At 55.4% G+C, this 138601-nt stretch overlaps 7 protein-coding genes across 7 annotated transcripts; 4 read left to right on the top strand and 3 right to left on the bottom strand.

Moving 5' to 3' along the window:
* Positions 1–52920: 52920 nt before the first annotated feature.
* METTL27 (methyltransferase like 27) lies at positions 52921–55798 on the top strand. Its single transcript, XM_059829386.1, has 5 exons — positions 52921–53028; positions 53109–53237; positions 53315–53450; positions 53533–53625; positions 54392–55798. Exons 1-5 carry the CDS (start codon positions 52921–52923, stop codon positions 54628–54630), a joined length of 705 nt encoding a protein of 234 aa, XP_059685369.1. The 3' UTR covers positions 54631–55798.
* A 753-nt stretch (positions 55799–56551) lies between these two features.
* LOC132319161 (claudin-4-like) lies at positions 56552–57196 on the bottom strand. Its single transcript, XM_059829314.1, has one exon. The coding sequence runs from the start codon at positions 57194–57196 to the stop codon at positions 56552–56554; it is 645 nt and encodes a 214-aa protein (XP_059685297.1).
* A 3062-nt stretch (positions 57197–60258) lies between these two features.
* Positions 60259–60888, bottom strand: LOC132319159 (claudin-4-like). The gene has a single exon (XM_059829304.1). It carries the CDS (start codon positions 60886–60888, stop codon positions 60259–60261), a length of 630 nt encoding a protein of 209 aa, XP_059685287.1.
* A 7534-nt stretch (positions 60889–68422) lies between these two features.
* Positions 68423–69067, top strand: CLDN3 (claudin 3). The gene has a single exon (XM_059829306.1). The coding sequence runs from the start codon at positions 68423–68425 to the stop codon at positions 69065–69067; it is 645 nt and encodes a 214-aa protein (XP_059685289.1).
* A 1981-nt stretch (positions 69068–71048) lies between these two features.
* On the top strand, positions 71049–73145 carry ABHD11 (abhydrolase domain containing 11). Its single transcript, XM_059829392.1, has 4 exons — positions 71049–71226; positions 71677–71847; positions 72130–72311; positions 72614–73145. The coding sequence occupies exons 1-4, from the start codon at positions 71104–71106 to the stop codon at positions 72750–72752; spliced, it is 615 nt and encodes a 204-aa protein (XP_059685375.1). The 5' UTR covers positions 71049–71103; the 3' UTR covers positions 72753–73145.
* Positions 73146–74375: 1230 nt separating this feature from the next.
* LOC104264268 (caspase-1-like) lies at positions 74376–82778 on the bottom strand. The gene is given in 10 exon segments (XM_059829491.1): positions 74376–74474; positions 74826–74935; positions 75583–75735; positions 75865–75967; positions 75969–76100; positions 76302–76478; positions 76731–76867; positions 77194–77311; positions 77313–77470; positions 82685–82778. Coding segments are annotated over 10 exon segments (1275 nt in total). The 3' UTR covers positions 74376–74381.
* Positions 82779–109336: 26558 nt separating this feature from the next.
* MTMR4 (myotubularin related protein 4) lies at positions 109337–138229 on the top strand. The gene is made up of 18 exons (XM_059829070.1): positions 109337–109396; positions 111802–111891; positions 114356–114472; positions 115149–115231; positions 115452–115618; positions 117019–117115; positions 123615–123728; positions 129565–129761; positions 130024–130152; positions 130449–130560; positions 130973–131168; positions 131657–131842; positions 132630–132800; positions 132923–133077; positions 133442–134687; positions 135062–135172; positions 135459–135547; positions 135960–138229. Exons 1-18 carry the CDS (start codon positions 109346–109348, stop codon positions 136135–136137), a joined length of 3489 nt encoding a protein of 1162 aa, XP_059685053.1. The 5' UTR covers positions 109337–109345; the 3' UTR covers positions 136138–138229.
* Positions 138230–138601: the final 372 nt, after the last annotated feature.

Below are 138601 nucleotides of genomic sequence, written 5' to 3'. Positions count from 1 at the left end.
TCCTTGCTTGCAACTTCTGCTTTTTGCCCATTTTCCCCTTATTGATGACCTCTGAGAAGAGTCTGGCTCTGTCTTTTCTACAGCTCCCCTTTAGGCAGAGGAAGTTGCCATCAGATACCCCTTTGAACCTCTCTTCTCCAGGCTGAACGACCCCAGCTCCCTCAGCCTCTTCTCATACATCTTCCCTTCAGATGTTGGCTATGCACTTGCTAACACAGCACACCAGTTGGCTTTCATCGCTAGAAAAGCACACTGCTGATTCATGGTCAACTTGTTCACCCAGTCCCCATGTCCTTTGCTGCAGAGCTAATGCACCCAAGCTGGTTGGTCCTCAGCCTGTCCTGACACATGGGGTTGCTCCATCCCAGACGCAAGACACGGTATTTGTCTCTGTTGAAGTTCACAAGGTTCCTATTGTCCCATCCATACAGCTTGTCCACAGGACGGAGGGACCTCAAGGTCCCTCTGATTGGCTTTATCAGAACCTCAATGATTGCTTCCTTCCAGCACGTTTTCCTGAACAAAGAGCTGCTGGACTATTCCCAAGATCATTGCTGCTGCCGTTTTTGCAGACCAGTACAACATTTGCTTCACTCCAGACTTCTGGAAAGCAGTAGCCTTAATGTTAAATTGCCTGCTTCAGTTGACAGAGCAGCTGCTACATTCTTCGTCTCCCTGAGCACTCTCAGCTCTACCATGTGGATCTGGCGTTTTCTTTTTTAACGTATCATTTTGTTCCAGCACTTTTTCTTCTGCTAGCTCAGGACTAAGATATACGTCTGCTGTGCAAACATCTGGGATGGGTTAAGAACCTATTTCTCCCTGCTCACAGGATGGATCATGGAAGAACTCTTTATCTACTTCGGTGCAAAGTCACCCAAGTTAAGATGAACTGTCAAAAGGAAACAGTTGGGTTTCCAGATGCCTCTGCTGCCCTAAAGCAAATCTGGGGTTGTTCACATGTCCTTTTCTACTGCTGAAGCCATTGAAAGGACCCTGCAGTGGAACGAGAAAGGAGGCAGAGGCAGATTTCACCTAGCTCTGGTTATGATTTCATTTCAGTCCTGGCAAGTGTTCAACACTCCCTCTCGAGTTAAATCATTCCTCCTGCCCCAGGACCCTGGAGATGCTCTTTTCTCACCAGTGTAGCCTGCCTAGAGGTGCTGGGAGTTTTCAGAGGGGATCAGACCCTCCTGTGGGTCCAAGTGATGCCTCTGCTCCAAGGAGGCATCTTGGGCTCACACTCGCTCTAGGAGGCTTGTGGTCTCCCCTTGGAGGCACTGAAGTCTCCCCTTGACTACTGGTGCCTTTCCCTGCTCCTCTAGTCCCTGGGTTGGGGACTTCAGTCAAAGCCAAGATGTTTCTGGATTGCCACCGATATCTTCTTTTCTCTTTGCCTGCTTATGATTTCACAGCCTTTTCCCTCCTGACAGACTTAAAGTGAGTCTTGTTCCTGCCTTCTTTCTTCACTCAAATTTTGTGAGCCCTTAGTGGCTTGTACAGATGCTGAAGCAGCCCCTACATTCAGCTGAAGGACTTTAATTTAATTCCTTTTGTGCTTAGGGCATTTTTATCAGCTTCCTGATTCTCTTGGAAATTCCCTGTCTCCGGCTCAGAATGATCCTTCTCATTTTCCCATGGTTTCTCCACAAAACATTGACACTGTGTTGGAGTCTCTTACTGGCAGCTCAGTTTTCATCACTATAGCATTTTGTCTGTAGTTGCTTGAATGTCATTCCTTGAACAAATGCCCCGTAGTTAAGAATCAGCACTTGGGTGGACTTCCCTTGTTTTCTGTGGGTGCTGGATCAGGAATGACGTCCCAGCCACTGCCAGGCATTCAGGTATTTAACTCCTCTTCAAACCAGGAACAGGAGACCACCCAAGTATCTTGGAGACCCTCACTCCTGTGGAGCACACCATGGGGGTGAATGTTGCCTCTTCATCCCTTCATCCAAGAGTAAGTCCCACGATCCATGTGGGATCTGCTGGGTCAAGGCATCACCTCTACACTGGCTTGGTGTCAACTCCTAAAACTTGGACGACAGTCTTCTCCAGTCTTGGATTTCAAGGATATTTCTGTATTCACCTCCAACAGCTCTGTCCTACCCCAAAAATGGTGGCACAAAGCCTTCCCAACATCTGCCTTATCTATTTCACCAAGGACTGGGCTTCCTTCTGCAATGCCCATCACCAATCACCTCTCTGCACCTGGGCACGATCCTGGGATGAAAGAGTCTCTCCAAGTTTGTGAGCTCTTCTCTCTCACTTCTCCTCTCCTGAAAACACAATCTACCAACCAACGAGCATGGGCACAGCACAAAAAAAGCAGGGAGCAGCTGTGGAGCAACCTGTGAACTCTCATGGAGCTGGTAGGTAGGCAGTGAGACACACGCAGCCCGTGTTAGACCACCTGCCCAAGAGCCCTCCTCTTACTGCATGGTCTCTGCAACAGCACAGTGCTTTACCTTCCCTTTGCACAAATGCTTATGGCTCTTTTCCACATCCTTGTTCAGTATCTATCTATTTAATCCTCAGCTGGCACTGGCCAACACCTTCTTGCTGAACACTCTCAGAAGGTGCCTGGCTGTGCTCCCCTGCCCCTGGAGACCACCTTTAAGGACGTTGAGCACCACACATAAGAGCTGTAGTCCTTTCTGGTTTCCTCACTCCCTGAGGAGGTCTTGTCCAGCTGATGAACGGGTTGGTCCCTCACTGAGAACCGGGCATGGACTAAGTACAACAATTCTAAATCATGAAGCTGATTTTGAGCTATCTGACAGCTAGCGAGGATGAGAAAAATGTTTGAAAAGAGGAAAACATATTTATTCTGATGCTTACATAACACAGAAACAGCTGAACGGATTTTGTTCAAACCATCCCCAAATAATTCTTCGTTTTTTTGGGCTGAGATCAAGCATGAACAAATTCAATCCAAAAGGATATTTTTTAGCAATGTATAAACAACTGAAAATAGGGGTTTCGGCTGGAATGTGTGTCTCAGCCGTAACTCGAGTGTTGCAAGAGCGGTTCATGTGTGCTTCTCCGGGGAGTGTGGTTTGGCGGCAACGTGCGGGATTTAGCTCTCCAGTCTCGCATCCTCCCCTATTGGAGAGGGCTCCTTTACTCTAAACTTAGAAGTATCTTATGGGATCTGTTCCACTCGTGATGGGGCCTCACTGGCAAGCAGCTCCAGTGTGTAATTGTCCCGTCTGGTAGAAATGTTCCCTATGTTTGACTTCAGACTGGCCCCTGCTCCATGCCAACACGTTGCTGCGATACTGTCTGCAGCCACCCCCGTCATCAGCGCCCGGCTGCATCCTCGCTGTTCTCCTTTTTCGCACGCTGACTTCAGATCTCCCTTCATCCTCTCCCCTTGTCGGATGTTATCCAGGTCCTGGCTCATCCCGCTCCCAGAGTCTCTGCTCCTCTGCGGTGATGCTGAAGTGGGTGGACGGGCCACATTAGAGGGGCAGGAGTCTCCCAGAGGCATGGGCTGCCTGGTTCCTCTCAGCCAGCCTGCTGCCCTCCTGCCCCCCACACCGGTGCGGGGAGAGGCTGTTGATATCATGGACAGGGCTGATGTGGGATGGAGGAGGTCCCAAGCTGTGGTCCCCTCCAAAATGTCCACCAGCTCATGGTTGGCCATGAGCTAGCCCAGAGAGCCTCTGACAGCCAGGAGGTGACAGCATTGCCTCCCCAAGTCCTTCTTCATCTCACTGCACTCCCGGGAGCCCCTCTGCCAGGTTGATCCATCTCTGCAGTCCCATGTAGGTCCTGGGCAGGGCCAGCTCTGGAGGTCACCAGTGCCCCACACAGCTGGCCAGGTGTTGGGGCGATGTACCACAAGCCCTGCCCTCTGCTCCAGCCAAGCAGGTTCCTCTGCCCCTTCCCCAGAACAAGCACAGAACGGTCCCGGCCACAATATTTTGCCTGGCATGGATGTGCTCTAGACGAACGTGCTTGTTGTTTCTGTCTGCTCATCCTGACTTTGTAACGGTGACTAATGCTTTTTCTGGCTGGGAGAAGGTTTAGGGGCATGTTAACAAAGTGACTGCAAGGAAACAGGCAGCTCCTCTGATCCCCCATCACTGGCAACACAACTTGTCCCGTTTATCCAGGCAGGAGTGGTCCAGTCGTTGGTCTCATTGCCGGGTCCTACAGAAACCATGCCTGGGGGCCAGCCAGGGACATGGCACCCCCCAAGCTGGCAGCCGGTCCGGTGTGGGGCAGCCTGCCCTCAGCAGCATGTCTGGGCAAACACTTTATTCCTGCGTCTGGAATCTTTCCGATGCATCCAAAGAGACCGAGCATGGTCTCAGTCCAATGCTGAGACCGTGCTGGAGCCCACGGGCTGAACACAAGGCACGTACAAGCAATGTTTCCAAGGAGAAACTTGAGGTACAGCGCTGGAAGCCTGCAAAGCTCTCGGAGCCGCCTCCAAGCCCCATGGAGGCAGCAAATCCTGGCGCAAGGTGGGAAGGTGGGGAGGGCAGGGAGCCAAGAGGCAGCACGACCAAGCGACCCCACGCCATGTTCTCCTCCTGTGTTCCTGCCCTGAGCCATGCTCTCTCGGCTGAGCTCGCGTTGGAAATGAGCGGTGCATCTGGGGCAAGGAGAAAAGGCTGATCCCAGCAGAGAGGGTCTGGCGGAGGGGATGTCCAGCTGTCAGTAGGTGTCCTGTCACAAGCAGGCATCCCATCACGGTGGAGAGATCAGATTTTATTTCCTGTTTCTTTCTGCGAGCAACATTTTTTGCTTCCAAACCTTGTACCCATTCCCATTCAGAACTTGGCGTGAAACAGTGACAAATAAACATGACTTTTTTCACTCAGAAGACTGTCCAGCACCACAGGACAAGGTGAATTCAGCTGAAATCTGGGAACTGGGGTTCATTGCCCCCTTGGACAGCGGGGTGTCCTCTGCTCTGAGGTGATGTGGAGGAGGTGGAGTGCTGGGGTACCTTGGTGGGGTCGGGGACTGCCCACTTTCGAACCAAAGAACTTCTCCAGAGAGCAGAGAGACATGGTCTTCCCACGTGGAGGGCAAGCCAGATTTGTCCCATGACTGCAAGGGTACTTCTGCAGGCAAATGCCACAGTACAAGTGGTTTTGGACCCCTCATCCACAGCACGACGCTTTCCCCAGCCCTTGCTTGCTGGAGGACCCTCAACCGCTGCTGCAAGAGCTGGATCGGGAAGAGCCAGCAAGAGCAGATGTTTCTGTATCATCTGCCAGGATCTAAAGTCTGGCCAGGGGTCTGAGAGTGAGAGTGACAGAGGCACAGTTGTCCTCGGGCTGTAATCAGTCAGAAAGCGATGCTGCCAGCCACAGCTGTCCAGGTGCTGTCAGCAAAATCACCTCTCCGCTGGCCATCCTAGCGCACCGGTGGCGAGCTCACAGCCTGGTTTGTCCGGTTTCTGCCTCCAACGCGTCTGAGGTTGCTCTGCTGTCGGTGTGGCCTCCACTGGCTCTGGACCACTGCTTCCATTCCCAGCTCCTTCTCTGCAGAGACCCGTGCTGAACAAAGCCCTTGGCTCAGCAGCCGCTTCGGGCTGTCAAGAGGTGTGCTCCAGGACGTAAGGACGTGGAGGTCAGGATCTGTGCTGCTGCCTGATTTCCAGGGTTTTTGTCCAGGAAAGAAGCAGCCCTGTGCATGTCACCATCCAGGACAAGCTGGGAGTCCCGCAGCACCCCCATCCAGCCCAACTCGTGCTGGCTTGTGCACCTCTGACCCAAAACCTGTGGGTGCGAGGTCCACCCCTGCTGCTGGAGACAACCCCGCGCCTGTCCCTGCCATCTTCTCCTCCTGAGAACTCTCCTCTCCAGTTCCCCTCCATCGTGGCACGTCACCTTGGAGCCAAAACCCAGCCAGACTGTTAGCACCTCTCTCCTCCCTGCAAAAACAGGCTTGTGCCTGGCTAGCTTCTCCTCTTCTTATCTGCAGCATCCCTCGCCTCCCGCCCCTCCCAGGGTCCCCCGCCGTGAGGACCTCAGAGGCAGCTGCAACCAGAACGAGCACATCCCTCCTGGTACGCTCTCAAACAAGCACCGCAGTGCTCACAGCCGTCATGCAAGGCCTTCACACCCACAAAAACTGGTTTGAGTTATTCCCCACTCTCTCCCTCAGTTCCCTTTTGGCACCTCCAAATCTATTCCTCCCATTGCAGAAGTGCTTGGGATTCCTCTTATCTCTGAACACGGACTGCATTCGTATGCAGGGGATGTCATTTGATTACATCCGACCCAAACTTTAATCCCTCTGTATAAAGTCTCTGTTGTGCTCAGTCTGTACTGTTTGCCTATGTTAGGATCTTTTCTGAATTTCATTAGAGGAAAGACTTGCTTAAATAATTTGGGAAACAATTTGGAAATACTTTTACTTATAAAAGCAGTGAGTTCAGTGCGCTGTCAGTTGTGGATTTATATCGTCTTTGTTTGTGAACATCCAGATGGTATTCTCTGACTATTAAAATGCTTTTCATGATGTTCACAATGATTATTCACTTAGAAATTCCCACAGGAAGCTGACAACCCACAATTTGTCAGTCTCCTGCTTGAAAAGCCTCAGCCAGTCCGACGAGGGGCTGAAACCATCCCAGCCCATCAGGTGACACGACTCCTCTTGCCCGGTGGGGACACCTCACAGGGTCGGTGCTGGGGAGCATCCCGTCGGCACCAGGCACCGGTCAGTCATTTTGGAGAAGAGCCGAGCAGTTCAGGCACTCGGCTGCCCGATGAGTCCATCCAGACACGTCCCCCGGGAGCCCCAGCCAGCCCCGTTGCAAGCCTGGCCGCTGTGGCGGCTCTGAATGGGAGCTGGCTTTTCAGAAAGCCTGGCCCCGGCTGTGGTGCTGAGCGCTGGGAAACCTGGCACTGAGCACCTCTGAAATCTGGCTCTTGACACTTAATGACTTTTTCTCAAACGATGTGCTCTGTTATTTAACTAGGAATAAAAGTCGGATGTTGATTGCCAGACTCTCTCTCCATCCTTCACTGTTTCTAAAGCTGCTCTGCATCAGCATCCCTCCCACGTTCTGCTGCTTTCGCCATTGTTCATGATTTTACACAAGTGCAGCGATCAGCTCCTCGGGCAGTTTCTGTTCTCCTCTGACGCCTGTCCCTGGCCTTGCTGAGCTGCACGGGGATGGATCGTCCACCATCTGCCACGTTTGCTCTCTGGCAGCCTGCCCGCCGTCCGAGCCAGGAGGAGGACAGCTTAATGCCACCTGGATCGCATTGGGAAGCACAGAAAATGCCACATCGTGCAACAGCCCTGTTCCCCAACCTGAGCCAGGCACGAGGAGCTGGTGGGTCCCCTGGTTGCTCCTGCCAGAGCAGGGTTTGCTCCTGCTGACGAGTCACACCATGTGCCAAGCCCCTGCTGTGTCCCCGCGCTGCCAACCTGCCCGGCCCCGGAGAAGTTGGTGGTCCTCGTGCCGCACCATTGATGCTGATAGCCTGGGACTTGATTACCATGTCCCAAACCCGGGGAGCGGGGAGGCTTTGTCCTCACTGCCTCTCTGCAGCACGCAGGAGAGGTGGGAGGCTTTCGCCAGGGTTATTCAGGTGCATCTCTGCCTCCTCTCCCACCCTCTCCCTTTGCCTTCCCTCAGCCTCTCTCCCCGCCTGCGCTCGGATGGCTGAACTTTCGCCAACGCTGGAAAGCGGCTTCACTGCCACGGCGACGATGTTTCCTCCTCTCCAAAGCACTATAAAGCCGGCTGCGAGTCGGCCGCTCGATTCCCAGACTGGCTGTTTCTGTCCAAGACCCATGCATCCCCAGGCGCGGCGCAGAGATGCCCTGTGTGTCGCCTCGCAGCCCTTCATCTCGCTCCAAGCATCCCTGGACCGTCCAGCCAGCCCACCAGACCGCCCTTCCTTCCTTCTCAGGGGGAAAGCAAATGGCCCAGCAACCGCGCATTTACGAAGCGAGGCCTCGGACGCCTCGTTTTTCTGCTGGCTTGACGGGGCTGGGAATTGGCTCCAGGTGTTTTCGCTCGGATCTCGCGTGCAGAAAGGGTGCTACAGAGGGAGAGGCTGTCTGCTGGGCTCAGCCGGGGCCACCAGCCCGCAAAACATCGCACTTCATCAGCTCCCCGGGGAGCACGGTGCGGTGGGGGGTGGTGGGGGAGCGCCTCCCCCCTTCACACATACCGGTCGGGGTCAGCTCGACAGAGGGAGGTGGCAGGGACCGCCATCCTAGGAATGGCAGCCACATGGGGAAAATGGTTTTCAGCCCCAAATGCATCTCTGAAATGAGAACGGGTCCCGTGGCGGGCTGGCCACGCAGCAGGCGCGCTTTGCCACGCCAAGGCGTGCACACGGGCGGGCGGTGCGCACGTGCACAAGCATCCCCGCGTTGCTAAACACATGCCCCATTATACAAACAGTACATGGCCGGCCAGGGAACGCTGCACCACTGGCCACAGCGTGCCAGAATGAACACACACATCGCTGAGTGCACCTCATTTACAAAACACCACCAGACACACACTCTAAACACAAACCACATGTTGGCCGGCGCGCACGCCCTCCCCGTGCAGACCAGCACAACAACGCCCGCCGCCAGAGACGCGCTTCGACCCATGTGCATGCACACCCCGCCAGGCACATGCTGCCCAACGCGCTCCCCACAAGCACACATTGTGTCCCTGCACACCTCACCTCCCCTGGATGCATGTGTACGTCCAGCCAGCCCCATGGGTGGAGACAACGTCTCATCCAGTCCTGTCCAGCTCCCCCTTGATGGCAGTGCCAAAGGCCGGGGCTGGGAGGTGCCTTTGGAGAGTCCTGGGAGATCTCCTGCTCCCTGGTGTAGTTGGTGTGGCAGGGATCACCTGTCCTTGGGGTGAGGGACACCTTTCCAACAGCCTCCAGGCATTAGGGCACCCTGCCCTGCTCTGCTGCCCATGCCAGGAGTGACAACAGGGGTGAGGGACATCTCTGAAGAGGCAGCAGGAGCTTGAGAACCATTAGAAGCTCTCAGTAGAGGAGGAAACCCCAGGTCCCTCTGATGTGGATGCAGAGGAGCTGACCCTGCAGTGGAAGCTTGGGAGCACGTCTACACCCTCCACCAGAGAAGACCCCGGCACAGACAGCTGGTGTTTGTCTTGCTGCGGACAGGACATCTTGTCCTCCACATGTCCAACACACCTCAAGGTTGGGCCTCATCTGCTGCTGGGCATCACCTCAGCTCTCTTGTGTCATATGCACACCCACACTGAGCCCAACCTCAGGGCTCCTCAGGCTTTGGTCCATGCAGCCCTCCACTGCAAGAAGGGCTCCTTGACCCATGAGGCACACATGCCATGCTCCTCTTGTGTCCATTTAAGGCTCCTCGGGCAGCCTAGCACTGGTGGGATTCTCCTGAGGCTCATCAGACCCCAAGTGGAGGATCTGGACCTGGGCTGAGACAGCCCAGTCACACCTACAGCATCCCTAGCTAGGGCTGTGTGTTTGAAGAGTTTTTTCTTCAGAAACACAGCCAGGAGGAAAAGTGAGAAAGCCGCCGCACGAGAGTTGGTCAGAAACATTTAGACAAGACATTTCTCCATTGGAATGTGCTGGCTCATCATGATGTTTTGTGGAGACGGGTTGATTGCAGTCGAACTCTGCCAAGAAACTGCCAGACCTGCTGCCTGGCAATCCTCCGCCTCCCCCTGCTCCTGAGCAGCTGCCTGGGGCATGGGCAGCAACCCAAGAGCCCAGAGAGCCTGCAAGCCCCAGGTCTCTAATCACCACTCCATGAGAAGCTCAGCTCCCATGGCTGGCCTGGGCTTTGGCTGGAGGACAGAGCAGAAAGAGGAGTAGCGTGAAGTCAGCGTTCCCAGGAATTCCCTGGGCCTGGGCGTCAGGGCAGCCAGCTTCGGATCCAAGCCCCCCGCCCCCGAAAAAAAATCTGTTGACTGGAGAAGCTCTGTGTCTTGGGTTCATTCTACATCCAAACAAACCCAAATCTCCAAATGTCAGGGGTTTTTGGGAAACCAGGCTTGCTGCTCTCCCCGGACCCGGCAGCCATAAGTGCTGTGTTGGTACCAGGCTCCAGCAGCTCCAGGAGCTTGGAGCAGCGGTGAGGGGCTCAGTCCCTGGGGAGAAGTGTAGGGACCTGATAGGAGAAAGCTGCTCCCCATGTCTGTCTGCTGAAGGAATGACAGTCCTTCCCAGGTGGGTTCAGAGACAAACTTTGGGTAAAAGGTGGGTAAAAGCTGTGTTAAGTGTCAGTTATGTGCATAAATCCTTCTGACGTGAAGTCATGAAGTATATGTGTTTTTGTGGCAATGAAACAGGGACTGGATCCGCGACCAACAGTGCTTCGCAGCACAGGAGAAAGCTTTCTCTGCTCTTAGTAGAAAAGCAGAGACCATGCATTTTGTGCCCAAGATTTGCAATATCGACTCTTGGGAATGATCCCAGTGTGGGGACAAGCAAAAGAGGTGGGGGAACTCCATCCTTGGAGGCTTTCAAGCCTCAGGTAGACAAAGCCACATCCACCCTGACCTCATGTTGGGGATGGTCCTGCTGTGAGTCAGAGACTGGATTTGATGCCTCCAGAGCCCCACCTCCCACCAAACCTTGGGGGTTTCTGGGAGAACCACCCCAAGAGGATGTTTTCAAAGGCTAGACCTTTCCTGCCAGGAGATCCAGGTGCTCTACAGGCAGGCTGAGGACCATGTTTCATACGGCTGTTTCTCCACAGTCACACTCCTGCCAGCCTGACTCCAGCCACAGGCAGCCACAGACCAGGCAAACAGACCGTGTTTCGTGAAACATGCGTGGATGGCTGACAGCCCAGCAGCCGCTGTGCAATTACAGGTGAGGGATTGCCTCCAGCAAACACGAGGGCTCTGCGATGTAATTCTACGAGGCGGTAGTTGTGTCAACGCAGTGCGCTGCTGTGGGACAGGTAATTCAATCCGGCCCCAGATTTTGGTTAGAGACTAAACATTATAAAAGCCACATGGCATATGTGAAATGTAATTGAACGCTGGCTGGCTGTCAGCTCTCAGAAGCAGCTGAGATGAGGCCCATCACTTGTGAGTGAGTTCCTGCAGTTCCAGTCCTCCGCTATTTAACATGAAGACAACAGGATTAATGTTATAAGTGATTAATGGATGAAGAACAAGATTAATATTGTCTGCAGATGGCACAGGCTGCGGTGGGAGGGAGCGACCACTATGCCCTGTGAGAAGCACTGTGTTTCTAGCCGCATGTGGAGCCACTCTGGCAGGAGCAGAGCATGGACCGTGGGCTCTGGCCCCATATCTGCAGACCGAGGGTCCCGACCCGCATTCCCACAGGTGGGGAGCTCCCTCCCAGGAGGCAGCTTGGGGGTCTGGCAGGTAATTTGTGATCCCACTCCCTAAAGCAGTGACACGGGGAACTGGAGCAGACGTGGGAAGGCTGCGAGTGTCCTGGCGTGCCCCCACTGGGGGCTGTGCTCAGCTGACACCCATCACAGGGGAGGCTGGCTGGATGAAAGGTCAGCAAAGAGTCACAAAAGTGGTTATAGAGAAGAAAGCAGATGGCATCAGAAGCCGCTGAGCTACAGGGGACACTTCATGATGTCCACAAAGACGTTGTGATAGGCAGTATTTGGGGGCTCAGTGTCTTTATTCACAGAGTCGTGTTTGCAATCCTTTAAGAGACTGATTGCATTAAGCAGCCCCTCTTGAAGAAGAGGACAAAACTATGTCCCCGGGGAGTGACAAGGAGGGAAGGTCCCAGGTACAGCAGGGTGGGCGGGAGCTGGTGTCCCAGCGGGGAGCCGGGAAGGGACAGCTCATCATGGTCAGCTGTCGGTGCTGAAACCCTCACGAGGTAAAGGGGACAGAGATCACAGAAAACCGCGTGTCTTTGGAAGGACAAGGCTTCAGCGAGCAATGACTGTTGTGCGAAATGCAACAGTTCTTCACCCAACGGTGCTGCAAGGGCTGGAAACAGGCAGCCCCTCTTGGGAGCACTGGGTAGGTCCCAGTGCCCTGCGAGTGGTCCCAGCAAGGGAACTGGCCCGGCGCTGAGCTCCGGGGAGGACCCCACAGCTCTCCTTGGAGCAGAGAGCCCTGTGGAGCAGTGGCCACATGCCATGGGGCAGGGGGGCACCGAACAGTCGTGCTTTGCTCCCCCAGAAGCGAATGGGACAATCTCAGGTCCACCCGACTCCAGCAGTGACCGTTCCCCCGGGAGGTGGCCGGGGGATTAGTGGCGCATACCAGCCGTGAGCGACCTCCAGGTCAGCGTGGCATGGATCAGCGGGGCTTTACCGGCTGCCCCTTGGGGATTGTCATGACTCAGTGTCACTCTTTAATAAATAAGTATTTTTCCCCACAGAAATGGTGAGCGCGGCCAAGCCATGCCACAGGGAAGGTTGGCGGGGGGATGCCCCGGGGGGGATGCGCGGCTGCCTGGAGGTGGACGGCTCCCCCTCCCCGGGTGCTGCCGGGACCTGCAGGAAGCGATCGTGGCACTGGTCCCCGAGGCCCCGCGGCTCCCAGGGGACAGCCAGGCTGCCGGCAGCCAGGGGAAGCAGACGTGCGTGTGCGGGGAGGAATGTTTGCTCCGAGCAGGTCCAACCCCGTGCTATTTCTGATCCCAAGAGGCCCCAAGAGAGGGCTGTTTATCAGGGATAGACTGTACCAGATTGACTTGGCATCTTTAAAAAAAAAAAAGCTCATTTTTGGGTTTGGGTTTTTTTTTTTAGACAAGAGGTAATTACGAGGAAGGCTGGAGGAGAAGGAGGGTGACACAGGATCGTTTGGGCTATAAGGGAGAGGATGGGGTGTGCTGGAGGGCCAGGCACAGCAGCTAGCAGAGCTCCTTACAATGCATTTTCAGGGCCAGGTCAGCAGCATCCCTGAAGAACAAGAGGCACAGCAAGGAATACGGTGAGTCAGGAGGCTTCAGGAGAGCAACGAATAGGTGACTTGAGATGAATTGAGAACTGGAGTAAGAGGAAATGGGCATGGTGTGATGCCGCAAGAAGGTTTTGTGCTTAGAGCCGTCCATGGGAGCTGTGCCGTAGAGGTTACTTTGTCTGGTGGAAGCCCCTGAGGCAAATCCAGGCTGCAGATGTCAACCCTAAGCCAGCAATGTGAGGTAGCTGTGTCCAGAAGATCAAAGGGTCAAAAGGATCCTGGGGTCACTGAGGCTGGGGTCCTGGGATCAAGGAGATGGGATTCCAGGGGATGGGATCTGCCATCTCTGTGCTGCTGCTTGTCCACCATGTGCCCTTGTCATCTCCCCTTCCTGGGAAGCACAGACTCACGGTGGAGCTGTGTACCGGCCTCCACGCAGTTCCCCGAGGTCCTGGAGGCTGCCCACTGCCTCATGACTATCTCCTGTCCTGCCATGCGCTGGACTGCTTGCTGATGCTGGTGGGGAGGGATCTGGACCACTCAGAGGAGGGGACAGAAGTACTGCATGGCCTCGGCTCACTGGAGGGACCTGATGGTTGGGGATTCATCACAGCTTCCAAGGAAAGAAGACCTTGGCCACTGTCAAGGGGTGTCGCAGGTGGGGAATAGACACCTTTCAAGTGTCCATGTGGGACTGGAGGTGTCTCTGGCCCATGGGATGGGCTCCTGGAGGATACACTCTGGGCATCCCAAGCATGTGGAGGGGCCAAGACAAGCTGGACTGCTCCCAAGTCATGGGGAGACTAAAACAGCAGACACCTACGTTTATCCCACTCAGAAGGAAGGTTGTGAGGACCCACCTTGCTGCTGGGAGCACAAGAGGGCGCAGAGCATGAGAAGGAGCTACAGGACTACAAGCTAAGGGGCATTATCAGCCGCAGGACGTCCTGGCTGGCAGGTACCCGAGCCTGTGCCTGGGACGGTCTCCCAGCCAGGGAAAGGGGCCAGCAGAGGCACGAGGCTGGGGACGGGGACGGCGATGACGGCGGTTCTTGGCCACACGTCTGCCAGGGCAAAGCCTGGGCACAAGGTCAGTTTCCTTTGGGAGGCGAGCTTGTGGCAGAGATCGTGGCACTGGCTGTGCACACACCCCTTGCCCATGGGACCAAGCCAGGGGCATGTGAGGAAAGCAGCCGTCCTCGCCGGGGCAGCCCATGGTGGGGCAAGATCTGGCACGGGGTGACTCCTTTCAGGAAGGCTCACCCATGCAGCTCTCCAGGACTTGCTCTCTGGCACGGGGACCCAACTTCCAGGAACTCCTGGCTGCCTGGGAAAGCCTCGGCCGCCTGCACGTCTCCAGCCTTTTAAGGAGCTTGTCCTCCAGAGCTGAACTCCCCCTGCCTTCTCTGAGCATCCCGGACGGCACGGCGCAGGCATGGCCAGCTGCACTCCAGCACGCTGTGCACCACCAAGCAGGCAGCCCCCACCATGGGGACTGGCTGCCTGCACCGCCAGGCACAGGCAGGATGAGCCAGGGACCCTGCAGCACCTCGGCTTCAGAGGCAGCGGAGGGGACTGCTGGGTGGGAAAGAGCCTGGGCAGGGATTTGAGAGCTCTCCGGACCTGAGCACTGGCAGAAGGTGTTGAGGTGCATCACCATGACACTTCCACTGAGCACCACAGTGTGCGTAGGTAGAGCACACGGCCGCTGGGTTGGGGCTGCGTGTCTACGCAGGGGCAAACGCATTGGGTGGCACAGCAGGAGGGCATCCGTGGCTGGCTGTAAGCACACACGTGCACACATGCATGCACTGCTGCACCTCCTGCTCTGCACACATGTGTGTGGGTGGACATGGTCCCGTTGGTGCATGTTTGCCTGGGTGCTCCCACACACAGCTCCGGTTTGTGTCTGCGTCCTGGCGTCATCCCCTGCCAGCTCTCCCGGCAGTTGTCACTTCCAGAAGAAATCTCAGGGTTTGCCGAGGGATACGGCTTCCTCCAATTGTCCCCCGAGCAGCGGTGCTGGGCTGGGCATGGGGCTGTGATTAGCCCATGGCCTTGGCACCAGGGACACCGGAGCCAGCACCGTGCTAGGTGGGGCAGAGAGATAAGGGGCCCAGACACAAATAACAGCAAAGCCAAAGCTGCCAAGGCACTGGGACGGGAGATTTCAAGGCATGCAGCTTCCGGAGGGACACCTTGTCCTCAACAGGGAAGTCATGGCCAGGGGAGATCCGCCCCCCCCAAGCCCTGGTGCTGTTGGAGACACAGGAGCACCTTGCTGCAGTGTCCCCTGTGTCCTGCTGGTGCTGTGGGCTGCAAAGCAGGGTTAGTGGGTGGCAGAGGGCGGTGGAGCTGAGAAGCAAGGACAGGCCATTGCTGCTGGCCTCTGCCTCCCAGCTTGTGGCACACAGACCGCAGGGCTTGGGCACCTCTTGCAGCTCCTTGCAGCAAGAGACCTGGAGTAACCTGAGGTTTGAGCAAGCGCTTTGTGGCCAGACGGGAGCCTCCTGTGCTGATGGAGCTGCCTGGGGCTTGCAACAGGCACTGTGCCTGGGTGAGAGGCTCAGCCCCCAGCAAGCAGCACGGGACCCCTCTGAGCACAGCACGGGCTGGGTGGCTCTGCACTGTCCCAGCAGAGCAAGGACCCTGGGTGCAAGGCTGCGGGGCAGCCCCCAGCACCAAGGGAGGTTTGGAGGAGGGAGAAAGCACTGGGTGGGCTGAGTCCTCTCCAGCCACGGGAGCACTGGAGCCATGAGGAAAACCCAGGATAGGGCCAAGTGCAGGGAACCCAGCCAGCACAGACCACATCTTCCCCAGGGCCGTGCCTGTTTAGAGGCACATCTCATGGAAAAAGTGACCTGTGAGGCTCCAGGTTTATAGTTTGTCACCACACATCTTTGCATTTTTCGAGGCTACTTTGGTTTTTGATCAGCGGTTGGGAAAAAAGTTACTGAAAACTGTTTCATTGAAAACTGTTTATTTTTCATGACTCGTTATAACTGAGCATCTGGGTCCTCAGCCTTACTCATGACTCTCTCCATCTGACAACAGTTTGGTGGAAGTCGCTGTGAGGTCTCTCTCCAGTTCTCCTGCTGGAATTTTCCGTGGCCCTGAGCAGAAGCCCAAGAGCAGCAGCAGCTCTCTGGGTACTGCTTTGCCACACCAATTTGGCAGCGGCTGGGGATCCAAACTCTGCTGCCCCATCCCCGGGCAGCTGGGTCCAGACACATCCCGCAGTGCATCGACACAGTATTTTCCAGCCTTGCAGCTACTCATTCCCCACATCCCTCTTCAGCATCAGGAACATGTCCTTTAGCACCAGCTCCTGCCTCAGCCCAACCTCTGCTTGCTGCCAGGGGCATCTTACGGGGCTGGAGGTGGCCTGACAGTGCTTGGTCCTTCTGGCACACTTTGGGCATCCCATCCCACCCCATCCCATCTCAGCTCTGCTTCCTCTGAAGACTGCCCATCCCATCCTGCCTGGCAGCCACTGCTGGACAATTTCTCATCCAGAAACAACTCCTGATAGTCGGGGTGACTCCTGGGCAGGGAAAGCTTCCTGCACAGCCCTCGATAAGCGTTTCAGCCAGCCAAGGGGCCGTGGGAAGGCAGAAAGCCTGGAAAGACCCATCCTCTTCCAATCATGTCTCCAAGGCAGCTATCCCCCAAGGTCTCCTCATGCAGATAATAGCCTCTTCATCCTGTTGCCCAGCCCTGTTGCCCCAAAACCACCCAAAAAGTTTGTTGAGAGGGTCAAGGTCATGGTTCTGCCTGTCATGTGTCTGCAGGGTGGATGAACAGCCCCAGTGCAAACGAAAGGGCTGGAGCAGGGCGGGGAGGGTTTGGATACAGGCTGCAAGGCCACGTGGGGAAGGAGAAGAGCCTCAGGAAGAAGGAGGAAAGGCCAAGAGGTCCCCAGTGGGGGCATGGGACTGTTTGGCCTCCAGGACATTGCACATGCCTGTCCTGGCACTGCTCATTGGGGCTCAGAGTGTGCCAAGCCCCTCAATGCCGTTTGGAGGTGCCCGTGGCGCACAAGCAAGGAGGAGAGAGGCTGGATCTGTGCGAGGTGTCCCCTGCCACCAGGAAAGCCCATGCCAGGCTGACTTTGTCCCCCCATGCATCTGCGAGGGGAAGCAGGCACTGGCAGTGCTGGCTGGACCCCTCTGCTGAAAGCAACCCCGGGCAGCACTGCCACAGCGTTGCAGCAAGCACAGGGATTGCGCTGGCACTTTATCATGCGTCTGGGAGCAGATGTTTGGAGGCATTTCGCATGTTGCCTAAGCATGGCTGTGCATTGCCCAGATGCCTGGACCCCTTCGTGCCCCGGGGCATCCATCCCCGTGGGCTTGCACGCTGCTGAAGAAGCCGGGGTGGACAGCAGGTTGCATGCTGAAATGGTGAGGAGCCAGAAGCCGGCGGAGCCTGGGCAGAGCAGGCAGGTGGGCTGCGGGCAGCCTGCCACATTCTCTGTCCCAGTCCGACCTGGCGGAGGGCCCAGGCGGGCAAGGGGGGAAGGCTGCAGGAACTTGATAAAGGGTATGGAGGGTGGGGATGCGGGGGTGGCTCCGGGCTGCCCAAGGAGAGCCAGGGTCGCAGCCGGGATCCCAGGGTCAGCAGCAGCTGAGGGATGCTGAGGGGCGTGAGGAGTCTGGGCTGGGTGGGTCGAAGCACCACGGGGTGAAGGACGGGAATAGGCACAAGCCTGCCTGGCCCTGGCGGGGAGGGACCGTGGTGTCCTCACCAAGCAGGGAAGGGGTCCCTGCAGCCTGGGCTGGCTCAGCTACACCTGCCTTGCTCGGGGAGCGAGGGCAGCACCAGCACTGGTGTCCCCTGAGCAGCCTGTGCATGAGAGACATGAAGACAGCAGAGCAGAGCAGTCATGTTCTGCTTGGGCACCACCTGCACATTTGTTCTGTCCTCCCTCCCTGCTCACAGGACCCCTGTGTTTTGGAGCTTCAAGGGGCTTTGGCTGGAGCTCAGTGGTTCCTGGGCTGTCTTGTCCAGAGCCAGAGTCCGAGGCTTCCTCATGGGCTCCTCTGAACATGCCCCCAAGGTCATCCCCCACCCCGGCGCCATGCTGTCCATGGCCAAATAGTTCACCAATAGTTGGGTGTGCTCAGCCCTTCATTCTGCAGGCAAAGGGATGGTCTGGCACTATCAGGACAAGAGGAAATGGCCTCAAGTTGCGCCAGGGGAGGTTCAGGCTGGATATTAGGAAAAATGTCTTTCCTGAGAGAGTGGTGAAGCACTGGAAGAGGCTGCCCAGGGAGGTGGTGGAGTCATCATCCCTGGAGGGGTTCATGGAATGTGTGGACGTGGCACTGCGGGACATGGTTTAGTGGGCATGGTGGGTTTGGTTGATGGTCAGGTCTTTTCCAACCGTAGTGATTCTGTGTGATTCCGTGATTCTGTGATATCAGGGTGGTGCTGTGTGCCTCAGTTTCCCCCGCCATCCTAGACATGGGCAGATGGGACACCAGCTTGAATATGGCTTGTGTGACCCAAGCAGAGTATGGCTGGGGAGGGGATGGTGGTCTCAGACCCACAGGGCACCACAGTGAGACCACAGCCAAGGTGGGAACCTGCTGGCACTTGCCCCAGGGGCTTCCCAGCATGATGACATGGGCCAGCGCAGAAGCCATGGGTCAGAGAGCCAGGGGCCAGTGCAGAGGACAGCCCCATGCTGCTGCCGTGCCCTGTCTGGCCCCAGCAGCTGGGCTCCTGCCCCTCTGCTCTCCATGCTCGCACCCACTGGTTGGAGCAGGGGCTGGTTTGCTTCTCCTGCCATGTCCTTGGCACATGTCCTTGCGTTTCCCTATAGCACATCTGGGAGGGAAGCCCTCCCCATGGCACCCGGGGGGTCCAGCTCCCCGCTGCCAGACGCTGCTCGGGCCGCTGCTGCTTGCCGGGACGTGCCTGCTGCTGCGCTGCATCACCTCTCATCTCTGCTCCGGCAACCAAAACAGCCGGCGCTCTCGGAGCCTGCCCAGCCCCAGCCCCTTGTGTGACCCAGACAGGCCCTGCTGTGAGGGAACAGGGGGTCAAGGGCCACACAAACATCTGGAGGGAGGCGCAGTCCATCCCGCATCTGTGCAGAGGGGCTCCCCGTGGACAGGCAGCGCTTGGGGGTCAGGGGGGTCCCCAGGGGCTGTGCCCCCAGCCCCCTGGCGTGTCGGGGGCGGGAAGGGCACACTGCTTCCCTCAGACACAGCCAGTCTGAGGACTCCCCGCAGCAGTGCACAGCTGGCTCGCTGACCGCCGGCACATCTGGAGCCACTCAAGGCAGGTCCAGGCAGCTGCCCATGGAGTGCACGGCAGCAAGGGCAGGCTGTGTGTTGCCGCTCTGCCAGGAGGCAGGCCAGGCTTGGGGCAATGGGGGTGCCACTGCACCCCACTAGAGCCACACCAGGGCATGCTGCTGTCCCCACTCACTCCCCTACCCGGAGGATCTCATCCCTTGTCCCCAGCACTGGGACAGCACACCAGGGCTGGGCTGCAGAGCTGGGGCAAGGTGCCATACAGCTGCCGTGCCAGCCACCCCATCCAGGATGGACAGGCTGCTCTGCCAGCACCCCCTCGCTGCCCCCAGGTGTCTCCTGGAGGGACAGACGGGATGGATGGACAGAAATAAAGGACACGAGCAGACTGCAGAGGGAGGATGGCAGCAAGGCATGGGCACAGCTGGTTGGGAAGGGTGAGCCAGAGCAGCCCAGCTGCCCCTTGTCTTGTTGGACCTCGGCATTAGTATCAGCCATCCCTATGGACCTTGGAGTCCTCCTCACATGCAGCCTGTGTCCTTTGCCTGGGATTCCTGCATGCTGCCAAGCGACGAGCCAGGAATATCTCAGGCAGGCTTTGGAGCATCTCCTGGAGATGATCACCCCCATGATGGGGGGGCATGTAGGTGAGTGGGGCCACCAGCACAAGGAAAACATGTCCCAGAACAACTCCTGCCTAAAAACTCCACTAGAAACCCAGCGGAGAGCCCCAGCACAGCCCTCCTACCCCACCATCCCTCTTTAGGCAACCTGCCTCTCCCTCTGGCCAAGACCCCTGGCCAGTCAGGGTCCTCCCATACCAGCTTCCACCATGGGATGATGCAGATCCCCAGAGCAGATGATACCTGGGTGCCCTCCTGGGGGGCTGGGGGCTGCATCTATCAGCTCTTGTTGTCGGTGCCACAAGCATTGCTTCTGCGTAAAACAGGCAAAAGCACCAGTTACATTGAAATGGGGCACAAATCCAGAGGTGAAATCCATCCCCTCTCCTGGCCTTGCTGCCGAGCAAGCCCAGATCCCCCAAGCGCTGGCCCAGAGGACAGCTCGGCACAGCCAGTCCACCAGCACCCTGCTCCCCACCACCAGCGCTCAGCCCTGGTGAACACAGCAGTGCAGAGCATGGCCACCTGAAAAAGACGTGTCCCCCCCCACCCTCTCCAAGGCATGGCTGTGTGCTTTAGAGCAAAGGCGCTCGATCCGTGTGATTTCTCCACGCCAGTTTGGCCAATTTCTACCAACCTACCAGCCCAGGGAGGCTCTTGCCTGTGCACATGGTGGAGTCTGTGCTGCCTGCTGCGGCAGCTGGACCACCTCCAGAGCATCTGCTGAGCACCAGCCCTTCTCCAGCCAGGGAGGACCCACTGCTGCCCACCAACAAGCTGGCAAGGGAAGGGGAGAGAGGGCGTGGTGTCCCAGTGCCGGAGTAGAAAACATCATTAACGAAACATCAGTAGCTCATCAGGGGAAAGCAAGGCTATTCTCAACTAGTTCAGATCTAGATTAGGCAAGAGAGGTGAGTAACAGCGTGGGCTGGACCCATGTAAAGTTATTGGCTCAAATAGACTAAAAAATAAACTAAAAAAAAAAGGAAAAAGAAGAAATACCATATTCAGGTCTGGTTTGTTTATTCAGAAATAGAGAAAATTAAAACATAAGTACTAGGACAAAATATGCCAGCTCTAAATTCTGCCTGAGATGATGATTTTATTAGCAAAGAATCTGGATCTCAAGTTATGTCTCAAAACAACACAAAACCAGATGCAGAGGTCAGTACTCTCATGCCTAATAACAATGCTTTCAGTGACATCCTTAAGGAAGAGATGGACTCATCGGTATTGCAAGAAACTTTTCAAACAAACTTGGACAGCAAAGAAGATTTCGCTATTAGAATCTGCAATTTAAGTTGAGACAGAGCATAATGAAAGCTCTGTTCCAAATGCAATCCCATGACATCACTAAGACTCAAGAATTAACATCAGCTGCTTCCCAAGTAGTTTGAAAAATGGAGATAAAGTCGTAACTCATCAGCTAAAGTCATCCCATAAGAAAAATCAGCGGTATCCTGAAAAAAAGGGGGGCTTGAAGTCTCAACCTAAAACCGTTTCCAAAGGGAATAACAGCAAAACCAGTAGGAAATAAAAAGTATGTGAAAGTCATACAACTTGAAATGTTCACGATAGAACTAAGACAAATGTCAAAAAAATAAATTTCTTGCAGCAGAATCCAGTCCTGTGGACAAAACCCTCTCCACTACCAACCAAAGAAAAGACATCTTGAAGGTCAGCAGGAGCAGATCCCAACTTTCCAGGTTTGGAAGAGACTACCCAGTTCCAGAGAACAATTCAGGAATGACAACAGAGTTGTCCACATTACAAATGCTCACGAAGATATTCAAAAAACAAAACCTAAAGATTGTCACAGCAATGGTTAAGAGACCCTGCAATGAAAACAAGTATTGGGGGCACTGAGGCCAGATGGCATCTGTTATTTGTCTTGAAAACTTTTCTTCATTGCACTCAAGACAAGCAAAACTTCCCAAGCAGTCCTATAAGGGGAGGCTGCAAAGTGACACAGGGGAGGTGAGAGCTAACGATGAAGGATGAAGGTTTGGACAGCAAAGCGTCTGGCTAACTAGATGTCTCCCAACTATTTGAAAAGTTAGGATTGATCGGATGAGAGCTATGACCACTTTGGCAGACACAGGTATCTCCCATGGGAACAAAAATGGAGACAGATGAATAAGACAATCTGCAGATCGACTTCTGGTTACCCATCAAGTGTAATGGCTCAGCATGGATATGACATGAGTATCTTCTCCAGCTCCACTCCTATGGATGTGAGCAGCACTGCATGTGCTGTCAGTGGTATCATAGCTTGCTTTCAGCAAGCCAGATCTCTAATCCAAAGCTGCAATCTAGACATGGCTCATGCGTGGCAGAGAGTCTCCCAAGAGGACTTCTTGGCTTTGCTTGCTGCTATTTGTCCTGGAGGAAAAGTTGATGAGGCTCCACCACAAAAAATGCCACTATCAGTCCCTGCTCATTACTGGCATTTAAGATCCCATAGCAATATGCCAGCATTGGAGAACATATTAAGACCTTTTGTGGTTTGGAATAGACAAATATGGTACCGCAACCATTATAAAGGCACCCAGTGGGGGTGGGAACAGAGTGTCCAATACTATGGGGACCCTTCTCTTATCTTTAAAGAAAGCTACAAGTACGTGGCATTTGGCATTTTAAAGCATGTTTATCAGCAACACTGGTGGTGAAAAGAAGCTGCTTTAACTCTTGAAAGACAAACAGTGAAAAAAAACCTGTTTCAGACACTGTACTTACAGTCATGTCTTATGGTCTCAGTGTGGGAAGATGAATGGCTGAGGTGGTTGCATGGGATGATGACAAAATAAGCCATCATGACCTGAGGGCAGGTGCTTGCAGCCCATTTGCACCTAAGCAGAAGGCAAAGCACAGAAGATCGCTAAAGTCTTTGCATTTAGGGACTCTCAGAGAAGGTACAAGGCTGATCTCAGATGAGTGGAGAGCAGAAAAGTAAAAGAAGAGGAAACTGAAGGGTGCGGAGGTGAAGGCTGCCCATCTGCACTCATTCAGCTCCTGGGAGCAAAGAACCGCTCACACCCTGCACAGTCCCCTCCGTGGGTTGCTGCAGATGCTGCTTGAGCCCACTGGTCCCCCAAAAGCTGCTGCTCTGGCAGCACGTGCTCTCCTGGCTCGTGCTCACCATCGTTTCAAGGTGGCCAGAGGAAAGCACGTGTGGTGCAACCACGGGGCAGGCTCCTTTCCCTGCTGAGTCACACTCCCAGTTGTGGGTTTGGTCTGTGGTTTCGGTTTCCTCTCTTCTCCTGGGCCCTCGCATCTGTAGACAGGAGCTTCCAGCAGCCCTGCGCAGTGAGGAGGGTCCAGCCCCCATGAGACCCTGACCCGGCTCTTGCTGCCCACGGATTCCCGGAGGAGTGACTGCACGTTCCTAGAGAAAACCAAATCACGATGGAGGTTTGGTCCCTGTCTGGTGGCCTGGCCTGAGCGACTCGAGCACAGAGGTGAAGACTGCGGTTAGCAAATACTGTGGCTTCTCCTGTGGTGCCTGCAGCTTGGCAATAAGGGAAGAGCTTGTCCAGCTGGGGACATGGTCTCTCAGCACTAGGTCCAGGTCTATGGATTCACAGCTCTCCTACTTCCAGCCCGCATGCTGGGGGCTTGGCTCTGACCGTGCCCTCTCCAACAGGAATATAAAGCCCATAGGAAACTTTTCCCACCTTTAGCATGGGGAAGGAAAGAAAGCACAGAAGACGTGAGATGGCCACATATGACTTGAACATCAGAGGACAACGTTGCTCTGTGACCATCAAGATCAGGAGCTATCTTTTGGCTTAAGATCCTCTGCCGGAAAGGCAGCCAGTTTGCATGTGAAAATACTGAGGAGAATTCAACCTCTGCCCTCTGAAATCAATTCCAGCCATGGTCAGTGTTGAAATATGTGCTATTCCACATTTGAGCAGGTCTAGCTTTAACTTCCAGCCGTTGGGTCTCATTATAAATTTCTCTGCTAAATAAAAGAGCTCCCGAGTACTTACTTCGTGTTTTGATTTTGCAGGGCAGCAAGCCTTATGCAGTTGTGTCTATTCCTCATGCCTTCCTAATGTGTGAAGCAAATTCAGGAAGATTTGACAGACGGCTAGTGGCCTTAGGAGGTACCTATTAAGGATTTTTTAAAATCAGGCAATGTCTGAGAGAAGACAAGCTCTGCTGGTTTCTCTCCCTCGCCATAAAATTCCTCCAGGGAAGAATGTGGAAAAAGCTTTCGCTGGTGTCCACATCTTTGTAGAGTTGATAATCTGGGAGGGCATCCGTTACTCAGACCTCTGTTATATTGACCCACCAGGAGACATCCCCTTGGAAACCTGGTGCATGGAACAGGACATCTACCGCACAAGCTTCCTATCACTACTAACGAACCATCCTTCTCCCATCCAGCCCAGCAGCCCAAGCTCCGGCTGCTGGCTCTCCTGCTCCTCCGGGTATCGTCCCCTGAGCTTTGCCATCACGGGAGGCACTCACACCCCGGGGATGAGCGGAGACCTCGGAGACGGGTTCTCTGCCTGCACAGCGCTTGGATGCTCCCCCCTCCCTTCAGGTCTGCACATGCATCACCAGTCTTGCAAAGGGGATTTTCCAGGATAAACAGCTGAGATGAACTCATGGAAATCTGTGGCTTGTTAACCCTTGTTAACAACAACTGGCAGGAGCCCGGGGACTTGGAGTCCCCGCGGCAGGCAGCCTGGGTCAGGTTTTTAGGGAGAGCTGCTGGGCACGAGGGGCTGCGCAGGTGACCGTGGCGGTGGGGCTGGACGTCCTGTTCTCCAGCCTCTCAGCCCAATTAACATCACCTCAGAGAATGAGGTCATTGCAGCGGCCAGACAGTCTGGGAAAACACTTTCACAGCTCCAGGAGGATTTCCTTTTTCCTCTTTTCAATTGTTCCTCTGTGCTGCTCCCTCCGCTCCCCCCTCCCCATCCATGTCCTCAGGCCTCCTTTGCACTTGGGCAGAGGCAGGCTCCTGGATGTGTGCTCACATTATTCCTTCAGGGAGGCAGGAGAGGCAGCCGCAGGCTGCAGAAGGGCCGCATGGGTGCTGAGGGAGACCCCGGTTGCTGCAGTGGATTCTACTCTGGCTGTGCTGTCGCGTGGCCATGGGAAGGAGGTGGCTGCAGAGCTGCTCCTGACTGCCTCTGGTCAGCCCCAACAAGCACGTCCCATCCCTGGGAGTGATGGGGAGTGGTAGGGCCAGTAGCTCTGTCCTTACCCTCCTCTTGGTCACCTGTTTAGGACAGTGATGTCAGCTCAGCATGACGGCAAGAGGACCTCCGTATTTTCTCTCCAAGAATATGGAAGACCCCAAAGATGGAAGAATTCAGAGCAAATATTTATCCAAAAACACGTCTTGCACCAGCATTTGCCAGGATTGCAGTGAGGCTCCCTTTGCTTCCTCACTGCAGCTCTCAGATCTAGATGGACATGTCTCTCAAGGTCCATCCTTGGGTCCCTCTGAAGTCATTCCTGCGGGGCCCCTCCAGAAATCCTGTGACGGCAGCAGCCGTTGCCCTCCAGGACCATGCTCAGCCACCTGGTTCTCTGCACTTGGTGATGCTCCCACTCCTCTGACATCCCTCCCAGCCCCGGCACACAGCTGCACAGTCTCCAGTCCTCCCTGGTTCACCAGAGCCTCCTTGGCAGGACCTAAGAGTTACTCTCATGTTTAACAGTCACCACCACATCCTTCATCCACATGGTGCTGGGTGTGCATGTGCAGGATGGGTCCCTGCCCTGTGCAGGTGATGGGTGATGCAGGACCAACCTGCAAGGGAAGTCCTTTTTGGGTTGGGAGCTAAACTGGGGCGTGGGAAGGAGGGAGGGAGGGATGGGGTGTGAGAGAAGGACTGGGTTGCACTGGCCAAGCTCTTGTGCAATGCAGCAAGGCTGCCCTGGGGGTCCCATGGAAGACTCCCTCTGCCTCAGTAGACCTGGATTGGGCACTTGAAAAGGATCTGCCTGGCCCCTGACCCCTGTAATGCCATTACCATAAAGATACAGGGATCTGCGTTGTCCGTCCAGATGTCAGGTCCTGCCTGTGAAGCACTCAAGGCTGCTGCAAGGGAGGTAACCCCAACCCTGGAGGGTCCTGTGAGGCAGCTCCCAGGCAGGCAGGTCTGGCAGCACCTGCACAGGGATCCCTGCCTGTGCTGAGACGGACCCTGTTCCCCTCCCCAAACCCCACTGGTGAGCTCAGTCAGTGCCCTCAGGAGCACCCGCAGCTGACCTCGGTGGTTTGAACCCATCCGTGCCTGGGGGTGCACAGCTCAGGGACTGCGCTGGGTGCTGGGTGCTGGGTTTGGCTATGTCACCCACAGTTTTCCTAAAATGTTCATGCACATCACTGTCTCACCCCTTTTATCACAACCCAGCAGGACATGAGGATTTAGCAGCTGTCTCCACATCAGTTTGCTCCCAATTTCCTTGCCTCCAAATTCATCCAGCATGTACAGCCTTAAGGTTTCTTGGGAAGCAGACAGCATTTTGGCGGCACTAACAGCAATTTGGCAAGGGACTAGCTCAGATACAGCAAGGTTTAAGCATGTCAGAGTAGGGATCACTGGTTCATTGTCCACAGCAACATCCTCCAAGTGCTCCCCAGTATCCCCATCACCCCTGCCAGCTGCCCAGCTCATCATGCTGCCGACCTACATCCACTCCACTGCTCGTGGACATCTTAAGACCTCGCACTGAAGGGTACTAGGAGCGTGCAGGCAGCAGCTACCGCTGAATCACATGGCATTCATTCAGCGGCATCGCTCTCCCAACTGCTGATGGTTTGTCTTGTGCATCTTGTTCTGAACTCAGCTTCACATCCCCGGGGACCCTTGTCCCTGAGCTGCTCAGGTGCTGCATGGTCACCACGGTACTTGAGGACCCAAGCAAATGAAGAAGTGGGGCATGACACAGGACCCACACCACATGGAGCAGCTGGTTTGGGGCACATGAAGGACAGTGTTTAGAGAGCTCATGTGCCCGTGGCTTTCCAAGGGATCAGACTCTTGCTGTGGGGCACCTCTTTGTTCAGACGTTGAAGGGGAACATCCTCAGGACTTGGTGTCCTGGCACTCACCCAAGGGCAGAGAAGGTCCTGAAACTCTTGGGCCAGCCTGGCCTCGGAGAGATGTGTCTGCAGAAGAGACCGCATCCCACAGTCACCATCTGATGCTCCACAAAACATCCAGGGAAAGGAGATCTGCAAATTCACTTTTCCAAAGGAGATACCAGGCTTGTCCATGGCTCCACCATGGCCCCAGGCTTTGCACTCACGAGCCACTGCTGCCTTATCTTTTCTGCACTGCAATGTTTATTCCCATCAGCGCTCACCATCTCTCCTCACCTCCGAAAGTGCTGCCATATGCAGCATCACTCTCCCCTCAAACTCGGCGCCTGCCCTCTGCTCAGAGCAAGCATTCCAGCGAGAGTTTGCCAGGCTGCTGTTAGACATGACCTCAGGCCAGTGTGCAACATGCTCCAGAGGTGCCTGTTTTCTTCTGGGGGGAATCCACAGAACAGCTCAGATACAGGGATACACAAACCCGTCTGATATGTTCAAAGAATTACTGAGCATCTGCAAAGAGAAGGAAAGAAAAACAAACATGCGGATGAAAGGATTCCTGGAACATGACAAAAAGGAAAGAAAAGGAGACAGGGATGAATAAGGCCACCCAGACAGGTCCCAGGCTTTTCTGGAAGCCCACCATGCCCTTGAGGAGAGGTACCTCAGCACCTGCTCAGTGGCCAGACTGTCACAGCCTGCCTGTCCCCTCTGTTCCTCCTCTCTGAAACGTGCAGTTGGACAAGCCATTTGGTGCAACTTCATCAGTGAAGAGCTCCTTTCTGCAAAGTAGGAACGTTGCTCCCTAAGTCCCTGACCCCTGCCCTGACCACTTGGAGCAGCTAATGGTTCTGAAACTATAAAATGAGCCTCATATCTCATCCTGTCCCTCCTGCATCCTCCCCGGGGAACTCTTCTTGCTTTCTTTGCATGAAACATGCAGCCCAGGGCAGACATTTCTTACTGTCCTTGGCACCAGTCGCATCAGACACATCCATCCATCTTCCAGTCTTCCAGGGCTCGCTCCATTGACATTCGGAAGTCTCCCAGATATTGTTCCACAGCTCCTTTTTCCCGACGCAATATCAAGCACATAGTTTCATCCATCCAAAAAAAAAATGAGGGCAATCTGTGGTCTTCAAGAATAACCAGAAGAGCCACAGATCTAGCTGTACCCAAGAAGACCATTGAAGGAGGATGCTGAGAGTAGTTCACATCCCTCAGGAGATGCTCAAGACTGGTCTACAAACTCCATGCTGCAGTGCTGAGTTCCGAGGCAGGGGTGATCTTCCAGTTCCTGTACTGTGGAAACCCCCATGGTGCCCAGCAAGAAGCAGGGATGGGGCTGCAGATCTCTAGGAGAGCCACCTTTGGCAGCCTGAAGTCCTGCCTGCCCTGATGGACCTCCCATCTGCAGCTCTGCCTTTCCCCGCAGAGCCCAAACGCTGCTGAGGCAGGGACGGGTCTACCTGGTGTCACCTACTCTCCGACATCCTTAGCCCTGGGATTTGAAGTCACTGCACTGCTTTGAAGCTCAGAACTGCTGTTCATTGCTGTGAGCATCAGGCTCAGAGCGAGAGATGTCTGGCTCACAAAAAAGAGGGATGAGGGAGCGTTACCCCCGTGGTGCCCATGTGCAGGCAGCAGCACTGCAGCCCGGCACTGACCACGGGGACAGAAACAGGTCCGCAGTGCCCACAGCCGATGCTGCCTCCGCGGAGAGAAGCGATGCGTGGGCACAGCTCGCTCACCTGCAATACACAGACCTCTGCTGCGTTAAGGACGCTATTTTAAAGCACTGTCAGCATCTTAATGACTAGCTGCTGCTGCATGGGACAGTCCGGCTCCTGCCGTGCTGAGCTGAATCGTGGAGCTGAACCAGCAGGAAGCTATTTGCTATCAGGACTGGTTTTCACCCTGCACTGCCTCCGTGTGTGGTCGGACAAGGAGGTGCAGGTAAATGGGAAGCAGCAGGGAAAACGTTCTCCAGCAAGGGAGGGAAACAGACCCTTTTAGTGGCTTTAGCCTTTGGACAGACTTTGCTGGCTCATAAAACAAATCAGGATGGGCTTAAGAGAGACTGTCAGTCTGGGACCAGTGCTACCTGAGAGATCCCATGGGAGACTGGCTCACAGGACCACAGCATCAGCACGGTGGGGGAAGAGAGCCGGGAAGGGACCAGCACCAGTGGGACATCGCCTGGTCCCGAGGAGCCGGAGGCTCTGGGGCACGTGGAGAGCTCAGAGGCACATGGGCAGTTCTCCACTGCCCTGTGTGCAACCCCAGGGCTAACACCAGGCCCAGGCCCAGGTCCAGGTCCAGCTACTGCTCAATGCACAGCTGGACAGCAGGTGCCACTCGAAAAGGGGCACTGGGCAGAGCATGCCCTCAGGGGCTGGATAACATGGGGACAGGAGGAGGATCCTGACAGGGAACCTTTCCCTGCTACCTGTTGCCATGTGTCCTCTCTGCAGGGGCGTCCCAGGTGCTCCTGTCCTTATCTGCTCCCTCCCCACAGGACCCAGCCCCTGCCCCTTGTCTTTCTCCCACCATGACCGTCTCCCCTGATGCATCAGTCCAGCAACGAGCTGGTCTCCAAGGGATGCTGTGTGGCTGCAAAGCCTTTTGCAGCTGTTTTGGTGCGTACTGTTTGATCCCATAAAGGTGAGACCTTCTGGGGTCCTACCCCTGCAAGGATGGGGAGGAACCATGGCTTGATGAGATGTGCAATGGGAGTGTCAGCCGGTGCCAGCACAAGGCACCCTGAGCACACCAGCTGATAGGGACAGCACTGGGAAAAAGCAGGGCACAGCTGGCACAAGACATGGACTAAAGCTCAGTGGCTCTTTCTGGGCTGCACAAACATTAGTGCTCCTAGGTCCCAGGCTTAGCTGTCGAGTCATCGAGCGCCAGAACCATTAATAGTGCGGTGACAGTGTTTAAATTGGAGCTGCCACCGCTGCAGACTCAATAACTCCTCGTGCCCAAGTAACTGATTAGCAATGGCCCCGTGCTGCATTTTCCATCACGTTCTGCGGAAAGAGTGAGGGATGTGGCTGGAGGGGAAAGGGTGCAAAGCAGACCTCTGGGGCTATGGCCCACCCTGCCATTGCCAGGTCCTTCCCTGTAGCTGTGCCCTGTACGCTCTCCCTCACGTCCGGCCACTGGAGCCCCTTCTGCAGAGCTTCAGGGCTGCGCTGCGACTTATTGTCGAGTGTTTACTGTCATTGCCGGGGAGACATTAGTTCAGATTATGTCAAAACAAAGTTATTCCAAGCTCAATCCTAGAGAAAAATATTATTGTAAGCAGTGATTGGCGAGGGGCAGTGTGTCCACCGCCAGCAATCCCAAAGCCCAGGGGGTGGGGGGGAGATAGGATCTTTGTTTTCAAGCCAGGCTCCCAGCCAAGAGCAGCCAAAGCTGAGGTAGAAGGAAGATTTTGTGAGGCAGCCAGCAATTCAGGTCAAAGCTTCATTTTCTCCAGAAAAAAAAAAAAAAGTCCTTTAAACTGTAAAGAGAAAGTCCCGTTCCAGCCCCAGCCTTGGCCAGAGAGCGTATGTGCCATATTGTCCAGGAATTGAATGTAAGGAATCCAGATATGCCATGTTATCCAAGAATCACATGTAGGAAATCCAGGAGTGACTTGTTATCTAGGAATCACATGCTGGGAAGCCAGACACAGCCTGTTAGACAGAGATTGTATGCAAGGAATCCAGATGTGGCACATCAGATGCAAGGGATCCAGATGTGCTGCATTACCCAGGAGCTGCAGGGAGGGATGAGAAAGAGGCAAACACGTGCAGGCTGCACCTAGCCTGAGAGTGCAGGTACCCAGCTGGCTCCAGCCTTCGCTCAGAAACAGATGAAAAGCAAAAAGCAACCTCAAAACCAGGGGCTGCGAGCAGGGCCAGGCCAGGCGCGGGCGAGTAGGGTGGGGTGCCCAGCAGCCAGCTTGCAGCAGGGCAGGGAGGAACTGGCCGGGGGTGGAGGCAGCTCTGTGGGTTCGGAGACCAGCCCTGGAGATGGGGGTCAGCAGGAAGAGGTGATGGTCCCTCTCACCGGTGCTGGACAGTGGCCCCAGGGCCACCAAAAGAGGTCCAGGAGCAAGAGGGGCCTCGAGGGCAGCTGGCAGAGGGAAGATGAACCAAGGAGGAGAGGAGACAATGCAAGGGTATAAATGAGCCTGAAGAGGGGCAAATAAGGACAGCAAAATGCAGGCAAAGTCTCAGGAGAAATTCCCAGACAATGAGATAGAGCAGGCAATGGACACCTCTCCCTGGGCTGGAAGGGGATGGATGGGAGCTGTGGAGCTGGCTCCCTGGGGAGGACAAGGGCACGGAGCTGAGAGCAGCCCGGCTGGGCAGGGCGCCCGGCCATGGGAGCCACCTGGCCCGAGCCCTGGGGAGCAGTGTGGGGATGTCTCAGTGGGGTGGTCACCGAGACCACCCCAGGTCTCATCCCAGGCCAAGAGGCAGGTTGGGGGTGGCACAGCCTGGGGACATGGGCATGGTGGGAGGCTGTGTCCTCACAGGCAAGCTGGCACAGATGCTACCAGCACCCCAGCACCCCGAGAGCCATTTCACGACCCTGGGGAGCACTAGGGGAAAGGAGACCTTCCCCAACTCACGTCCCCTGGGACCACCACCTAGTTTGGCTGGAGGGAGACACCTCTGCAGAGTCACAGTCCCACTCCCAGCCCTTCCCGTGCTGCCAGGACATCTTCCCAGGAGCTGGGCAGAGCTTCAAAGCAGCTGGTACCACCCCCTGGCAGTCGAGGCTCGTCTGGTCCCATCCCTAAGGGAGATGGGGAATGGGTCCCATCGCCCCACTGCTGGGGTGATTCGGTGCCAGTCAGCAATCCGGTGCTGTGAGCTTCCCATAGCAGTGCCCTCCAGGGCTCAGGTGCGCAGCTCTGACCACATCCCCTCCCCTTCAGGATGTGGTTTCTCATCTGCTTCTTCTCTCAGCATCTATTTTCATCGCTCCCTCCCGCCCGTTGAACGAGTGCCACAGAAATAAAGCACTGGGCGGCTCTGGGGACTGGCCAAAGCACGAGCTGTGCAAATGGCACCAGGCAAAATGCCCGGTATTATTCTGGCACTGGAACAGGCTCTTTAGAGAGCGGCCAGAGCCCTCCCCTTCCCCAGAGCTCCTGGAGGAAGGGGCACCTGCAGGGTGGAGGTGAATTGTGCCCCAGCCACAACGATGCACAGAACCAGCAAATCCTCCCTTGCTTTTTAAGGTTGGGCTGTAGGATGGGGCAGAGGAGGGAGCAGGTAGGGATGGGACAGGATGGATGCCCCCAGGCATATGGGCATCATGGCAGCAAGCATCTGAGCCTCTCAGTGGATGCTCTGGAAGAAGAGCTGCACCTAGTACCTGATCCTGCCCGTGCCATCTTCCTGGCATCTCTGCTGGGTGATGGCAGGCAGACAGGAGGCTGTTTCTCAGACTAAGCAAGATCCTTTTGCAGACATGCAGGCGGGTGTCAGCATCACCAGCATCCCACAAGCACTGACCAGCTCACTGCTGCACACCTCATCCACGCCCAGCACGGCTCCTGCTTTTGGCTAAGCTGGTTTAGAAGGCAGGAGAGAGGGAAAAGCCCATTTTCTCCAGTAGCCAGGTGGCTGCACACTGGTAGCCTGAAGGCTCTGTCCTCCTAGCCATGGGGCAGGGGCATGAGGGGCCTGTTTCCCACATTAAATCTCACGTACCCTTCTCCTCTCTTCTTCTCTGCTGCTTGTGTGCATTATGATGTTTGGTGGCTTATATATCTCTATCCCATAGCATCCTCTGTCATGTCCATCTCCTATATCATTTCCAGTGTCCACCACCATCCTGGTCTCACGGTCCTCTGTGGGTGGCCTGTGGCCCAAGCAGCTCTTTGCTGCTGGACCTGGACCTGGACCCACTCTCCTGCGAGCACTCTGACCCTCTGCTTAGCTCAATACCCCCTGCCAAAGGGTAAAGCCCTTTTCCCCTTCATTAAAACTGCTCTCTCCCCTCTTGGCAGCCTGTCCTTACAGGGGGGGAAGGGGACGCAAGCAGGCACTTGCTCTTGCTCTGGGAATCGCCTCCATGCATGGTCTTGCTGGTCCTGTTGGGCAGCCTGGAGTGGCTCTCAGCGATGTGACAGTGCTGTGGCTTGTGAGCAGACACCATGCCTCCCTCTCCTCTGCAGCTTGTGGCCTTGCACTACCCGGCCAAGACGCTCCTGTCCTTTTCCAGCTGCCAACTCAGGTACCAGACATGGCACCATTTAGCTCATGCGCCTGCACTGCCTTGCATGTCAACCACGACAGCGGAGAGGTGACAACCTGTGTCCCACCCTCTCATGGACCTGCGTCACAGTTGGTGTCCTCCCAGCCCCGGGAGCTGCAACATGGTCCCAGATCCTCCAGTTCAACCACAACACTGTCTCCACGTCTTCCACCCTGATGCTGCCTGGAGCCCTGAGGTTGATCAGAAACCTTCCTTTAACAAGAAGCTGTGCACACCGTGAGCACACCAGCAGGTTCCCCACAAAGGCTGTGAAGGAATAGGATGAACACAATGATTTGATCCTCATCAGCAACGGTTACCTGGAGAATTTCTCCTACAAGCTGGCCCAAAGTCTGGCTTGCAGGAAGACATTATGCTGCAGCACCAAAGCTCCAGGCAACGGTGAATCCTGCCAGCATGTAAAAATCTCCAGTGCCCAATGACCCTCGAGAAGTGGGAAGCTGCAGCTTGTTTCAAGGCTGAATTTGTCTAAATTAGGTTTCCAGCCAGTGGACCGTAGCGTGCATTTGTCAACGCTCCTGAAAGCCTTCCCCACTGGGAAACGTCTTTATGTGCAAGTACCTATAAAAATGATCACGTCACCTCCCAGGCTTCTCTGAGTGAGTGGGATAAACTGAGCCTCACATCCTGCAGTTCATTTCCCAGCCCGTGGGACCATGGGTCCGTGATGAGTGGACACCACGTCTGGCTGCATGTCCCCCTCCCTGATCCATCAAGCCCTGGCTCCTGGCAGGTCTCCAAGCCCTCGGTATTGTCCTGTCTTTCCAAGGCTTGTTCAACGTCAGTGTCAGCGTTTCAGGGACTCTTCCAGCAGCTCATTCCCAGCTCGAGGGTGTAAGTTAACCGGGTCTGTTGGTCTGTGGTTGCACAGCTTCCTCCATTACAGATGTTAATTTCTTAACCCCCCCAGGATTGAACGTGTCTCTATGCTTTGACCCAAGCACAGGCTGGAATCGTCTATTGAATACTTACAGTTTTGCATGTCACAATTTGAATCCATTTGTTTTGCGCAGGGCTGGGATAGGAGGTTGGCTTGATTTGGTCATCCTAAATGTATATTTTCAAAGACTTCTCACTGCCATTAGCCAGCGACAGCTCGTTGATTTCTTTGTCTTCCCCTTCTACCACCTGCACACTTTAACCAGCAGTTCTTTACGTCGCTGCAGCCCTCCCTTTTCCCCATCCTCCCAACTTCTGTAGCCCATGGGTCGGAGCTTGGTTTTTGACACATCCCAGGCTCTCGGCAGGAAGCCTTCTCCATGCAGAAGGAGATGTCTCCTGCCTGCTCTGCACAAGAGGTGGCAGGACAGATGGGAGCATCCCATGGACCGGATGGAATCTGCTTGAAATGCTAACCCTGGGTATTTCATCACCTTCTCCTGCATCTATCCACAGCCAACCTGCCAGAGCCCTTCCCAAGGTGGACAAGAGCTTGAGCCACAGCTCTCCTCATCTGATCACACCTCTCTGGTGGGATGGAGCAGCCCAGCCAGGAGGCTGGTTGCTCTGCTGGGTCTAAGAGCAGAGCCTTTCCGAGGTCTTCACCAGCTGCCATCATCCTGCGGTACCAGGAGAGGCCACCAAGGTCTCTTTTCTCATCCAGTAGCCACTCTGCTCCACACCACCAGCCTTCCCATCATCTGACTCCGCCTGCTCAGCATGAGTCACCCCTCCAAAATGCGTGGTCGAAGCAGAAGAAAGAGGATGAGGAAGAGGGGAAGGCATGCTGCCCTCTCCAAGGCAGCGAAAGAGAGTAAACACTTCAGCCTTTGTCCAGCCTTCTTCCCTCCACTCCAGACGCCGGCCAGGCTCCTGCCTGGTTCCCACCTGCTGCATCACTCAGGGCAGAGTGGTCCTCCCCCTCCAGCTGTGTACCACCATGCTTACACGTCCAAACCGCCTCTGACAGCTTCTTCCCTGGAAGAATTATTTTGGTCTATGAAATCACAGCTTTTGGGACACTGTTGGGATGTCCTTGAATGAGTCCCAGTTTTTGCTAACACCTCCCACTCTAAATCGACAGTCCCAGCCGGTCACGCCAGCGATTGTTTCGCATTTTAGCAAATTGACCTTTCAGATGTCCAAATAAACACTCTGTTCATTGATGTCCAAGGCGAGTGCAGCCACGCTGCTCTCCAGTGCCTACAGATTCCCCGCGCCCAAGCCCAGCAATTAGCCTGTCGTTAGCAGAGCAGAGCCTGCTCACTCGTTACCCTGACAGTGTCCAGAGCTTTCCGTAATGACGGTCTCTTATCTGTGATTTTTAGAAACTCTCGAGAAGTTACGTTGCTGGCTGCACAAGACATCCGTTAAGCCTCTACCAGGCATCTCCAGGGAAAGAGCTCTTTCCCTCCGCAAGTCTTTCCTGTAAGCTGCAATCACATTTCCCCTAAACGACCCTGTCTCTAATTAAAGAAGCTCGGCTGTCTGCAGGGCTGCATGCGGATGCCAGAGCTGTCAGCGACGGTGTCTGTTCCTCTCCTTCCCCTGGGTTGAGTCAGTGCATCTCCCCGCAGCGCTGCGTGCCCGGGGTCACGGTGCTCATCAAGCCTTTTTATCAGCTGTTCCAGTGCTTGAACAACCCCTCCTGGCAACAGCGCTTCATTCATTCCTCATCCCATTTTTCCCTCCCTGTGAGGCAGTAAAATACTCTACCTTTGGGGTTTTTTTTTTCATTATTCACCACAGACAGCTCTGCAAACACCCTGAGCTTGGACTTGTCCTTTGCCACGTTTTTGGCAGCCCCGGGGACCGAGTCCCTCCCAGCCGCCCTCGTTCCTAAGAGCCGGTTTGTTTGCCGTGACTCGCACTATTTCTGGCGATAGTTTCACTAGACTGACTGCTGCCACTATATTTGTATCGTGTGTTGGGCAATAGCATGAGGAGACTTCATGTTTCTAAAACCGGCTATTTTTGGGATACGTGTGTAGCGATGCTGCAGCTGAGGTCAGCCGTCCACCACGTGCACACGCCAGCCTTCTGGAGACTCCTCTATCCCGTCCCACCTCGTGGGACATGCTCCGACACCCAGGTCCCCCAAACCTGTGCCAAAGGGCTCAGTTCATCAGCGCAGGTCACTCACAGTGAGGACCATCCAGCAGCAGCCGAACGGGGCTCCTGTGCCCAGCAGGCTCCCCTCACTCACACCAAGATCCCACACGGTCCACACCAAGCTCCCAGGGCCTCCTTGACCTCCCAGGTGGTGAGACCACTTGCAGAAGGAAAGTTGGCAAGGTTTGGATGCCAAGTTTATGAGGTCTCCACATGTGGTTGAGTACTGGGCACACTTTGCTAGGCATTGGAGATGATGTGGGTAGTGCTGCGTGCTGTCTCCCACCCTCATGTTACCCAACAGCACATGTGACGGGTCCATCAGCAGCAGTGTGAACCTGGCTCCAAGCACGTTGCATGGACCATCCCCTCTCAACGCACCTCCTGCGGCATCCGGATGCCTCAGTGGGGATCAGCCAGGGCAGGGGCATGGTCACCTCCTCCCCCACGGAGCCACATCTCCAGCATGAAGGTCTGTATCAGGCCAAGCTTTCTGCACCGTGTGGGAGAGGGCCAGATCCCACCACACCAAAATGGTCGCTGCTGACAGATGTTCCCACAGGTGGAAGGACAGAGGCCATAGCATCCCTTGGATCTCCTTCCCACACAGGCAGAGGGGATGGGAAAGGCTGTTGGCTCCAGCACAATGCTGGTCTCCTCCAGGAGAGCCCTTGTCCCATGGGACAGACCCTTCACCTTGAAGATCTGCTGCGTGTCGTGCCGTCAGACCCTGGAAGGAAGACCCAGGTCCAGAGGACAAGGTGGCAAGGGCTGTCCAGGTTGCTGCTGGTAACTGACAGAGATGTCCAGGGGGGCTCATTAATCCCGATGGATGCCAGTGCCCACCTGAGCTCCCCAAGGGCATGGAGCAGCTCTGCTCCGGGTGTTCATGGCACATCCGACACGGAGAAGCCCCTGGGCCACCGCGCGGGGTTTCGGAGGCGCCGTCAGAGGCAGCGCAGGCGTCGGTGACTCATGGAGTGAGAACAGGCAGTTCTGCGGGACCGGGGAGCCCGGGGAGACAACAACAGTCTGAGATTTATTCCACAAAGCAGCCTGAAAACAAACCCGAGGAATGTTTATTATTTTTCCTATGTGGCAGGGAAATAAAGCACGATTGTCTCTCGCCTGGAAATGCTGGCATCCCCACACACGGCTCCTCCACTGAGATAGCGTCCGCAGCTGGACACTCCCAGCCTTGAGTCAGGGCTGCCTCTCCATGGTCTGCACCGCAAAGGAAGGGAGATTTATGGAGTGACTGAATCCCTGGGATGGAGCCCACTGGGAAAGGTCATCCTGAGCCGCAGAAGCACCTGCCACGGACGCAGCCATTTGGGTTTTCTTTCCCTCCGACACAGCCCCCAGGCTGGGGGTGATGGATATGGATCAACGAGGGATACCATCACCCCTTCCCCCAGAGCTGTCTCCCCCTGACCGGTGGAAAGTATTGGTGGCATGAGAGAGCTGGGACCTGCTGTGGGGCTGCTGTGTTGGGATGCTCGTGTCAAGTCCACACCTTGCACGCTGGCTTGCACCCTCCCTCAGCATCCTCCCAGCCCACAGCCCCACTCCCTCCCCTCCCCAGCCCCCCACACCCCTCCTGGCTCCAGGAAAGGCCAAGCAAGGCAACACTTGGGACATCATTGGTCAAACACCACCCACCCCAGCCCAGATCCTCTACAACGAGCAGCCAGCAGTGCTGGAGTCACTGGGTAAGACGTTAGAGACTATGCAGACTGGGGCTTATCCAGCGCTAGTGCCCTGGCAACCCACAGAGAGCACAGATTCACCCCAAAACCCAGGTGGTCTCACTCTACAGCACATCCCATCCAGATGCTCTCTTTTGCTCTGCTAAGACACTGCTTCCAAGAGATGCAAGCCTTTGCGCCCCTTCCTGGGGTGCCATTCCCCAAAGCCGCATCCTCTCTTAAAAAGGGTCAGGAATGGCAGTGCTGAGACTGGTACAAACAGGGTGTGAGGGGGGATGGTCTGCAAACGCCGCTGGGAGAAGGGCCCTGGGAAGGGAAGGTGTTGGCAGCACTCGGATTAGCAGCTCATTGAGATGCTAACACATCTTAGTGCAGCCTCACGGGGCACCCAGGCTGGAAAAACAAAGGACGGGCAGCCCCAAAGGGTGGATTGAAGGCACTAAAAGTTGATGTCAGGAAGGTGAGGAACAGAGCGGAGTCATAAAACTCCCAGGTGAGGAGACAAAGGACCATCCGCCCATCAGCAGCGCCGCCGCCTTATGATTTCCAGCGGTGGGAGAGGATGGAGAGAGGAAAGACAGTGGGCACCGCCAGCCCATGGACACCGCCTGCAGCTGCCCCCAGCCCGTGTTGTCCACACGCTGCCATCCCCGCGACAAGCCAGCCTGTGAGCCAGGCTCCGGCTGGCCGGGAGCCTTCTCTGCGATCCGGTCTTGCAAGTTTTTCCAGCTTTGACCTCAGTCCTGCTGCAGTACACGCAGCCTCGGCAGGCTTGGGAGGGCTGGAGCCGGTCCCGCTCCCTGCCCTGTCTCGCAGGGCCCAGCCCTTTACAAATCAAGAATGTTTATTTAAAATAATTTAAAAAAAAAAAACCCAACCCTCACGTAGAGCTAGGGAAGCCCTGAGACAACAAACGAACATGAGTGTGATACTAAGCTTCAAAAGGGCAGGCAGGACCAGTCTGTGCCTCATAAAATAATGAGCGAGTATTAGGAAAAGATCCTTAAATACCACAGATAAAAAAAGCAAAAGCATCTGGCACAGACCGTTTGCAAAGAACATCTCTTGCCTGAGAAACTTAATTGTTTTGTCAGGAAGAATTACTGGATGAGGCCAATTAGAGCTGAATTTTGGTTCAGTGCCTGGTCTGATGGCCCCAAAGATTAGCACCCACACGCATCTCAGTGTCCCAAGCAGTGTCACACCGGCTCTGGCCCAGCGTGTGGAGCAAGGTCTGGGAACTACTGGGGGGCACAGAGACGTGTCCTGGTTTAAGTGGTCACCAGCTGCCCTAGGAGGGGGTGCAGGGTCCGTTCCTGAGCCCCGGGGACACCGGGACCTGGACTGCTGTTGCACAGAGACAGCGAAGCAAAGCCCTTGAACCCCGGTATCCCACAGCTGGTCCATGGGGGACATCCTCTTAAAGGTCTGGGGAACTGAACAGTGGAGAGTGGCCCTGAGAGCTGGAGAGGACAGTGAGGAAAGATGATTTTGCACCGTAATGGGGCAGTGGGACTGTCCCCAGGGTGCCGGCTGGTGCTCAGAGGCACCTTGTCTGGGATCCACCCATCACGACCGGCTCTGGTACCTGGGAGAGGACATGCGGCTCCATCAACACAGCCAGGCTGGCAGGTCAGGACCATCCTGGCATCGGGTTGGGTGCTGGAGGCAGGAGGAGAGTCGCATCCCAGACAAATATGCTGGAAAATCAGCTTTAACCAGAGGCTGCAACAAGCAACCCAGGGCTCAGTAATGAGGTCAGGGTCCCAGGACACACTTGGGGAGCAGGCCCCATCCTGCATCTTCTCTACTCCTTTTCTGCACACCTCCTTTGTGGTTTGCCCCTTCTCCGATAGCCCCCGGTGGTGCCGTCGCTCGGTGCCTTCAGCCCATCAGGAATGACTGTCACCTCGCTGGGGAAGTGTCCCTGTCTGCTATCAGAAAATAAATGAGTAACTGAGGTTGGAAGGGTCCTGTGGAGGCATCCAGTCCGGCCCCACTCCCCCCAGCACAGCAGGTCCAACATGATGATGTTGGCTGGGGCTGTGTCCAGCCAAGTTCTGAACATCTCCAAGAGTGGATGTCCCACCACCTCTCTGGGACTTTCTCCTCATGTTTGACCACCCTCACGGTGGAAAAATATTTCCATCAGGAAAAATTCTAATGACGATTCCCCATATTGCAACTGGTACCCGTCACATCTGGTTCTCCTGCTGTACCTCAGCAAGCCGAGGGTCCCAGACCATGCGGGGCAGGGAATGGTGCAGCCCCCAGTGCCCCTTCCCTGCTGCTCCCCTCATCTTCCTCACCCCCATGGTCCTGCTACATCGCCCCGGCCAGTCCTCCGGCCAAAACGGACCCGTGCCCTGCTGAGGGGACGCGTGGCTGGTGAGAGCACTCGCCCTCGTGGTGGGTCCAGGTTTTCAGATGCCGTGTCCCGGGAGCCTTTGCCCTGCCCGCGCTGCAACGGCTTCAGGCTCAGGGCCGAGGGGAGCGTGGAGGTCTGCGAGGGCAGTGCGGGAAGCCGAAAAGGGCAGAGACAGGGAAAGCTTTGGAACAGCCCTTACTAATGGAGATATCCATTCACGGCAGACAGCGACCCAAAGCATGAGTGAAACCAGACCCTGGCGGAGAGATAACAGAATAATTACAGTGAAACTGGAATTCAAACCATGGCTTGCTTGCCCTCAGCCGGGAAAAGAGCAGACAAAATAACAAAAGACCTACCACACACACGGCCCCAGGCACCGGCCACTGCCTGCCGGGCACTGCCCCAGAGAGCTCACCCTCAGCAGGAGCCAGGGCAGAGGGTCGTGCCCACAGTCGGATGGGGCTGGTGGCACCCAGGGATGCTTTTCTGGGGCTCCTTATGGTATCCAACCTCTGCGGAGCACTGCAAGCCTCAAGGCCAGGTGAGCATCCCACCCCACCCTGGGGGCTATGCCCACTGGCCCCCACAGGGTGGGAAAAAGGAGTCTGAGATGCCATAGGGCCAGCACCGGTCCTAATCCCCCGCCATGCCTTGGAGGCACAGAGCCGGTGATGGGCAGCCAGGGCAGAGCTGGGCAGGGTGCCTGCAGGAACCCCAGGGAGGAATATTTTCCCAGTATTGCCCGTCACGGCAGGGCTGCAAATAGTGCCCAGGACCTCGCTTATTTAATTAACAGTTGGGATAGTTTCGCAAAACCGTCTGCGCGCGGTCATGGGGTCTGAGCCCTGGCAAAACACATCCCTGGAGCTTCACAGCTCTGGCCATGGCGGGTGACCCAAGGCAATTCCCTCTTCCAGGTTGCACCCTGTGACTAAAAATCACTGCTCCTCCTGCACAAGCGGGAGGCTGAGGACCAAGCAGGGGAGAGCCAGGGTGCTGAGCCCCCCTGTCAGCAAGGAGCGAGCAGAACCAACGGGGCGAGGTGTTGGGGGCTGGTGGGGTGGGAGCTGGAGACAGAGAGAGGAGAGACCCTATCCTCCACCCTGACCTCAGCCTCAAAGCACCCAGGGATGCAGCCCTGAGCTCGAGCCTGTCTTGGCCTCCCTGTTGCCTCAAGCTGGGATGGATGTCTGTCAGGGCCATGGGGAAACAGGCTGCTCCCACCCACAGCCCCATCAGAGAGCTCAAAATACCAGCAACCCCAGTAGCCATCAGGTCTCCAGGTCTCGCTCTCCACCAGTCCCGCTGCTGTGTCCCATCACTAACCCATTCCCTCACCAAGACCCGTCACCCTGGCAGAGGGCAATCAGGGACAAGCCCAGGGACAGAAAATCCACTCACTGACTTTGCTCCAAGAGGAGCAGAGCATCTGCTGGGGATGCATCGCCGTGAGCTGCACGTCGCTTACGACACTGTTCAGCTCCGTGCATCCGTGACCACCAGACCCACGCCCCAGCACAGCACCCACGTAGCAAAGGTCCTGGAGCAATGTGCACCCTCGCACAGCCTGTCACCCCCATCCTGGCAGTGAGGGACCCCCACAGAGAGCTGCACTTTGGTGGTGGGTTTCCGTGCCTGGGCAGGTTTCTGGGCTGGGAAGCACCCATCACACCAGCCTGGGAACAGGGCAGCAAGGGGGCTGAAAATTTGGGATTATGGGGTGTAATCCTGGGACATCGGACTCCTGGCACTCTCATCATGGCACAGAAAACATAAACTAGTCCCTGGGAAAACACATTGCAGGGGGGTGTCTCATCACCACTGACCCCCGAGGCTCCCAGGATTGGTAGGAGGATGCTCCTCTCTGCCTATGAGCCCCTGCAAGGGGATGGGGCAGCTCCATGGGGCACCGTCAGCCCCAGACTGCCACAAGCTCCCCTCTCTCCGCTCAGTGCAGAAGCACACCATCCCAGGATGTGCTTGTCAGGAGGAGGAAAGCAGACCATAAATCACTCCAGCTGTGATGGGAGCTGGGTCCTGGCCATGACCGTGGCAGCCCCTTCTGCTCCCCTTGCCAAAAGGAACAAGCAGGGCACGGGGGTGCTGGCTGTGCTGCCGCGAGACGCAATCCGTCTGCAATGCTGCTTGTCCAGCCAGGGGGCTGGGCAGCTGCAGTGTGTATTTATATCAAACAGGGGGAAGGGTTGTATTATTTAATTTTTTGATTTTTTTTGCAGTACAGCAGGAAATAGCTGGGATAGTTACATACCTGGCGAGATGGCCGAGGAACCAGGGGCCAAGAAACATAGAAGATCTGGCATCACCCGGAGCATCTGTGCTGCACACAGCTTGCAAGCATCCGGGGCTGTGTGTGTATCTGCATGCTTGACAGGGGAGCGGTGGGTCACAGTGAGGACCCCCATGTATGGCCAACGCTTTGGGAACTGGTGGTGAGCAGTCAGCATGCGCAGGGTGTCCTGAGGTGAAGCACTGAGCTCCATCCACCCGGCGGTGAAGCACGGCTCTCCAGAGAGCTGCAAGCAAGCACAGAGCCCAGCCACTTTCCCACCTTGGGGCAGGTCCAGAGACCCCCTCACATCCCCAACACCTGGTTTATCTGCTGACCCACAGCCGAAGGAAGGGACCAGACTCCTCCACAGCCCACAGGGACCATAGGAGAGAGGTCCAAAGCAGGAGCTGCAGAGCCCTTGTGCTTCCTCCCGTCCCAGCCAGGAGCCGGGACACCGCCGCAGAGCAGGTCACTGCTCCTGCGTTGTGGGGGTGCTGCCCACAGCCCAGCGAGCCCCAGCACGGGACCTGGCATTGGGCTGGTCTCTGGCGTTGGCAGTAGTAGAGGTTGGACTAGCGACCTCCTGAGGTCTCTGCCACCCAGCTCTGCCGTTGTTTCTGTCCCAGAGCCAATGCATATCGAGCTCTGCTGTCCATCCCGGACACGCTGTGGTGAACCCCAGACCAGACATCCTCCTCCAAGGCTTGCCATGCCAGCCAGAGACTCACTGCTTGCCGACCAGACCTGGTGAAGGTCACCTGGTTGTGGCACCAAGGCATGACCTCCCTGCCTCAGCATCATGGCAGGGCAGCTCCAGCGGAGAGCAGACATGAGTACGGCTCAGTCTGGAAGAGGAAGGCTGTCTCTGGCTTGGCCAAGCATGTGATGTCAAGTGGGCTGCAAGAGTCCAACCCTCAAAAGCAGGAATAGGATAAACCTGGAGAGACTCTCCTAGGGCTTTGGGCACACAAGTCTCCTCCGACACCAGTACTTCACTGCTGCCATCTCGACCCCCAAATCCTAGTCCTACCAGCAGAGCATGCATGGTCTTCATTCAAGGGCACTGAGGATTGCTCTTTGGGAACCACATCTGCACACAGATTATACTAGTCCCAGGTGATTCCTGCTCCCTGCTGACCAGTGAAACAGCATCAAACACCTTCCTGCAGTCAAGGATCAGACGTGTGCCTTTTCCACCTGCCTTTTCACTCGCTGCAGAAGGAGGTTCGCTGCCTTCCCCCTGCGCTGAAAGGTGGGTGCCGTGCCCCAAGGCACTGTGCATCCCTGTACATGGCCCCCAGCAGAGGTGAACAATGGAAACACAGGACCCACACAGGGTGACACATCCTCAAATACTTTCCCAGCTTATAGCAGTTTGCAGTTCATGGACCTCCTGAGCCAGAGCTGAGCCTTTTTATGTGATAATCCCTGGTGGATTTTTCTTCCATGAACTTGAGCTGAACCCACCCTTTGAACCCACGTGAGCTCCTAGTTTACTTGTTCTCAAAGATAATCCACAGACGAGGTTTCTTCAGCCAGTGTTCGAAGTGCCATAAGACAAAAGCCCATCATCAGACTTTTGAAAATACGGGGTTTATCCAAACACCCTTTACCCAGACCTCCAGCCCACCCTCGGCTGAGCTCTCAGCCCTGCCGGGAGGACATCGGCAGCACTCCCCACCCAACGCCAAAGCAGAAGAGGAAAGTAACCAACCAGCCACCCCAGAGCCAGCCGTGGTCACACCTCCCCAGGACCACTGGGACCACCAGGGACCACCTTCACCTTCCCTGTAGACCCTTGGAAATATATCAGCCATCTCCAGCAGGTCGTGCTGCATCTGCCCATGCAGTCATGTTACCCTGTCTCTAATGATTTAATGTTGTTTCCGCTGTCTGGGCCCGTCCTCCTTGTTCTTGAGATAATTGCAGAGATTTCAATTTTGCCAGATTCCTAGCCTCTCTCTGAACTTACTCCCTTAAAGCTGTTTCTGAAGGACCAGGCAGCTGCCCTGCGGTATCCTCCCTCGCACGTGCTTCCCGGGAGTTATTACGTAGCAGTTCTCAGTCTGTAGTCTTCGTTTTGCTGCTCTCCCTCCTTCCTTTTCCAAGACACTAATTGCACATCCTCTTCCAGCTGCAACTGTGAGTGAGGATAGACCCACCACTAGACTGCCTAACCAGGTCATTTGGATCAACATGGGTTGGAGAGCATTCAGACAAGCAGCTCAAGCCAGGAAATCCAAAGATGCAATCCTCCGGCAAAATCCTCCAAAGCTGAAATCCTCCGGCAAAGGGAGGGCAAGACTCAACAGCCAGGAGTGCTTGGTCGACATTGTTTCAACCACAGGAGAACATGTCATCGAGCTCTAGGACCGATGAACTCGCAGCCCATGCTCACCATCACCCAAACCCATGTCACCTTCCCAGGCCATCTCTGCTGGTCAACCCAGACTGAAAGCCACTTTTTTCTCTATCTTCTGTGCATGCTTTCACAGAATGTGTTACACGGTCCATGTCTGGTGATTTGGTTCCAGTTGGAATTGGCAAAGCTCAGCTCAGGTTCAGCTCAATTCAAGAAAAAAATAGTGGTTTGACCTATTTGGCTCCACTCCCCAAGGGAACCCCAACATCCTCATTTGGGCGGGGAGTGAAGCAACCGAGGGATCCTCCGTCCCTCCTACCAAAGGTGAGCTTCTGGGCTCACAGCAGAGCTGGGATTCACAGATGCCCCTGTGAAAGGAAGGCTTGGGCTCCAGGAGATAATGCAAGAGCCTGAGGATAAAATAGATAGGGGCAATTGGGTGCACCAGCCCATCCTCCTTCCCAAGTATCTGTAGAGTTGGGTGCTGGTGGAGGGAATTACAAATTGCTTTTTAAGATTCAGATACCCAAATGCCACCTATGTCCCAGTGTAGACAGAGTTGAGATGGCTTGACCTCACCAAATGTCCAGAAGTGGTTTAGGATCGTCAGGATGGACCTCAACAGATAAGGTCCAGACTACCCAGGGCTCACCATGCTGTCTGCTTGGGCTACACCCAAACCTCACCAAAAGCACTGTCTCATCTCCCACAAGTCACAAGAAATCCATTGTTTATTTATGGCCACTAATCCACTCATTAATTCCTGCTCCAGTGAAAGTTTGCACCTTGAGCTGAACTTTACTAGCTCCAGCTTCCACCCCCTGGATCTCATCCAGCCTGTCCCTGATGCTTCCCAGGAGGTGGCAGTCACTTCCCAGGACACACAGGCAAACCGGAGGGGATTTGACCTGGGGAGTCACGGGGATGAGATCTTGGAGTTGGGCTGAGTCTCACGGGTGCAATCTGGGCAGTCAGGCTGGTGGCAGGGGAGGTGGTCGGGGGGGATTTGCACCCAGCCATGGGGATGTGGTCTGCAGCCTTACCTGGACTCCCAGGGACGTGCTCCGGGATTTACACAGGGACATGATCAATGAGTCACGCTGCATCTTGGGGCAGGAACGGGGAGCTCCTGGGGTGTGCCTGGGGAGGGACGCCGAGTCACGAGGGTGCTGTCCCACGAGGGACGCTGAGTCACGGGGCTGAGGTCTGCCGAGGTGTTCACAATACGATGGCACTGCCTGCGGGCGTGGGAGCAGGGGGACATGGCAGTGTGGGGTGCCTGGCTGAGGGAAGGGCTGCAAGGGAGCAGAAATGGGTATGGGATGTGATGTGGTGTGACAGAGCAGGCAGGGGTTGTATGGGTGTGGGTGGGAGCTGAGCTGAGGAAGCAGGCTCTCGAGGTGTGTTGGACGTGGCCAGGGTGGGAAGTGGAAGTCCTTGGTCAGGGGAAGAGAGCAGATGGCAATTGGGAACAAGGGGGAAGGGGGAAAGTGTAGTTGGGGCAGGCATAGGGGTGAGGTCCGTGGTCTGGGGGTGTGGACATGGTCTGTGTGGGGCTGCTCAGTGGGGAAGAGGAGGCTGAGCCAGGCAGCGGGTGCTCAGGCGACAGCTGCAGAAGGGGGATGCATGTTGTGAGCAGAGCTGCTGGCGTTTGGAATGGGGACGGTGAGAAATGGGAATGTCACCAGTCTGGGAACGCTGTGCCCCCATGATGTACCGAGGTGGGACTGCTGTGCCCTGGGGATGCAGGAGGGACGGGAGCACCATGCACTGGGGATGCAGGAGGGATGGGAGCACCATGCACTGGGGATGCAGGAGGGATGGGAGCACTGCACACTGGGGGTGCAGAAGGGGTGGGATCACCAGTTCTTGTGGGTGCAGGTAGGATGGGGTGCAGGTGACACGTGTACAGGGGCTGGGGCTGATGTGGGAGCGCCACGGCCTGGGGACGTGCTCAGCATGGCAGGGAAGCCCTGCTGCGAGCAGGCCCAGGGGAGCAGCCGTGGTCAGAGCCCTGCAGGGTGGCAGGCCACAGCCAGGGACCGTATCAGGGGGCTGCATGGGCAGTGTGGCTCGCTGGCAGGAGGACAAACCCTCCAGCCATGTGAGCAGTCATGAATCAGCTATGTGAGCTGCTCCCCCAGTCTGCCTGCCTGCACCGCCGGTCTGATCTCCGGCCAGCTCTGCGCCATGCCACGCTGATTTATATCTCAGCCTCTTCTTGGTACCTGGTCGTGAGCCATGCGAGCGTTAGGGGCCGGTGCAGACGGTTTAGTGACAGCAGCCTGGGCTGACATCAATCACAGCAACGCTTGGGTTTACGAACTGAGAAGTCGGGCAGGAGCCCAGCAAGCCGGGGGGGCTCGTGACGCTGAGTGGTGTGTGTTGGGGGGCAAAATCCACTTGTCCCAGGACACCAGAGTGCTGGTTTTTAGGGAAGGACAGGACCGTTCAGGGGCTGATGGACTCCAACCACATTTGGATGGTGGGAAAGGAAAACGCTGCGTCCTCCAAGCGTGCAAGCACAGAGGTGTCCCAGCCTGTGGCAGCGCTGATGTGTGACACCCCACCAGCCGCCCTGTCCGTCCTGCTGTCTGCCGCCTCCTCGGCCACGGGGAGATGCACCCTCCTGCTTCTGCCTCCCCACAGGGGCTCTCCAGGTCCCACCTGGCTGGCACCCCACGGGGTTTTCCTGCCCTGCCCTGTTCACGTCCCAACTCTGCACCCTGGAGAGCACCCCACTTCAGCAGGGCAAGTCCTGGACCGTGTGGGGCTCGAGTGCCCCACAGGATGCTGTCCTTGCTCCCCAAGGCTCAGGATATGCAGCAGAGAGGACCATGAGGAGGCCCTTCCCAGAGCTGTGCCTGCCTTGGGGTACCCTGAGGACATTCCCTGGAACTGGCGTCCTCCCTGCACCACCAAGGTGGGGCTGGAGAAGATAAAGGGGTACAGAGAGGCAGCCCATGACCCTGACACCCTTCAGTGACAGTCACCATGACCGTGATGAGCTGGACCCATCGAGCATCTCTCCCCTTGCCCGACCCCAGGGAACACATCCACCCCACGGCTGGACCTAGGGGCTGGAAAACACCCAAGTACCAGGCCTAAGCAATCAGGAGCACGAATATTTGGGACCAGAGATGCATATGCAAACCCCCGTGCAGTACCGTGCTGCTCTGTGGGCGTCTTTTGGCCATCATGGTATCCTGGACATGTAGGGCCCTTGTTCCACGGGGCTGTGTGGGGCAGAGCACCTCCGGGGCAGGGCGATGCCCAAGGCTGTGATGTTGGGGTGGGGGAAGCAGAGGGGAGGCACCTGGGAGGGCTGAAGGGGTTTGATTGCTCCATAAACTGGAGATGGATGCGGGTGCCAAGGCAGGGGAGTGGCTGGGCTCAGGCTGGCGTGCCTGCAGCTCCTGTGAGCTCCCAGCAGCCAACGCCAGCAGGAGCCGCTCGGAGCAGGAGCCGGACACGCACGGGGCACTAACAGGGATGCTCACTGCAGCCTCCAGCCTGTGTTCCATCCCTCAGCCTCCAAGCGCAGCCACGGCGGCTGCTGACACACAGTTTGTTGCTGCAGCGGTCCTTTGCCATCCTGGGGCCCAAACCACCACGTGGGTCCCACCAGCCTCAAGCTCTCAGCTGACGCTGATGGATATCATCGCAAACCACCTGGACCTGTCCGGATGCCCACAAAAGCACAAGCCGCATGCACGTGCCTTCCTCTGTGCTCTTGCTGGGGACCATCCGTCCATCACTAATTGATGCCACTGGGCTCAGGCATGGCCACGTGGGCGACCCAGCAAGCCTCTGGGGTATGCGCAGCCGTGGCACTGAGCATCCCACAGCTCCACCCTGATGGAGAGGCTTAGGGACTTCCCTCCAGCGTCGGTTTGTCCAGGGAACAGGGCTAGTCCCATGCCAGGGGCCAAGGCCATGCCAGGGATGCCCTGCCCAAGCTCTGGGAAATGCAAGCCCACCTGCCCGGTGCACCAGCTTCCACCACAAACATTACCCAGGGGTGCGGGACCGGCTCAGATGTGGGACCTGCAGGCAGGTTAGGAGCAGATGACATTGCTAGAGCTGGCAGAGCCCAACCTGGAGATGCCTGGCCCCACAGAGGATCCAAACCCAGCTCAGACCTTGTCTTTGCTGTTACCTGTCCTAGCTCAGTGGCAGGTTCGAGGGTGAGGGACCCACCTAAGCTGCCCTTCCACCCCTGCAGCACCTTCTCGGTGAGGGAGGACAAGCGAGGTCATGCCAGAGGTCGGTGGGCTCAGGGTGGCCAGCCAAGCCCCTGCCTCGGGGACACGCATCCCCCCAGCCTCCCCGTTGAGGGGTGATGGGGACAGCCCACCGCAGCGGTTGCATTGAGCTGGCCCAGCCCCAGCTCCACGGTCCCAGCAGGACGGGGTGATGCACCCCATGCAGCCGGCACAGCCAGGGCACAGCCAGATCCCCTGTCCCCAGACAGGGGACAAGGACAGCACCCCAAGGAACTGCACCGCAGCAGCAGGACAGCACGTGCTCGAGTGGGCGCCCTGCAGCACCAGGCCACGTGCCAGGACAAAGTCCAGCCTCAGCACCGGCACCGGCCGTGGGGAAGCTCCAACCTGCCACAACCTGCTGCCACCCCGCAGGGGTCCTCACTGTCCCACCGCCCCGCTCTTGGGGGACAGCCCAGGTCCTCCAACGTTGGCATGGGGTCTGGTCCAAAACCCAGCTGGCCGGCACTGGGTCCAAGCCAGCCCAAAACCACCGTGGCGCAGAGCGGAGCTGTTTGCACAGCTGTGCGCGGCACAGTGGAGCGAGCCAGCCCTGGGAAGGCGATGTTTGGAAAAGCACGGGCTACATTGGGATTGGATCCGTGAGCGTCGAGGCTCGGGGAAGGTGTGACCCAGCTGCGGCCCGGAGGGCAGCAGAGCCGGGGCGGGGGGCTGCTGGCGGCGTACCCTGCCTCCGGTTTAGCTTGTAAATGAAGGTCCGGCTTCAATGAGTGGTGGAAACCATGTTGGGAGTGCGAAAGCCGCTGTGAGAGGCCCGGCCACGAGGCCGGTGGGTCCGGTGGGCACCGCAGTGCCGGGGAAGGAGGTGCAGAGCTCGGGGGGGGCAGGATCGGACCCGTGCCGGTGGCTGCAGAGGGGACAAAGTGCCCGTGTGCGGTGGCAGGAGCTGTCGCAGGGCTGCAGCCCCCCGTGGACCCCGTCCGGGAGCCGTCCGTGTCCCTGGCGCGGGTGGGCATGATCCCTCCTCCCGTGGGTCCGACCCCTCGCCGCCCACCCCAGCCCCACGCATCCCCTCTGCCACCCCCCCCCCCCACCCCCCCGGGGGGTGCTCCGAGGATGTCACCGGGGGTGACACCGGGCCGCTGCTCACCGGCAGCCAGCGCGGCGGCCGGGGCTGAGCCCGCCGGGGGTGCGGGGGTCCCGGGGCTGAGCCCGCCGGGGGTGCGGGGGTCCCGGGGCTGAGCCCGCCGGGGGTGCGGGGGTCCCGGGGCAGTGCCCCGCCGGCGGGGGCCGAGCGCGGGCGGAGGGCTCCCTCTCGAGGCCCCCGGCCAGCACTGCCCGGCCGAGGGGCAGAGCCACCCCCCACGTGTGACCGTGGCTGGGTCCCCACGGGGCTCCCGCACCTGGAGACGCGGGATGGAGGCGAAGCAGCCACCGCCGGAGTGGTGGCCAGGAGGAGGAGGGGACAACAAGAGGAACATCGTCGAGCTGCCCGAGCTGCCAAGCGGGAGGTGACGAGAGCCACTGGTGCGGCTTTGGGACAGCCACCGGCTCCTTCAGGGCACCCTCATTTTCTTTCCGTCGTTAATTAGCAGCTGGATTTGTCTGGTTTGCTCCTGGAAAAAGCCAGAAGCCAAGTGATGGGTCACAACAGTTGAGGGTGGTCCCACAAGCCAGAGCTCGTCCCATGTCCTCCACTATGAAGAAGGACATTGAGGTGCTGGAGCGTGTCCAGAGAAGGGCGACGGAGCTGGTGAGGGGTCTGGAGCACAAGTCTGATGAGGAGCGGCTGAGGGAGCTGGGGGTGTTCAGTCTGGAGAAGAGGAGGCTGAGGGGAGACCTCATCGCTCTCTACAACCACCTGAAAGGGGGTTGTGGGGAGGTGGGTGTTGGTCTCTTCTCCCAAGTGACAAGTGATAGGATAAGAGGAAATGGCCTCAGGTTGCGCCAGGGGAGGTTCAGGCTGGATATTAGGAAAAATGTCTTTCCTGAGAGAGTGGTGAAGCACTGGAAGAGGCTGCCCAGGGAGGTGGTGGAGTCACCATCACTGGAGGGGTTCAAGGAATGTGTGGACGTGGCACTGCAGGACGTGGTTTAGTGGGCGTGGTGGTGTTGGGTTGGTGGTTGGACTTGATGACCTTACAGGTCTTTTCCAACCTTAGTGATTCTGTGATCAAAGGTTGGTTTAGCAGAAGACAAGAGTCACTCCCAATGAAGTGGAGACTCACCAAGCACGTGTGACCTCCCGTGGAGAGCACCTCCAGTTGGGGTCCTATCTACCCAAGAGCTAACGAACGTCTCTTGTTAATCAGCTGGATAGGGTACATTACAAATGCTGGGCACCTGGATGAAGGGAGAAGGCATCTTACCACCTCCTTGTGCATCGTCTTAGCCCTCAGTGATGTTTCTCGTCCTGCATCAAGTGAGCAAAACCCAAACTTGATATCGCCAAGATGTTCTTCCTCCTTCATAGCCACGCTCCTGTCCTCTGTCCCCAAGCTCTGCCTGCTGCTACACACCTCGTCCATGGGCAAGGGGCAGCGCAGAGTGACCACCCCATGGGATCGGTTGGGCAGCTGGAGATGGGCGGACACGTCAGGACGTGCAGGGCCTGCCCCAGTGGTGGGTGCCCTCTTCCCCGGGGCCTGGGAGTGCTGCTCAGCGTTGCGATGTCAGCTTTAGAGGTGGTGGGAGAGGATGGGTTCAGGTGGCGGCAGAGGAGCACGGTCACCACTCGCTCACCACCGGGCAATGGGTGCGAGCGGCAGAAGAAGCTGCGGATGCGGGCACGGAGGTGGCAGGGCAGCAGCGGGGCCGTGTGGGGCTGGGCCGAGGGGCCGGGCAGGAGGGGACCTGCCCAGGGAGCAGCCACCATGCCTGGGACATCGCTGACGCGAGGGAGGACTGAGCCCCACAAGTGACAGAGCAGCAGATCAGCAGCAGCAGTGGGGCGGGACGGGATGGGAGACACCGTGGGGAGAGAGCGGTGGTCTTGGGGCACCTGGTGTCACCCCCCAGGACCCCTGGTCACCCTCCGGGGGGGCACCTGCTGTCACCCCCCAGGACCCCCCGGTCACCCTCCGGGGGGGCACCTGCTGTCACCCCCCAGGACCCCCGGTCACCCTCCGGACACACCTGGTGTCACCCCCCCCCCCCCCAGGACCCCCGGTCACCCTCCGGACACACCTGCTGTCACCCCCCAGGACCCCCGGTCACCCTCCGGACACACCTGGTGTCACCCCCCAGGACCCCCGGTCACCCTCCGGACACACCTGGTGTCACCCCCCCCCCCCCCCAGGACCCCCGGTCACCCTCCGGACACACCTGCTGTCACCCCCCAGGACCCCCGGTCACCCTCCGGACACACCTGCTGTCACTCCCCAGGACCCCCGGTCACCCTCCGGGGGCGCACCTGGTGTCACCCCCTCGGGACACTTTGTGGCCCCTTAGGGCACTTGGTCGCCCCCCCCCGGGGCACTTGGTCACACCCGGCCCAGGTGGTTCTTCCCCCCCGCCCCGGCGCATTTGGTCGCGCCCGGCTCGCTGTTCCGCCTAACGGAGCGGGACGGAGGCGGTGGCCGCGCAGGTCCGGCGGCCAATGGGGCGCTGGGGGGCGTATCTGGGGAGGGTGCACAGAGCCAATAGAGCGCAGGGGGGGGCGTATCCGGGGAGGGTGCACCGAGCCAATAGAGCGCGGGGGGTGTATCCGGGGCGGGGGCGCGGAGCCAATGGGGCGCTGGGGGGCGTATCCGGGGCGGGTGCACGGAGCCAATAGAGCGCGGGGGGGCGTATCCGGGGCGGGGGCGCGGAGCCGGCGCGGGATGCGGCTGCCGGCGGAGGTGCGGGAGCGGGTGGCGGCGGTGCATGGCGGCGCGGCGCTGCCCGAGCGCCTGCGGCTGTACGACGGCTGGGCCGCCCGCTACGAGCAGGTACCGGGACCGGGGGAGCCGGGGGGGCCGGGGCCGTTCCGCTCCGCTCCCCGACGCCGGTGACAGCCGTGTCCCCGCAGGATGTGGCGGCGTTGGAGTACCGGGCACCGCACCTGGCCGCCGCGTCGCTCGCCTTCGCCTTCCCCGCGCCGCCCGCCGGGGCGCGGTTGCTCGACGTGGCCTGTGGCACCGGGCTCGTAGCGCGGGAGGTACCGGGCGGGGCGGGGCGGGACGGGACGGGCGGGGGGACGGGGCGGGGCGCTAACGGTGCCGTCTGTCCCCGCAGCTCCACCGCCGCGGCTTCCGCTGCCTGCACGGCGTGGACGGCAGCGCGGGGATGCTGGAGCGGGCGCGGAGCACCGGTCTCTACCGGCAGCTGCGGCGGTGCGTCCTGGGCCGGGAGCCGCTGCCCGCGCCCGCAGGTAACGGGGCCGGCCCCGGGGCGGGGGGGGGGGGGCTGGCCCGGAGGGTCCCCCCCCGGTGATGCCACGCGTGTCCCCGCAGAGCACTACGACGCCGTGACGGTGGTGGGGGCCCTGGGCGAGGGGCAGGTGCCGAGCGCGGCCGTCCCGGAGCTGCTGCGTGTCACCAAGCCCGGTGAGGGGCGTCCCCCGCTGCCCCCTCCCCGCCGGGACCCCCGGGGTGGCAGGACCGGGACACCGGCACCGGCGGACGCGGGTCCCCCGCTGGGCGCTGGCCCTCGTGCCTGCTGCCGGGTACAGGCAGGGACGTGCAGCTGGCCCCGGCCCTGCCAGGGGACGTGGCAGGAGGTGGCGGTGGCACTCCTGATGTGTGACAGTGTGTGCTTAGGTGTGATGGCCTGCCCATCCCCTGCCTGTCCCCTGCCTATGGGCCTCCTGGCCTGCCTGTCCCCTGCCCGTCCCCTGCCCGTCCCCTGCCCACGGGCCTCCTGGCCTGCCCGTCCCCTGCCCGTCCCCTGCCCATCCCCTGCCCGTCCCCTGCCTGTCCCCTGCCCGCCTGCCTGCCTGTCCCCTGCCTATTGGCCTCCTGGCCTGCCCGTCCCCTGCCCGCTGGCCTGCCCGTCCCCTGCCCATCCCCTGCCCGTCCCCTGCCCACGGGCCTCCTGGCCTGCCTGTCCCCTGCCTGTCCCCTGCCTGTCCCCTGCCTGTCCCCTGCCTGTCCCCTGCCCACGGGCCTCCTGGCCTGCCCGTCCCCTGCCCGTCCCCTGCCTGTCCCCTGCCCATGCACCTCCTGGTCTGCCCATCCCCTGCCCGCTGGCCTGCCAGATGATGCCCAGCAGGGTCTCACTGCCTCCCCTTGCCCCCCCCGCCCCTTTCCAAGGGGATGCCATCCCCAGCGAGGGACCCCCAGCGTCGGCATCACCCATCCCCTCTCCCAACAGGAGGATTCCTCTGCCTGACGACGAGGAGCAACCCCTCCAACCTGCAGTACAAGGCGGAGCTGGAGGCAGCGCTGGAGAGGCTGGAGAAGCAGGGAGCCTGGCAGAAGGTGCTGGCCCAGGAGGTAGAGCGCTGGGAGAGGGCCACCTCCGAGGAGGAGAGCACCCAGGGCACCGACTACATCTCCGGGGTGATCTACGTCTATCGGAAATGCCCTGTCCCCCCCATCGAGGAGGGCTGAGAGCCGACGCAGCTCTGGGGAGGGCGGGGTGAGCACTTGGCCCCTTGTAAAACCCAGCCCAGTGACCCCCTCCTGGAGCAGAGCGGCTGCTGGGGGGTGACGAGGTTTTTGGGGAGCATTGAGAGCCAAAACATCCCCGTTCCCTTCTCCGGCTCCTTCCCTCTGAGGGCCGGGCCCTGGGGGACGTTGTCCGCTCCTCAGCGTGGGGAGGGTCTCCCGGTTTCACCAGGGTCTCCCGGGCACCAGCGTTAGCTGTGACATTCTGGTACCGTCCATGACACCTCGGTCCTCACCAAGACAGACCCACCTGGCTCTTTACAGCCATCTCCTGTCTGGGATGTCTTCTCCCCACCATGCTCACCTCTCAGCCCTCAGTCAAAATCTGGATCGTTCTTCCTCTTTCCCACCCCGTGATCTTTACCTGGGCACCGTTGGAGGTGGATCCCCATTGCTATGTCCTGTGGTCCCCCTCCTCATCCTTCCCAGGAGCACTCCCACATGGCAATGGTCAAAATCTAGATCCATCTTCATCTTCCCTACCCCAGACCCTCATGGTCTTTACCTGGGGACCATTGGAGGTGGGTCCCCATCACCATGTCCTGCAGTCTCACATCCTCGTCCTTCCCAGGAGCTAACCCAGTGCACCCTGAGGCGCAGGAGACATCTGCGTCCCAACCGGGAGCAGTTGTGCCAAGGTGACAGCCAGACGGAGAAGCTTTCCAAGCACTACATCAGCTTTCATCCCGCAACAGCTGCTTAAGTCTCTCATTTTCCTACAGCTTTGTAGTTAATGGTCTGGGTGGGAAATGAGACTGGAAGGGACTTCAGGAGCTGGTGGCCGCTCCCTACCCAGGAGCCGCCCGGCATCGCCTGCCCAGCCTGTTCCCCAAGCCCCTTTGCCATTCTGCCTCCACGCCTCTTCCTCCACTGCTCCCTTGGGAAGTTTTTTACCCAAATCTCTTGCTGGGATATTTCTTTTTTTTCCTTTTCTCCTCCCCTAGACCTGTTCCTGCTCATCCCATTCCCATGGCCCTGGGGAGCGGATTACTTCCTTCCCCTCAGGAGCTCTTCCCTGGTGGGAAGCGGTGGCTGTGTCTGTCCCTGTCCCCCACCCAGGACGTCCCGCATCTCCCACACTCGCCCTCCCTGTGGCTCTTGTCACCCCTCTGCACTGCCCCCCCCCACCCCACCCAGGTCTTGGGGTCCCTGCACCCATCGTGAGCAACTGCCCTGCTCCCCTCTCCCCCCTTTGTCCCCAGCATTGTCCCCTGGGCAGTTGGGTGTCATGGCTGTCCCCATCCCACACTTGGCTGTCAAATAAACTCCCTGCCTCCGCTGCCTGCCGTGCGTTGTTGCCACAGCAGTGGGGCTGCGGACCCTCTGGGGTGGGCAGGAGAGGGCGGCCAGGAGCTGGGGAGGGGGGATTTGGCTTTTCTCTGGGGTCCCCTCCCAGCCCCTGGGGCCTCAAAGGACCGAACTCTGGGAGCCTGGTGTCCCCCTATGCCCCTCTTGGCTCTCAGCACCCTCTCCCTGCCTCAGTTTCCCCACTGGGGGATGTGCAGGGAGTGCCTTGGCCAGCTACTGCCACATCCTCATGGGGACACGCTGGGTGCTGGGGCAGCAGCCCCTGAGCTGGCAGCATCTTGGCAGGGCGCAACATGGATAGGACATGTCACCATCCTTCCCGCCGCACCACTTCGAAATGAGCCCAGGCAGCCTTGGTGGCACCAAGATGTTTATAGTCCATCGCGAGCGCAGCCCCAGCGCGCCGGGGAAGGGCACAGGCGGAAGGACCGTGCTGGGGGTGCAGCCGGTGCGGGGACGGGCAGGAGGAGGCAGCCCATGGGCTGGGGGGATGGCGTGTGGAGGCAGGACGGGGACAGTGGTGCTCCACCTTGGGCTGGCACCCAGGCACGGTGGCTCACACATAGTCTTTCATGGGGTAGCCCATCGGGCTGCAGGTTTTCACCGCTCTGTACTTCTTGGGGTAGGGGTCCTGCTGGGACGGGGGTCCCGAGCAGCACAGGATGCCCCCACCAAAAAGCTGGAGGGCACTGGAGGCCCAGCCGATGTAGAGGGCAGCCCCCAGCTCTCTCTTGAGGGCCTCGGGCACCATGGGGTTGTAGAAGTTGCTGACGATGCTGTTAGCAGACCAGGAGACAGGGATGAGCAGCATGATGCTGGCCAGGACAAAGATGGCACCTGCCACGATGGAGATCCTGGTCTTGGTGCTCTTGTCATCCACGCAGCGGGTGCAGTCCGCACCCGAGATGGCGGTGAGGAAGGCGAAGAAGGCCACGAAGATGGAGGTGACCACCAAGGCGCGAGCTGCTTGTAGGTCGGAGGTGAGCTCCAGCAGGGAGTCGTAGACCTTGCACTGCATCTGCCCCGTGCTTTCGTACACGCAATTCATCCACAGCCCTTCCCAGAAGACCTGGGCCACCACGATGTTGGAGCCGATGAAGGCCGTCACCTTCCACATGGGCAGCGCACAGGTGAGGATGGAGCCCAGCCAGCCCAGCACAGCCAGCATCAGCCCACCCAGCTGCATCGTCATCGTCGCCATCAACAGCACCTGCAGGGACAGGGCACAGCCATCACAGACATGGCCCCGAGCCAGGGGGCTTTCTGAAGAGCATGGACTTCGTGCTGGGTGTGTCCCGTTCCCCATCTGCGAACGGCTGCAGACCAGCACGGGGACACGTGTGGCACGGGGCATTGCTGCAGGTCCACGTGGGGATACATGTGGCATGGGGCACCCAGGTCCCAAGGAGGCGAAGGCGCAGGAGCCCCCATATGTCTTGTTAGCCCCTGCAATCTCCCCACGGCATAGGGCGGTCCTCTGCCACCACCCCATCCCAGCTGGGCCATGCGCAGGGCAAGTGTTAGGGAGGGGGACGGCTTTTGGGGAGCAGGATGAGGGGCTCACTGTGCCCATCCCGGCATGCTCCACAGCGCAGACTCCCCCCCCACTCCACGCTCACCCCACGTCCTGCCGTGGCAGCCACCCCACAGCACCCACCCCATGCCTTGCCCCATTGCTGGTGCTTCAGCCACCCTGCCCTCCCCGGCCATGAGCATCACGCTGGGGGGCACGGGCAGGCAAGGCAGCCCCCTGCCCTCACCGCAGCACCGGCTGCTCCCCGTTCAAGGGCATATTTTGCTTTGCCGTCGGCAGCCGTGCCGCAGCGCCCTTTGGACCCGGGATTTCCTCTCTGGGGCGCTGGAAGTGGGTCAGAGCTCAGGTCTGTCTCCGATACGGCTGTGGTGCTCAGCGCTTTCGGTGATACCCGCTCTTCTTTCACACCAGGAGCAGCATCGAGAGGGCAAACCCCCAGCAAGGGGCTACGAAGCCTGGGGTCACCACAGGCGTCACCCCTGTAACCCCCGTATAAGAGGGGTGGCCAGTACAGGGGGACACGCCAGACCCGCCGACGGCTCCACCACGGTCACACGTAGCCCCTGTGGTCCCTGGCTCAGCCCAAATCGCTGCTCAGCTCCACACGGAGCAGAGCCCCAGTACCACCATGGGGCAGAATGCACCCATGGGTGCTTGCACCCGCGCTTGGCGGCTGGGACCAGCTGAGTTTTTATGAGCCCTGAGCAGCAGTGTGGTATCGGCTGTGCCCGGCACACCCTGCAGCACTTGCAGGAGGTTTCGCCGTGGTTTCTCTGGTCCTGGTTTCAATTTCTCCAGCCTCTCCTCCCCCATGGCATCCCCACTCCTTCCCTAGCAGCCTTCATCCCTTGACATCCCGAGGGACACCCAGCACTGGGACTTTGCCTCCCCTGGTCCATGAAAGTCCCTTTGGGCCAAAAATAAAGTCCCTCTCTCCCAGAGAAATGGAAACCAGCCTCCCAGGAGGTCAGGGTGCCAGGACGATGGGAAGCCATCCTGGGCACCCTTCCTGGCCAACAGGACCTGGACCACAAGAGACACCCAAAACGGGGCGCACGACCGCCCACAGCAGGGATGAGCGGTTGCCCATGGATCCTGGCAGGGATGCTCGCTGGAGCATCACGCTCACATTTTCACCTGGCCACCGGCACCACGGGGCCGCCGGAGCATTTTCCACCATTTTTCACTCCCAGCAAAGGGACGGTGGAGCTGGGAGCCCTCAAGCCCCCAGACCCAGGTGAGACACCCACAGCCTCGCACTCGCCGGGCAGCCGGCGTTACCTGTCATCCCTGCACAACCCGAGGTGTGAGGGAAGGACATTCCCAAGCTGGTATAGCTCTGGCTGTGCCCCAGCGCAGCTTGTCATGCCGGAAGCAAGACAGGCAAAACACTTGGCGTTGCCCACACCAGCCCCGGGGTGCTCCCAGCCGGGGCTGTCGGGTGGCCCCAGGGCCAGCGCGCCCCGACCTGCCCTCGCCGGCGCCCGCCACCTTCTTCCTGCTCAGGAGGAAAGATCGTGCCGGGGCAGGCGTGGGGCAGCCCTGACGGCGCATCCGGCGCCGCCAAGGCATCGTGCCGTGGAGGCACCCATTGCCAGCCCCCTGGGGAGCGGACGCCCGGGGTGGCCCAGGGAGGAGAGTGATGGGTGATGCTGGAGCAGGGGTCAGGCGGCGGCTGGGATCGCAGAGGCTCCAGAGAGCAGATTTGGGGTATCTCAGGCAGACAAGGGTCTACGGCACAGAAGCACCGCACTGTCCCACCACAGAGCCGGGTGTTGGAGAGGGTAAAGAAAACGAAGCACAGCGGGGTCTGAGCAGCTGCCGTTTAATGTGGGAAGGCTGCGACGCGGGGACGGATGGCGGCACAGCCGGGGTGGGAGCACCGCGGGCCACCCCCTCCTGCTCCCAGCCCAGGCACCCCACTCAGGGGATGCCGAGGGGGCCCATGGAGCTGGGCACATCCCCATGGGACAGGGTCGGGTCCTGGGAGTCGCCCCCCTCCATGCGGGTGCACAGCCCCGCTCGCTCTCGCCTCCCCGACCGGTTCTCCCAGCCCAGCCGCTGCCTTCCCACTCCCAGGATAATGATGCCCCTGCCCCGGGGAGCTGCCTCAAGAAATCGCACATCTGTACAGCAGCTCCGAGCCCCGAAAGTAGGTCAAAGTCAAAATTTAGGGTACAGGCAGGTGAGAGCCCCCCGCCGCCCCTCGAGATCCTGCTGGGGTTTGCAGAGCCACCACATCCCCATGACTGCATGGGACAGGTTTGGCGTCCCCACCAGCACCACCACCCGCCCCGAGGGACGCGTCCTCGGGGGTTTTACCGGGCAAGAGCCCTGTGCCACCCGCGGGACGGGAGCTGCGTCACCGTGCGGCACACCCCGATACCGGGAGCCAGGAGATGCTCGAGGTGGGGATCGGGTGGTGTCTCAGAGAAGATGCCACGGCTGAGTGCTCCGGGGGGAGCTGGACCCCCCACTGGGGGGGGCAGGCAGGACAGAATCTCCCTGTTCCCCATCTCAACCAAGATTAAAGAACCAGCTTCAATCTCCCGGTGAACAAAGGCAGCTCTGTCTGCCCTCCCTCACACCACCCCGGTGCCCGGCGCTCCCTGCTCTGGCTCCCGGCCAGCCCCCCAGCCCGGCCAGGGGGGGTCTGTGCCCCAGGGGCACGCCGGGAGGTCCCGGCTCCCCGGAGCGGCTCGGGGGGGTCCGGGCAGGCACAGCAGCTCCTAGACGTAGTTGCTGGCTGGCAGCGAGCGAGCAGCCGTGAACTTGGCGGAGTAGGGCTTCTCGCCCCGGGGGGGGCAGGTGCAGCAGAGGATCCCCCCCCCCAGCAGCAGGAGCGCGGAGGCCGCCCAACCCACGTAGAGGGACGACCCCAGGTCCCGCTTCTGCGAGTCGGTGACCAGCGGGTTGTAGAAGTCCCGGATGATGGTGTTAGCTGACCAAGAGACAGGGATGAGGACAAGGACGCCGGCGACGATGAAGATGACGCCAGAGAGGATCATGACCTTGGCTTTGGCGGTCTCGTCCTCCACGCAGTTGGTGCACTTGCCACCGGCGACGGCAAGCAGGGTGCCCAGGACGGCCAAGACGATGGCCACCACCAGGAGGGCGCGGGCGGCTTGCAGGTCCTGCGGCAGGGCCAGCATGGAGTCGTAGACCTTGCACTGTATCTGCCCCGTGCTCTGCACCACGCAGTTCATCCACAGCCCTTCCCAGATGATCTGGGCCACCACGATGTTGTTGCCGACGAAGGCCGTCTCCCGCCACATGGGCAACGCGCAGCAGAGGATGGAGGCCAACCAGCCGATGACAGAGAGGGCAATGCCCAGCACCTGCATCCCCATGGAGGCCATCGCTCGCTGCCGGCACCCCTGCCCGCCTCCCGCAGCACAGTGCTGGCTGCCGGGACCATGGCAGGCGTTATATGCCTTCGCCGAGGGAGGAGCACCGCCACAGCCGCCGTCCTGCCGCCGGCACCGGACGGAGGGGTAAAACCAGTTTCCCAGGATTCCTCCGCTTGCATTTCTCCCCGCAGCAATGACACTTAATATCCCGGCTGCTCTCACGGAAGAGGACGCAGGGGACCAGGATCAGGCCACCCAGGCGCGGGAGTGCGTCCCACCGCTGCCCGTGGGCAGGTTGGAGATGCCAAGAGCAGCTGTCGGGGCTCAGCCTGAAATGCTGAAGGGGAAGAGACGGTGTCCGGGCATCGGGATGTCTCTGCCGTCGCTGCCAGCACCTCCTGCTCCATCACCAAACGGGGTCCCTCCATGCTTTCATGCCTCAGTTTCCCCCCAGCTCCTGGGGCGGCTGCTCCAGCAGCAGTCCAGTCTCCGGCCCCCCGCAGCCCCGTGCTGGGGGAGCAGCACGCCGTCCCTGCCCCGCTGCTGGGCTCCGTGCCCGGCAGGACACAAGCGGCTGTTGTTTGTTCCTTGGCATCTGTACCAGCGCTTCCCAGCCCTTCATCAGGCCTCGGGCGGGAGGTGTTGCCGCCCAGACCCACAAACCGGTTGGAGCGGCTGCCGGCTCCCCACGGAGGAGAGATGGTGCTGCCTGGGGCGAGAGGGGGGGCAGACCCCAAAACCCACCCCACCTTGCGCTCCACTGCCGAGCCGGCGTTCACACGGCAGCCCTCGGTCCCAGGCCTGCTGGCGTCCCGCTGCCTGTGCTGCCTGTGCCGCCTGCGCCGCCAGCCAGGTTTGGTGGGTCGGGGCTGCGGGGGGCAGAGGTGGCTTCAAGGTGTCCCAGTGCTGCCGCTGCCCCAGTGGGGACCGGGGCGCCAGGCGCAGGCAGGGCAGCGGGGCCGGCAGGGCCACGTGTTGCTGGCAGCATTTTGGCACAACCGGCCGTACCCGCTGGCCAGGCTGTGCCGATACCAATGCCGATGCCAATACCGGTGCGATGCTTTGGGCGCTGCCCAACCTCTCCTCCTTTAATCCACGAGCGCCCCACACACATCCCCTCCCTGCTCCCTCCAAAGTCCTTCCAGCATCCACACAGGCACAGCACAAGGTCAGACAGACTGCAAGGACGGACAGATGGACATTGCACCGTTCCCCCACCCCGGCTTAATCCCGGGCCTCTGGAAAAGATAACAGGGCCTGAGATAATCTTAGTTTTTCCAAGCACTGGGGTTACTGATACGATCCAATCACTTGTGCTAATTGTTTGGTGTGATGGGCTCTAGAGCTGTCACAGCCCACGCTGGCATCGCGCCCTAATGCGGTGGGGATGAGCCGGGTGGTCCATGCACCGCGATGCCATGAGGATGCCAACAGCACCTGGGCTGGGGATGCCAGTGCCTGGCACGGCAGGAGTGGGCAGAGCAGAGCCCAGGCACTCAGGGATGCTTGCGTCTTGCTGCAGACCCTGACCCACGGGGACGAGCCAGGGTCCCGCCTGCCCGACCCGTGCCGGAGGAGCCGCCCAGGTGCCCGGCCACGCTGGGATGCTCCGTCCATCCCTCCGTCCCACTGGAGCACCCACATTGCTCACATACCAGTGTGCCCATCCCGGGGCCGGAGCCTCATGGTCAAGGGCTCCCTTTAATCTGCAGGGCTCCGGAGAATCCCCGCTGGGGCAGGACTCTGCCTGGGGCTGAGCGTGGCTTTCACCTCCCAGCTGGCTGCTGTAACCACCAAATTATTTGGGGTTGGAGACAGGCACGCGCCCACATGTGTGTGCACCTCGCATGGGCTGTGTCCCCGCAGGCGCGTGGGGACATGCCTCTGGGCTGGGGACAAATGGCAAGGTGGGGAACGGGGACTTCTCCGCGCACGGAGCATCAAACGCCTGAGCTGCTCACGTTCCCCCTCGGAGCCAAAGCAGGCGCCAGCACGGCCCTCCGACAGCCAATTACTGTAATTAAAGCCGGAACGTGACATATATTCAAACTGGCGGCTGCCACCCAGAAAGAGCCCCCGTGCCCTTCCCCATGTCCCCCAGCAGCACACTGCCGGCCAGCACAGCCAGCCCCATGTCCCCAGCACTGCTGGCCAGCAGGACAGACGGACACGGGCTCGGCAGGGAGCGGAGAAGCAACCGCTGACCCTCGGGGCAGCACCTGTCCCCATCGGGCGCTGAGCCAGAGGATGCTGGTGCAGCACAGGTGGGACCGCGGCACCGCCGAGCGCTTCGGCACACGCCGTTTGGGGCCATCGCCGCATGGACACCAGCCCCACAGCCCCGTCCCAGCTGCCCTCGCCCGGATGCATCCCGCAGGACCTCAGCCCCAGCTTTGTCTGGTGCCACCTGCAAGGGGACATGGCACTGGGATATGCTGTGACGGGACCACAGCCCACCCGCTCAGCAGGGAGCTCCTCCACCCCAAAATGGAGTGCTCACCCCATCCCGAGCTGTCACCACCTGACGCCTGCCCCAGCACCCAGCCAGGTGTGGGAGCCCTGCCCCAAATCCAGCCGGATTTGCAGGACAGGGGGACCCATCTCATCCCTGCTCCACTGCACGCTAACAGGGTCGGCGAGGGCAAAGCTCTCATCCCAGCACATCGGCCACCGGCCTTTCATGGCTTGGGAATCGCCCTCCACGGATCGTCCCTGCTTTATCGGGATGGGGACATGCCGCAGCCCCACGGCTGGGCAGAGAGGCCATCCCCGGGCAGGGAAGCAGCATTAAACCCGGTGTCACCATGATGCCGGGCACCACTGGGTACACGGAGGACGCTGCGCTGCCCTGACCTTGCACCGGGTAGAGGACACCCCATGGGGAGTGGGCTCAGGGCATGAAACCTCCGCCAAAGAGCTCGGGGACATCCCCACCTGGGACACGGGTGACATTGCCACCTCACGTACACACCCAGCACCGGCTCAGCCCCGCACCGCTGAGCTGAGAGCCCGTCGTCCCCCAGCACCCGCGCACGAACTCGCCGCCCCGGCTACCTCAAGGTCCCGAAAAGGCGGGCAAGACTTGCTGGCAAGCGGTGATCTACCGGGACCACCGGCTTCACATCCGCTGAGCGAGGCACGGCCACCCGCCCTCCTGCTCAGCCGGCACGGACCTGGGCAGCCTCTCCCTGCCGGCGGCTAGAGATTAGTTACCGGCAGCCCAGAGACTGAATGTTCCCAAAAAAAGTCCTTGCCCAACATAAAACCCCCCCGACCGGCTCAAATATGCAGAGTCAGGTTGTTTCCCGCTATGGGAAAGCATAGTCTTATCGGCGGGGCCGGAGAGGAGCTGTGTGCCGGGGGCTGCAGGGTCCCCGGGGGGACGCAGCCACCAGACAGCAAGTGCTACTGCGAGAAACGGGACCTTCGGCCTGAAGTTGCTCCAAAAACAAAAGCCCTGCCCAATTTGCTGAACAAAAAGTGGCTCTGAATGGGGAAAATACTCCCAAGTGCTGCCGAGGTGGTTGTCAAAGGAATGGGGGAGACGACGGCCACGGCTCAGGAAGGGGGATGCGAGCGGTGCAATGGGGGTCCCCCCGGGGGCGATGCTCGGAGGAAGCGGGAAGCTGTGGCAAAGCCCTGGGGAGGCTGATCGGAAGCCGTCGGGGTGGGGATGCCCTGGGCATGCTGAGATTTCGGGCGTCCCGGCATCCCCCGGGCGAGCTGCCAGCCCCATGCCTGGTCCCGCTGGACCATGCCCCCCACCGCCCCCCAGCTCCCCGTGTGCCGGCCGGGCGCCGCTGCTGCCGGCAGCTCCATCCCCGCCCCACCAGCAGACAGAGCTACCATTGATGTTCGGAGCTGCCTTACCTGCTCTCCGCCGCCGCCGAAGGGGCTTCAACAATGGGCTGCCTGTGTGCCCTGGCCGGGGCAGAGCCAGCAGCCCCGCGCCTGAAATATAAGCAGTCGAGGCAGTATTTACCGCCCCGGCCCAGCTCCCCCGGGGGGCGAAACGCGCCGTCACTCCCGAGACCTCAGGGGAGGGGGAACACCCCAAACCCTGCGCCGGCTGCCAGGCACACGTGAGCGGGACGCGGCCCCGCGGCACCCCGGGGCGGTTTCTGCTGTCACCTCCCGCTCACCCCTGGGGTGCTGGGTGCAGGGGACATGGTGGGGACAGGGGGATGCCCGCGGTGGGTGTCCCCCCCCGCCAGTGCAGGTGTCCGTTCCGCGGCGTGGGCCACCAAACTGGCGATGCTCCTGTGACCTTTGGGTCTGACCTTCGTCGGAGGTCACCACATCACGGTGGGACAAACCTGTCCCCATGTCACCGGTGGCTCCATGCAGCCACCCCACCTTGTCCCTATCCCGGGGGACCTGCTGCGGGTGATATTCCCCATCCCTTCCCAGCTGCAGGGGGAGAGCAGAGGGGCTTCACCAGGATGGGGGACGCAGCAGCAGGAGGGATGGGGATGCTCCCAGGACCCTCACAGGGATGCTGGCCCCGCTCAGCTGTTTTCGGTAAACACCGGCAAGCCAGTTTGCTCGCCACAAGAATGCATCCCGAAGCGCACGGCGGCGGCCGGCACCCCGAAACCCCGGTGATTTGCCCCTTCCTCTGTCGTGAGTCAGGCGGTGATGGCTGCCCCGGGCCGGCGCGGCACCGTGCACAGCCTGTACTTTGGGCAATTTGGGATGACAAAGTGGGGACGTGGCATGTGGGGCTCTGATTGCAGGGTCAGGGGCTGTGGGGCTTCACCTGCCCCATCTCACCACATCTCTGCCCCAGTAGCCCCTACCCCAGGGGTATCCCCACTGCCCCATACACCTGCCTGGGGTATACCCCTCTTCCCCTGCCCTCTATCCCTACCTGGGGGCACCCCCTCGCCGCCCCACACCCCTACCTGGGGTATCCCCATTGCCCCACACCCCTGCCTGGGGTATCCCCATTGCCCCACAGCCCTACCTGGTGTGTCCCTATTACCTTACACCCCTGCCTGGCGAGTCCCCCTTCCCTAGACCCCTGCATGAGGTACCCCCCCTGCCCCACATCCCTACCCAGTGGTATCTCCCCTACCCACAGCCCTACCTGGTGTGTCCCTATTGCCCCACACCCCTGCATGGGATATCCCCCTCGCCCCATACCCCTACCTGGGGTATCCCCCCTGCCCCATGCCGCTGCATGGAGTATCCCCATTGCCCCACACTCCTGCCTGTGGTATAACTCTGCCCCTACCCCTGCCCCACAGCCCTGCCTGGGGTACCCCCCTGCCCCACAGCCCCTGCAGCCGTCTGTGTCTCTGCAGCTGTGGGTGCACACGTTGGCGTATCTGCAGCCATGGGTGCGCCGTGGGGTGCGCGTGTGTGCACCCATACCGCTGTCATGTGCCTGTTTGCCTCTGTCTGTCCGTCTGTCTGCGGTGCAGCTGTGTGTCCGGGTGTCCCTGCCGGCAGAGGGGGGTGTGAGGTTGTGTGTGTGTGTGTGTGTGCGCGCGCACGTCTATGCGCACCCGCACCCCAGGGCCATTGGCACAGCCCTGCCTGCGGTGTGCGCTGCCAGCACCCCTGTCTGCGGACCTGGGGGGCCCTCGGCCAGCCCGGACCCCACTCTGTTTGGGGGTGGCGGTATAGCGCCAGTGGCACCCCGGCAGGCCTGGCCCTGTACCCACCATCACCTGCCGGCAGCACTGGCATCATGGCACCTCAAGGTGCCCCCGAGGGCCGGGACCCCCAGCACCCCCCAGCAACAAGGGCACAAGGCCCTGGGGTGCTGCTTGCATGGGCTCCCCCTCAGCAGCACATGCGGGGTCACCCCTGTGTACCCCCACAGCCACCAACCCTGGCTGGGGGGGGGCTTGGGGTGCTCTTTGGGGGAGGTGATCAGGGTACGATGGGGTGGTAAAGCCCACCTGGCCGGATACGGGGTGTATCGGGGTGCCATGGGGTAACAGAAGCCCACCTGGCCGGATACGGGGTGTATTGGGGTGCCATGGGGTAACAGAAGCCCACCTGGCCAGATACAGGGTGTATCGGGGTGCCATGGGGTAACAGAAGCCCACCTGGCCGGATACGGGGTGTACCGGGGTGCCATGGGGTAACAGAAGCCCACCTGGCCGGATACGGGGTGTACCGGGGTGCCATGGGGTAACAGAAGCCCACCTGGCTGGATACGGGGTATTTTTGGGATGCTGTGGGTTGGCAGAGGCTAACCTGGCTGGATACGGGTATCAGGGTGTCACAGGGTGGTGGACGTCAGATACAGGGTGCTGCAGGGGGCTGGAGGCCAACTCAGATGGATACGGGGTGCTGGGTTGACAACAGCTGACCCAGCCAGATATGGGGTGTCGGGGAGCTGTGGGGTGGCAGAGGCTGACCCCACTGGCTATGGGGGTTGAGGGTGCTGCAGGGCAGCAGAAGCTGACCCAGCCAGATACGGGGTTTTGGGGCGCTGTGGGGCATCCGAAGCCAAACCCCCTGGCTATGGGGTGTCAGGGTGCCGTGGGGTACAGGCAGATAGACGCAGGGCCCCCCCCATCGCAGACCTCGGGTGCCCGAGCAGGGAGGGCTCCCTCCGTGGCGCCAGCTGCCAGCATCCTGCCGCGCTCTTGAGTAGTTAATAAGTTGTAGGGGAGATTTCGGCGCAGGCAGGGAACAGGCAGGAGCAAGCCCGAGTCCGGCGGGGGCCAGCGACCACATTCCTGGGGGCGGGGGGGCTGGAAATGCCAGCACCGCCACTGGCGTGCAAGTTTGGGGACGGTTGATGGCGGGGGACACACGCACCCCACAGCCATGGGTCTACTGCTGCCAGGTGCGTGACTGCAGGCAGCCTGCCTGCACCTGCCTTGTTATTTTTCCCCTTCGCTGGCTGCCCGCTCCGGTTGACGGGGTGACGCTGCCGGGGCGGTTACGTGCGTTATCTGCTTCCTTCAAGGCCAAAATATTTAAGCACCCATAGGTCCCCTGGGACAGCGGTGCCAGAGCAACAAGCATCACGGCACGGCGAAGGGGTTGCACTTTGCACGGCGATGCGAAAGTGCCCGGCGCTTGCCGAACCCCGGTTAAACGTGAGCACTGATAAGATGTGCCAGAAATAAACCAAACCCTGACCCGTGGCACCTGCGCCTGCGGGGGGGGAATGGCAAAGCCGAAGGATTTCCAAGTCCCCAAGGGGGTTCGGTGGGTCCGAATGAGCATGGTAGCCATGCTTCCCGGTACCCGTCGCCCCGAAACCAAGGGGATGGCCGTGGCAGGTGGTGTCTCTCCCCCTCCCGCCCTTCTCCTGTAACCCGGCGCCATCTCTGCAAACAAAGGGGAGGGTGTGGGACGCGAGTGACGGTGACGGAGGAGCAGAGAGGAGCGTCCAGCAGCGAAACCCCACCCCGGGCGGGCGCTTGAGCTGGCCCCGCCAGCCCTTATAAGCGCAGGTGCACCCAGGTGTAAGCCGATACCCCAAGGGCTGCAAGCGGTGACGGGTGACGGCGACGGTTTCGGTCCGTGGGTTCTTCTCCGCCATCACCCGGAGTGCGGCAGCGAACCGGCCACCATGTCGATGGGATTGGAGATTGGCGGGGTGGCCTTGTCGGTGCTGGGTTGGTTGTGCAGCATCATCTGTTGCGCGTTGCCCATGTGGAGAGTGACGGCCTTCATCGGCAACAACATCGTGACGGCCCAGATCATCTGGGAAGGGCTGTGGATGAACTGCGTGGTGCAGAGCACGGGGCAGATGCAGTGCAAGGTCTACGACTCCATGCTGGCCCTGCCGCAGGACCTGCAAGCCGCCCGCGCCCTCCTGGTGGTGGCCATCGTCTTGGCCGTCCTGGGTTTACTGGTGGCCATTGTGGGCGCCCAGTGCACCCGCTGCGTGGAGGACGAGAGCACCAAAGCCAAGATCACCATCGTCTCCGGTGTCATCTTCCTGCTCTCCGGCGTCATGACCCTCATCCCCGTCTCCTGGTCGGCCAACACCATCATCCGGGATTTCTACAACCCGCTGGTGCTCGACGCGCAGAAGCGGGAGCTGGGCACCTCGCTCTACGTGGGTTGGGCGGCCTCCGCCCTCCTGCTGCTGGGGGGGGCCCTGCTCTGCTGCTCCTGCCCCCCAAAAGATGACAGGTACCCCACCGGCAAGGTGGCCTACTCCGCCCCGCGCTCCGCCGTCACCAGCTACGACAAGAGGAACTATGTCTGAGCTCCCCCCTGGGACCCCCGGCACCCCCCGACATCCCATACCCCCCCACACACACACCCCGGGACCCTCATCGCTCTCTGTGGGGACTGGGGACGGCGGCAGCGGGGCGAGGGGGGGCGTGAAGGAGGGGACGGGGACGGGGACAGCCGCGGGGTCAGGGCCAGGCTGTGTAAATAGAGACAGTTTCGGTTAAACAAGAGGCGGTTTCGGGTCGGCGGGAGAAGCGGTGCCTGGCGTACCCCTGCCCGCGCCGCCGGGACGGGATGGGGACAGGCGTGGGGACGGTGCCCCTGCCCGCTGTGTGTGTGTGTGTCCCCATCGCCACCGGCCGGGCACCGTCCGTCCCTGTTACGCGTGGTCTGTACCGGTTACATTTCTCAATAAACATGTCCCGTTTTGGTAGCCCGAGTGTCCTTGGGGCGCGGGGAGGGCAGGATCCCAGCGGGTAGGGGGAAGGGGGGGTTACACCCCCCCAGGGGCCCCCCCACACCCTGGGCTACGGCGGCACCGGCTTTGGGGACGGGGGTCTCAGGCCGCAGCCCCTCTCCCCCCGCCCCGGGGTCTCTGCTCGCGGAGGGCCGGTCGCCCCCCTGTCCCTGCGGGAGCAGCTCTCCGGCAGCCGCCGGGGCAGGAGGCAGCGGAGCAGCGGCCCCCCCGCCCGCCCGGGCCTTAGTCTGGCTCCGCGCCGGGGAACGCGGGGCGCTCCCCCCCCCCCCCGCCCCGAGCAGCGCCTGGGGCGAGGCCGCCTGGGACAGCCGCTCCCGCCGCCTCGGCCCCCGCCTTCCCGCCACGCTCCAGCGGGCAGGGACAAAGGGGGAAGGAGCCGCCGCAGGGGCCCGGCCACAGCCCGGGGCCGAGCAAGCTCGGCGGGTGCCGGCCCCGGGGCCGCCCGCCCAGGGAAAAGCGCTGCCCGCGGGCAGGCGGCAGCGGGAGGCTTCGCTGCTGCCCGCGGCCTTGGATGCGGCTGCGGGCAGGAGCGGGCAGCCCGAGCCCGCCGGGCGCCCCCCCGCGCTGGGCCGGGGCGAGGCCGCGCCGCGCCGCCCCGCCGGCCGCCACCTGCCCGCCTCAGGCCGCCCCGGGGCCCACCTCGCCCCGCCCGGCTGCCCGCGCGCGGCAGGCCGCTGCGAGAAGGAGCGGCGCGGCCCGGGGCCCGGCAGGGGGCCCGGCAGGCAGCGCGCGGGCGGGCGCGGACCATTCCCGCCCAAGCTCTGGCGGGCGGCGGAGCGGTGGGAGGCCCGCCCTCCCGCCGCCAGGGGGCGCCCGCCGGCAGCGGGGCGGGGCGGCACCGCCCACGCGCGCTGCGTCACGGCCCGCGCGCCGCCGCCGCCGCCGCCGCCGCCATTATGCTCCGCCGGCTGCCCCGCGCCCGCGCCCCCGCCCCGCCAGGCCGGCTGTGCCCCCGCCCGCTGCCCGCCTCCGCCCGCTCCGTGGTGACGTAAGGGCCCGGCCGGGCGCGGGGCGGGGGCGGCGGGAGGGGTCCCGAGAGGAGGGGCGGGGCCGTTACTCGGGGTTGGGCCCCGCCCCCTGGCATTAGCCCCGCCCCCGTGCCGTCGTTCCCCGCGCGCGCCCCCCCCCCCCGCCCGCTCGCCTGTGGGGCCGAGACGGCGGCCCCGCCCCCTGGCCGTGACCCCGCCCCCAGCCCCCTGCCCTCCTTGCCAGCAGGGCAGCCCTTGGCCCTACCCCCCTGGCCTGGCACGCCCCCCAAAGCCCGCCACGCCCCCGGCCACGCCTCCAGACGACCCTCTCCCCGGCAGAGCGGTGCCGCTGGCCCACGTGGAGGTGGGGGGCCGCGGCGACCGGCCGCCCCTGGTGCTGCTCCACGGGCTCTTCGGCAGCCGCGGCAACTTCCAGACGGTGGCCAAGGCGCTGGTGCGCCGCGGCAGCGGCAAGGTGAGGCCCTGGGGCGGGGGAGGCCGCAGCGCCCCAAGGAGGGGGTCACGGGAGGTGCCCGGGGCTGGGCTGACGCCGTGCCCCTGCCCAGGCAGGTGCTGACGCTGGACGCCCGGAACCACGGCGGCAGCCCCCACAGCCCGCTGATGACCTACGAAGCGATGAGCCTGGATGTGCAGCACCTCCTGACCCGCCTGGGCATCACCAAGTGCATCCTCCTGGGACACAGCATGGGGGGCAAGACGGCCATGACACTGGCCCTGCAGCGGGTCAGCAGGCACGGGGCTCCGGGGGCTGGTGGGGGAGCGGGTTTGGGGGGGCTCCTGGAGCGGGAGGCTGTAGGAAGTGGGGTGGCACCCCTGGGGGCTGTTCACCGGTGCCAGCCTTGCCCGCAGCCCCGCAGAGGGTGGCTTTTCTCCGTCAGGGTTGGGGGTGCTGTCCTGCTCAGAGCTGTAAGCCGGGCCGCGGGAGCAGGAGCAGGAGCAAGTCTCTGTCCACCAGCCCCCACTCTGCCCTGTCCCTCCGGCACTGATTGCAAGGGAGCTTGGAGATCTCCCGTGCCAAGGGAAATAGGAACGCGGGGAAGGGCACTTGGAGCTCTCCGCTGAGGCAGGAGGGAGCTAAAATCCTCCAGGGAGTCTGGGTGGGAGCAGAGCCCCGTGCCTGGTCCTGCTGGGGAGATCTTGGCTGGCACCCATCTGCTCTGCTTGTGTCCCCAGCCAGACCTGGTGGAGCGCCTCATCTCTGTAGACATAAGTCCCGTCTCAACCGCACCCGTCTCCGAATTCTCTGCCTACATCTCTGCCATGAAGTCAGTGAAGATCCCAGATGGTCTGCCCCGCTCCGCAGCCCGCCAGCTGGCTGACGATCAGCTGCGTCCGGTGGTCCAGGTAGGAAATCCTTGGATGGGGTTTCTGCTCCCAGCCTGTCCCTGGGACCGGAGCACAGGGCTTTAGGGCCACGGTCCCAGCAGGACTCTTTCCATCCCTGCTCACTCGACGCTGGACATCTCACCATGTTACCGAAAATACAGCCAGGGCTGCAGGGGCGATGGGGAAGGTGACAACATGGGAGACGGGACAGAAGGGAGTGGTGGGGAGGATGGAGGGTGCTGGGACATCTCGAGGGCTTGTTGCTCTTACTGAAGAGTGTACGATCCCCTTTTGTGGCAGCTCCCGCAGCTGAGACAGTTTCTTCTCACCAACCTGGTGGAGGTGGAGGGCCGCCACATCTGGCGGGTGAACCTGGAGGCTATTTCCCACCACTTGGCAGATATCATGAACTTCCCCGTCTTCCACAAGCCGTATCCTGGCCCTACACTCTTTTTGGGAGGATCCAACTCACCCTATATCAGGTGGGACTGGAGAGAAGCGGTTCGAAATTTGTGGTTTGACCCCTTGCGCTCTTCTGCAGCTGCCAAGGGTGGGAGGAAGCCCCCGAGATGGGGAAGGTGCTGGAGTGAGCTCTGTGCCTCCAGCAGCCGGTGACACCAACGCGCTGGAGAGCAACGAGGAACCTCGGGGCAGCCTCAGGCTTTCCCAGCAGGGAAGGGGACGTGGTCAGACCTGGGATCCCCCTCTGCTTGGGGAGGGTGAGGGAAGGCACCTGGATGGACCTCTGACCACGCTTCCCACGGTGTGTTCCCCTGTCCTGCAGCTCTAAAGACTACCCGGAGATCCAGCGCCTCTTCCCCAAGGCGGATGTCCAGTACATCGAAGGTGCAGGCCACATAGTCCATCAGGATAAATTTGAAGAATTCATGACTGCTGTCCTCAATTTCCTGCCACCACCATAGCGCTGGGGACCAGGGTTTCTGCAAGCACTGCATAGGACCTGAGGAGCTCCGGGCAGTGACGCAGGGCTCTGGGCCCTGCGAGCAGGGGCTCAGCCTGGACCAGCTGCCCACTTTGCAGTCCAATCCTGCCCACAAGGCCTTCTCCCACCCCAGCTCGCCTGGAGCTGGAGCAGAGAGGCACCTCCATCCCGCTGAGCTCTCCTGCCACCTCTCAGGGACATGGGGTGGCACCGGCCCTGGACGCTGTCCTTCCTGCGCAGCCTGTCCTGCCTGCGCTAGAGTGTCTCGGATGCTAGGAGAGGGCAGGAGAGCCCTCTCGTTTTACTGCTGCCAGACCACCTGGTTGTGGATCTGGCTGTGACTTTGCAGAACGTGCAATAAAACTGAATCCGTGCCAAGGCAGAAAATGGTTTGGATGCGGCCATGGAGGACAGGGGGGCAGTGGTGGGCACAGGAAGGGGCTCTTGCTTACCAGAGGGGATGCTGGTGGGATGTGACAACTGGGCTGGGCCTGTAACGCGCTGAGCTGTGGGAGCAGTGCGCTTAAGACATAGGTTTGAGGATCTTTCTTGGCTCCCAGGGGGAATCGTGTCCTTCCTCCACCTCAGGGGCAGCGGGAGGATCTGGGAGCGGGGGAAGCTGCCTCCTGAGCAATGAGATGCTTCGAGCCTGCGAGAGGGAGGCACAGAAATCCCCCCGGAGTGCATCTGCCCAGCCTGCCCCAAAGGCAGGCATCCCCTCCTCCCTGAGCTCCCTCTGATTTCTCACCTCCCGCCTACTCGCAGCACCCCCGGAGAAGGCAGTGTAACAGCAGCTACTGCTGGCCATAACGACCATCCACCCACCGCAGGCTAAAGGCAGAGTAGCGGTGCCTCTGCTGTGAAAACCCCTTTATTAGACAACGGGTACAGCCAGAAACGGGGCAGAAGCAGCTTTGGGGGTGACAGATCGTCTCTGTCACAACTGGGGACAGGCTCTGTTTGGGGACAGTTAAGAGAGACACTAACCAGCTTTGCATTTGGTGCTCCGGAGCCAGGTGTCCGCTGCTCCCTGGGAAGAGTTTGCTCAATTTGGGGTTGTTTGGAGGCCACAATAGGAAGGGAGGATAGGAGAGCAAGGACTACTTTATTCCAGGTCTGTTTGTAATTGCCTAGCAGAGGGGGCACAAGTAGCTGGTTTGGAGATTCACTGTACTTCTGCAGAGCTGTTCTTGGCTTCTCCTCTTTTTCTGAAGTGCATCTCTCTGGAGCAGGGCTGCATTCACCTTGAGCTTGAGCTTTTTGTGGTGTTACCCCCAAATTCAAACACTTTTTCTGTCCATGTATTATTTTTTCACCTGTGAAGAACATTAGACCAAGAAGCTCCTGAGACACAGGCCACTGAAACGAGTTTCTTGAGCGCCTGTCTCTCCTATGGCCAGCTGGGAGATGGGAATGGAGTCAGGCCACTGCCCAGCCCCGGCTACCAGCGCACAAGTCCTTTGGACATCCTGTCCAAGCCGCGAAGTCTGGAGCCCAGGAGCGGTGGGGAATTTCTCCCCACTCCTTGCTGGCCACGTACCGGGCTTGGGGCACAGACAAAAGGCTACTGCAGAGGTGCGAGGTGAAGAGACTCACCGTGGGCAGGAGATCAGTGGCCTGGGAAGAGGTAGAACTTCCTGAGCATCATAGTCCATTCTTGTGATGGCATCTGCTGAGGGAATTTTCCAAAGGAATATTGGACCTGGGGTGAGAGAAACAGCGGGGAGAAATGAGAGCAGCTCCCTTCCCAGCATGGGAAGGGTGCAGGGAGTCATGAGACACCCCCAGGGGCATCTCCAGGCATGTGTCTGGATGCCACGGGCTGCGCCAACACGCCGGGCTCCTGCGTGCCCACCACGTGGCAGGGTGCTGATGCCTCCAAAGATCCAGCTGACTTTCCAGGCCAAACCAACCCCCTTTTTGAGAGAGCCTGCTTCCGAGAGGCCTGCCGAGAAATGGCCTGCCCTGGCCCGAGCTCTGCTTTGAGCAGTATTTCTGACCATTGGCATGGCTGCATCTGCCGGCACACCTGAAGTTAACTACAAAGCCTCACCTTTTGGAAGATCTCCTGTAAGTCGCTGTTACAGGTGTGGTTTCGAAACTGCTCTCTCAGGTACTGGATGAAAAGAGAGCCTGTTACTGAGCTTCTCCAGGAGATAGTATCTGGGGAGACAGAAGATGCCAAGTGTGATTTCACTGGTGTCCCTCACTGCAACAGTGATTAACACTGGGTGCCGGAGCAGGAGACTGGGGCACCTTCTCTAAGATCATTCTATTTGGCCCGTCCAACCCACAGCATGCAAAAAGGACAGGGCAGCCCAGGGAAGACAGAAGTGATGTGAATATTTTCTTCAAGCCTCTCTGCTCTCCCATGCTCCCAGGCATGCCAGCTGCTGGGCTGGCACGGCCTGGAGCCATCTGTCACCCAGCAGGAGAAGATAATTTCCCCCAGCCAGCCACTTCAGTGATGAGATAAATCGTCTGGGGAAGGAGTGCAGGCAGAGCCGGTGAGGAGGGCTGGAGCTGGGACAAGGGAAGGCAGCCAGGCAGGGGCACAAAGCTCTGACCCTGGTGCTGCTAAGAGAGATCTGTGGGTGTCCTGGAGCAGCCTTGTACCCTGCCATCGGGGGACACTGCCTTCTCCAGAGGCTGTTGGAGGCTGTTGCCCAAGCAGCCACCGGATGGAGGGGACCCCTGGCAACCTGCCCCGAGGAGGAGGAGGTGTGGAGGAGACCCATGGCATCAGGAACAGGAGTCCTGTCGCCCTTGCCTGCCCTCATGCAGGGCAACTATCTCCAGGAACTGCTTACCAGGCGTGGAGGAATGTAAAGTGTCAAAATCACTCTCCGGGTGGACTTCACAGAATGCGTCATCTTCCAGCCCTGCAGGGATCGTGTGAGCCGAGCTGGGAGCGGGCATGGCAGGGTCTGCAGAGTTGCTCACCATCATGGACCCTACGTTGCCTAGGAAAGCAGGGCCAGCCATCAGCAATGATGGGGTGTCCCATCCCCACCTCATGCTCGGGGCTCATGTGCCCTGGGAGAGCCTGGCCAGATCACTCGCCTGGCAGGCACCTCGTAGCACGGACTCACCTCCACGGCAGGACTGGATAATGACCACTTTGGGGTTGCCCAGCAGCGCCTGGCAGTGCTTGTTGTTGAATTTCTCGTAGATGGTGTCTAGGGAAAGGATGTCTTGTGGTCTCACCTCTGCTCTTGGTCCTGCAGAGCCCAGCCCTGACCCTGTGTGACATGAAGACCAGGAAGTTGCTGTCGGAGGTGTAGTCCTCTTCGCGATCCGCAAAATCCTTCATGACTGTAGCCATCCCCTACAAACCAGCACAAGGAAGGAACATCAGCCACCCGTGACCAGCTGTGTGGAGACCCAACCACCAGCTGTGGGCAGGAGCCACTGTCATTGGGGACAGAGGTGTCCCTGTGGTGCCTGAGCCCCCCATCACCAACACACACAAGGAGGGTCTCTGCACCACTCCCAGGGCCAGCGGCAGCTGCTCTTTGTAGTCCTTTACCTGGGAAGTTAAGTTGCAACAGACATCCACCACGTAGCCCAGCCCTTCCAGCAGCTTCATCATCCCCTCCACATCCACTTCAGCCCCATCCCGCTTGCTCAAGTGCTCAAACTTAATGTTGCAGATGAGCAGGGCTCTACGGGTTCACGTCTCCCTCAGTAGATGGATAGGATAGATCTGTGAAGACGGAGGGAGGCAGCACTCAGCAGTGGGTGGGTGCAGGGGGCTTTTCTTTGGAGGCAGCTAATAACAGAGAAGGCCCATGGGTGCAGCAACCACAACTCCCTGTCCCTGGGGCATCTCCCCACATGTCCTGCCCTGCTCCTGGGTCAGCAAAGACCCTGGCTCCCCTTGGCAAGCCCCTGCCTGCTCCGGCAGGGCAGTCAGGACATGCTCCAGCCCTCCTCTCACCTCCTCTGCCTGCAGCACCTGGTCTCCCTCTGTGTCCTTGATGCACTAGTACTTGCTCAGGGAGCACAGCCGGATCCACTGCTGGTCCAGGATGCTCACGGGAGGCCCGGGGCAGGCCTCAGTGTTGGGGGAGGCTAGCTGCGCACCAGGGGACCCTGCAAGCAGGAAGTCCCACAGTTACACTCAAAAGCAGCTGCAGCAGGAGGGGACTGTTGTGGGGCACGAACAGGCAGGTGGAGCTGGGCTCTGCCCCTTGGGCGTCCCTGTTCAGCCCCACAGGGGTTGGCCACCCCTGAGCCCTGTCATCACTGCATGGCAAGGGGGACTCAGTGCCACAGAGCAGTGACACCGGGGATGCCCAACTGCCTTTTGCCTTCAGGCCTCAGACACCTGCCAGGGCCAGGCCCCCCTCCAGCACCCCACTGGAGGCGCCGGGAGCCCCAGCACGGCCGGGGCTGGACCACGGCTCCACATCTCTCACCTGACCCAGTGGCCAGACCCAGCTGCTCTGCCAAGGTGCCATTGCGCTTCCTGAGGCTGTCAGTGAAGATCTGGCTGGCCCTGGGGCCCTTCGGATGCACAGTGTCGATGAGGCAGTGAGCGGGCCTTGTCGGCGCGCACCGAGTATCTATCCTGCACCTCGTCCACCTCCTCAAGGCTCAGCACCCCTTGGGTCAGCAGCTCATCCAGCAGCCCAGAGATCACTGGCTTGTTCACACGCTCCACAAAGGCTGTCCGCACATTCAGGAGCAGCTTGTCTGCAGGGCAGCCCTGTCAGTGCCCGCAGCCCCCACACAATGGCTCCTGCTGTGTCACAGCCTGCTCCAGGTGCTTCCTTTTCCCCATTGCCTCCCCTGGGTGCTGATCTCTTCCCCATCATCCCTCTAGCTGCTCCCCCTTCCCCATCGCCTCCCCTGGGTGCTGCCCCCTTTCCTACTGCCTCCCCCAGCTACTGATCCCTCCCCCACCATCCACCCTGGGTGCTCCCCCTCCCCCATTGCCCACCCCGGGGGCTTCCCCTGCAATCACCCACCTCCCCCTTTTCCCACACACCCACAGAAAGTGCCCCAGGGGACGCATTTGCAAAAAGCAGGGCCCCAGCTACTCAGGGATGCAGTGTCCCCAGGCCCCAGCCTGCATGCTGCACTGTGTCCCTGTGCATTGGGCTGGCCGGGGTGAGAAGGACCCGAGCAGGTCCCCGTCCCACCACCAAGCTCCAGCACCGCTGGTCATACTCACCCTCCATCACCCCCTCAGTCCCCGGCCTGCTGAAGGAACCACGAAGCCTGTTTCTGCTGCGGGGTGGAAATGAAAGCAAAAGTTCACAAAAAGGAAAAAAAGCGTCACAGCTTCACTTCCTGTCTCTGCACTGGGGCCCTGCTCCCGGGCTATTGCCATATCCTGCCCAAGCCCCCATGGTCACCTATAGCCCAGCACAAGCCTGCAGTCCCACCGGGTGTGGTGCCAGAGCCCCTGCACCCTTTGCAGCCATGCTCGGATTTCCTCCTGAGGGTGCTCAGCACATCCCCATGATACTGGGGCATCATGAACGCATGTAACTGGCCCCAGCACCACAACACCCAGCATCCCGGGGGGTGAGGAGTAGGCTCACAGGCCTCTTGCACCTCTCAGAGCCAGGCATGGGGCAGCTTCACTCGCAGCCCCAGGGCCAGGCAGACTTGGCCATCCTCTGCCAAGGACTAACATCACCTTCGTCCACGCCCCCCCAGACCCTCCAAACCTGTCTGGGGCTGAGCGTGGCCCTTGTCCAGGCACTGGCGGGGAGATACCGCCTCAGGCAGCAGCATCCTCATGCACCCAAGGGTTCAGCAGCCCCATCTCCATCCCACAGGCACTGGGGGGAAGGGGAGCCTGCCTGAAATGTAAAATCTGGACAGTAATAAAGACTGACATTGCCCCATAACTATATTAACAGGGCTGTTTCGCCCAGCAGGTTTGAGTGTAGGGTGAGACCTGGGTGGGAATGGCCGAAGTAACGCCAACGATGGGGAAACCCAGGGACGAGCCATGGGGAAGAGGGACATCCAGCCCTTTGGGAAGTAGAGGCAAGCAGCGGCTGGCTGGGGAGCCCAGCGACTGCTGAAGGCTGAGCAGGGCAATAAAACTGGGAGGCCTTACGATCTTTTTAACATCCTGAAGGCTTCCGCAGGCCCGTTGGGGAGGCCTGCCACACCGCCGCTCCAAGGCGCCCCAACCCTGTGACGAGACCCCAGCGCCATGGGCCCTGGCTGGGACAGCGCTCGGGGGAGCCAGCGCTGCCTTGTGAGGGGCCCGGGCTCCCCCAGAGCCTGCCCACACCACTGCCCTCGGCGGGCGGCTGCTGCCTGCGGAGGAGGAAGTTGTGGGGGGCTGTTTGGGGGGTGCGCGGGGTGTCTCTGCCCCCAGGCCCCCGGCCGCCCCCTCGGGCCACCTCCCTCCCCCGGGCGCCACCGCGGCCGGTTCCCCGCTGCCCGCGGGCGGGGGGAGCGGGGACTGCGGGCAGGCGGGGGGATGAGAGGGGCCCGGTTACCGGGCAGTCATGTGACGGGGCGCCCTCCTCGCCGGTACTGCTCCCCCGCCCCGTTATCGCCCCTCCGGTTATTTCCGCCCCCCCGCCGACGCCCCGGGGCCCGCCCGCCATTTTCTGAGGGGGAAGGGTTGGCCGGCCGCGGATTGGCTGCGGCGGGACGCGCTGTGATTTCTCATTGGGCGTCGAGCGCCGAGTCGCGCCGCGCGCCCCGCGCCGCGCCGGGTCACGGGATAGGCTTGCGGGAGAGGAGAAGGGCGCTGGGCGGGGACGCGTTCGCTCTGTTCATTGGCTGGCGGTGCCGGCGGCGCCGGGCGCTGATTGGCTGCGCCGCGCGGGTCGGTGGGGGCGGCAGGGCGGGGAGCTGCACGCGGCAGAGGCGGGAGCGGCGCGGACGGAACCAGGTGAGACCCCGCTGGTTCCCCCCTCCCCTCCCGCCGCCGTCGCCGCCCCCCCGGCTCCCGAGTGCCGCCCCTGCCCCGGCCCGGCCCTGCCCGAGCCGCGCGGCGCTCCTCGGGCTTCTCCCCGCCGCCCGGCCGGGCCCCGCTCCTCCTCCTCCTCCTCGCCGCCGCCCGGTGAGCGGGGCCTCCCCGGGGCCTGTCTGTGTGGGGCGGCTGCCGGCCCGGTGGCGGCGGCGCTGAGGTGGCGGTGGCGGGCCCGCGGCCCGGGCCCGGTGGGGCGGGCGGTGGCGGCGGGCCCGGGCGGGCCTGCGCTGCTGCTCGCCGCGGCGCGGGCTGGTCGGTGACCGCGGGGAGCGGCCCCGAGGTGCCGCCGGGGGGCAAAGGCGGGTTCCCGTTAAGAAGAAGGAAGGAGGCGCGGGGCTTCCGCCGGGTCAGGCCCGGGGCGGAGGCAGCCTGTCCGCTACCGGCACTGCTGCTCGGTCCGGCGGCTCTGCGGGGCCTCCGCCCCGCCGTACCGGGAGCGGCAGCCCTTCCCCACCCCGCAGCGGCAGTGGGCGGCCCCCAGGCTCGGTGAGCCGTGCCCGCCGGCGGGAGACCTCGGCTGCGGAGCGGAGGCTGCGGGCCCCTCGCCTCCCGGTCCCGGGAGGGGAGCGCCTCCGCTGCCCTCCTGCCAGGGGCCGTCCCTGGCTCCCAGCCGGGCGGGGGCCGTGGTGATCCCCCCTGGAAGCACCTCGCGGCGGGGAGAGACTTGTGCCGCACCGACCGCGATAACGGCGAGGAGCTGGTTGTTCTGCCAGAGCCTCCTCTCCCCGGCATCCCGCCGGGGTGGGGGGTGGTTTGCCCGGTGCCCCCGCACACGTTGGTGGTTTTTGGAGAAGGTGCCTCCCCTCCTTGTTGGGTAGAAGGCGGCGAAGCTTTCAGTGCTGGTTTGAAACTGCTGGTGGCTGAAGTTTGGTGTGGAGACAGTGTTGCTGCAGGTTTGATATTTATTTCAAAAAAACCTCAAACAATTATGTGTTGTAAACATAGGTTTCCCTAAAGCATTCGATACGATGCCTTTGGGTTTTCCTGCTGAACTAACTGAAGGGGGACGAGCTCAAAATAACCCGTGTTAAATTGGTGGCCCCCAGAGCGTTATTTGGGACATTATGTTAACAGTCTCATAAGGATCCTGCTGCTGATTTTGTCAATGACCTGAAGAAAGTTTGCGGCAGAAAGCTGATGGAGCACACGAGCAACTTGGAGTGCTGAGCGGAAAATAAAGAGATGAGGATCCGATACAGTGGTCTGGTTAGTTTGGCACTGTGTTTTTGGTGAGGCCACGCGTCTGTGACCGGAGAAAGCAGACTGCTCAGGCACAGGTAGTCTGTTTTACCAACAGAGGAGCAAGGGAGGAAGGAGTGAGGTCTGTCCTAGGGAGCAGTAGTTTTGATCAGGACTATGTTGAACGCAGAGCGAGGCTGGAGGCAGGTAGGCGGAGGTGGTCTTGGATACCTCACTGTGGCTGTGGAGGAGGAGGAGAGGGTGCATTAGCTCAGCTCTCGCTGGTGCAACCGCTGCTGCGCCCAGGTTTGGTGCCTGCGTGTGGTGCGAAGGCTGGTGGAAAGCTGGGCAGAGCTCAGAGACTATGTATGAGGGTGGGATTAAAGGTGAAAAAAGCTGCCACGAGGTGACGAGAACTCCGTTTGCTTCATCCAGCAAGAAGTTGAGAGAAGACTTGGTCAGTCTGCGTGTACTTGCGGAGGACAGAAGTTGGACTGTGGGAATTCAGTATGGCTGGTGGTGGTGTACGAGTGTGCCCATGGAAACCAAAGCGTGTATTTTTAAGTGATCGAAATTCAAGCATGAGAACAAACTTCCCAAAGTTGGTGATGGCTTTGTATTTGCTGGCAACTTTTACATCAAGTCTTAATATTTTTCTTTTTTTAATAAAAGCAAGGGCGAGTAATGCAGCTTGGCTAACAGCCCGGGAAGTTCTGTGGTCTGCTCTGCTTGGGAGCTTGTAAGGTGGCTGTGATGTCTTTCAGGGTGTTCACTGGAAGATTAACATCTAAGCAAACTGAGATGGAGACTGGGAAATAAATTAGAAAGTTTTACTTATAGTTATTAATTTCTAGGAACATCTGGTTTCCCCTTTCCTTTGGTGCATTCGCAGGAATCTGTTTACACTGGCAGTGACAGTTATTTGATTTTTCTGAGAGTGCCTGAACAGGGAAATTTCCTCAGATGTGTCATTGCTGTTAGTTTTGTGGCAATGTCCTTCCAGCCCTTCTGTCTTGCTGATGGTGTCACTTAGCTGTCAGATTAATCTGTAGCAAGCTAAAAGGAAAAAAAGCAAAATCAGGGGAAGCTTTAGGGCTAGATCTTGCCACGACACGGAGGCTTTGGAGAATGCCGCTGTGCCAGCTTTTATTGTTATCTCGATCTGCCAAAATGTGCACTGGCTTGCTTTTGTTTTTTGTTCATGTGAGGCTTTTCAAAGTCGCCCTTGTCCCGGCTGTGGGAGCAAAGGGGATGATGTGTGCAGCAATTCCCCCTCCTGGCGGCCTGCATCTCGCTGGGCTTTGCTCACCTGAAGGCAGGCACCAGACCTGGATGGCTCTTGTCCTTCCCGTTTCTGCGGATTGCTCCGGGAGCTGGGCCTTCTCCTCCAAGAGGCATTGGTTTAATCTGTGCTGTTTGAGACAGAGTTATTTCCACTCCTATTCTGTATCCTCAGCTCGTCTTTGGAGGCTGCTGTCATCTGAGGGAGAGACTTCTTCTCAGTAATAGTTCGGTAAATGAATTAAAAAGGAGGCTAGAGAGAAAATGAGATTGTTTTTTTCTTGGGGGGGTGCGTGGTTGCGTTGGAAATGACTGAGCGTTGTTTTACAAGGAAATCGAGCAGTATAATCTAACCCAGATTATTTTTATCAGGAAGAAAGGTGAACGGGAGGAAAAAAAAAAAATTGGTGCTGCATACTTGCGCATCATGCTCAACTTCCCAGGACAGGAATGTTCTCTCAGGAATTTGATAAGTAACAAGCAATTATGAAAGTTCATACCTTCCTCTTCCATCCTTGCTTGCCCACCCTCCAAGGTAGCTCCATCCAGCCCCAGTTTGGTGGTGTGTTTCTGGATTTCGATGCGGGCTCTCATGGTGAGACTCTTCCTCTATTGCTGCTTGCAGGAGAATGTCAACATTTGCAGAACTAGATCAGAGCCCTGTTTAGATAATGATGAATGGAGAAGACAGCTATTTAAAAAATTACTTTGCTCTTAGCAAATTAGCGTAACAGATTAATCCCTGCTCGTAATCCCTGGCTTGCTCTCCAGGAGGATGCCTGTGCTGTTATGGAGCTGGGGGGAATTTTGTCCGGGCACTTTGAGTGCGCTCCTTGCCGATATAATTGCTTCCCTTCTGTTCCTCCCTAGCAGTCCTGCGGAGACTGTGGAGTTACATGCGCTCTCAACAGCCCGAAAGGATAGGATTTCCCTTAGGAGGGATCAGATGATTAGCTTATAAATAGTAAATGCCTGTTCAGGCCTACTTTTGAGTGCGTGTTGTTTGGTTGCTGTCTTGGTCTTTGCCTTCGCAACAAGTACAACCACATCTGCGCCTCACGGCCCGGAACCAAATCCAAGGAAATGGGGAGTACTTTCTGTGGGAGACGATGCATTTTTGCAAGGAAGGAAACTGCCCTGGTGAGAGGTGCTTTGGCTTTGCAGCCGGAGCTTCAGATGTTGTGATTGATTTGAAAGGCTCCAGCAGTGGTAACGCAGTGTGCTGCTGCCCGCACCGGGGTGGTGCCTGGTTCCTTGCCTGCGCAGGAAAATCAGCTCTTTTAACTGGGAACGTGAGCTGAAATGAAACTAAAACACATTCAGTGGTTGAATGCCATTTGAAATGAGCCCGTTTTCATACCAGAGAGCGTGTGCTGGTACCGGCACAGCCTCAGCTCTTGGAGTTTTTGCTTCATTTATCTCTGGTTTGGTCAGTCTTACGGCTGCTGAGAGGGTTTGACACACGTGGGGGTTTAGGGACTGTCGAGACTCCTTCTGACACAGCTCCCCGACAGCTCTCCCGCTGTGTTTATGCTCAGCCTCCCTCGTGCTGAGGTTTTGGCGTGGAGCCTCTATTCACTCTGATGTACCTGGGTTTGCCTCTGAGCTGGAGGAGTTCCTTCCCCAGGGCGCTGCGCTTCGCTGGGGATGGGGATTGAATTGTGGGAATAGTTTTGCATGGGATTTGTTTTGCAGCATCTTTCTGCAGACCTGAGTGATCTGTATGCGGTAGATTTGAAAGCAGTGTCTTGCCTTTCCTTGGGGAGATAACGTTAATGGGACATAGCAACAACAAAACTAAACGGATGGCTCCTGCTCTTAGCGGTGGTAATGGCTTTGTTACTTACTGTTTTGACTTTGTTGCTCTTTCTCAGTTGAGAGATGCCCTCAAATCTCTTCTTTGAGAGGGAGAAGCCTGCCTAGGGCCTGTCCCAAGAGAGGAGAGTTACGTGTCTGTATATTCTGTTTCAACACATATCAAGTTACCAGCCTCAGAGGCTTCCTTTTTTGTTGTGTGTATTTGTAGGTGCCTTATTCCTTTTAGTCTCTGATTTAGAGCAATACCAATCTTCCTTCCCTCGTGGATCGTATTGCTTATCTTCTAGGTGGAGTGTTTGCTCAACAGCGTGGTTGATACAGCTTATCTCATGCACTATAAACCCCGTGAAGGTCAGCTGTCCTGGGCATGCACAATGGAGTTTTGCTTTTGCCAATATTTATTTTCCTGGGGGAAAGAAATACCGTGCTGTCTCTTGCAAGGGTGCGGATCTGATCGCACTGTGGAGGACAGGCACAGCGTTTGCGGGAAGGATGGCGATGAGGACTGAGATTTACTTAAGCCTTGGGAATGGGGTTAGCTAGAAATAAGGTGGATGGGACTGTTCTGATAGCAAAGCATAGGCTATATATTGGGCATCTGTGCCTGAGACCGAGCCAAGAAGCCAAATCTGGTGACTTTTGCTGAGGCTGCTAACTGCCGTCAGCTCCACGCCTCTTTGGAGGAGTCTGTTCTGGCAGCAGAGACATAGGTAGATACGGCTCACAACTTATCTGCTTGGGGGCAAAGTCTTGTATCTGAACTTAAGCCCACATTCACGGCAGGGTATTCTCTAGAGCTCAGCTTTCTTCCATTTCATGGCTCCGACAGCACTGACTGGAAAACGGAGTTGTTGTTCCTTTTCCAACCTGACCAGTTCTTCATTGCAAAATGAAATTGTGGAATTGTTCGCTCTGGCAGAACGTGCTTGGACATGGTACTGCTTGTGAGTGACAGACAGCTTTATGGTAAGGACCCTCAAAGCATTTCTACTTTCCAGTCAGTTCAATTGCTTAGACTCTGCCAGTCTTTCTCTGATGGCCTCTGTTGAAACTGAGGACTGCTCCGAGCGAGGGGTGCAGTTTGCATTGTTCTTTCTGGAAGCTTCAGAGGGTTTTGTTGTTTTGTTTTATTCTAGAAACTTGTTGAAGTAGCCAGTTCCCTCCGAGTGGATGAGTGCCTCGTGGCAGTCCAGCATAAATCTATTCAGTTGCCTCTGTACTGCCTGGATTCACAATAATTTTTTTTTTCCAAATCTTTCAAAGTAATCAGCAGAGGTGCATTTTATTGCTGGAGCATGACTGGCACGTAGCACTCGCTACCCCCAGTGTGTAGCACGACAGAGCCAGGTAGAACTCTGTGTCACTATTTTAATATGAACGAGAGCAGCCGCTGTCCTGTTTAGTATCTCATTTATGAGGCACCTACACCCAGTTTTGAGAACATCTCACCGAGGGTACTCGGGGAGAGCGTGGCTGGCTGCCAGCCCAGAGCACGGGTCGGTGCCTGTGCTTCCTGCACCACAACTTGCCTGCTGGTACCGCCTGGCAGCATCGTCACCCGAGGGGCCCCTCATGACCTGGGGTGTTCAGGTGTAGGTTTAGGAGGATATAAGGAGCCCTGGAGTCATTGCTTCTCACCCCAGTCAGCATTGCTTGGGCTTGTACTTGCTTCTGCTTTCTGGCCAGGCTGCACAGCCCCCTTCCTGCCTCCCACCAGGTCAGGGCTGCAGCTGCCCCAGTGCCAAAGGCACTTCTGCCTTTCTTCCCTAACGGTAGACTGAATTTCACAAAGGCTAAAATGCTCTAATCTTGCTGAAATCTTTGGAGCAAGCCCATGGTATCTGGGTGCAAACTAAAAAGCTTGTGCTGCCCTGAAGGTTAGATTTGGGTAGGTGGAAGTCAGTCGCTTCAGGCATGAGGCTCGGGGAAGCTGAAGTCAGATGTGAAACGGAGCAGCCTGTGTGTGGTGGGGCAGAAGGCTGTGTTTGGATGGGGGAATTAGAGCTGTACCGTATTTGGGGGGGTTGGTGGGAAGATGCACAGCGAAGTGGGATTTGGTGAGCTCCTCTGGAAGCATCAGAGGTTTGTTTTTTTTTTTTTTTTTAAGATGCTTTATATACCACTGAGGATGCTGTGTCCACTCTCTGTTACCAGTGACCTGGGGTGTTAAATTTTCCCGCTGGCTGTGCTGAAGTACAGTTCTTGTTTTGGAGTCCTGTTGTCAACTTTCCTGCACCCTTGCGTAGGTCTGGGCCCTTGTCAGCCCCTCGTTCCCTCTCCAATGTGACGAGGGGTATGACTGCAAGGTTTGTCACAGCCTGATACTTTTATGTCCTCTTTATGTGGGAGTTATTTCTTCTGATGCTATAGTTCAATGCTGCTTTTTTTTTAAAAAAAAAAAAAAAGCTGAGATCCTCTTGACTTGGGGAACTGCTGCTGAGTTCTGGTGTGATGAGTATCTGCCTGCTTCTGTGTCTGCTGTGCTGCTAGGCAGCCATTTCCCTACAGTCCCAATGGGTTAGACAGCGTAATGGCTGGGATCCCTGCAGGGCGATTAACTCTGTCTCCTCTTTCTGGGGTATCAGCTTTTCTTTCTGTGTATTTGAATCCTTTGTGCTTCTAGACAATGTGCCTGCTTCTTCTCAGTCCTCTGCAAACATCTCTTTCACCTGCACAAGGCTGTTCATTACCTGCCTGGTATGGATGGGAGATCTTCTGCTTCTAGAAAGTGCCAGCGCTTGATATTTCTGTCTGTGGAGCTACTGGCTTGCATTTTTCATACCCACACCCTTTATAAGCAGCTGACAAGAGGTGACTACTCTAGGAAAGGAAAGTTTCCCATGCCCACTGTTTCTCTGCACCTTCTCCTGGTGATATCCAGAGGCCATGGATATATTTGCAAACCCAGCAAGTGGCTGTGGATATAGAGAGAGGGAGTCCGGGCAAAGAGAAATCTCATCTTGCTTGCAGCAAGGCAACTCCTCTGTCTGTGGACCTGGTTTCCACAAGGTGCCAGGGGTTCTGCCTGCTGCCTCTTTCCCTTTTACAGGAAGAGGGAATAACGCTGTGTCCAGGGAGAGGGACAGAGCTGAGGTCAGTGGTGGCTCTTCATGGAGAAGTTTTAGCCTAGCTGAGCTGATAATCTGTTAAGCAAGTGATTGTGAATTTTGGTATTGATGCCAGCTCTGACACTGCTAGGCTCGGATTGGTACTAGAGCTCGTGCGGTACAGTACCTTTACAAAGTAATTTTATTACTAGATTTAGGGAGTTTTATCATCGCCAGGATAACCCAGTGCTGTGTATCCTTTCTGTTCCTGCTCCAGCTCCCATGCTGCCACCCTGCTCAGGGCCTTGTTGCCTCTAACTCAGGCAGGTGAAAAGTATATTGGGCTCTGAATGTCTGTTATTGATGTATGCTGGGCTTTCATGTTTGGATTTAGCTGCCTATGGAAAGAGAAAGTACCTTGATTTCAGAGGAGAAGTGCTTGTTAAAGCTGTGAAGTCCCTATTTTCCAGGGGGTTTTGAACCTGAAGTGCGTCATCCTATCGGCGGTTGTAACTAAAGGGCACATAACAGCAAGAATACACAATCTTTTCATTAGAAGTCCTGTGGTGAGGGAAGGGGCCATGGTGGGAGACTCACAGGTATCAGAGGCATGTGCAGAAATCCCCGAGGGGACCTAAGAGGAAGTCCCAGACTTTCCCTGTAGCTTTGCCAGATTGCACCATCATATAGGGCAGCGTCAAGTGCTCCTCTGCCTGGAGTGGAAACGGTACTTTAAGCAAAGTTGTTGCTGGAGCAGCTTAGCTCTGGTCCTTCTGCTGATGTTGACCCAACGGCTGTGACAGCTTCATTTCTGTTCCTCAGCCTGGCAAGTGGGCGTCTGCAGTGCCTGGTGAGAATACCGAGTGGGAGCTTTGGGAAGGCAGTGTCTTTCAGAGAGGTGACCTGGGCAAAACTAATCTTTGCCTTAAACGTTAAGCGATGATACTGACTCTCTGTTCCTGCATAATGTTGTGATACTGTGAGTTATGAGGGTGCCAACCCTAGCAGAGCAGATGTTTGCTTTTTGTAGCACAGCAGGTTGGTAGCGTGAAGAACCGTGTTGGAGAGGAGCTTTTCTGCTTGCTGAAGGTGAGGGATGAGACTTGGTGCAGGAAGGCATAATTAATGGAGCTGCCTCAGGCTGAGATTTGAAGATGGACTTAGAGAGGAGCTGAGCCTGCAGGGAAGCCCCTGTGGTACTTTAAGATGAATAAATGATCAGAAGAAATGAATGAACGGGCATGCTTTTGTCTGAAGAATTGGTAATGTCTTTCTTGTGCCTGTGGCTGACTTGTACCACTGACTGTTCCTCCTGTTAGGAAAGCCGGCAGCTTCTAGCATCCGAGGTACTGTGCTCATTACAGGGCGGCCTGGAGACATATTGCAGGCAGCTGCCGGAGGGAATGCCACGTTACCGGCAGGCAGCCAGCATGAACTGGATGCGGATCCACAGGGGGAGTGGATGCCAGGGCTGGTATGTGCCAGCAAGCGACTCATACCCTCCCTCCTGTCCTTTGCACTTCCTTGGACTGGCAAGAGATCATTTCTTACCTATTCTGTTCTTTGCTCTTTCCCCTTTCTGTAATTTTAGAAGTTAATAAATTCAGTCTGCTAGCTCTGCTCTCTGGGGAGCGTCACCCCTCCTGGCATGCCAGTGGGCAGATGGATACCTTTCTACCGCCTGCTCTTTGCATTTCCATCGGAAAGAGGGTAGCCAAGCACCTTTGGATGCTGGATAAGATGATCCTAGGCAGAGCCTGTTTTGTTCAGCAAAGAGAGTAAATGGAGATTATTTTTTTAATATAAAACTGTTGAATGCAGAAGATCCGCACAGAACCTTTAACTGCTTCATTAGGAAGCAGTGTGCAGAGCTTTCATTTGCATTGCTAAATGAGGCAAAAGAGGAAGCAAAAGTGGTTTCGTCCTGTAAAGTGGACTAACAGTTTTGTTTTATTTAACAGACTTGATGAAAAGTGAAATTCATTCCCTCCCTCCTTTTCGCTCTCTTCTACTGCATCTTTCCTTCTTCACTAAGTGTTTCTACTAGAGGAATTTCCAGAAGTATGAGAGAAACTGTTCTGCCTGTGGGCTTGCCTTCTTTTATTCAAGTATGAGAGGAAGTTACTTAAACTTCTCAGAAAAGGTTCAATAGGTCTTGTAGCAGAGGAAGTCGCATTTTCAGCACGTTTTACTAATGACGAAGCAGTCAAAATCGAAGCTTGAACAAGCAGCCGGTTCAGCTGTTGGAGTTCCCTGGGGAGCAGGGAGCCCAGCGGGTGGGATCCCACCGCACTTGTGCTGCGGATGGCTGTGCTGCCGCTCCTGCTTCCTCCTACCCCCAAAAATTGCAGAGCAAAGGGTTGTTACTGGAGTGACAGAAGATGAGAAGCGGGACGCCTCCTCGAGTACTGCGACTCCCACTTCTTTCAAAGACGCAGCTTTCCGCTCTGCCTGTTCTCCATTACTGCCGGCACCCAGAGCTGTTGCGCTGCAGCCCTGGGTGCTGGCTTGTGCTGCAGCCCTGGGTGCTGGCTTGCGTCGCAGAGCGTGTGCTGAAGTGAATACGCAGTGCTGGGGAAAATCTGGCTTCAGCTGCAATTGCTGGTAGATCTGCCGCTGGTTTCAGCGGCCATGGGATTTCATCTGTGCGTGTCAGTGATGTGCTCGCTGATGGGAGGAAGGTGACTATCTCATATTTGAGCAAAGACAATAAAAATCCCCTTGCCTCCTGAGATTTGTCTTTGTGTTTAGATATAGTAAGTCTGATGCATTTCATTTTTGTCCTAAACCTTTTAGAGGCAGGAATTTGGTCCTTAACGAGCTTTAATACAGTCTGTTATTAAAGGTAAGAAATCCCAGGCTCTGTTCCTAGCACTAAAAAATGTGTGTGAATTGCAGCAGAGGAGTATAAATCCTCAAGCTCCTTTGAGTACCGTGCTTGTCATGTGGCCGTCTTCATACCCTGTCCTGGTGGAAGCTGGCAGCGGGGAAGGGACAGTGCGTGTGAATTTGTGCAGCTCTTACTGCTAGATAAGCAGTGGACTTGCTATATATATCGAATTGCCTTCTCTTTCCTTTTATTGATTGGCCGGGGATTTCCCTTTCTAAGAGTGCCTTTTGAGGGGACGTCATGGACAGCTCTGTTTTTAGAAACAGTTAAGCTCATGGTAGAGAGCAGAGATGGTAGCAATTAAGCTCACCTGAACTTGCTGTCCTGCCTGTGTCATTTGGGGTGAGTTTATTGATGAAAGCAGGTCAGTGTGCAAGGCAGTCCCTTCACAAGATTTTCCACTGCTAAAGTGCAAAACATTTTTGAAGGCTCCAGATACCTAGAAATTAAAGATCAGAGGCTCCAGTTTATCCTTCTTAAACCAGAGATTTTGGGGGCTTGGGGTGGGAAAGGGGAATTGTTAAAGGCCAAGTTAGGTATTGCTTCGTATTTGGAGGGAGCAACACGATGCCACCCTGAGAAGAAGCCTCAGGACGTGCAGGTTTCCGAGCTCATTCCTGTACGTGCCTGGTTGGGAAGAGCAGTGGTGACAACATGAAGCCCTGAGAGGGCTCTTCTCCGCAGTGGCACAGGGGAAGAAGACATGCAGGCTGTCATCATAATGTACCATCCGGAAAAGCTACCCGCAAACCCAGCGCTTCCGCCGGAGCTGGCAGGTTTGACCGTTGGATGACTGTGCTCAGCAAAAAGTGAGAGATTTCAAGCTGAACATGTAATCGAAAGTGATCTCTTAACTTGTGAATAACAACTCTCAAGGGTTTTCCTCTCATCTTGTGGTCATTTGTCTTCCTGTAGCTTCATGGTAGAAACCCCAAGCAGATGTTCGTTGCTCTGTTGTAGGGCGTTCTTCTTGTAGAAGGTGGACTTGTGTACTTAATTTGATAATGGTGCGATTACTGCAAGTTTTAGAGAGGAGCTGGGTTTCCACCAGGACCGTTCAGCAGTGACTTGTGTTCCCAGCCACATTTCAAGCAGTTGAACATCGCTGTCAGCGCTGCAGACCCTGGCACAGGATCCTCCTCTTCTCGTCAGTGCGGCTGGTTGGGGGGAGGCTGCTGGGGAAACTGGGCTTGGTTTGGGTGACTTGGTTTGGGTCAGTCAAGAGAAGAAATCTCGATGCTCTATTGTCCTCAGAGCTGCTCTAGTTTCGGTTGTAGCTTTTTCATGTTTATGTGGGTAACTGAAAAATGGTTCCTTTTTTTTTTTTCCTATGGAGGAAAATTACCCTTGGAGAAAACAGGCTCTCCTAGAAATTTTGTATGCGAATGATGGTGCGTGGGTTCTGGCCTGGGCTCTGCCTCTGGTCAGCAGCACATGCAGAAGAAGCCCGGGCGTTTCAGAGCTGGAGGCACAGCCGGAGCTGGAAGTGCGGCCATCTCAGGGCTGTCAAACCCAGCAGTGTTGCAGGCCCTGGAATAACAGCAATATTTTTTTCTTTCAGACACTGTTTCTACTGAATCCCAGGGGGCATTCAGATGCTTGCAGGCAGGTACCAGTTTAGTCTAGCACCAGTTTGGATACCAAAGGTATCCTGCCTGGCCTCCAGCTGCCTTTACCGAGGGGTATGGTTTCCTTGTCGGTCGTGTCCTCTGTCTGCTGGCTGCAGGCAGATGCCTTAGTAACCTTAGGACTTCTAAAATAATACCGGATAAGTATGTTTACACACCTGTATAAAAGAATAATAGAAGTTTTATTTGTAGTAGCAACAGGGCTGAAGTTGTGTTGCTGCTGTTCAGTTGAAATTATTTTAAAGTACCCAGATGGTGAGTACGAGCATATTGCAGCTGGGTGCTCCGAAGAGCCATGAGCTTGGCTGGGGAAAGTTGGTGCGGGGTGGAGAGGGGGAGCGGCACACTTCAGGACTTTATCTTTTGATTTCTGAGCCTTCTGGTGCATTTGGGTCACATTTCAGGCTTTTTCTGCAATCAAAGACTGCCTTTCAAAGAAAACTGCGGCTGTCAAAGACTCCAAGTTGATAGGAATTAAAAGGCGAATTCTCCTTAAGAAGAAATGAGTGTTTGCAGAGGCCGGTTTAGACAGCGCTTCTCCAGCCTGGAGACTTGGGATGTGACCTCAGTAGCGCAGGCACCATTTCCTTGAAGTCGTTGCTGCTTCCTTCCTGAGATTGAGTTAAAATCTGAGGGCCGGCGCGGTGTGGAGAGAGGTAATGGGGCTGCCAGGGGCAGAGTGAGAGGGAGCCCGGCACCCACGCGTCTCTCCGGGGCTACAGGCAGAGGACCAGGAGCAGGCAGGAGCCTGGATTGCAGCTGGGATGGGTCCATCTGCACTGCTTTGGGTAGGGACCAGGCAATTGTTTGTACTTGAATAAAGGCTTAATTGTGACTCGAAATGTCCCAACTGCTTTTTTAAAGAAAAGCAAACAAAACTGGAGAACAACGGGCTGGAGTTACAGGGGGCTTTGGAAACGCTTGCCAAAGCTGTGCTTCCTGTCTCCGTTATGCCGGTGGTTATGAAGTTCAGCTTGGAGCCTTGGCTTCGAATCCCTTCTCTGCCGGCTCGGGATGAAAGGCCTGGAGGGTGGGGATGGCACGGGGGTGGTGGGGGCTCTTTCGGTCCGTGGATCCTCCATATGCCACTGAAATGAATGAGGGGTCTGTCTCGCTCTCTGCTGGCGTCTCAGCTTCTCGCTGGCTGTGATGAGAAATGAATCAGCACAGCGATGGCAGCGCGTGTGGCATTGCGCAGAGCCTTTGCCAGTCCCTGTTCTCTGCCAGGTCGTTAGGAAGATGAAGGAGGAGGCAGAGGCTGACCTGGCAGGGGAGTGTCCCTGGTGTGCTGCTGCCACCTGGTGCCACCGGCTGCCCCCAGCCCCTTGGCTGCTTCGCCTGCAGAGCAAGGTATTTCACTGCCACGGCCTTGGTAAGAGAAAGGAGATGGTCTTGAGTAATGCACACTAACGGTCCTCGCTCTGTGGTATGTGGGGCTTCCTTCACAGTTACTGGTTTCCCCTTGAAACTCTGATTTCACTGTCATTAATGTAAAGAGTGGAGTCAGCTGGCAGACAGGCAGGCTGCTGAAGTTAATCATGCTTAAAATCATTGTGGTGATGGATAGCAGTGCTCATTAGGGGTCTGGCAAAGTGCTGGGCTCTGTTCTCTTCCCTCATAATCCTGCACACCTTGATGACATCTGGGTGGCGCTACTGGACCCTTCTTGCTGGAAGCATCCTCCAAGCTGGAGCCTGTCCGAGTTTATCTGCCTGTGCGCTGCCATCTTGCATACAGTGTAAACTGTTTTCTAGCTCCTCTGTGTATCCATCTCTCCTGACTCTTGGCTGAGTGAGACGTGGCAGAGGAAAGGATGGGATGGACAAAGTGGTGCTGGAGAAGTGGTTCTGCAGCTTGGAGGCATCATAAGGATCTCCCCTCTCCTGTTTCTTCGCGCTTCTGCAACACAAGTTGTCATTAGACGGCTTTGATAGCGTCCCCAGGCTAAGCTATTCCCTGGGCCTGAAGCGCAGAGATGAGTGGCAGGTCTTCACTACGTGAGCATCTCTAGCCCAGTCTATTGAGTTAGGCATTTTTCAAATTCTGGTGGTATTTTCCTCCCCCAAGCTCTAGTCTTGTTTGCCCATTTCCCCCTCCAGCTCTCTCCACACCCTCTTCTACATTCTTGCATCCTTCCTTCCACAGCTGCTGCTTTCGCTGTTTCTTCTACCCTCGGCAGTTCACCAGCACGAACCCCAAAGCTGCCTGTGCCCTGGTGCTGCTCCCACCCCGGGGTCCCCTCCCCAGCTCAGCTTGAGCAGAGACCCCTGTTGCCATCAGTGTCTCTGCCCTCGGGGTCTGCGTTGCTCTTCCTGAGCTCTGCGATTTCCAGCCCATCTCTCCTCTCATGTATTTACTTTTCCAAAACTTCTCCTGTTCATTCTCACTTCTGGCAGTGGCGCATCCATTGCAGCGCGCCGGGGCAGGCCTGCCTGCAGCGTTGTGGGCTCAAGGCTTGTGTCGGATCTGCTCTGGTCTTCTCTAAAATAGAGCTTTGCTTTTGTCAGGCATTAAGCCCGTGGCTGCTCCGGGCACACCTCTGACTTCTCCGGTTTTCTTTCCCCTTCCTTTTTACTGCAGAGGACCCTTCCTTCCTTTGGAGGGAAGAAGACAAAATGCTGTGTCAACATCCCCTCCTGCCTCTCTGCATTTCTCATGGTACTCTTCTCCTTTCCCTGCACCAGGCACAAGTTCTCGTCTGGTTTGTCCCCTTGCCTCTGACCACGTGCTGTCTATTCCTCCCTGTTGCACCATTCCCCTTCCCCCTTACTCTCAATTTCTCACCTGCCTCTGAATCCTTCCCCATGCTGTGTACTTTCTTCCTTGTTAAAAGCAAAGCTCACCTCTGCTCCTGCTCGCTTCCTGTGGCTGATTTCTTTTTTTTCCCCACTTTAATGGTAAGTTCCTTGTACATAGCCCATTCAGACTGAAGTACCTCATCTCTTCAACCTGCCTTACCTGCTGTACTAGAACTGTAGATGCAAAAACCTTGAGCTTGGCAAAATCTCCAAATTATTCACACTCCCTTCACCATTTGGGAGCTTTGACTCCATGGCAGCTGTGCTCCTGAATCCCTTCCCAAAACTTGCTCTGCCCATTTTTTCTCCCTCGCTCTGCTGCTCCTTCAGCACTTCCTTAGGGATTTGCTTTCCCAGTGTGGCTCTGGTTTCTGCCCTCCTGTTGCTCTGTGCTCTCTGTAATCTTATCCGCTCACACATGTTCAACTACCCTCCTTTGCAGCTGGCACATGCATATACTGTTTTTCTCCTTGATGCCTAGCTATCAGTCAAGCAGGGCTGGATAATCTGTCCTGACGTTACCCGTGTGACTCCATGATGGATAACGGCGCTGACTTGGAGGATGGCCTCTGACATCTTCACTGTACAGCTGTATAAACTCGATCTGAGAATGCTCATAAGGACTAGCAAAGCCCTAGCCAAATCTGGGTATGTTTCTGAGGGCCAAAAGGTGAATTTCTCCTGTAGGATGGTGCTGTGTAGTCAGGAAAGTTTCTGGCTACAGCAGCTTTCCCTGCTCTCTCTGCAGTCAGGCAAAGAGCTGCTTTATGTGTCCTGGTCTCATCTCTCAGGTGCAATCCCATGTTTGAAACCTAGCTGTTCCTGCTTCGAATGCAAGAGGAGCCTAATCGGTCTTCAGAGAGGTCTTGATCGTTTTTAAACATGAAGGAAAACACTTTCAGGGCACTTTAATCATGAACTGACTCTCAGATTGGACAGCCAGGAAGGGTTTGCAAGCCGATACCCTCTCCCAGCTGCCGCGGTGGCTGTGAGTAAGCCAGGGTGGTTCAGCTCTTGGGCAGTACGTGGTTCTGTGCCATGGGCTGAGCGAGATGATGTCTGTGTCTTGCTCCTTGTTGGTCTGAGACCATCCCCTGGGACTTGGGATGAGTAATGCATGTGCAGCGCTGCAGTGCCATGGCAGGTACCCGCCCTCCCTTGGGAGAATGTCTCTTACCCTCCCCACATCTTGCAGGTAAGTTGACTTTGAATGTGAGATTCAGTCTGTAATCCTGAGTCACTGATCTCCTCCGGAAGAGCAGCCGGAGGTGGGGTGTGGCGAGGGCATCACGGGCAGCTCTGCTTACTCAGAGGCCTGTGGGTATTCACGGATTCAGACCTGGATAAAAAAAAGTACCTGATCCATTTTAAGTACTCTAAGCAGTAAAAAGGAGAGCTTTTTTCATAAGCTTGATGGAATTTATCCAGTTCTGAAACTTCATCTAGCAGTGATTGGATTGAGTTACATCCTTGTCAGCAGAGTTGCCCAGAGCTGACTATACTTTGCACAAATACTTGAATATCTTGAACAAGTCTTCTCCTTATTTTTTTTTTTAAGCTGCATATGCGACCTTCTTTTGCTTTGAATCACTAGATGGGTTTTGTCTTTCTGCTTCAAACGTGCTGTCTTAGCTCCAGCCACCTGGAGGCAGTTGTAGCCATGGCCCCAGCAGCGCCGGGGACAGAAACGCCATCAATTTGCCGCCTCTGCTCTTTACTACTTTTATATATTACTGGAGTAGAGTTTTTGCCTGCTCCTTGTCCGGCAGCTCACACGGAGGTGACTGTGGGGTCCTCTAAGCTACACGACCTGCTGTTTTCCAACAGCCCTTCATCTTGTGGGTAATTCTGGATCTCTGAATTCATACCTTGCCTCCGGTTATACCCGTATGCGGTTAAATTACGATCACTTAGCGTTGCAGAGCAATCTGAATACTTTGGCAGCTTGTCATAATCATCTGGTATTACTGTGACATTCCTAAGCTCTGGTAGCCCAATCTTTTCTTTTTAATAGTTATTCATCAGTAAAAGTTTTTTGTTGTTGAAGACCAGCTGGTAGCAGCCTTCAGTACAAACAGCCCTCAGACCTGTAATTTTGCTTAAAATAACAAAGACCGTCCCATACAATCTGCTTTGCATGTAACTATGTGGTCTGACAACTATATTTTTAGTCTCTAATTAGATGAGAGGCTTGAGATGGCTGTTCTGTTTCTTTTGGGATCAAAATAAGGCTAATAGGGTTCCTCGTTGTTTCTTCTAACATCCCGTGTTTAATACTGGGACTAGTTTTTCCCCATTAAGTACATCAGGACTAACGCTACCATTTTAGCTGAAATTAAAATAAAATCTCTGCCTGGGGCAGGCGCTGAGCGCAGAGAGCTTCGCTCCAACTGCAAACAATTGGCGAAGTTTTATAAGCAATTAAAAACGAGTCTCATAGTGGGAAGCGAGGAGCTGCCAGAGGGGCCACCCACCTCGCCTGGGGCGCGCACCGAAAGCTGCGGCGCAGCAGCGCTAACGAGGCTGGAAGCCGTAACTGGCACTTGCTGCATTTCCCACCTTTCCAAAACTCCATGTGTGCATCTGAAATACCCCTGTGCGCCCCGACGGGCATCCTTCCTCCCTTCCAAAGGACCTCTGCTCCCCGCAGCGTGCAAATGGCGGGGAGCGGCCGTGCTGTTCCTTATTATTCGGCGTTTCCGAAGCCTGGCTCGCTGTTGTTAATCAAGCTGTGCTGAAGGCAGGGCTATTTCGCTTTTTCACAAGCTTTTCTGTGAGGCTCCTGTAAATACACACTGGTGAAGCAGCAATATGCTTTCATGGCACCTCCGTGAGATGTGGAGAGGCAGAAAGAGTAAATGTTTCTCCTGATTTTTTGATAGCCTAATTGTTTGCTTGGGGAGTCGGGTTTTCCAGCGCACGTATGGTTTATATCGCAGCTTGACTTGGCTTGCAGCTGAGAGGCAACCTGGGTGTTTAAGTCCAGAGCTGCAATTCAGAAAATGGAGAATAGTCACTGATTGTCTGTGAAATGTCTGGCTCGGGTGACGGCTGAGTGTCCCGGAGGAAGGACAACGGGTCCGGCTCTGCAGGCAGAGCTCAGTCCTTCTGCCCAGGCTCTTTTCTTGCAGCCCCCGCATCTCTTCTGGCATCTGCAGCAAACAGGGGCAGAGGTTTCAAGACGGCCGCTGCTTCGGTCCCTGCTGCTCTGTTTCACGCTGGGAGACGCAAAGATCCCTGGAGGAAATAATGCGGTTGTGTAACGAAGCATACAATAGCACGCGTGAGTCACATGGGCAAGAGGGCCATGGAGAGAGCAAATTAAGATTTTTACGAGTGTTCTCAACTCTCACACCTCCTTATTATCTGAGGGTTTGGCTCAGAGAATAATAGTGCCAGGGTAGAATACAGGCTATAAAAATGCTCAAGTGAAGTGAGTTATTTTCTCTACTTCCCCCAACCCAGGTGTCGTGGGCAGCATCACCCTGCCAGCCTCATCAGCAGGACCGGCACCACTAGCGCTGTCCTGTGCCTCCCTCCAGCCGAGCGATGGGGAGTGCAGCGGGCTGCCGGCTCTGCCGGCCCCCGGCTGTGGGGCATGAGCCCTGTGCAGGAGAACAGCATGAAGCTCCGGGCTGTGGTTTCCATTCGTGTATGAAAGGGCATCGTGCTCTTTTATCTTCTCTCCAGCTTCATCCCATGTCTTTCTCCCTTGTTTCTGGTCCCCTCTTCATTTAATTTCAGCAGTGTCAGCCTCTGCCTTGGCTGGGCGTAGCAGGCAGCCGGGTCCAGCCTGTCACCTGTGACCGAGATTTTAGGGGAGCTTCTGACCTGGATTTTGGGGGAATCCAGCCTCCTGCAAGGGAAACAGCTGCTTGTGTGGCTGCAAAACCGCGTGCACGACTTCGAAGGAGAGGTGGTAGGTACCAGCCCAGAGAGGTGTTGGGCATGTTGGGCAGCCGCCGTCCTCCCTCCCAAGGGCTGGAGGCCGCTCGTCTGGAAGCCACAGGGGCAGAGCTGAGAGCTGGTTGAACACGGCAGCCTTTGAAAGGAGGAGGACCACAGCCAGCCCTGAAACAGGGGCATGCATTTGGGATGCCAGCGGAGGAGCACGTGGAGCTGCACAAGTGCATGAGCAAAGTTGCCTGCAGATGGGTGGACTGGGCCAGCTGCAGTTTGGGTAGTGCTGGAGGCCCAAGGCTTTCCTTGGTGGTACAAGCAGCGCTTGGGTTTCTGCAGTATCTCCTGGCTTCCATCACCCCATAAATCCTCAGGAGCTCCTTCAGCTTAATCCCTGCTCCGGCCAGGACAAGGAAGCCCTCGGGGGCGGAGGAGCGGCAGCATTCCTGCGGGCTGAGCTAATGCGGCTGCAGGAGTCCCGGCTGCAGTGCCTTCCTCTTGGGCAACTGGCTTTCAGGAATAGCTTGGGGGATGGGAGCGAGGCGGAACATCCTCAAACATGACGTAGCCAAAGAGGATCGAATTTTCTAGTGATTACCAACTTCTCCTACAAGGGAGGAAGTGAGAAACTGAAGTAGGCATTCGCAATGATTTAATAAATTGGTACAAGGTGTACTGCAGGAAAAGTACTTGTGTGTCATTTGGTGTTATCAGTAATTCAGGTATCTTCAGATTAGTGAACAAAGTGTATTTAGCATGTTACTTCCCTTGCTAATTGTGCTTTTCACCTGATTTGTAAGTCACCAGTTGGCAGTGACTCTTCCTGGTGGCATAGTAAGCTACTACTAGTTTTTTTTCTCTGTGTGAAATCTATTTAGTCTTTTGCTAAATAGTGGGAAAAAGGTTTTTATAGTTGAAAAGAGACAGGCTAGATCTGGGTTTGAAGGGCGATATTGGGCCCCTCACTACAAGAAGGCCATTGAGATGCTGGAGCGTGTCCAGAGAAGGGCGATGGAGCTGGTGAGGGCTCTGGAGCACAAGTCTGATGAGGAGCGGCTGAAGGAACTGGGGTTGTTCCGTCTGGAGAAGAGGAGGCTGAGGGGAGACCTCATTGCTCTCTACAACTACCTGAAAGGGGGTTGTGGTGAGGTGGGTGTTGGTCTCTTCTCCCAAGTGATAGGACAAGAGGAAACGGCCTCAAGTTGCTCCAGGGGAGGTTCAGGCTGGATATTAGGAAAAATGTCTTCACTGAGAGAGCGGTGAAGCACTGGAAGAGGCTGCCCAGGGAGGTGGTGGAGTCACCATCCCTGGAGGGGTTCAAGGAACGTGTGGACGTGGCACTGCGGGACATGGTTTAGTGGGCATGGTGGGGTTGGGTTGGTGGTTGGACTTGATGATCTTACAGGTCTTTTCCAACCTTAGTGATTCCGTGGTTTGGCTTCTTCTGTTTTCCTAGAAAAAAAGTTGATCCCATTGTGGGTTTTTTCATATTTTCCCGAAACTTGTTGATCTGCTTTTAGATGTAAGGTAATATAGCGCACAGGTTTTAAATCCTTTTTGAACACCCCTTCCTTTCTCCTGTCCTTTCTCCTGACGGCACTGCTGGGGCGGGGCGGGAGCTCCCTCCTGCATCACGCAGCAGTGCTGAAGGACTTGCGTGCTGCTCGCTCGTGACAAAGCTTACATTTCAAAAATGACTCCTTAGTGCTGGCATTCAGCTTGGCCTTCTGATGCGTGGGTGTCAAACCTCACTTAATTCCGGGCTGGGAAAGAAATCCTTGAGTGGAAGGAAAGCCTTGAGTGGGTATTCAGAAACTCTCCTGTTGCCAACCTGATTCCTCGATGGCAGAAGGAGGAGTAATTCTCAGCCGGGGTATGTTGCGTGAGATGTGGAATTGGGGAGTGTCTAAATATTTGTTGATGTTTGTATTTCATCTAAGGAGGAAAAAACTTTACACCAAATGGCAGCAAAACTTACCAAAGGCATTGAGGATTCCTGGAGCTTTGGCGTGCTACAGGCTGCTGGTAACTGGCAGAAATCAGGTTTGGTTGATGAGCTTTAAGCCATCTTCAGGCTAGGCTTAAATACTGAACATCACCACTTAAAACACTGCTATTTAAAAAAAAAAACAAAACTGTTGGGACACAGGCGTGCACATTTCCATGCCTCTTGTGCGCACAGTGAAGGGCTGCACAGCCGGGTGAGTGGCACAGGGCTCTCGGCCCGTTTCCGACTGCAGGGGTTAATTATCTGTAATTCAGTCCCCTGTGTGGGGCTGAAAGAGCAGAACAGAGGGCAGGATTTGGACAGATGAGAGAGATGTTGGTGATCAAATGATCCCATATTGAGGTCTTTTCCTCTGTGGAAATCCCTGGATCACTTGTGGGACCATCTGGTGCCACTGGAAAGGATCTTCTCAGAGCAGGACCTTGCTCAAGTTTTGCTTCTTGGCTTTTGTCCCCCACTACAAAACACCTCCTGTGACCAATGTGGGGTCTCAGGGGGAAGCTGGCAGAAGGGCTGCTAGTTTTTGTGTGGCACTTTGAGCTCTTGCGTCCTGCCCCACCTCCTAGGCAGCCAAGGTTTGATTTTGGAGGCAATTTTCCCCCAAACCCAACAGCGATCTCCAAGCACCCAAGTTTTGTATGAAGAAGGATTCTCCCCAGGTCCTTGAACCATAATGACCAAGTCTTTCTTCCTTCAGCTCCTTCCCGTGCTGCCCCGAGGTGTGGTTTTTGTACCTCTGGGGTACTGGCCAGCGTGTGTGGATGGGTAACAAGTCCTGCACGCTGTGTGTAGGATTTGGTGTCCCTCTGTGATGCTGAATCTGATTTCCAGCAGCTCCTGAAAAGGGCACTAAATAGAGGTTGGCAATGATAGGTACAGGGTGCTGGGCTCTTGGTCTTTTGTTTTTTCCTCTCTGTGTTCATACTGAAGTATCGTTACTGTTGATCTAAACTTCTGCTCTGGGTTTTCTCTTCTTTGCTGCAGGCGAGACTAGTGGAAGAACAAGAAGAGGCTGAGCTGTGATTGAACCAGGAGATTTTGGACGGTGTCTGAGGATGGTGAGTATATATTCTAGTCTGTCTCTGTCTTCTGTGGGTGGCTTTGTTCATTCTTTGTGTGTCCAAATCTTGTACTGCTGCTAAATGTATGAGAATAAATACAAGAATGGGAAAGAAGAGTGCTATAGTATTGTGTACTATGTATAATAATACAGTATAGAGAGCTTTTATTACTGTGGCCAAGGTGCTGTTGGTGGGATAAGTTTACCCCTAAATTTGTTTTTGGAATATATTGGAAAAAAGTAAGAAAGACTGGAATCCCCTTCTGCCTCCTTGGATTACTGATATAGTCATCCAGTTTTTGTGGCTTACTGATTTATTTGTACTTTAAAACTTAACACTGGGATTTCTCATTCTATTCGTCTGTCACCTCTCAGTGAAGATTTAACACCATGTTAATAACATGCTCTGGTGCCACCAAAGTAGCAGAAATTTCACTATAATTAGTCACAGAAAAATTTGGTATAAAAGAATCTGGAGAGACTGAAACACAGCCAAACCAGCCAGATTGCCAATAAACCCGCATAAAGTGCCTCTAATGCCTCCAGCAAGAAATAAACCAAAATACACGTGATCTGATAAGAGGAAGAAAGCTGGACACCAGGAATGTTGAAAGATGCTGAAAGTATCGTGAGGGCGGTAGTTTGAGTAGGGGTTTGAAGGCGACGTGGTGATCCACATACTGGGCTGTGGGTAGGCAGGGAGCCTGAGTGTTGCTGTAGTAACCCGGTGTTATCATCAGCTTCGTGCTCGCCGCTGCCTAAAGCATATCTTTATGTTGGAAGGAGTGCAGAGAAGAATGGCAGAAACAGTCAAAGGGCTGGAAATTCAAATTGAGGACATGAAAATTTAGGTTAAACATGCTAAAAAAAAAAAAAAATTCTGGTGGACTGCTCGAGGAAATAGTGATGTCTCCTATGGGATTGTCCCCCTTGTGATGTATTAACAACTGGAATAGAAAAAGAAATGTGCTCTCTGCATTAATTGAACTGTCAGCTCTGGTAGTCATGCATGCAGCGTTTTTTATGTAGTCCCTGTCCTCGTGCTCCCTGGTTTGGCTTCAAGATCTCTTGTGCTTTCTGTTGAAAGAGCTTCTTGCCACACTTCAGGTTGAGGAGCTTGCTCTGGGGTGGAGAGATGAAAGTACGCCCTTGTTGTAACCTGGTAAAGTGTCTTACACTTCAGGTTGGAATTACCCCGGTGTCAGATTGGAAGTGTAAAAGACCCAACAACTTCTCTATGGGATTGAGTTGAGACTGATGGAGATGTATCCAGATATGAATGAAAAAGAAGTCCATAAACACATGGAAAATGCATCAAAAATCTCTCCAGGTAACATGGAAAAGGCCAGACTGGGTCCGTCGGAGGCCTGGCAAGTCAATACCCCATAGACGGGGGCCACCGGTGCATGCTGCAAGGAAGGCCTGGGGGGGAGCATCTCTCTGGTGTACACCCTCATCAGTCAGGATCTGCAGCTCAGTGACTTGGTAATCTAGAAATAATTTTTTGATGTTTTATGAGCCCTTGGTAGACTTTTCTTCTGTGAATTCATCTAGCTGCTTTTCAAAACCAAGTAGATTTGCAGTTGCGACACGTTGCGGCAAAGAGCCGCGCTGCCGAGTTGTGTGGCGTAGCCTCTCTTGCTTTGTTTTTGAACCTGCCCCATGTTGTTTCGGTTGATGGTCCCCCGTTTTTGTATTGGGAGTAACGGTGAAGTGTGGTGCTGCCTGCGAGCATCTCCATGCACTTCGTGTTTTGTAGATCTCTGTCACGTTCCCATTAGACTTCTGAAGAGCTCTAGTCTTACAAATTCTTCTCTGTAGAGAAGCTGTCTTTAATCCTTGTCATCCCTCTCTGGACCTGTATTCTTTTTGGGGTGCGTAGACTGGAACTTTGGATTTATTAAAACATGGAAGCTTTTCCTTTTCACTGTGCTCCTTTCCTGTGTCTTGACAGATATTTATTCTGACCTGGCCCTGGCCTGCTCTTAGTTGTAACCACAGATGGTTTGGTTTCTTCTAGACAAGAGGGTCTTCTGCTCCTTACGAATACCTGAAGATGACTTTACAGTTTCAAAGGACTTTCTGAAAAGGATTTATGGGTTTTTCATATTGTGTTAAAATGTTCCTTTGATTATTTTTTTTAAATTATCTTTTCCTTTTGGGGGGGAAAAAACCCAACCTACAACAAAACCCCCCCCAACACCCTCACCCACTGTTTTGAGAAGAGTATAGGCTTTTTGTCTCCCACGGCAAGGGAGAGAAAGCAACTTATAATTGTGAGCTGTAGAAATAAGCACTTGCCTTTACCTACCTACCTGAGCTTCTGTCAGCAGTTGGAGGTAGAGAGGTGATGTAAACTCTTGATAACCTCCCTGGAGTCCTTTTGTGACCTCCCTGGAGGGTTGTGACTTCTGGGTTAAAAGGTCTGCAGGGAGGGATGGAGGTCGGTTGCTGGTTAATGGATCCTCTGTAGAGGTGGCTGCTGACCTGTGGGTGCTTTGGGGCTGGCCTTCTTCAGCTAGCTGCTGGGAGAGTTGGTTGGAAACCCTGTTCCCTGCAGGCATGCTGAGCGCTTAGTTAATTACCCGTGATCCCTGCAGTCAGAGGGCACAGCACCAATGCCCTCTGGTTAGCAAGGGCATGCCCAAAAGCTTCTACCTTCCTCAGCAGCACCCCAAACGTGGATCACCAGCTGCTCTCCCCTTTCTGCTGCTACGAATGCTTGGTCTAGTGTCGGTTAAGAACTTTGTTTGCTTTGATTGTAAGACTCTCTTCATTTCTTCCCCAAAGACTAGCTGCTGCTGAAAATGACCTTGAAGACAGCACTAGTGGTGGTTTAATCCTTAACTCTGGCTAATGGAAGTCCTAACGAGCACCCAGTACCTTAATACATTACTTAAAACTAACCTGGCGGGTAAGTTAGTGCAAGCTGCTGTGCTGCTCTGCCGGCAGCTCCGGGCTCAGCTCTTACCGCACGCCGTACAACTCCCGCGACAGCATTCCCTCTTCTTACAGCTGGGGATACTGGGACTGTAGGCATCTGGATTTCCACGGTGGTTCATACCCTTCGGAGGGGACCGTGACTGTTAGTCTAGGTGGGATTTTGCAGGTTAGCCATCCCTTGTCCCCTCTTGCTGGCATATGGAGTTGGTAGCCCTTGACTTCTGTCCTTTCATCCCTCTTCTCAAAGACTTCTTGCTTCGTATTTCTGCTGCATGCTCACCTCTGGGCAGCTTTCTGAACAAATATTAAATGTAGTATTACAGATCTATAACCTCTTCTGTCATCCTGTAAAGATGAAAAGATGGCACCATCCCAGTCCTGACTTACAGGGTATAAAATAGTAGCTTCTCTTCACACAAGTTTAGGGGCTTATTTCTGGGAGGCCACCTCAGTGGCTCAGCAGCTTTTCAGTTTACCCAAGGACCTCCTTAGGCTTTGAGGAAATGAACTATTTTTGTAGAGGGACCTGAAACAAAGATGCCTTTTGTGCAACAAAAATAGAGAAGGCAGAACAAGAAGTCCCTTTGGCCACAGATAGTCAGCTCTCTGCATCAGCTTATGTAGATCCCCTGCCTAGGCAGTGGAGAGAAATAGAAATACGTGTCTGAGTGCGGTTCATCTCACCCTGATGTAGGTATCTGCTAAGCAGAAAGAGGATAAATTTTAACTTCTAGGATGAGATAAATGATACAAGTCTCTTCCTTCCCCTCCTTACCTGTAAAAAGATCTAGATAACCAGTTCCTACCTTGATCTTCGTGGAAAATATTCAGATCTGGACAGATATAAACTAGAGTACCCTGATAATACCTCTGGGTATTGTCTGCTAGGAGCATCTCAGTCCGCAGCAGCCAGCGAAGGCTCGGTGACTGCCGGAGCCCCAGGCTGTTGGGCAGAGCTGTGCCGGCTCCTGTTGATTTTCTTTTGATGTCCTGGGAGTACCTGCTCAGGACAGTACCTGCCCAGGACAGTCACCTCCTCCTGCCAATTTTTGTCGTTCTTCTCCAGCTGGAGGCAGATGAGGGCAGTCTGTGCAATGGATGCACTAACAGGCACAGGGCTGCGGATTCAGATCTCTGCCATCCATGGCCATAGACCCTTGCTTTCCCTCCTCTCCGTCTGCAGGGTGATGAACCACGCTGTGGTGATGAAAAGCCCACCCTTAATATGTAGAAGGGATGGAAATAGTGCCCTCTGCCTAATGAAAGAGTATTTACAGTCATTTTATTTGTGGTGCCGAAAAGAAATGCGGGATAAAGGTATGTCAGGGTTGGGAAGGGTATATCTGTACTCAGAAGTCTGACCCCGGTGTGCTGGCGGTGGCACCTCCCTGCAGCGGACGGGACCAGTTTTCCTCTTCTCATCCTTTGGCTGCTTGCTTCCCCCTTTCTGTGAGTGATAGGCTCTGCTGGCACCTGTATTTCACCAGGGGTTTGGCCTCCTCCAGCATGTCTATGTGTCATTCAGGCTCTTTGAGGCACTTGCAGATCTTTGCTTGGGTGGATGGTCATTTTTGAAGGGAAGAGATTGAGCTTCCATGAAGAGGAATCAGCGGTGACCCGGCGGGGTGGGTGTTAGCTGCTCTTTGAACCACCCTTTCCCTATCTTGCAGAAAGCTGGGCTAGCTGTTGACAAAAAGATGCAGTTCAGGGTGTTGAATGGCTCCAGGCCACGAGAGAGATTTCAGCATCTCGGTGGCTGTCCCGTGCTCCCAGTACGGATTCCCTGGGCTTGTGGGACCAGATGGCAGTGAACCCCGGTGCTGCAGGCTGGGCTCCTGGTGCATGCAGGCATGTCTCCGTAGGGAGTATCTTCTTCTTTAGAGGCTGCAGAATGAGCCCTTAAGTGCCAGCCCTATCTCTGCCAAGCACTGTGCAGTGTCAGAGCCTCCAAATCCCTTTTGGGACCTTAAAGAGAGGTTGCGAGCTGTTTACCTGCCATGTGCAAGCAGAGACGTACGGAGGGGTGGGAGGAGCAGCACAGGAGAGAGCCACTCACAGCATCAACAGTGTGCAGTGCTAGTGGGAGGAAAAAGGGTTAATTACTGCCAACTGGCCTTAAGAACATGCTCCCCGTGTTATATTCAGCTCCTCTCTTCCTCAGAGTACGTGAAAGCTTTAGGATTGTTGTGGTTGGGAGAAAATGAAGGCTTCTCTCTCCCCGTGCATGAATGTGCATATGCATGACACTCGGAGGAGCCCAGTTATGTGAAAATAACCTTGTCTTCCTCGTTCAGTCTGGTGGTGATTAGTGATAACGGGGCGAACACCAGCTGTTCAGCTGGCGAGGCATCTGAGGTGGCATTTAGGAAATCCCTCTAGCTAAGCCAGCTAAAGAGGCTGCGAGCGCTCGGCGTTCCTGCGCCCGGCCACCCAGGCTGCCCGGCACCGCGCGGTCTCACTGCCACCGCTCCTGTCTTCTGGTTGATTGGATGGAAACGAGAGCAGGTGTTCTGTGAAATGCTGGAGGGAGAAGTGAAAAGTGGCGGAGTTTGAATCCGGTTCCTCCTGAAACTCTGAGAGCCTCCGAGATGCCGCTGAACGTCAGGGCAAGGTCTACCTCCGCTCTGCATCAGGCTCAGCTCTTGGGTAGAAGTTTCTAAGCCATGTGTGAGTCTCTTTCTAATGCTAAAAGGGCAAAAATATTTCAATGAAAGCAGGAGAAGATCTATTTGTGGATGTTCAGGTCAGCTTAGGTTGGAAATTCAAAGTAATGATCTGACGAGCAACCTTTTAACTCTGCGCAGCTGCAGCTTAGGGTTACAAAGGTCCTTCTGCAACTCGAGCTGGAAGCAGTCCCCGTGCCAGGCCCTGAACTGAGCGCTGGTCCTAAAAGTCCTCGCCATGGGTCAGAGCAGATGTCTTACCTGCCTCGTCCATGGCTTTGTATGTTATAAACACTGGTTGTGTGTTGTATGCACTTAATATGTTTAAATAATGATATATGCTCTGCTCTACCTAAGAGACTTCTGTGCTTCAGCTGTTATCGACAGACGTGCTTTGTTGCTTTTCTCCTGATAGGTCAGGAAAAAAAATACTGGGTTTAGAGTTTTTATAGCGACACTCTTTCGGTATAAAAGGTTCCTTCCACCTTTTGCTGCTCTGGTTTCTCAGCAGACCTCTGGGATTCACCCCAGAGGAGAACCTGCAGCGAGTGGGGCACCTCTCCTGCCACTCAGATTTGGCCGAGACAAATCTGTAACCTCGTCCATAAGCCTCTGTTCTTCTTGTGTTGACTTCATAGGTAATGCAAATGTGTTTTGGTTTGTGGGTGCCAGCTGGAATCGGGTGCCCCCGAGGCTGGGCAACGCCTGATGTTTGCCCATTGTGCACCACGTAAACGGTGGAGATGGTAAACGGAGCCGAGATGGTAATGGGATTTCATGGCTTATTTACAGGTGTGGTCACACTTCCAGGGCTTTTGTCCTGAAGAGTGAAGCCCGTGGGACCGTGGCTTGCGGGGTAGTCTGTGTTTGGTTTCTCAGCAAGGGAGTTCACTGAACAGCTTTTTGCCTGGGCGCTGCTGCCCTGCAGTGACAACGGGCAGCAGGTCTGGGCGTCGCAAAGCTGTCCCTTGGTTGAAGCAGCTCAGAATAATCTAACCCTTAAGGATTTTGCGGACAAATGCCTAAATCTTTTATCTGACTTAAGGAAAAACCTTTTGAGATGCTGTTGGTATAGCTAGGTAGAGCTGTCTGTGATGTCTTTGGGGCAACCACATCTAAGAGAAGCTTAATGGCTACAGGCTGTGCTCTCTTTTGATGGTCCAGGAGCACAAAAGCTGGTACGATTAGAGCAAAATAGTTGGGTCTGCACCTTGGAGGATTAGTGAAGGGCTGGGTTTTAGTTTTGCATTTTAAGAAAGAGATTCTCATTCTGGCTCAGTGGTGGGAGGTGGAGGGCAGAGCGGCGGCTGGTGATGGCATTGCCCAGGAGGCTGCTGTCCTGTGGCTTCTGGGAGGGGCTGTGACCTGGGGAGCTTGCTGTTTGCTCGTGGATTTGACAAACAACAAGTAGTAAAAGCCAGTTCCTGCGGGGCCAGGGCAGGGAGCTGGGTGTTCAACCCCCAGCGTTTTCTGCACCCGAGGCATTTCCCCGACGTTGGCAGGCATTGCTAAACCGGGACTGGTGAAAATTCCCGCGGGAGCTAACCGTCCAGGCGGTCAGCGAGGGGAGCAGTGGCCACAGGGCCACGCTTCGGCACGCGGGTGCTGGCGGGGGCCAGAGACATCCAGCTACTCCCTGCACGCATGGGAGCTCCCTGGAGGGAGGACTTAAAGGCTCGGGAGTATTCAGCAGTGAGGAAGCAGCAGGGCAGCCCCTTTGTCCTCCCCTCCCTGACCAGGCAGAGAGGACTGCGGGCAGCTGCCAGGCCGGCGGAAGGATCGCAGGCAAAGGTTTGCAGCGGGAGGCTCCCAAATGAGCATCCCAAAGCATCGGCTGAGGGCTCAGTGCCGGCGGAGGGCTCAGCGCCGGGGTGCAAAGCCTCCTTGCTGCTATTGTTCCCTGTGCTCCCGCACGCGCCATCAGTGCGGCACGAGGCAAGCACCGGCTGGGAGGAGTGCCGCAGGCCGGGACTGCGTCTCCCGGCAAGCCGCTCCGCTTGGCGACTCGGCGAGCAAGGGGATGCGTCGCTGGCATCTGCCCGTCGGCAGGATGCTGGCTCTGCGTCTGGGGACGGGAGAGGAGGGGTGATCCCTCCGTTGGTCTCTCCATTTTCTGTCTCGCCTGTCAGGGAGACACTTAGATGGCAGAGCCGCGCTCGGTGGCCTTCAGAGGTAGGTGGAGTCTTTCCGTCCTCCGCCCTCCCTCCCTCCATTGTCAGCAGCAGCGAGCGGCGGCGGGCACCTGCTCGGGCCGCCAGCGGCAGGGATGCTCCTGCCCTTCGCAGCGGAGCGGGGAGGCTGCGGCAAGCCCAGCACGACGGTTTCGGAGCCGCTGCCGGCAGCAGCAGAGGGCCGGAGGAAGGAGATGCTGCTTGCGCGTGCCCGGCCCAGCTGCCGCCTCGGGAAATGAACATGAGTCTGCCAGGCCGTGTCTCCTGCTCCATGCTCAACTGCTTTGTAAGTGCTGCTTTTTTCCTCCCCCTCCTCTCCTCCATACAAGCAGGGCTATAAGCCGGCTTCTCTCTCCAGCTCCCGTGCTGAGCCAGCCGCCCCAGCTCAGGCCTGTCCTTGAGGCCGGGCTGCGTGCGGATCCTCCGGCCCTGGATCCGCCCAGCCTGGCGTGCCACCCCCCTGCAAAGGGGGATCCCCTTCTCTTCCCTCTCACGTGCTGCCGGAGGACACGGCGGCCCCCGTCACTGCTGTGCTGCTGCCCTGCCCGGGGCCAAGGGCACAGCAGTGCCCGGCACCGCGGGTTGAGTCGGCTGGAAGGCCCCAGCGAGTGTGCCGTGCCACGCAGGCTCCAGCCGGTCCTTGCGTGGAGCTGGAAAATTGCTGTGTGAGAGCAGCTGACCCCAGGGGAGCTCTGCGCTTCTGCCACGGCTGCAGCGTGCAAGGCAGGGGTGTGCGAGACCCCCTCCTCTGCTGATGCTGCCAGGATGGTGTTGTAGTGGGAGGGGGTCCTGAGCTCTGCATCAGGAAAGGAGTTTTCTTGCTCAGAGGAGATCTGATGCCCCTTCCTGCAGAAGGCCCCCCCCCCCCCCCCCCGAGGGATTTGTGGCCAAATGGGCTCTGAGGGCTTCAGGAGATGGCTGGCTTGTGAAGAGAGCAGGGTTCTGAGCCCCCTGCCCCGCTGATACCGTGGGACGGGGCTGTGGCAGGAGGAGATGCTCAGCCTCCCGTCCGTCCCATGCTGCAGGCGAGGAGGGACTCAAGGACACTGGGGCTGGTGGAGAGCTCGGGCTGCCCTGTTCCAGTTCCTGCTGCTCACTGGGATTTCTTTGCAAGCTGCAAAGTGGTGATGGGAGAGGATCTCTGCTCCCTGGTTGCCGCACCGGCATGCAGGCATGCACCTTTCCTTTGTGCTCTCCTGGGCTAGCGAGTCAGCATCAGAGCAAGCCGCCGGCAGGAGAGGCCCCCGAGCCCCCCGTGGTCTCCAGTAACCTGCTGGAGCGGGTGCTGTGCCCTGTGTCCCTCGCAGCCTCACGCAGGGACCTGGTGAGTGGGTGAGGAGGGGCAGTGCCTTTGCCTCCAGCTGGGGTTGATGCCGAGTTTTACGCTAGCTGCGAGCAGTGTGTGCACAGCTACCTCTGGACCTGGGGGGGAGGCGGGCTGCGTGGGGTCTGGCCGCCCCAGTCTGAGAACCAGGGAGCGCTTCAGGTCAGGCTGTACCTGTGGGTGCTGAGGCTTGAGTGGCTGTCAGCAACGTAAGGGGATTCGGCATCATTTTAAATATAACCGAGCCAAAAGGGTTGAGTTCTCATTTCTTCGGATTGAAATTTAGAGTTCTGGCTTAGGTGACTTAACCAGAAAGATATTTCATTTTAAAATATTATTTAATGCTTACAGAACAGAGTATTTCTTAATAAATGCTGGAGTCTAGAGGAGCTATAGTTAGAGAGCAAGAGGCATTCTGCAGAAAACGTTCCCACACCAAATACATGTGGAATTAACGCCGTCCTGGGCTCCCAGCAGCGAGCATCCTCAGCTGAGTGTCTGGATGCTGCTCGCTTGTACAGCAAGCCGGTGGTTTGGCAGAGTGTGGGGTGAGGGTTGATGAAAATCGGGACCAGGATTTCATGAGTGACTGAAAATTCAAAGATCCCAAACTGGGACACTCTCCACTTCTCCAAGGATGGCGTGTCCAGGCTCCATGTGTCCTCTCGGACCACTTCTCTGAGGCCTCTGTGGGCTTTCCAGGGTGTCCGTCTGAGCAGGTCAGACACGCTCAGCTGCCCTGAGGACGAGTGCCCTGCTTGGATGCTGTCACCAGTCAGTAACGCCCGTTGTGAATTGGGCGCACTTAGATGCGGTTGTTACAGGGTTACGTTTCACACTTGCGTATTCTCCTCAAAAAGCCTCAGGCTCTTCCCAGATTTTTTGGGCTGAGTGCAAATGAAAACTCCCAAAAGAAGGCAGTCCTTATGAATGTGAGAGGAGGAAGAGTAGGTCGAAGCTGTAGGTGGAAACCCTCTGTGTTACCGTGTTTCTGCTGTGGTGCCATAGTGAAGGTAATGGGGTAACATTTGACATGACAAATTACTACCACATCAGTACAAGATCCTGCGCAAGGTCAAGGTATATCTGCTTGGCTTCCCAAATACCACACGATTGGAAGAGACGGGACTTGGAGACCTGCTTTAGTCTTTTCACTGTGCTGTGGGTATTCTGCAACAGCTAGAGGAGCTGCTGGGGTCCTACAATGCAAAGTATGGTCCGGAGGCAGAACAGGCGTTTCCATGCATGGATCCAGGGGGTCCCCAAGGTATTGGGGTGCCAAGAGTATCCAGCAGCTTTGATATTTGGCTTTTCATAACACGTGCTGGCTGGGGCCTGTCTCAATTTGTGTTTTGTTTGCAATGCAGGGTGAGGAAGGCCCTCCCAGTTTGGAGTATATCCAGGCCAAGGACTTGTTCCCCCCGAAAGAGCTAGTAAAGGAGGAAGAGTCATTGCAGGTAAGGAAGTAAGAAAACCGAAACAGCTTTGGGATGCGGCAGACTCAACTCTGGTAGTGTGAAACCTGAGAGCAGTTCTCCAGCCCGGGACGTGTTCTGGAGGCCCCAGGCTGGCCGGTGCTGTAGGTCACGTTCGGACTGGCGGGTCCTTCTGCGTGCGGGGAGGCTGCTGACGGCAGTTCTGTACGCCCTGGCCCTGCCTTCCCAGCCCTGCCAAGAGGCTGAGATTTGTACAGCATCGCATCTGCCACTTAGAAATACGGCTGGAGCATGATGCAATACAGAGCCGTCCTGGGTATTCCCTGTCCTCCGCCTCTGCTGACAGTGAGAAATTGTGACGCTGCCTGCGTAGCTCAGAGCAGGTAGACGCTCTGTGGGACAGGTGGAATATCAGGGCTGGGCTGTGCTCTGTGTAGCCGTAGAGTGCAATTGCAATGGCTGGTCTGGCCCTAATATACGTTGCTCCTGGCATTTTCCTGCTGCAGAGCTGTTGGAAAGAGAAACCTCCGTATGGTGCCAGTCTCCTGCTGCAAAAGGCCCTTGAAAGAGACCCGGGTACTGTTGCTGCTGTGCAGCAAGGGCGGTATTCTGAACAGTGGGAGCCAAAGCCTCCTGGTGTTTGTTGCTTCCTTTAACGTAGTCCACTGCCACCTTATCCCAGTGCTCATCCTCCTCCTCCTGTGGCTGGAGCCAGGCTCATGTTGTAAGTTCTCACTGCTGCTGCAGTATTTGAGTTTGCCCTGTGATTGGTATCAACTTGGTAAACGGTGCTGATAAAAGCAAGGACTGAAATATGGCAACGGGAGGATTGACTTGAAAGAGCAAATATGGGCTGAGGAGTTGCACGGGGTCAGGGCTGCAGGCCTGCGGGAGGTGAAGCTGCTGAGACGACTCTGAGCTGAGACTACCTGGAGAAGAGCAGAATCTGCTTTAGTCTTCTGCGTGGAGGACCGTAAAGTCCACCCCCCCCTCCAAAGGGTAATTTGCGTTCAGTAAATCGTTATTCTCTTAATATAAAGTGAAGTCTAAAAGGATGGCATTGGCTTGATAATAAGCTGTATTCAGGCACCTGTCAGTTTATTCCAGGATTTCCCTCTGTCAGTTCTTGCAATTTTACCATCCCATTTCTAATCTGTCTCCCTTCTGTTGATGTGTGACAGAGCCCTGTAAGCAGAAGAAACACATGCCAACTAAAAACAGCTCTGGCAAGCGTGCATAAATAAACTGCAGAAATAAAGAGACTATATTCTCTTTATGTCAAATAATTAACATTTTTAAAGAGTTTTCGGACAGGTGCCAGTCTAAGTTTGTTATTTTTGTACAAGTAACTTAAGAAGGGGGAAGTTAGTACAACTGTCACTTGCACGTGAGGTCTGAAATCCAGAAATTCAGTTTTTAGGCAGCATATACCCAAACCATAGAAATAGCTTAGAAATAAAGACAAGGTGGTCTGACTTGTACTAATTCCAGTGTAATGAATTGTTTCATCAGATGCCCTGTCTGGCATGTAAAGGGCTCTGGCTGAAATGATAAATCTTCGTGACATTTTTTGCATGATTAGTTACCAACGTCACCTGGTGTAGGTGGCATTCAGGGAACAATGAGGAGTCTACTTAGCTAAGGAAAAAGGGGCCTGGTGAATTTGAGGCTCTTCTGCCTTTTTTTTTATACACAAAAAGAAAAGTCAGTCTTGGCCATCTGCCAGGATCCCCTGTTTTAAAAATAGCTGTGGCATGTCCAGGCTGATAGGGAAAAACAGAAAGACACTTGATTATATGGTTTTTTTTTTTTGTAACTTTAATGACGTTTCCTCAGTCATACAAATAACTATACATAGATATTCCCTCAGAGCCTTGTTAGCAGAAATTGGGCAAAACTTTGGTTCATTTACTTACCTGGATTGGTACCAGTGAGTCTTAGCGCTGCTAAGAGCCCCCTCATTTAAATGATGCGGCAGGACCAGTATGTGACACTCTGCCTTGGGGCAGAGGACTCCGATCGATTGTATCAGGCTCTGCCCGGAGCGGTGCAGAGCACTCCCCAACTTGTGTGTGAGCTGTGCCTGAGGTTGTGTCCTTTATCATGCCGCTTGCGCCAGGGCTGCAGTTACCCTCTCTGAAATGCAGGGACCCTCTGCCCCCACGCAACACCCTCGCTGCCTGATGCCCATGGTTGGCGTACGTAGTGTTTGTGGTCACACCTCTCCTCTGCAAGTAATTATCCATCAGGAGGTGCTCAGCGGCTCCTGAGGCATCCTTGGAAGGTCATCCATCTGGTGGGGCTGGGCAGTGGGTACCAGGGCTGTTTTGTCCTGTTGCCTGCTCTCACTGCACGAACAGCATGTTGCTGTGAATGATTTTCCGCAGGAGATGCACTGCGGAGACAGTAGGAAGAGTGGCTCTTGGCACTTACGGTGCGCAAAGTACTCTGCGTGTGTCTTCAATTAGTGATGTCTCCCTTCCAGGTCCCATTCACTGTGTTGCAGGGCGAGGGAGTGGAGTATCTTGGCCATGCAAACGATGCTGTGATCGCCATCTCCAACTACCGGCTTCACATCAAATTCAAGGATTCTGTGATCAATGTAAGTCTGGATCTGCCTGTTCCTGCTGCCTGAACCACAATCTCTTGCAGTATTTGGGGGGCGGGGGGGGGGGGGAGCAGCATAAGCCATTTCTGTGGTGTGGGAACTGTGCCTCTTGAAGGATGCCAAGCCTGATGCTGTCTGTAGCTACTGCTGGTTTCTGCAGTTTCTGTTTAGCTGCTGCATTTTAGTGTGTGGATTGGTTTTTTCTTTGGATAATAATTAGGTCTTTGTTTTAAATTCAGGCGTTAAACCTGGTGGTTTTAAGACTGTTAAGGTCTCTTGCAGGCTGGCTTTAATGAGACTTCTCCTACTCAGAGACCAGCAACCGAGAATCAGACAGCGGGAGCCTGGGGCTTTCTCTCACTGTCTTGGCTTGGCATCTTTTATTGCAGCTTCTGTTTGGCTCAGTTACCTGTGCTTGTCTGGATGCGATTCAGTCAGTAACTGGCCCCAGGTGGGAGACTACCCAGGGACAGAATAGAAATCAGAATAGTAATTGTTGAAGGAGGCTCTACGCTGGGTCATGAAGCTTCATAAACCTCGGAGTGGGTTTGTAGTTTGAACTAGAAGCTCATGATTGTTGATAGAGCCGTGACTGTGCGTGATGGGCCTGCAGGCAAGGCTGCTATGTCTGCTATGTTCTGTGGTAAGTCTTGTCATCTATTCCTCGCAGGTGCCTTTGAGGATGATGGAAAGTGTGGAGTGTCGGGATATGTTCCAGCTTCACATCGTCTGCAAGGACTCCAAAGTGATCAGGTATCCATTTTATTGCTATATAGTAGGTGGCACTGCAGGCCAGTTGCCATGATCAGCTCTGGCATCTCCCTCTGTGCTGCCATTGGAATTGAGCTGTTCATGGCCGAGGTTACTAAGACTTGGTACTTGTTCCTTTTCCTGGTTAAGTGGAGCAGAGCTGCCTGTGTGTCTCAGCTGGATGAACATACTCTCTGAGGATGATTTACATTTGGGTTTGCAGGTGCCATTTTTCCACCTTTAAGCAGTGCCAGGAGTGGCTGAAGAGGCTAACTCGAGCCATTGCCCGCCCTGCTAAGCCGGAGGACCTCTTTGCGTTTGCCTACCATGCGTGGTGCTTAGGAGTCTGTGTTGATGAGGAGGATCAACATGCACATCTCTGCCGTCCAGGTAAGCTCCTGGCCTGTCCCCGTCCTCTTCTTCTGTCCAGAAGCACTTCAATGCAATTTGAACTGTTGTTCATAAACTGCTGTCTGGCTATGTCTTAAGCTCTGCCGTAGCCATAGCCCAAGTTCATCTTGCTGAGGGGCATCCTGTACATGGCCTAGAGATCCACCTGATGGCCAGATGCGGCTGGATAACAAGCACAGTAAAAGGAATAATAGTAATAAACACAATAAGCAGCATTCTGAGCCAGCAGCACAAAGTAGCTTTTTCCTTTTTCTTTGTGAATGAAGAAAAGATCCCATACTTTAGTACTGTCGTCATGATGATAGAGAGCTCAAGCAGTCTTGTCCCTGGAGGGTAAATATCATCATCTTTGAGGCAGCATAATTAATGAGAGTCCATCTGCATCTCCAACACCTAGAAATGCCATGACATTCCTGTGATCAGGTCTGCGGAGATGTCTGGCTCATCCTTACAGAGGCACAAATGAAATCTTTGAATCCATAAAGAGAAAACCAGAGCTGTGGTGGTGCCCTCGTGTGGATCGGATTTTCCCTTCTCTGGGAGCACAAAGTTCACTTGCAGTTGCTTTGTCTTTGAACAGCTTCAGCATGAATAAAAGGGGATTAAAATGAGTGACAAACCTGGCTTTATACTTAAAAATGTGCTGGTATTAGAGGAGAGAAGCAGTAGCCTGAACGAAACTTCCAAACACAGGTTGGAGGGATGGGGTTGAATAGTGTAGCTGAAAAAGGTACCAAAAAGAAGCTGGTAGAGGAAAGGTAAACTGTGTGTTCTTACCCTGTCCCAAACACCAGCAATTAGGAGATACTTGCTGTCTCTCCTTTAGAGAAAGTATTATCCTCTAGTATAAATAAACTTTCCTTGTGGACATTGTTGCTGCAGGGTATGAATGAAGGGAAGAGCTTTGCAGTATTTATTTATTTACAACATTTAACACTCAAGCAACAAAGACATTCAGGATTTGTAAGGTGAGACTGAAACATAGGAGAGCAAACCCTGAGTCAGCCTGAAAGAAGGAACTGCCTGGGGTGGGTGCTCAGTACTGCTCTGCCTGGGGTTCCTGACATTCACCTTGGAAGCCATCTCTGTCAGAAGGGCAAAAATGGATTAAATTAACCCCCCACACACACTCCACACTGATGTGGGAAGGCTATTTCCATGCTGCTCTGTGCCCTGAGACTGAGAGGTGATCTGACTTGACAAAATAAGCAGGGGAACCCCCATGAGGGACAAATCTTTTTGGCTTCTGAAGCGAGATCCCTGCTGTCCCGTAGTTTCTCTCCAGCCTATGATAGTTGCTATGGAGCTGTCACTAACATGTTTAGATTTCATCAGTTCTGCTTAGCCGTCAGTAAATACCCTGTGCTCTGCTCTTCCAGGAGACCATGTGAGATACCGATTTGAGATGGAGCTGGTGAGGATGGGCTTTGACTTGCAGAACGTCTGGCGCGTCTCTGACATCAACAACAATTACAAGTGAGTGTTTCACCACCAGGCTCTCCCCACTCTCCTCTTTCCTTACCTTCTACCCTTTGCAATCTCCCTGCAGAGCAGTGGATGAGTCAGACTCCAGCTAATCCTCCTCCCTGGCCTTGATAACCCTCAGGCAGATCAGCATATGAGCCAGATCCCCTTTCTTTCCGCCTTTCACATCGTGGAATTGAAGAAGGAATATAGCCAAAACTTCAGAGCTAGCAGCAATTGTAAATGCTGGCTCAGGTAGTTTATAATGTGGTGGCCATAATTCATCCTTGAAGACATTCTGGAGTCTCAGAGGAACCGTCTATCATCGGGTTGCCTTTCTGGTCAGTTGTTTTCTCTAAAATGCTCACACTGTTTGAAAGGAAAAATACAAAGTTTTCATAAAGTCAGGCAGCTATTCAGCTCTGAGAAAGAGGGAGCGAGCCAGTGGCAGGCTGTCAGGATGTTCGGAAGCCTGGGGAGTGAGTGAGGCTTGTTCAGTCTGGTGCGGAAGAAGCTAAAGGGTGATCTGCTGGCAGGCTACAGCTGCTGGAAGGGCAGTTACAAAGATGACGGAGTGAAACTCTTCTGACAGTGGCAGATGACTGAACAAGAGGCGACGGCCACAAGGTGCAGCTTGGGAGGTTCGGACTGGACATGGGAGGAGAGAAAGTCATTCCCCAGGAGTGTGGTGCAGTGCTGGGGCACATCCCCAGAGAGGTGGGCGTTCTCCATCATTAGAGCGTTTCAAGTCTCAGATGATCTAGTGTTGGAGGTGGTCCTCTGCGAGCAGGTGGTTGGAGTGGAGATCTCTGGAAGGTCTTTCCCACCTGCACGTCAGTGATTCCAGCCTGTCGTCTTCTCCTGGAGAAGAGCACAGGAGCTCTTGGAGAAGCGCTTCTGCAATCTTTGCAGCAGGTGGCATTAAGCCAACAGGATTTTATTAAGCTTTGACAGATGCATTCATTTCTGCATTCCCTATAATCCTTTTCTTGAAACGACTGGTATCCCTCAGTCTTTTCTCTGTGTCTCAGCCAGTAAAGGCATCCCCATTACCTATATATCGGACAGTTCCAGGTCACCAGTTTCTTGTGGAGACCATGAGAAGCCTCGGGCATGCTGGCCTGGGAAAATCCCGGTGGAGTTTTGCAGTTTGCTGCCTGTTCTCTTCTTTCTTCCTCGGGAATCCAGGCAGCAAGCACTAGTTTTGGGGTTTGATTTACAGTTTCTACTTGGCCATGCTGACCACATCATTGCTTTTGGACTGTTAACACGACTGTCGTGGCATTTACGCAGTTTCTCCAAGGATGTCAAATAAAAAATTGTTTTCCTGAACTGCTCGGTTTTGAAGTGCACAGTCTGTAGGTCCCTGCCCTGGGGGGAGTCTCTGTATGTCTTTGAGAGCAGTCAGGCTTTCTCCTGCTGCTAGATTTTGGGATGCGGTTCCCTCTATTTCAGAAAGTTCAACTTAAATTGACCATCTGTGGTTCGCTTCCTGGCCAGTAATACACAGCAATTAGCCAAACTCTCTAAAGACAGATGTTTTATTTTCAACCAAACCAGGGAAGAAAAAACTTGAAACAAACCTCAGCAAGCTGGATGCAGGCCTGGTTTTGCATTCCTCCATCTGCTGAGCTCCTACCTGGGGATCCTGGCAGGCTGCAGCTTCCTGCAGACATCCCGAGATCTTAAAGGTGGTGTAATTTGCTTGTGCAACTCAGAAACTAGTTCTCTCTTGCTGCTTCGGGGAGTGTGTCTTTAAATCCTGCCTTGGCTTTTGATCATTACCACCTGCCTCTATTCACAGGAATCGGGTTACTTTTTAACTGTTTATAGTCCTTTTATCTTTTATTTCCCAGCATTGGCAAAACAGTGTTGTTAGAGACAGGATATCCAAGGTAATGGCTTTGTTCGTTGTCTTTCAAGTCTGTTCCGAGATGTCCTTATCTGGAAACGATTATCTTCTTCCTGGCGACAGCCATCATAAAATTAGAGCAATACAAGCATATAATAACCACTCCTTCGGTCTTGATAAAAGTAGACTATTTCAGCGTACATAATAAAATTATTCCATGATCTCTCCGTGGCTCTCACATATATGTGTATGTGTATACCCAGAGAAATGGACACATTCTGGCATTCCCCATCTGGTGCACCCATGCTGTCCGAGATAGGAGTTGTTTCATATCAGCCTTAATGCTGCTGGGTTCGGTGCACGCGTAGTTCCTTCAAAAAGGAAAAAAAAAACATTCACCTTTCCTTCAGCGCTGATGCTCGTTTCCAGCTTTGATCTTTTTACAGTTGTGGTTTTATTTATTTTTGACTTTGAGGGAAAAGCTGTCTGGAGTTCTGTGTTACTGGTTTAGCTGATGTTTCCTACTCGGTTCTGTGAGTGCTCTTAATTCATACTTTGTCTTATTTTGTTACAGTTCTCTACGAATTCTAATATTATGCTTCGCTATTATTGGAAGAGTGATAATTAGTGTTCTCGCTTATATTTGCCATATGAATGTGTAAATGATAAGTCTGCAAGGACCGTTAGCGATAAAGCGCGTTTCTGCATTCTGCAAAGGAAGATTTCTCTCGCTGGACTGGCTGTTACCTTTGTGGTAAGAAGATGCTTCATCGGTCCTTGTCCGTAGGTGTGGCTTGTGCCGACTTACGCGTTTGTGGTGTTACCGCCACCTTTTTCTGGGATCAAACCTCACGGTTTCAAAAATGTCTCATCCTGTGTTCTGGGTCAGCGCGGTGCCAGGGGTGTTTCAGGCCACTCCTCCATGACCCACATTGCTTCGCTGTTGGTATCTTCCACGTGACACGTGAGCATATCGCACAACGCAGGGACGAGCACGGTTTCCCTTAGGACTCCCTTTGTTGTGAAAAATGACTGTTGAAGTTCTGTACTATTTCTTATCTTTTCAAGAGTTATGTTTCGTAAGAGGAGCTTCCTTCAAGTCTTCGGTGAGCCACCTGTTAAAAAAACACACAGGCAAAAAAGATTTCCAAAAAAACCCTTCTGAAAATCCAAATCGACTGTCAGCCACGTGAGCTGTATCTGCTCGGTCAGTGATGTTTCCAGCAAACTCTACATACGTGAGCTGCGACCTCCCTCCACAAAAGCCATGTTGACTCTTCCCAAGTGCACCGTATTTACCCTTGCACGGTGACAGTCAGTTGCTTTGTACAGAAGTCGGACTCCAGTGGTTTCCCACGTTCACCCCAGAGACCTTTTTACAAAATTGATACCGTGTTTGCCACCTTTCATTCCTCTGGCACCCGAGCCAATGTAAGCAATAGCTTATGCATCTTGGTTAATCATTCCCCTGGCGCACATCTGGGTTGCTGTAGAAATGTTGAGCATTATCTAGTCCTGGTGATTAGTTACTCCTCGTTCCTAGCAGATTGTTCTAAAACTTCCCCTGCAGAAGTTTCCACGTTAGTCTCTTCTTGTGCCTTGTCCCTTGTAAAACAGGGTTAGGACTGGTAACTTCTCTGTGGACTCTTCTGCTGAACACCAACACAAATAGTTTTGATTTTTGACTGTGATCTTGCTTATCTATCAGACCTTCAACTTCTTCGGTAGCAGGCTGATACCTCCAAGATGTTTGAAAAAGGTCTTCAGAGTTTTAATCTTAACAGGTCGTTTCTCAGAAACTGCACGATGCGTCTCATTGTTACTGGTTTTTAATTCAGGTGTGCGTTTGGCTCATCTCATGTCCTTTGGGAACATTTCCCCTCTTTGGAGGATGTCCTTTTATTTCTAAAATCCTTCTTTTGTTCACTGTTTAACTCTGCCAGCTCTTTCTGATCTTTTTGATGCATTTTTATATTACCATTGAATAGCATGTTTAAAAAACCATCACATCATCTGCAAGCTTCCCCACCACCACCCCTTTTCTGAAACTGATTGTTGCTGTCATGGGAGGCTTGTCCCCTCTGAAAATACTGTTGAATTCTACTGTGTGATGATTCCTGTAACAGTGATTTTTCAGTTATTCTATTTTGGAGCAGCTTAGGACCAAAGGAGGAGTTAACATACTTCTGTATTGTTTCGCCGGTAGCACCCAGAAGCAGCTGATCACGTCTAAAAATGTCGCCTTTGTCTCATGCGTTATCGTGATGCTTGTGCGTTTTATGTGGAAGCAACGCAAGTCTCCCATGGCAATTTCTGCCCTCACAGCCATTCTGAATCTCTCCAGCCTCTTGTGGATGTCGTTACTGTCGCTGCAGTGGTTGGTAGTGTGGCCTCAATGCTATCCTGTTTCTCTTTAGGCTTGGAATTTGAGTCCATGCACATTCTCCATTGCTTGTTGATGCTGGTAACTCTTAGCCTCACACTTTTACCTTCACATTTTCCTGGAACATATCACGCTTTGTTCACTAGCTCTGGTCTTCCTACAAAGTTTGTTCTCTGAAATTTAGGGTACCACTAATAATCGCCCTTGTATCAAGTTTATAAGATGCTGTTAAGCCAACATACTCGTTTATCCTGGCTTTTCAGTTCCTCTACTTTATTTTTTTGGAATTGTAGCCTAGAAGCACAGGTCTGTTTGTCTTGACCTCATTGCCTGTTTTTATGTGTCCTGCTTAAATTTGACTTAACTTCTTGAGGCTGTCCTGTTTCCTACCTGAATTTTATTGAATTGTGTCCTACTGTTTTCCTAAGGCTGCATAGTTTTAGTGACTTAACTCTTAGAAGATACGCTCCTGAACATCTCCTGTATTGACTCTCCCCAATTTTTAGCTTAAGACATTTCCTGTAATGTTTCATCTGAAGTGCCAGAGAACTGATGCTGTTTTCATTTCGATGAAGCCCATTCTTGTATGGACTCGGCTATTCCAAAAGTTCCTCCAGATCTTAACAGGTGCTAACCCTCTTCCCCATACCTTTATTCTCAGTCACACTTCAATGCTTCTCTAATTTCCTGACCAACTTTACACATGGAATCTGAGGCATTTCAGAGATGTCCAAGCCTAGACATCCTGGTCTTCAGCTTCTTAACCTGACAGCTTTAATTTTGCTTCCTGGATTCCTCTTCCTTACCCTGTTGTTTTTATCCCGTAGACCGACCTTGCTTTCTGCCTGGGGCTTTCCGAGAAGCTGTCTAGACACTGTGTGAAGTGCCATCTTCTAAGGTGGCAGGCAGTTCCTCGCTAGCATCACAAACTAAGTAATACTGAGCGCTATATCGTGCCTGTTGCCATCAGCTGGGATAGCCTGGACTCAGCGGAACACCAGGCCACCCTCTGGAGCTTACCAGCTGGATAGATTCAACCCCCTCAGTTTGCGTCCCATCTGCCCTGAAACATTCCTTCTAAATGATGTGGGTTATAGCCTAGAGCTAGAGCTGCGCTTTCATGTTCCTTGCCATGTACGGCTTTGTCTGCTGCTGGAGTTCAGCTGGTCCAGCGTCCAGGCAGTGCTTTCTCTGCAGCCTGTGACCTGACCTGCCTGCCCTGCACGCAGCCGTGTGCTGCCAGCGGCAGGGGCAGGATAAGTAGCTGCAGTAACCAGGAAGCCCCTGCGCTCCTGGATTTTTACGTGTGCTTCATTCTACTTGTATTGCTCTCTCCTCTTCTCCCCAGCACTGTGTTTGGCTCTCCCTCTCTTTCCCTTGGCTCCCCTCTTGCCCTGCTGATAATGTTTTTAACATTTTTCTTAGGACTGAAGTATTTGCAATCCTGGTGCCTCTTCTCATCTCCCCCACCCTCCCCAACTGAATTTCCATTTCAGCCGAACTGCTTTACGCTTCAGGTTCATTCAGATGTGAGGCTCCTCTGGTACTGCAGCTCTGCTCCTTGAAGAGTTGGGTGCCCCCCGCTATTAGCTGTGCACACTCTGAGTTTCTTCCCCAGGGGACCGGATTGGTAGGGACTTGCCCATCGCATTCCTCTCACCGATGGCATGTGTTCAGATGTGTATTGGGAATCTGATTTCTGGCACCCCACCAAACAAGATACTCTTTTACATCTCCGTCATGTCATTTTATTATAGCATACACCAAATCACCACTGCCATCTTTCTGAGCAGAGTTATGTCTTCCTTATAGAGAAATGTGTAAAGCTTATCAGTGGTGACCTGTTTTCTGCAAGGCAGAAAGTGGCAGATCATCATTTACCAGAAGCTCTCTGTGTTTCTGGGTTTGCAAGTGCTGCACGAAAACCAAAACCCCACATAAGTTAATGACTGTTCCCCTAAACCCTCAGGAATTCTTAAGTCCAGAGGATGTTCCAAAGGCATCCTTGGGAAGTACTGGGGTACTTAGCATGGGCCTGGAGGTGAGGCCTGAGGTGAAAGGAGGTTGTCTTCTCTCAGCTTGTTCCTGACAGCGTTTTTGGGGTTGCTTTTCCCATGTTGAGACTGTACTGGGATAGATATGAAGAGGAAGAGCCAAAGTCCTGCATGCTGACTTTGGGGAAATGGGAGCTGCTCCTGCCCTCTCTGCACAGCTTCACTGGTGCAGATTTTTGATTGCTGAGTCCTCATCTTGCCTTCATGCTTTCTTTTTTCCAGGCTTTGTTCCAGTTATCCCCAGAAGTTGCTGGTCCCTGTCTGGATCACCGATAAGGAGCTAGAGAACGTGGCTTCATTTAGGTCGTGGAAAAGGATCCCTGTGGTGGTGTACAGGTAAACACAAAACCAAAGCAGTGCTCTCCCCCAAACCCATGACAGCTGCCCTTTTCCTCGTAGTCTTGCGCAGGGTGTTGTGAAGCCAGGTTAGCAGAGCATGCGTACGGGGCTGTGGAGCAAGGGGTGGCAACGATAGCTGCGTTCTGGTCCTCACGCTGCGTATTCCTTTACCTGAAAATGCTCTGCTTTCAGGACTCCTTCTCCCAGCACACATATCAGCCTCTCTAGGCACACAGTCTGCAGCAGTAGCGCGGGGTGTTCTCCAGAAGGGAGAAACAGCGTTCCAGTAGCTGTTGCTTCTTTCCTGCTTTCAGTTAGATCTGAAGATGTGGGTGACTTTCTTCCTGTGGGAGATGCAGCAAGAACACTATGTCAAATTAAGGTTCTCTTTCACTGAGTTTCAAAAGTTTTTCACAGATTGGTACTTGCCTAGCTGCTACTTTGAAAAGAAATCTTGGCCAAAATAAGCCTGCTCTATGGCCCTGCTCTCAACTAGGTGTTCAGGCCTGGACTTACCTTTTAATACCCAAGTGCCAATCACTTCTGTTTTGACCAAGTTCTGAGAGTTTGACAACATTTAGGTAACAGAACGAAATGTTTGCATGTGGCTGATCTTTGTTGATTCAATAGGTGGTAAATATACAGAGGACTTATTCCCTGGTCAGCCTTCCAAAAAGAATCTATACGTGGGGACGCAGGAGGCTAGGCAGCAAACGAAGCAGGGCTTTTCAGGGTCAGGGGGTGGTTTCTCATCAAAAATGTCTGCTAGGAGACCGGCATGTTTGAAACTAACAGGAGGCTGGCTGAATAGATGCACCTAGTCAGTGTGCATGTTTTAACATACGTTATGGTTTCTAGCCTTAGACTCTGTGTTAGCAATTACTAAATCCAAATATAAAAAGCTTTGGAAAATATCAGAGCTGCACAACAAAGGACAGCCCTGGGAAGTACAAAAGCCAGGAGACACACACAGAGTGAATTTACACGTACCTTAACTCTACGTCTTCATGTTACATGGTTGGCTGTTAGATGGTGGTAAAACACAGGGTATTACTTCTAGAAGAACTAAATTCTACAGCAGAGTAATAAGAAGTGCTGCTTATGGTATGGAGCCTTTCCCTCTTTGTAGCCAAGTCAGCTAAGAAGTTAATTGTATTTGTGATTACTTTTGCTAAAAATGGCCTGGCGCTGGAGACTGTCCCAGTGTGCCTCCCCACCCGAGGGCAAAGCCGTGTCTTTTTGCTACTCTTAACAATTATCTTGTTCTTCTCTTTATAATATCACTGTAATGGTACCCAGTAATTTACAGGCTGAGCTGCAACCCTTTGCAGCCTGGGATCAGATTAGAAGATGCTGACAAGTGATGTTACAAGATGGGACAAGTGCTTGCCCATCTGTATCTCTCATTTTCATGCACTCTTTTGCCTTTGCCCTCAAGATTGAAGCCTTTTTGGCCAGGAGGGTCCATGAGGGCCATGGCTGCTTCTGGAGTGCCTTGTGCTGTGTGGAAGGGGAAGAAATGAAAAGCCTCACACTCAGCTCCTCCTCATCACTCATAGCTCGGGAGAGAGTGGACAAGTGGGCTCGGGTGCGTGCATCCCAGGGACTTGGTAACCACAGGAGTGTTTGGTAGGCTTCAGAGCTTTTGGAGAACAAAGCTGAATTCATTGGATCACAGTCAGTGCTGTAAAACATGACACCAAAGGTACCACCTTACCAGTTTTCTTTAAAAAAAGTATAATTTAGCTGTTAAGCCAAGAAATTCAGGTCTCCATCTCTGAGTCCTCAGTGGAGATGCACAGGAGAGATGCAGGAGCCTCCAGGCACAAGTCACTTTTAAAACAACGCAAAGGATGCAATTAATTATTTAGCTGACTACAGAGGCAGACGGGCATTCTGTACCGGCCGCTCCTCGTTATTACTCTCTGTCTACACAGCCACCTTCAGAAGACCTTGGGACTATGTTAGCGAGAGCACTCCTCACAGACACTCAGCATCACCTTTGCCCGTGTTCGTGGTGCAGCGGCTGTCAAGGAAGCAGCGGGCAAACAGTGGACGATGCTCCAGCCCCATGGCTCAGCACTCGGTCTCAGGCTTTCAGATCATGCCAGAGTGAGCCAGGGGTTTAACTCAGAGACTCTGGAAGTGAAAGCACTTGCATACATGCATCTCGGTTGGGAACCTTTAGATGACAGCTCTGTAAACACTCTCAGCTCTTTCTTGTGTTTTAAGCTAAGCTGCTTGACTTTTGCATTGTGGATGAGCACTCTTATGGCCAGAAAATAACAGAGAGGGGACTTGGGAGATATTAGATGATGCTTTCTGGATGATCGTTAGGGGTTAAATGGCATGTACTGACAGTATCAGATGTGCTCTAGCTTTGTGCTCTGCGTGAATCTGGGAGTAAAAGCTCAACTGATAAACTACAAACGCACCTCATACTCCAGCTTTGGATTCTGAAAGGTTCTCGAGTCATTAAAACTAAACTGAGGATCCCTAAAGAATAATTTTGTCCATGTAAGTTAAAACACCATGGCACCTTCTGCCATTCCAGTTTCAAGAAAGGAGCTTTTTCCTTTGAGGAAAACCGCCACAAAGATCCTCAGTAAAAGACCTGCAATGCTTCGTAGGCTTGTGTGGGGGAGATTTGCACACAGAGTCAAGTTATGGGTGCTCCCCTGACCTGGGAAGCTCATCACTAGCTCCGTTGTGGTTTTGGTTCATCCGCTGGCACCTGCTATACTTTCTGCTTGCTGATGACTTCATGCTTGTCAATGCTGGCCATATTTCCTTGTGGTTTTTGGCATGTCGCTATGTCTCTTGAAACTGGCTACCTCAAGGCCAACCTCTGCCCAGCATTTGTTGCAGTGCTGAGAAGTTTGTGCTACCAAGAAGTTTTCTGAATGCAATATGACTTTTTGGCAATGTCTGTAGTCTTGCATTAAGCAGGCTACCTCTGACTTCGAGTGGCCTACACAGCTAAACTCTGCACCCCAAAGGAGTGCCATTGCATCCAAACAGCCTCTTGGGAGCAGTTCCTGGCACAGCACCTGCACCTCCCAAAAAGGTGCTCAGGCGCTGTCTGGGAAAGTGCTGGTTGGCACAGGCCAAAAACTGTGGGTGTGCTAATAAACAAGCTTGGATGATCACAGGCTGCTGCTTAAGTCCACACCTTGGCTCTGTTTCATTTACTAGTATAAACAAAGCCTTTGCTGCTATCTGTATTAACCATCCTTGAGTGATCCTGAAGACAGGAATAGATCTCCTGGGAGTGACTGCTCTGTAAGTCACCTTGCAAAACAAAACAGCAGCAGAGAGCACCGAAAGAAAAAGGACCCCACGGTATTTTGACTTCGCCGAACATGAATGTTACTTCTTTGGAAGTCTTCAGTTTAAAGTCTTCTTCGTCGTCATTATCTATGAGATGTCATTAACAGTAACATATTTTCTGTGTTTATTGATAAGTTGCTGCAGGAGAATAAGGGGACCTTGTCTTTGAGAAGCAAAACCATTCCTGCAAACTGCAGTAGCTGCTGGTGAGATACCGTGCGCCACTGTTAGAGGGAGTTGAAAGCCTCCACGCATTTTCTTGGTGTGCTGCCTTACAGCAAATAACATGAACAGGCACTGTCATCCTCTGTGGAACAGCAGAGCCCCTTATAGGGTGGCAGCATGAGAAAGAGATACCTTCAAGGGTGCTTCTAATAGCCCTCACCAGCAGCTAAGCAGCCCTTGAGTAACGGGTTGAGGCTTGTGCTAGTGTGCTTTAGGATCTAGAGCATTGCGTCCCCTACTTTGCCACCAACGCAGCTTCTTCAGAGGTGTTGACCTACAAATTAAAAAAAAAAATACTTGAATGTGGTTTATCAGGAGCTTTATGTACATCTTTGTTCTTACTCCAGCTCATCTTCAGAGAGGTGCTGCACGAGGGGTGGTGGGATAGGGAGGGGCAAACACTGTTGTGAAGGACGGAGGTGCGGGACTGTCCAGTTCATTATCCTGGCTCCAAGAAGGGCCAGGCACCAGGAGTAGCATCTCAGGGAAGTATAACAAATGGGACAGGTATGCAGGTGTTCTGCCCTGGGGCATCTTTGGAGCAGCTGCAATCCTAAATTTTCTACAAGGGGTATTCAGGAGAATATGTGATTTTGCTTCACGGTCACTTGGTAGGCCTACCTTCCATGAATTTAACGTATTTTGGAACCAATTTATACTTCCATATTGCACTGGGAAAGTCTACTGTCTGTTACATTTGCTGTCCGAAAAATACTACTTGTTTTTCTTAAACTTACGGCATCAGCATTCCAATGCTCATTTGAGTTTGTATTGGGGAAAAATAAGACTAATCTTCCAAACTCACTTTTTTCATATCATTTATGACCTTTTATGCCTCTTATTCATTCTTGTTCTTCTGCCATGGTGGGGAGTTGTTTCCTACTTACGTTGTCCCTATAGCAAAGCTCTTCTATACCCCTGATTGTCCTTGCCACCCTTCTCTGGAGGTCTGAGTACTACATTACCCTTTTTGAGATGGATTAGTGAGAAATTTCTGTCGTTTTGAAGATGCGTAAGATGTGATGCCATAGTATTTTCTGTCCTACTTCTTTCCGAATAGCTGCTAGCACATTCTTAACCTTTTTGCTTCTCTTGAGCGTTGAGCTGAGGCTTTTTGAGAGCTCCACAGTGACTTCAGTCTTTGAGATTTGGCAGCCGATTCGTACCGAACTGCTCTATGTCAATAGCTGGAGTTACATTTTGATCAACTGTAAATACTTTTCATTTATTAATACTAAATTTCATACTCTTATTTTTATCACCCAATATCAAGAGATCCTTTGCAACTTTTTCCAGGCAGCCATAGACTCTCCTGGATAATTCTGTATCACCAGCAACTTTGTCACCTAATCGTTCATTCCACTTCCAGGCCATTTGTGAATGACTCGTGTGTTCATGTGAAAGATGAACACTTCTTCCTACATCAGGCCTTCTGCCAGACGTCAATAAGCAACAGCCAGGGTAGGGTTCACATTTTAGGGGTTGTTAATAAACACCAGCTCAGGCCTCCACCCAGAAACTAACCAGTCTGATGCTGAGTGAGCTAATCTTTCTAACTTACAAGTGATAAATGAAATGGTTTAACAACAGTATGTACTTTAAGGGAGAAAAAAAAAGAGAGAAAGAAAATGGGAGAACAGAACAGTTTTAAAATAAATAACTGTTACTTTCCCAAAGTACAACCATAATTAAAGTTCTCTTCTCTGGTTTAATATATAAATATTTACATATCTATATGCAATTGTATATCTTTTATATATTGTATTTATAAATAATAATATATATTTATATATTATTGTAAATAAAAATATTTTAGTAGAGTAATGGCTAGAACTGGCAGCTTCCCCCTTGCTGCAGGAACTGCCCATTCGTTTTGGTGGCAGTCGAGTCCCAGGGCACCACCGTCGACCCTGGCAGTGGGGCCCTGCGAGCTGCCACCGCCCTGGCACTGGCTGTTCCCGACAGCCACTCCTGCAAGCGCTGCGGCGACCTGCTCCTCTGCAATCTCGTTTTGCCAGCTGTTCCAGCTCCATTAGCCGCTCCTGTGCTACTCCCGGACATCTTCTGTTCCTCGCCGCTGTGATGCAAGTGACAGCCTCCGTGTCCCTGCTGTTGTTATGAATAGTGGTTATTTGAAATGCCCTGCCCTGTTTCCCTGCTTGAATGCAAGAGTAAATGCAGTGAGGAGAGCTGCACAGGAGCTGACTGTAGCTGAAGTTTGCTGGGGTTGTTCCTCACCTTTCCAGGGGGCTTCATTAGGCTTTCGCTTCCTTTGCAGACACGTGCGCAACGGGGCGGTGATTGCACGCTGCAGCCAGCCTGAAATCAGCTGGTGGGGCTGGCGAAACGCTGACGACGAGTATCTTGTAACATCTATTGCCAAAGCCTGTGCCTTGAACCCTGGAGTAAAGGTACCTGGTGGCATGCCGCACAATGGGAGCAGCGACGGCAGCGAGGCCTGCGATGCCGACTTCGGTGAGACAGCTCGCTCCCTTCCGCTCTCTCCTAAACGTGTGAATTTAGTGCTTCCTACACCTAAATGTTGCGGCTGAGAGGACTGTTACAATGGAAGCTTTAAACCTGATATTCAGATGGATACTCTGGACCCTGTCAGGTCTTGACTGCGGTGTGTGGGACGGGTCTCCGGGCTCGTTCACAGCCAGTGTTGGGTGGCACTGGAGGCCTCTCGTAGGAGGGAGGGAGGTGCCGGGAGCTCAGTCCATGTCTGTCTCTGCAGACTCGTCCCTGACCGCGTGCTCAGGCGTGGAGAACGCTGGAACTCCTCAGAAGCTGCTGATTCTCGATGCCAGGTCCTACACTGCAGCTGTGGCCAACAGAGCGAAGGGAGGCGGCTGCGAATGTGAAGGTACAGAGGGCTAAGCGCATCCCAAAACATCTTCCTCTTGGACCCGCTTTGTTGAGTGAATCCTAGAGCGCAGGTGGGGGTCAGGTCAGCATTTTGGTACTCAGTCTCTGGGAGCACGTTCCTCTTCTCACTTGTGTCCATTATTCCAGATGTATCCCTGCTGGCCCGCAAGGCTTTTATAGAAAAACTGGAGACCAGAAATGGTGCTGTGAGGGGACAGCTAAACTAAGTGTGTGGAGGCAGTTGCTGCAGTGGCAGCAGCTCTCTCTGAATGTTTCTGTCTCTGTTGTGTTCAGAGTATTACCCAAACTGTGAAGTTGTGTTCATGGGCATGGCCAACATCCACTCCATCCGGAACAGCTTCCAGTATCTGCGTGCTGTCTGCAGTCAGGTGCCAGACCCCAGCAAGTAAGTGTCTTTTCTCTAGCTGAGTTTGATGCTGTATCTGTCAATGTCCTGGAGTTTTTTTCCCTTCCTTTTCTTTTTTCCTTATCCCGGGCTTCTACCCTAGAAAATGGAGGGATAGGAAAGTGCTCACAGTGCTTGAATGCTGCTTATTTTGATCCCCGATAATCCAGAAGGGATTGCAGCACTGTCTCTGTGTCACTTTGGCTGTGTGCGTCCTCTGAGGGTTTCTAAAATGTAGCTGTATCTGGGAAAAAATTGAAAATAGGGGTTGGATTCTTTGCACTTATTCCCAGGCTGGCTGGCTCCTCTTGAGCATGTTTTAGAAAAGACTGATTTTCATTGAGGACTCTAAAAAGACTTAGCTTAAAATAGATCTTTTTTTTTTTTCTCTTGCTTTTTGCACACCTTCTAGCTGGCTTTCAGCCCTGGAGAGCACCAAGTGGCTGCAGCACCTTTCTGTCATGCTGAAGGCAGCAGTGCTGGTCTCCAGTGCAGTTGACAGAGAAGGGCGTCCAGTGCTGGTTCATTGCTCAGATGGCTGGGACAGGACTCCGCAGATTGTAGCACTGGCAAAGATTCTTCTGGACCCTTACTACAGGACCATGGAGGTATGAGTTGTGCTATGCTGCTTTTGCATGTCTGTTAAAAGGCAGCTTTTGTCTGAGTCTCCGGAGAAAGCAGCAGGATCGCGTTTGGCAGTAAGCTTAGTGGCATTTCAGAGCTGCTGTTGTGGGTGTTGGGTTTTTCCATGTTCTCTTCCTGCCTGTTCTCGGTAACTGTACCTCGCTGCTCTGCCCAGCTTGGTGATGTACTGTGGTAAATACCCTCTTGTGTTCAAGGTTCAGCTGCTTCCCTACTCTTAATTGTGCATATTCTCCAAGCTGTTTATTGTGTAGAAATAACAGCCGTTAGTTTGTGTTTGGAAACCTCTGACATTCAGGTAGCTTTGCTCCCAAACCAAGCACCGGCGCAGCCTGCTTTCCAGCCCTCCAGAAGTCCTGAGTTTGCCTGGCACTGCTGGCAGATGGGGCTTGCCTTGTCCTGCTACGTGCCTACAGCAAAGTGTCTGCAGTTAGGTTTTTTCTTTTATTCACAGGGCTTCCAGGTGCTTGTTGAATCAGATTGGCTGGATTTTGGTCATAAGTTTGGTGATCGCTGTGGTCACCAGGAGAAGGTGGAAGATCAGAACGAGCAGTGCCCAGTTTTTCTCCAGTGGCTGGATGCTGTTCATCAGCTTCTGAAGCAATTTCCTTGCCTCTTTGAATTTAACGAAGCTTTTTTGGTAAGAAATACACATGCAAACCTCTCTTTATCCCTTGCCAGATGTGAACAGAGGCAGAGGGAAGGCTGTGATGTTTTACAGTGTTGTAGTTGAAAGAAAACAAAAATTGAATTCTTTAAAAATGGCAAAGTGTCTGGGTAGTGCTTGGGCTCTCTGCTGGCGTTCCGGACATACCCTCCCTGTGTGGGTCCAGCCCTGCCCTGCAGCTGCAGTATTTTGACCTGGTTCTCTGTGTGTGGTGTTTCTGCTGGACTCTGTTTAGCTGCTTGCAATTTCCTCCTCCTCCCAGTGGGTTCTGCAGGCTCAGAGTACCTAGCAGATTGTGCAGTGATGAAGGGTTTATATTCTCTGGTTTCTTAGAATCACTTCCTCTCTGGGTCCCTTTCTAGCCCAGTGACTTCAGATACCGTCAGCAGCACTGTTTTGATTAAAAGTATGATTTGCATATCTTGGAGCAATATGAGTCTGAAATTTTTTTTAAAAAGAAATTCGGGAAACGATAGCTATTAATCTCTGTCTTATCAACTAATACAGGTTAGGGTTATAGAGGGGTGGGTATGGTATCAGTTGACTGTTGCTTTCACTTTAACCTAAGTGATTCCTGTTGCTATCCCCTCTCTGTCCTGCCCTGTGTGGCAGAGAGCACAGCAGCAGGGTCACTGGCTGGGTAGTAAGCGCACGTGCCATCCCAGAGGAGTGGAAGGTTGTGGGGGACAGAGGAGTGGAAGGTGACAGGAGACACCGTTTCCTAATGGCCCTGACAATTGTTCCTCCTCTGATGCTGCAGGTGAAGCTGGTGCAGCACACGTATTCCTGCCTCTATGGGACCTTCCTTGGGAACAGCCCCTGCGAGCGAGAGATGCACAACATCTACAAGCGTACCTGCTCCGTGTGGTCCCTCCTGCGGGCTGGCAATAAGAACTTCCACAATCTTCTCTATATGCCAGGGTCTGAGCAGGTCAGTAGAGCTCCTGGCCCAGCTTTCCAGGCTCTCCACCTGCCAGGCACCAGGGACTGTGTGGGGAGAGACTGGAGGGGTTACCTTTTGCATTCACCTCTGATCATAAGTGGTTGTTGCAGGTGCTGCATCCAGTGTGCCACGTGCGAGCGCTGCATGTCTGGACAGCAGTGTATCTCCCAGCTTCCTCACCGCATCCTCTGGGACAGGATGATATGGACATTTACCTGCCCCCTGGATCTCAGAGCCAGGAGTTCAGTGGCAGATGTTTGGACAGGTAAGAGCCTAGATCCCCAGTCCCAGGTTGCCTCCTACCCACAGGCCTTCTTTCCCTCCTTGCTCATTGTAGTTCCTCTGGTTTACCTGTTGTTCTTATCTTCCTTGTGGAGAGCAAAAGCTCTGTAACATTGTCCCAGCCGGTTGGAGGAGAATGTGTACAGCTCCCTGCTGCACCTAAAAAGGCAGACTGCGGAGGCCACGCTGCAGTGTTGTGCATTTCAGCTCATGCTGCTGCACCGTTCCTCCCCACCCACCCCATAATCTGTAATTAGGAACATTTCCCTTCTCTCATCTCAGCTTTGACTGAAATGAGGAAAGTTTCAGGAGTTTTGTTTTGAGACCTGTTTGCTTTTGGGCTCTAGGTTACCAAAGACAAGATCTATGGATGACTTGCTTTCAGCCTGCGACTCCAGCAGCCCGCTGACCCGCACGTCTAGTGATCCCAACCTGAATAACCACTGTCAGGAAGTGCGGGTGGGCCTGGAAGCCCGGCATGCCACCGCTGAGGGAGCCGAGCTGCACTTGGGCGAAGGTAGTGCTGTGGCTGCGGGAGAGACACGGCAGGCAGAGGAGCAAGAGGAAAACGTTCCCCTGCAAGCCAACAGCACTTGTAGCAGCCGTGCTGAGCACGAAGGGCATAGCAAGCAACTGAGCAGCTGGGCTTCTGTGCCAGCAAGCAGTGCCTCTCTGGAGGCAGAAAAGGGGAACAGAACATACATGGAGGAACTGGATAGCACGTGTCCAGCTCCAGATCCTTCCGGACAGGAAAATGTTGACAGGGTTTCCACCAGTTCCGGAAAGCAGTTAGAAACCTGTCCCCAGGAACCTTTGAAGGCTACTGGCATGGTGTCCAATGGAGGAGGCTGTCCCAAGAGAAACACCACCTGCCAAGACATTCCCAGCCAGCAGTCCCTGGCACCAAGCGCCCCTTGTCAGGACATCCCAAGCCCTGCCCTGGGCATCCCCTGCCCAGATGAAGATGACGGCAAAGGCGATGCTGGAAGGAGTGTGCCCTGCGAGGAGCCTGGCCGGCTGGGGAGAGTCCCACTAGAGCAATGGCGCAAGCCCATTTCCCAGAGCCAAAGCAGCGAGTTCTCCTTCCTGGGGTCCAACTGGGACAGTTTTCAAGGAATGGTGACATCACTCCCCAATGGGGAGCCTGCATCCAGACACCTCCTCTCCTATGGCTGCTGTAGCAAGAGGTTGAGCAGCAAACCGCTGCGGGCACCAGGCCTGTGCCTCAGTGGCCAGTGGTCTACCAGAGAAGGTGTGAAACCCTCAGTCTGCTCTGGCCACGTTGGCACGCATTTTGCAGGACCCGCAGGGAAGCCCGGCCGTTCGTGGCTGCCCTGCCACCTGAAACAAGTGTCTGGTCCCAAGCATATGCCGCCAAAATGTCCTTCTCCTGTGCCTCCTCTCTACCTGGACGATGATGGGCTCCCCTTCCCCACGGATGTGATTCAGCACAGGCTGCGGCAGATCGAGGCCAGCTACAAGCAGGAGGTGGAGCAGCTGCGCAGGCAGGTGCGAGAGCTGCAGCTGCGCCTGGACATCCGCCACTTCTGCGCCCCTCCGGCTGAGCCTCCGATGGACTACGAGGATGACTTTGTAAGTAACTGCCTCTAACACCCCAACTCCAGCAGGGTGGCTGCAGCAGCAGTGCTCGCTGTGCCCACCTCACACTGCCCTCTCCACCCCACGGTTCTTGATCTCTTACTTTTGGAGTGGGTGGTTAAGATCGTTGCTAGGTTTCCTCAGCCCTGTTCCCCTCCTGTCCAAGTGCCATGTCCTCATGCCACCCAGAGGCATCTCTGCTTCTTGAGGGCCAAGCAATGGTCATGAATGCTTTACCTCTTTGTATGGGGAGCACTGGAGCCACCCATGTGCCCCTCACAAGCACTGAGTGTGGCCGGAGCAGGGAATGCCCTTGACTGTGCGATTGAGGCAGCTGAGGGGATTTGTGACTTTGTCTCTTTTTGCAGACATGTCTGAAGGAATCGGACAGCAGCGACACTGAGGATTTCTGTTCTGATCATAGTGAAGACTGTTTGTCAGAAGCGAGCTGGGAGCCTGTTGATAAGAAGGAGACTGAGGTATGTATGTGTTCTGCTATGGCAGCTGTAATGCAGCAGGAGAGAATGTTTCTTTGCAACTAACTTTGGTGGTTACGGCAGCAGAGAGCGGTCTGGAAGCAAGGCAGAGAGCAGCCACCCTTGTCCTGTAACACATCCTCTGCTGCTGTGTCCCATAGAAGGAGACCTGCAGGGTGGGCTCGCTCTGAGCCAGCCTGTTGTGGCCCAGAGCCTGCGCTGGGGCCCTGAGACCTGCTCTGTGTGGTGGTACAAACTGACAGCTGATGAGGACTGGTGTCTGCCCTAGGTCACGCGGTGGGTTCCAGACCACATGGCCTCGCATTGTTTTAACTGCGATTGTGAATTCTGGCTGGCCAAACGGAGGCATCACTGCAGGTAAACAATATTATCGCTGTAGTTCCACTCTTCTTCTCAGCCTGTTTCTCACAAACCTCACAAAATGCCTGTCTGAGATGTCTGTTCCCTCCAGCTCCCAGGAGAAAGTTTTAGGTCTTTCCTTTATTTGCTAAGCCTTGTAAATTCCCTGCAGAGTTCCACTCTACGTTGTTCTTGGTTTTTATTTTCCCAAGGCCTTTGATCCTTCTCCTGGGCAGTAATGCCCATTGGTCCCTTTTTAGTGCTAGCCAGTTAGCTTGCCCTGGAGACCACAGTATATACTTCAAGAAATCTGTTGACAAGTCGTAAGAAAGACTGGTACTTCGCCCCTGAACTGGATCCTTTGCGCTTGCTGAAGTTTTGCTGTGGTGTTCTCAGCTCTCTTTTCACTGGTTTTCTTGCTCCTTGACAGGAACTGTGGGAACGTGTTTTGTGCTGGTTGCTGCCATCTGAAGTTGCCCATCCCTGATCAGCAGTTGTACGACCCTGTCCTCGTTTGTAACTCCTGTTATGACCACATCCAAGTGTCTCGTGCCAGGGAGCTCATGAGCCAACATCTGAAGAAACCCATCGCCACAGCTTCCAGCTGAATGCCAGACGAGGGACCTGTCTAAGCCCAGCCTTTTCTGTCGTGGGTTTGAAGGGTGACTCTGCCTCCACTGTAACTGTGAAGGCCGTTGGTGCAACACTTGAACACCAAGCTTGAATGCGCTGTCTTCAGCAGTCTTACTATCAGTCTGGAGCAGAGGAGCTCAGATTAGAGAGCATGGTGCGTGTCCCCGCTCTGGTACCGTTGGGCCCGTGCATTGTAGTCTGATGACCTAGGGCTAAAGAGGGGATTGCAACCTCTTTCTTTTGTGGGCTGGAAAACAATGTTTTCACAGATGTCGCCTGTGCAAAGTACCCCCAAAGCAATAGAAAGGCATGTTTAGAACCAACTCCCCCTACAAAGGCAGGCTGCTGTACGAGAAGGAAGAGGGCAGGCTCCAGGTGGTACCGTGTGCTTTGGAAGGGCCTCAGCCTGGAGCAGTTCTGTAGATTCTCTTTCCATGAGTGTGATTTGCGATCAGCTTGGTGAACAAGACTCATTAGCTGTCACCAATGGATTTTCTCTTGAGCGTTGAGGAGAAATTCATTCTGGCTGAAAACAGGCCAAGCAGATTTTGCCCGTTTTCACGCTTTGCTAGGATTGGTGAACGCACTTGACTTTGCCCCGGCCCCCAACACTGCGGGGAGATGGGAGGTTGGCTTTTTCACTTCGGCTCTGCCCATCTGCTTTGTCTGCGGTCGTGTCACAGCCTGGTGCTAACACAGGAATGGCACCCTGATCCTCTCCTGGCATGGAAACAGAACTCGTGTTCCTGTGTTGCTCCTCCTCTCCTTTTCTGCCCTCAGCTCTCCACTTCCCACTGCTCCTTATCCTGAAAACTTGATACCTTGAGGGTATAGGCCATAATGTGTTGTTTTACCTCCTGGAATGTGCTGTCTGGTGTATGTGAGGGTTTCAGTCCAAATGCTGCTATATATTTCTGTGCACTTAATGTAACCCGAAGAAGGGAGAATGAAGCATCGATACCAAAACGGGGGTGGGGAAGGACCCTGGCTGACATAGACACTACGGTCTGTGCTTTTCACTTTAGGATGTACAGCCAAGATACAGTGATAAACATGATGTGTGGCATCTGTTCAGTGGTGGAAACAATCTCTCTGACTTGCCCCAGCGCTACCTAAAATGCCTCTTGAATTTGACTTCTTATTTGTCTCCTGTACAGCGGTCAAAGTTCGGAGTTGCCAACTTGTAATTGCCTCTTTAAACTAGAGAGCAGGAATCCCAACTCCTTCTAAGGAAAAGGAACTGGGTTTAGAAAGAAGGAAAGGTTTAGAAAGAAAGCGGGCTTCAGGTGGGCTTTTAATCCCTAGATCCCTCGGGGAGTACCCATCCTGCCTCCTTTCTAAGAAATCTGCGGATATTAATGAGGAAGAAGAGTTTGAAAGTGGGGCATTTCTTCGCAGAAATGCAGGTTTTCTTTCCAACTAAATGAAAATGTCCGATATATTCTGCACCTTGTGAGCTGAGACTTTGTATGTGGCAGGGGGGGAGGACCTGTGAGGACATTGGGTCTACTAATAAGGCAAAGTACTTCATGCTGTTGTGATCTCCCAAATTTTTTGTTAATGGTTTGCCATCTCTGTCGGAGAGAATGGAATAATGACCCTTTCCTGCACTTTGGTATGTCAGCCTCTGGTTTTGTAAATCCCAATAGTGCAAGCAAAGCTAGCATCATCTGAAGACCCTGTACTTACTTGGACTCTGCTTCTTTTCCATACTGGGAACAACCAATATGGCTTTGGGAAGAGAAGGCACCTTGCTTCAGATTCTCCCCTGCCTTGTACCTTGCAGTCATTGCCGGACATGGAAGAGTGACCGTTGGGCTGGCAGAAGAAACTGGATTTGCTCCTGTTTTGCACACGTTGGAATGACTGCAAGCAATAAGGAAGCCAGAAACTAGGTACTCCTGGCCCTTCTGTTCAGGCCATTAGTCCAAACTGCTTTTAGCTCTTGTGAGTTTCAGCGTCACAATGTGCTGGCCAAAAACTCTAAAATCAGTTCAATAGCATTGTGACAAACAAAATGTGCTGTACAACTCAATACAGTCGAAATAAAATCTCTATATTAGTGCTGCTGTGTATGGACCCGTTCTTTAGTTTGTGGTGAATTCTTCTTGCATGGTGTTTCCCAGGCTGCTGTTACTTGCTACATTTTCCCTCGATTTAAGGTACGTTAGGAATTGAATATCCCTCCTCACAAATAAGAATCAAGGGTAGGACACAGAGCACCCTGTGCTGTGGTCTTCTACTCAGAGACCCTCTGCTCTTTTGGGGAAAAAAACTGCAGCAGCCCAGGATTCCAGCCCCTTCCAGCCTCTCCCTTAATGACTCAATGAGGGATTTTTCTTTTCCAAGGAAAAGAAAATCTTTTTGCCTGGTAGGCTGTACGGATGTGTTCCTCTATGCAGGGTGACAGATGGGGACTGTTGTGCCCAGTCAGCCTGA

Source organism: Gavia stellata, chromosome 25 (genome assembly GCF_030936135.1).
Source record: "Gavia stellata isolate bGavSte3 chromosome 25, bGavSte3.hap2, whole genome shotgun sequence".
Lineage (NCBI taxonomy): Eukaryota > Metazoa > Chordata > Aves > Gaviiformes > Gaviidae > Gavia > Gavia stellata.
Note: the sequence above shows the minus strand (reverse complement) of the source record. Positions and strands in the feature narration are given on the sequence as shown.

Coding starts and splice junctions, on each gene's coding strand:
- METTL27 (XM_059829386.1), top strand. CDS start 52,921: ATGCGGCTGCCGGCGGAGGTGCGGGAGCGGGTGGCGGCGGTGCATGGC. Junction 53,451..53,532: donor GCCGCTGCCCGCGCCCGCAG/GTAACGGGGCCG, acceptor GTGTCCCCGCAG/AGCACTACGACGCCGTGACG. Junction 53,626..54,391: donor GCTGCGTGTCACCAAGCCCG/GTGAGGGGCGTC, acceptor CTCTCCCAACAG/GAGGATTCCTCTGCCTGACG.
- LOC132319161 (XM_059829314.1), bottom strand. CDS start 57,196: ATGGCGACGATGACGATGCAGCTGGGTGGGCTGATGCTGGCTGTGCTG.
- CLDN3 (XM_059829306.1), top strand. CDS start 68,423: ATGTCGATGGGATTGGAGATTGGCGGGGTGGCCTTGTCGGTGCTGGGT.
- MTMR4 (XM_059829070.1), top strand. CDS start 109,346: ATGAACATGAGTCTGCCAGGCCGTGTCTCCTGCTCCATGCTCAACTGC. Junction 114,473..115,148: donor TCAAGGATTCTGTGATCAAT/GTAAGTCTGGAT, acceptor TATTCCTCGCAG/GTGCCTTTGAGGATGATGGA. Junction 115,232..115,451: donor AAGGACTCCAAAGTGATCAG/GTATCCATTTTA, acceptor TTGGGTTTGCAG/GTGCCATTTTTCCACCTTTA.
- LOC132319159 (XM_059829304.1), bottom strand. CDS start 60,888: ATGGCCTCCATGGGGATGCAGGTGCTGGGCATTGCCCTCTCTGTCATC.
- ABHD11 (XM_059829392.1), top strand. CDS start 71,104: ATGACCTACGAAGCGATGAGCCTGGATGTGCAGCACCTCCTGACCCGC. Junction 71,848..72,129: donor AGCTGCGTCCGGTGGTCCAG/GTAGGAAATCCT, acceptor CTTTTGTGGCAG/CTCCCGCAGCTGAGACAGTT. Junction 72,312..72,613: donor TCCAACTCACCCTATATCAG/GTGGGACTGGAG, acceptor CCTGTCCTGCAG/CTCTAAAGACTACCCGGAGA.